The sequence below is a fragment of the Magnolia sinica genome, chromosome 3 (assembly GCF_029962835.1).
Source record: "Magnolia sinica isolate HGM2019 chromosome 3, MsV1, whole genome shotgun sequence".
Taxonomy (NCBI): domain Eukaryota; kingdom Viridiplantae; phylum Streptophyta; class Magnoliopsida; order Magnoliales; family Magnoliaceae; genus Magnolia; species Magnolia sinica.
In genome coordinates, this window is record NC_080575.1 from 16,505,151 (window position 1) to 16,623,459 (window position 118,309).

Consider the following 118,309-nt stretch of genomic DNA (forward strand, 5'->3'; position numbering starts at 1 on the left):
GGAACCCGAACCGCCAAGTTTTCAAGCTCTGCCACCGGCGCCTCCCATTCGCCCGAAGCCCAGAACCATTTATTCTTCTAGTCCTTATTAGAGGACAGAAGATTCATGACCAGTCCCGACCTTTTGCTGTCTCGGGTCGCGAAGTAATACCATGGCTTGTGGCTATTATGCTTGACCAAGTACAAGCTTATTAATTCCTCTGGTGTTAGCTCGGGGTTCCCAACTTAACGTCAGATGATGAAGGAACAGATAAGAACCCTTCAAGCGTTGGGGGCATATTGACCGGGAGCTAGTCCTAGGTAAGCAGTTAGGGCGCAGACGAAAGGGTGCATGGGGAGTCAGAGCCCACATTGCAAGACACAGGAAAATGGCGACTTCCCCTTCATTAGGTGCATCGACGGTAGCAAGGGGATCGGGCGCCCTTATCTGAATGAAGTTTAGGTTCTTAAACTCCGAACGGATCCACTCCATCTAGGACTCCTTCAGCACGGAACCTCCAGGGACAGCCTCCGAGGCTCGTCCGCTCGCGAGCATCTCGACAGCCTCTTCTTAGGGGACTCGGGCGGCCTTCTTCTTGCCTACCCAGTGAGTCTGAGCCCCTGCCTCCTTTTTTTTTGGGGCGGAGGGTATAGAGGCACCGCTTCCAAGGGGCCTTCAGATGCCCCTCTCCTGTCATCTGAGCTTCCCGGCTTGGAATCATCTAATAGTCTCGGACCATCTCCAAATCAGACGACATCTAGTGAAAAAAGAATAAGAAGAGCACTAGAGGAAGGAAAAAAGGCTCACCAGACGACCACCGGGAATCACCTCCATCAGGAATTCCTGATCGGTTGGAATCGCCTTGCCGGGAAATTTACGTCGGTTGGAATCGCCTTTGCTGAAAATCACCTCTTTAGGGAATCAACAGCCACAAGAATTCAGGATTTGGAAATGGGAAGCGTTTTCGAAATGCTGGAGATTATATAGCCCGGGAAGAATCTCTGCATTAATGGTGGGGCATAATGGCCGCAGTAGAATAGTCGCGAGCTGACTCCCAGGCACACATGGCTATATACCACAGGGTTAAGCTCTGCTAGGCCGTACAATTTTGGCATTTGGTGACGGGCTCCATCAAGTAGAAGTGACGCCCGAGCAGGGGAAGCGTCGCTAGGATGCCTCCCAGGACCTACGTGTCAACTATCAATAGGCCAGACAATTATTCAAAATCTTAACCATCGCCACGTGTCTGCTGGAGATTAACCTATGGGTGGGAAACCCCGAGGATGCCTCTCTTTAGTGCAGAAATCATAATGGCAATCGCACACATGGAAGATGGGGCAGTGGGAGTGATTGATCTTTCGCACATGTTTACTCTCTGAGTCCATAATCGAACTCGAAGAGTAGGGGGCTTCTGTTATGGGAAGATCCGAGCCCCTACAATTCCGAGGACCAACGTCCCCTTAATCTGATCGGGTACACAAAAGTCAATCTGAAGTGATAAATATTGTTGAAGGAAGATTCCCGGCTCGGTCACAGTTGAGCTCCTGCTCGGAGGCTGGTAGTCGGATCAGAACAATTTAAGACCAAAATAGTGAGCATGAAGCTCAAACCACCCTGTTATTGTCCAACGGGAATACTCGACTCAACATGACAGGACCGCTGTCCGCCTTAGAACTCGGAGGGGAGACCTCCGGAATACTCAATAGATAAGGAAAGCCAGGTCGTGAGCCCTGGTTGAGCTCGGCTCGGACTCGGGACGCGATCCCTTTTTAACGACTTAATGACTAAAGCTCATGTGCATGTTGGTCTAAATCCGAGGCTTGGGGTCGGGGCTTCTTTGGCCAAGGATCCCGAGCCAAAGCCAAGGCAAGGCGGGATGCAGACGCTTTATGCGCTAAAATAAGAAACTACCTTAAGCAGACATGACTGATTACCTCACCCACAGATACGCACGATATGCTACACGATCCCTGGATTACGGACAATATCTCCACGATATGAAAATCCTACCGATTGAGCAAATCGTGCTGAGATTAGTGGACCCAGTCCGTTCGATGGTAGACCCCATTGCTACCGGTACGCAATATCTCACACCCTCTCTCTACAATAAACTTAGATCCAGATTCCCTTGACCTGACTTAGGCATCAGAGGGTCCCCCGGCCTAACCAGGGTCTCCTTTGCTCACTCTTTGTGTAGGACTAGGGTTCGTCGTAGGTTCGCTGCACCGATTGGAGGGTGGTCCAGATTTTGTCATTAACAATGCATAAAAGAATAATCTTCCCACGAAGGTTTCAATGGTGAGCGTTGAATTCCCGTTGTTTCTTGTGGCAGTGCCCGTTGGAAATAATTTGTTAAAAATAATAGATACTATTCAAAAAATAGAAAATTAAATAATAAAATAAAGTAAGAAAAAGATGACTTATTTATTTGAGTCGAGGCGTGACTGGGTCACTCGGCTTGAAACCAAATCTGTTCTCCTTAGACTGCGTCCCAAGTGTAATAAGAATCTTGGACAGTTGGCCTCTAGGATATAATGATTATTAACTGGTCTTAATGGTACACTCGCTATACACGGGCTCGAATCAATGTGTAAAACTTAACTCTCGGCAACGAACTCAGTTGGCAAAACAACACTGGACCATAAATAATTTTTTGAAGAAACATATAAAGAAATCATTGGTTTGAATGAACTGATTTGGAAGAAGAGTAGGTCTATATATAGACTACGATTAGGTGCTTAAAGCACAATTTCAAATGGGTTAGGTCCATTACCACTCGAATAGACATGTCCTTAGTTTGAAATTCTCGCAAAATCGATAAGTGCGAGTATACTCGCGGAGTGTGGAATAAAAACCGTTAGCACGAGTGTACTCTTAGTCCATACATAGATCTATACTAGGACCCGAACCAGGACCAGGACCCTGTGTGCGAGCAAGTACGCCCATGTCACATGACACACGGCCATGGCTCAGCTCGGCACAACACGACTTAGCTCGGCGCATGTGCGCTTTGTAAAGAAATGGCCCAACCTAAATGGTTATTCCTCCTTGACGGCTCAAGCCTTATACAAACCACATCTCTTATATACATTAGATATCTTTGATTTTTTCTGATATGGGACAAGAGAGCTACACTAAAAACAAAAACACTTTCCAAAAAGAACCATGGAAGAAAAATTTTAAATTTGAAAATAAAATTATTAAAAAAAAATATTTTAAAAATAAAACAATCTCCCACATGTTCAAACTCAAAACACTTCGATATAAGATAAAAGATTTGTGTAACAATATCGATGTCTATCCAACTTTAATCAACATTTAGAGTAAGCAAGACAAATTTACAGAAATAAGGTGACTATCGGTCTTTAACTTGACCCTTTAAGCATAAACGGCTATACATGCCGCTCACATAGCTTTTTTGCTATGGCTGGTTCTGCGGTCTGGTGTGCTTTGGGTAATCGAAAATAGAGAGACTTGGCCAATACTTGGTTTTGAAATATTTTTCAAAAGAAGATAGGCCTTGGCCAAGGAAGTACTGAAGCCCGTCGAGGCCCTAATGAAGCTAACAATGGTCGATCCACGATTGTTGGTGGACAAGGAGGATTGACACATCTGAGAGTCAATACAGGAGGCTTTGGAGGTGGACCAAGTGGAGCTCCTAAGTTAAGAATTCTCTTTAGAGCTGGTGGAAATTATTGAATTGGTGAGGGTGCAGGAGCGGTAGAAATCCTCATCATGAGCTTCTGGCGTGTTAAAGCAACAATAGCCTCAGTCGATGGAACTTGAGAAGGGGATGTTATGGCCAATCTCGTCTTCGGCTTGTTTGTTTTTCAGCTCGGTGTGCTAGCCTATGGGTGCACTGCTCTTTTCTTTCCTTTCGGCTCAAGCTTTGAAGAAAGATAAGCTATAATCTCCTTTGAAGATTTCTTTAATAATCTCTTATAATGATTTTCCCACCAAGCAATGAAAGTATCCATTGCTTGTGGTCGATTTGGATAGTAGGGGACGTCAAGAGCCCAATTGGCTTCTCGGAAAGAAGAAAGTAGAGATCAGTAGAGTTTAGGATTGTTCGTAACTTGCCGACTGAAGGGTGGCTGATTACAGTCTTCTGAGTAAAGGGATAGGGGATAGTATTGTTCGATTCCGGCCTCAGCATTCTTGCAAGACTCAATCGAACCTCTGTAGGGAAGGTCTCGGCCGATGAGATAGCTCTCCCAAGCCAGAAGTGTTTGAGATGCTGCATCATCATCCTTTGGTGCATATCGGCTTGAAAGCCAACCAGGACCATACTTCCCTCGTGGAATGTCATGAATGACTGATTCCGCTTGCCCTTATCCAGAGTGAAGAACAATGTATCCATATACACTGAGAAGGATTGAGTTTCTTGGGGGGAGTGGATGACGCGCTCACTATAAGAAGTGTAGACAACTTCAGAATGGATGGAATGATGTACAAGAGAAGGGCGAAAGTACTCATAAATCCATATCTTGAGAAGCCGCATCGGCCCTCCTCCAGAATATAGATGTTTGTTGGTAACTTCTTAAATCCCCTGTACAAATGGCTGAGCACGAAAGGTGCTAAAGCAAGCCTTTGACCGTGGCCAAGGGCCTCAGCCAGTGAGACATATTCTGTGGTGATTTGCAGGGCATTCACGCAAAGTAGATGACGACATATCCAAAGTATTAGGAAAGCAATACACTCTTCATAATCAATTAGCCCTCTTTGATTACGATAGGCCGTAATGAAGTGAGAATACGCTTTGTTAGCCTTGTTCGTGAAGCGTTTGGCCTCTTTTTACACGAAGCTTGGATAAATGGCTTTACCAAAAGGGAGTAATTAGGTTAGAGTCGAGACATCAAATATGGTCGAACTGATGAGATTGCAGTAGAAGAAGAAGGTGTTGGTTGATGACTTCTAGAAGGTTGAAGCTGCAAGAAGAAGAGACTGATCAGATGGATAGTCGTAGACGGAGAGTTTGATGCACTCATATAATGTGGATTCTCTCAATGATGCCTCATGTTGAAAAGATATGGGAGCGAACCAAGCCTCTCATTCCGAGAGTGGTTTTGGCCATGACCGAAGATTCTTTAAAACGGTGTCAACATTGGGGACAAAATCAGATTGAATCAGCAGTGTCTGACTGGTACAAAGAGGAAACATGGGATCCATCATGTTGACTTCCTCCACTTCCGTTGAGGGAATAAACACCGGACCTAGGCAGTGATAATCATCGATGAGTGATTGAAATACCGTCTTATTAATGCACTTATCAGCAAGCGTATCCATCACTGTAATCAAGTCATTCTGATGGAATGAAGGAGTAGAAGATAAAGGAGCAGGCATTACTCGAAAAGTGAATAGGAGGTTGGAGTTTCTTAGAGGAAAAATAGGGAATGGAGGCGTGAGAATGAAAAAGAATATGAAACGATGCTTATATCGGTTGAGGGAAGGAAGCATTTATTAGGGCATCATTGTGGTTTTGTTAGAAACAATGTAAGAACACACGTCGGCAAGGGGTTCATCCCCTATTTCGATAAAGTGCAACCGTCGCTGACGTGTCGTGGTGAATTGACTGAACTTGGTTATTGTCTTGCTGCCACTTGTAGGCAATAAATGCTGCATTTAATGAGGGGTCGCAAGTCGCTTTCACCTTTTCCCAAAGGCGAAGCAACGTGGGGGGCAATGTTTATCCCATTATCGTGATTCCCCTTCGAGAACCAATCAGGGAGAGTTACATGTGATCTATTCGGATTCGCATGGTGTATTAAAAAATCTACAAATATGTACATAGAAGATTTCTTGATAATAGTACTTGAAGCGTACCAAATGGTGCCATGTCATTGTTTAAGCGATCGATGAAAAAGCAATTGTGTGAAAGCAGTTACAGGACATATGACAAAAGGAGAAACAAAGGAAACCAAGCAGTGGTGACAGTTATGGTAACTGTCAGGACGTGGGAGGGATCTAAATGGCTGGATTAAGGTTATAAATAGCAAAGGAACCAAATAAGAAGATTTCATCTCAAACCAACCTAATCAAATCAAAATTTATCTTTCAATTACCAATCAATTTACATTTCATAGTGTAATCGTTTACTTTCCCCATCAAGCAAGTTACATTTCTTAGTGTAGTCTTTTTATCTTCCGGCCTGCTGTTTACATTCTATAGTGTAATCCACAGCGTTAATCAATTAGTTGGTAACTTTTAGCTATAATTTGAGTCTACGCTCGTACATTAGATTCAGTTCATCACTCAGAAAGGTGTTCTGCAGCTATTCTTTGTGACTGACTGTAAGAATCCCTTCCTCATTTTCATTTATTTATAACGAAAAGTCTTTTCGTATGGAAGGCAAATGAGTAACCTATCATTAGAGGACGAACCCCACGATCTGAATATCACTTGATCCAATTTTACACATTGAGCGAGTGACTGAATAGGCAACCAATCTCATCAAATCTCGATTATACACTATGTGTCTGCCTATCTCGACTCTCGGGGTCATTGTTGTTCAATTTGAAATGAAGCCACAATTTCAATGGCATGCTTGCACACGTATTGCCGAAAATAACGGCAACATGCATGTCATGACTCGCCTCAACACGTGCACATTATAAAGAGATGACTAAACCCAAATGGTTATTCCTCATTGGCGGTTCAAGCCTTATACAAACAACATCTCTTATATACATGAGTTTTTTTGAGTTCTTTCCAACGTGGGATAAGAGAGCTACACTAACAACAAATTTTTTTTTTTTTAAAGAACCATGGAAAGGAAAACTTTGAATTTTGAAACAAAATTATTATTATTATTATTATTATTATTTATAAATATGATCTAACTAATTTTTGGAGTCCTGCCCTAACATGACATGGCGAAATGAATGGATGGAGTGGATGTCGCATGGTCATTCCAGTAGGCCCCATGACACTATAGGTGAGAGTTATGGGAAAGTTGCGTCCGTACCATACTGCTTCTCTAGAGATGAAACTTGTTAAGCCCATTTGCATCTGTGATACTACTCATGTATACGCCACACTTTTACCATCATCATATGTAGGTCTAAGATCCAATCGATTCATTAATAGGTCTAAGATCCAATCGATTCATTAAAAAGGCACCACTGTATTGATGCTTTGCCCCAAGAGTTAGATTGATTCGTTGGTCAGGTGGGTTACAATTCGCTAAAGAAAATGTACAACTTAAAAACACTTGGCTAAAGTTTTCTAACCCATCAACCTGTTCCTAATATTGGGCTCAGCTTCTAAGTGGACTAGATTAATCTTAAGGAAAACGTGATTAGACCAACCTGTGGATGGATTTGATCTTAGAGCTACGTGTCATGGTGGCACATGCGTGGAGATGTACGACTCTACACTCATGTGCAATTATCAATCCTCCAAACAAGAAAGAGATTTTTGATTTCACGAGTGCTTGTAGAAGCGGAAACGACTGTGGAAAATCAGGTGCCAAGTGTCATCGAAAAAGCACAAATTTGAAGAATTGTTTTTCTAAAATTGATTGATTAAGTGGCTAACCAAACACTTAAATCCTAAAAAGTGATTTTTAGAATCAAAATCCCGAAAATACACTTTTTTCTTTTGAAAGCACCCAATATGCCTTAAGATTGTTGACCAATAAGCTTCCTAAAATTACCACTTTCGATGCCTCAGGTAGATAATTAATGAGAATGGAGAGATCAAGAATAATGATGCCCATAAAATTCAAGCTGGGTGGAAAAATGGAGATGTGCATTTCAAGTTCTGTGTGATTACCTTGTGCCCTCAAACTAAGAGGAAAATTTCATAAGACAGTTTTATGTAAGACTAGCCATACTTTACGAGACTAAATGTTGGATAGTTAACGAATACCAGGTTCATAGGATGAGTGTAGTTGATATGAAGATGTTGAGATGGATGAGTGGCAAGACAAGGAATGATAAAATTAGAAGTGAATGCTTTCAAAGGAACTTAGGATCCACCGATAAATAATAAAATAAGGAAATAGACTTATATGGGTTGGTCATGTGCAGCAAAGGCCAAGAACCATGCCGATTAAGAGTCAGCTGGTACGAGTTGAAAATTTTAAGAGGAAAGAAAAAAGCCTAAATCTGTGCATGGATGAAGTAGGAAAAAACTTAATAACCTATGATATAATTGAAAGTCTAACCCTTGATAAATGGTACGGTGAAATAAGATTCATATAGACGACCCCAATTAGTTGGGACAATGCTTAGATGATGGCCATGATATAACCAATTCATCCAAGAGAAACTTTGATACTTTGGCTGAGCACTTGAAAATTTTCATACTAGGTATATAAGCAATTCAAGTTATGGACACTAGATACATCTAACCATGAATAAATAAGTTGGCATACTTGACTATCTGACTATTAATTGAATGATAAAAAATGAAAATATTCAATCATCCTATTCCAACAAACCAGTGTCCACTTTTATTCTTGGACTATAACTTTGTATAGTGGGTTCCACAATTTACAGGTTTAATTTAATTTAAATGTATGCCATGTGTACAATTTGTGAGTGCCTGTATATCAAGTGTGATATGTTGCCAAAGTATCAAATAACTCTCCTATCAAATGTAAATGTTTATGTGTAGACCACCTAACGAGTGGCTCATTTTGATTTCATATTCACGTGTACCCTACCTATAAGCAGTGATTTTTAGCTCGAACAAGTTCACTTTTAGCTAAGGGTGACAATGGGCCAGCTGATCCGCCTGGCCAGCTTTAGCCGACATGTGGTGGGCAAGGTTTGGGCTTAGGTCATTTTAGCTCCCACACAAACCCAAACCAGCCCGGCCCAGCTTGGCTTTAATATGATTTAAGTAATTTCAATAGGCACACACATGTCGTGCCTTGAATTCAGTGAACGAGCTCTCAAATTTTACGAACTTCGAATCCAGTGCTGATCGTAAGATTTTTTGTGAATGGTATCCACGCATGACATTGACAATAATCAAAGAATATGAAACCCATATGTATAAATGTTCACCATAGGGTACTTTTCCTTCTATCATAAATATTACATTCCCCGGTGTTTTAAAATAAAATATATTGCTGAAAATAGAAATCAAAAGAAGCTTTGCCCAGTTGTCTTCGCTTACTAGTTCTTCTTGTAAGTATCGTATGTATGCATGTATCATATCTTCACCGTCCATCCATTTATTCATACCATTTTAGGGAATAGGACAGAAAACGAAGTAGATCCAAGGCTCAAGTTGGCCGCACTATAAAAACAGTAGGTATTGTACGCTTATTGTTGAAAACTTCTCGAGGCCACGAAGGCTCTGATCAAGCTGATATTTGTGTTTTCCCTTCATCCAGGTGGATGTGACGTTATGAAGAGGTTAGATGGCAAATAAATCTTGCAATGGACCCTGGGAAGGTTTCAACAGTAGTTGTTTAATCCTCGCTTTCTGTGGTGTGGTCTACTCGAGCTATGGATGTACCTCACTTTTTTTGGCTCATGCTCTAGAATGATATGTAAAAATTGATGGATAGTGTGGATCTAAAACATGAATAACTGTGGGGCCCCAATAAGTTCCACACGCTAAAAGTTTTGGTGTGTAGCGGGCAATTCATCCGGGAGAGAGAAATCCGGTGTATCTTGTTAGCCAGAGTCATTGGCAATAACGTGGAACAACGAGAAGCCACAACACCATATTTTATTGTTCCTTCAACACAGATAATCCACACTCATTATAAATTTATTATACTTTCGTTGTGGTCCACTAGAAATTTGGATATGCCTAATTTTTGGGATATCGTCATTAGATGATATGAAAGAATGAATGGGTGGTGTGGATATGAAATAACGAAAATATTAGCATGTATCCACCCGACCAACCCGATCTAGCCCGCTTGGGTTGGGCTTGGGTTGGATTAGATTGGATTGGGTTAGGGTTGAGGTATAGGAACCTTGGGTTAGGCTAGGGTTGAGTACCAACGTGACCTAACCCACCCGACTTTCTGTTGTCAAAATAGATGTCTTAAATCTGTTTGTCCGCGCTGCTCGACCAGTCGAGGGATTGACTCTACTAGTCGAAGGTCCCTTCGACTGGTCGAAGCCTGTTCGACTCGAAGTCCAACAACGATGTATTTAGAGTTCTGAGGTGCTTGATCAGTCGAGGGACTGGCTCGACTAGTCGAAGGTCCCTTTGACTGGTCAAAGCCCTCATTCGACTAGTCGAGGGTTACACAGACGGTGCACGGTTTGTGCACGAACTGCGTAAATTTGAGGCAGTTTCTAGGGGTGTGCGTAAGTGGGAGTTCTCCATCTACAAATAGGAGCCCTCCTTCGACTAGTCAAGGGTTACGCAGATAGTGCGTGGTTTGTGTGCGGACTGCGTAAATTTGAGGCGGTTTCTAGGGGTGTGCATAAGTGGGAGTTCCCCATCTATAAATATGAGTCTCTAGGGTCATTCTAAGGTATTCTAAAGCTTCCTAAAAGTATTACAAGGGTTTCTAAAAGGGTTCTAGGGTTATCAAAGGGTGTAACAAGGGTGAGGTTCGAAGTTGTTCGAATCGGGTAAGTCCTCTCTCTTTGTAATTTCTATTTTCATAGTGGAGATCTATCGCTTTGTGCCGTGATTTTTTTCCGAAAGGATTTTTCACGTAAAATCTGTGTTCTCTTGTGTTTGCTTGGTGCTCTTGGATTGTTATCCTAGATCCATATCTGTGTGATTCTGCAGCACAAATCCCTAACAAGTGGTATCAGAGAAATCGTTGGGGCATAGATCTGAATCTACAGGAATAACAATAACGAAAAGTACTAGGTATGGTATTAGAAGTACTTAGGGAAAAATAACATTGAGTTATGGAAGATCAAGATGATCAGTTCCTTAACCAAGCAAGGCGATGATGGTGTTCTTGAGGCGAGAAAGTCTAGTATAACTGATGATGAATGGAATACTCTTGATAAGAAGACATTATCCTCAATCCGTTTATGTCTCATGATGAGGTTCTCTATAATGTTTTGAGAGAGAAAACAACGGCTAGTTTATAAGCGAAGTTAGAGGATATCTATGCGAAAAAATTCTCTGAAAATCGCCTACACTTTAAGCGGCAATGGTATAACTTCAGGATGACAGAGGGTGGAGATCTGAAGGCTCATATTAGCAACTTTAATAAATTAGTTTGCAAATTGTTGGATATGGAGGAAGTGATCAAAGATGAGGAACAAGCATGTATGTTGCTGAATTCTCTTCCGGCATCGTATGAGTCATTTAAGGACACAATGTGCACCATAAATAAAATCTTAAGTGTGGACGCTGTTATCTCAGCCCTTTAAGGGAAGGCCATGAGAAAGCTAAACGGCGATACAGGGACATCTTCCGATGCACTGATTATGAGAGGCAGAAATTCTGAGCGAGATACAGGATCCTCAAGACCTAAATCCAAATCCAAGGGCAAGGGCAAAGGAAAACTAAAGTGCTGGAATTGTGGGATGTCTGGACACATGAAGAAGGATTGTACCAATCCTAAAGCGAAGAAAGAAAATTCAGCGGCTTCTTCCAAGGAGGCCAATGTAGTCACATTTAATGAAGAGACAAGTGGTGGTGATGTATTATCTGTGTCAATGATCGGACACTTGCACGACAATCATGGAGATGAGTGGATCCTCGACACAGGAGCGTCATATGACATGACTCCTCATCGGAGTTAGTTATCCAGTTACAGAGAATGCGATGGTGGACAGATTTTTATGGCCAATAACAATGCCTATAATGTTGTGGCTGTTGGTACGGTGAGCATCAAAATATTTGATGGGATGGAGCGTACCTTGACTAATGTCAGGCATGTTCCTGATATGAAGAAAAGTCTAATTTCTCACGGTGCACTGGAGGCTATAAGGTGTAAGTTCACTGGTATTGACGATGTCCTTAAAGTTTCAAAAGGGACACTTGTGGTTATGAGAGCGCAAAGGTACGAAAATCTTTACAGGTTGATCGGGAACACTTCAGCAGGTGGAATGGCAACAACCATTGCAGATTCCACGTCTTTACGTATGTGGCATGCTCGTCTGGGCCACATGAGCGAGAGGGGCATAAAGGTACTATCTGATCATTGTTTGATTCCAGATTTTAAAAATTCTGATTTAGATATATACGAGCAATGTATATATGGTAAACAATCTAGATTATCTTTTAAATTTGGAAAACATGTATGTAAGAGAGTGATTGATTATGTGCACTCTGACGTATGCAGCATAGTCGGAGTTGAGCCCCCCTCTCTCACCTTCTATTTTCTTCTTCGATCCGTATAGAGAGCTGCAAAGATGGCCCACCTGGTGAGCGAAACTGATCTGAGATTAAGGGTTGCAACATGAACTAATGATTGATCTTCCAACAAAGAAGATGACTCGCCATTAATGGCAAATCATGAACGTCCACATTTTTCTTGAAAATGATGCCTAAGGATGATGCAAATAGGCCTATGGGAGCTTGGAGTATGATCAAAACTAAGCTCTAGGGAGGTTTTTCTGGTGGGTTTGAGCTTGGAAGGAAATGGCTAGTTTTTCAAGTTTCTTTGCAAGGGATGGGAAAGAGGCATTTTCTCTTCCTCCTCATAGAGAAACCTAATTCTCCTAGGCCGTCGGATGAGAACAAATGGCCCGGATGTATCCTGTTGATGGGAGGTATTTGCAAACAGCTGGCGCAACCATGACCGGCCGCTGTTTGCTTGGTAACCCTAAACCATGTAGCTATGAGTGAAGGGCTAAGATTTTCCCACAGTTGGATGACTAAGATCAGAGTAAAAGGAGGTACGCGGATTGCCAACATGGCAACAAAAACAATTTCTGTTTTCAAAAATTCTAACCGTGCGCAAGTCCTATTTGCACTAAGAATGGTGTGCATGCACACATGCTCCAAAGTACGAAGTTAGGTGGGTTTTAGTCGGGACTCATGTCCGCACCAGATGGACGGTTTGGATCCCCCGGTTGGGTGATCATGGTAGGCCATAGACGTTGCAAACGAACGTCTCCCGTTCAAACTGTTGCACTAGGAAACCGAAAAGGGAAGAAAGAAATTTCCTTCTTCGGAAATATCGGGTCAAACCCGCTTGACCAGGGTCATGAGGTCCAGTGCACAGCGAGTGCATGCCCTATTGTGCAAACTCACGGTCTAGAGGTGGGGTTCACCGGCTCTTTGCCAGATCTAATCAATCCATTCATTTCTAGAAGTCCACTTAGGGCCTCTAACCAGAGATCAGATATATCTAAAGTCTAGATGGGCCATACTTTGGGATTCGTGCATCTAGTTGACACTTTCATGCGATCTGGTGGTCCGATGGGTTTCAAATTTGATTCACACCGACCATTCGATCCATTGGTCCACGTAAGGCCATAAGTCCAAGAACGAGGCTATTCTAACATTCAGGTGGGCCCTACAACTTGATGATTTCATGTTCGATAAGTGGTTTGGGGGACCCATAGAGGCATTTCAGTAAATGTAATCTACCCATTTGTTTAGCAAGGTTAGTTAGGGCAGGGGATCAGATGTGTGGCCAATCAAAAGGTTCAAATGGTCCATACTTTTAGGCCTTGGTGTTTGATTGTGGATTCTCATCGATCATAAATCTATCGAAACCTGACTCAAATTTGAAAACTATTATACAAAACTCGGTGAAAGTTAGCTCGACTCAGAACAACCGGACATTAACTTTTTAAATGATTAATCATGTTGAAAAAACTCAGGAAAGATCGCATGAGTTTCCAAGAAACTTAACTCGATTGTGAGTCAAGTTTTCGCGTCTTAATTCTATGATATATTAGGTGGTTTGCAGTGTGACATAGTTTAAAAACTTGAGAACTTTAACTCGATGTCCGGTCAGGTTGGGTTGACCCGAAGACTCATATGGGGTTTTTTTTTTTTTTTTTTTAAAATTTTTCACTTGGTATTTAATCTTTGAATTAAAATATTTAGACTAATGATATTATGTCCTATTTGATTAGTGGACTAACCTAATTTTTGGACGAGCATAGATGAATGGCGTGGATTTCACACATGGATTTTGTAATGCCTCAGATTTTGTAACCCGAGTTTAGTATTCATTTTTCGAAAATAATTGAATTCAAATCTGACCATCAATGGTTATTAGGGCTTCCAGTCTAATCTAAATGGATTCTTAAGGGTTATTCTCGTAATCAGGTGGTCAAATTGCATGATCAGGAGATAATTTGATAAATAGGGTGTGATGGACACGATGAAAGGTGGATCTCGTGATATGAAGTTCTAAATCTAAGATGATCAATTAGATTCGTCTATCAATGAAATTGAAATTCTAATAATAGGTTTTTCTAACGATATGGTGGTCCATCTTGAAAAATACCAGATGAATGGTTTATTACGTGGATGAGAACTGCTTTCAATGGTCAGATTTAGACTGAAAGCATGTGAATGGTCGCTTAAGCTGGTTTGTATTCATTTAAAGTTAGGTTACACAGTGACACTTGAGTACTGGAAAGTACGGGGTGTTACAATAGTGATTCAGAGATTCGTTATCTTTTGGAAAGAATAGAAGCTTTTTACTGGGAGAGTTAGTTGACCATGTAAGGATTGCAGGCAATCCTCGACCATCTTGCAGATACGCTAATTCCGTCTCAAGCCCAAGGTGATGCTCAACCACATGTGGTTGTTATACGACACAACCCAGATTTCCATAGGGCACTACTAATGGTGAATCGTAGGGCTGCCCCAGATGAGTCAAGCTCTAACGACGAGGACATCGATGATAACTTTGCTTAATGACCAGTTCATGGAGGCGAACGAATAGATTCTGCTGAAAGAGACTATCGAAGTAAGGCCGAACTTTCCAGTTTTCATGGCTTATTACATATAGAAGATTTTCTCAACTGGTTAGTCGAATTAGAACGATATTTTGATTACATGGATGTAGCGGAACATAAAAAGTTGCAATTAGTAGAGTTTAAATTAAATTCCGGTGCTTCTGTATGGTGGGAGCAATTACAACCCTCATGTGCCCAACAGAACAAGGCGCCCTTCGATCATGGCCACCGATGAGATGCCTTCTTTGATCATAATTCTTCCCTAATGATTACGAGCATGTATTGTTCCAGCAATTCCAAAATTGTCGATAGAAAAATCGAACCATCATAGATTACACCGAAGAATTTTAGCAGTTGGCAACGCGGAATGACATGTCAGAAACTGAATCGTAGAAGGTAACATGATTTATAGGTGGATTATGATCAATGATTCAAGACCGAGTTTAGATGCACATGGTCGATACTGTGGATGAAGCAGTTTAGTTGGCAGGTATGGAATAAACACAGCTTGCGAGAGTCCTCACTCGACCTTATTCTTCAACTCAGCCCTTCATGATGGGTCACATGAAGGATTCAGTGTTAGTATAAGGAAAAGAACTAGTAGGAGGACGTCTTCAACCTCCTGCAACCACAAACTGTGACATGGGGAGGGGCCCATCTATGCCTCAACGTGTAGCACCTACAACGATAGGCTTGAGTAAGATTCCAAATCCTTATGATCGATCAAGACCGAACACTTGTTATTGATGCGGCCAACCAGGCCAGTTATCAAGCACCTGCCCTCAACGCTTCGTAGCCCACTTGACCATTAATGAAAGGGGCACTAAAGATGATGCAGTAGAAGAAGACCCTAGATTTGATGAAGATGAACAAGCCATTGAGGAAGGAGCTGGTGACAAAGAATGGTTGGCCGAGGATTATGGCGAATCCTTGGTCGTGAGGCGATTATTATACACCTCATAAAAGGAGTTACATCCACAACGACATAATATATTCCGTACATGTTGTACCGTCAACGGCAAGGTCTGTGATGTAATCATAGACAATGGCAATAACGATAATATCGTCTTAAAGGTGATAGTGGACAAGTTGCGACTACCTACGACAAAGCATCATTCCCCTCACTCGATTGGCTGGATAAAAAAGGTAAACGAGACAAAGGTAATCAAACAATGTACTGTCTCGTTTTCAATTGGTAAAAATTATAAGGATCAAATACCTTGTGACGTGGTCGACATGGAAGCATGTCATATATTACTCGATCGACCATAGCAATCGGACCGTGATGCGACCTACAGAGGACGAGACAATGTTTACATCTTCGTCCACAACGGTCGAAAAATGGTCCTTGCCCCTGTGACACCAGAGAACCACCCCGAAGCTTATAAAGTGGAGGGGAGTTTCCTCCTGACCATTCGGGATTTTATAGAGGAGTTCAAGGAGACCGGCGAGGTGTACGCTGTGGTGGTAAAGGGCGAGGAATCGGAGTCCTTAAACATTCCTCCAAGTTTAAAGTTGTTGCTAAATGAATTCAAAGAAATTTAGCCCGATGACCTTCCCGATGGATTGCCTCCCATGTGAGATATTCAATACTATATCAACCTTATCCCTGGGTCTAGTTTACCCAATCGTCCTCACTATCGGATGAGTTCGAAGGAGTGCAATATTTTGCAAGGGCAAGTGGAGGAATTGATCCGTAAGGGTCTAATCCATGAAAGCATAAACCCATGTATTGTACCGGCCCTATTAACTCCAAAGAAATATGAGAGTTAGCGCGTGTGTGTCGATAGTCGGGTGATCAACAAAATTATCATAAAATATAAATTTCTCATACCACGGCTAGACGATATGTTGGACATGCTTGAGAGTGCGAAATTATTTTCTAAATTGGATTTAGGGAGCGGCTAACATTAGATTCGAATGTGGCCAGGTGATGAGTAGAAAATAACTTTTAAGACCAATGTAGGGTTGTATGAATGGTTGGTCATGCCCTTCGGTCTTTCGAACGTGCCTAGTACGTTCACGAGTTTAATTAACCGAGTTCTAAAGCCATTCATTGGGCATTTCATAGTAGTCTACTTCGATAACATTTTGATATACAGTCAGGACGAAGCAAGCCACATGGAACACATCAAACAAGTCCTTCAAATGCTCACCGTAAACAAGTTGTATCTCAATTTTAAAAAATGTAGTTTTTTTTTTTTTACCAATAGCCTTTTTTTTGGGCTTTATTGTGACATCCACAGGCATCCGGGTGGACAACGAAAAGGTAAAAGCTATCAGGAAATGACTGGTTCCAACAAACATCCATGAAGTACAGCGTTTTCACGGATTAGTGACATTTTATCGTCGGTTCATGAAAAATGTTAGCACCATTGTGTCACCAATTATAGATTGTATGAAGAATGGACCATTTTAGTGGACTGACGAACTTGACAAGAGCTTTGCTGAAATCAAGCACAAATTGCCTACAACTCTAGTTCTTGTACTTCCCAGCTTCGACAAACTGTTTGAGGTCGAATGCGATACTTCATATGTAGGAATTGGAAGAGTTTTATCTCAAGAAGGCATGCCAGTAGCCTTTTACAGTGAAAAGCTTAGTAATGCACGCAAAAAGTGGTTGACCTACTAGCTTGAATTATACGCAGTGCTCTAGGCACTACAACATTGGCGATATTACTTAAATCAAAGGGAATTCATTCTTTACACAAACTATCAAGCGCTCAAATTCATTAATAGTCAGGCTAACGTGAATCGTGTGCATGCTAAATCGGTTGCATTTTTGTAGGAATTCATATTCGTTCTGAAGCACAAGTTAGGGCAACAGAACAAGGTGACTGATCCACTTAGCCATCATGATTCACTACTTGTTACAATGAGCAATGAGGCAGTCGGCTTCAACTGTCTTAAGGAGTTATATGCCGAGGACGAGGACTTCAAAGATGCATGAATGTGGTGCCAAGACAGTCATCCCAGTGACCTACATATGCAAAATGGTTTTCTCTTTAAAAGGAATCAACTGTGCAACCCCCAAAGTTTTCTGAGGGAGCAGATTATTCAAGAGTTATATAAAGGTGGCCTTGGTGGAGACCTTGGGTGAGATAAGCCGCAGACTCTTATGAAGGAGCAGTATTACTGGCCACAATTGGTACGTGACGTGGGAAAAATAATGCAGTGTTGTCATGTTTGTCAGACCACCAATTGACAGTCTCACAATACGGGCCTCTACACCCCATTACATGTGCCTGACGACCCTTGAGAGGATTTATCTATGGACTTCGTAATTAGTCACTCATGAACACAACGCGACATGGATTCAGTGTTTGTGGTGGTAGATTGTTTCTCAAAGATGACACAATTTATTCTATGTAAGAAGACCCTTGATGCAACACACGTAGCGAACCTATTCTTTAGAGAGGTTGTATGGATACACGGGGTTCCTAAGACCATTACTTTTTACCGTGACACGAAGTTCATTAGTCATTTCTGATGTACTTTATAGAATTAGTTCGGTTCACGACTTCGGTTCAGCAGTGCCTACCACCCACGGGCCGATGGGCAAACCGAAATTGTGAGTCGCACGTTGGGAAACCTCCTTCAATGTATTTCAGTTGAAAAATTGAAGCAGTGTGATTTGACCTTGTCTCAAGCGGAATTTGCATTCAATAACATGGTGAACCGCTCAATGGAGAAGTCCCTATTCCAAATTGTTTATGGTCGAGTGTCTTGCCACACACTTGATTTGGTCACTTTGTCTAAGCTCTCGGGCATGAGTATTGCATCATAACATATGGCAGACCGAATCATGGGCTTTCATGCGGATGTGCAAGCCAAGTTGCTTGCATCGAACGACAAGTATAAGGAGTAAGCTGACAAGCATCGACGACAAAATGTGTTCGAGGTGAGTGACCATGTTATGGTCCATCTATGCAATATGAGATTTCTTACTGGAACCTACAGTAAGTTGAAGAACAAGAAGATTGGATTGGTACTGATCCTCCGAAAGATTAATGACAACGCTTACATTGTTGATCTCCAGATGATAGAGAGATCTCATGTACTTTAATGTCGCAGACCTGACCGAGTATCATGAACCGAAGCAGGATGAGAACTCGAGGTTGAGTTCTTTTGAAGTGGAGGGGACTGATGTAGAGCGGGTCGCGGGCACTTTCATGTATAAGATGGACCAGAGGAGGCCTAATCGGAGGCGGAAGTGGTCAGGATCGTCATAACCCTAAAGCAAGCATATCTCACAAACTGGAATGAGTTATTTGACTTACCATATATGATTTTAGGGTAGGGGAAGCTACTTTAGCCACCCAACTTGCTACGTCGGGTTTCCCACGCCGAATTTGTGAGATTCCATTAGATCGACGGTCGAAAATCCATTTTAATTTCGTTTTTACTATTTATAGTAAGTTTTAACCTAATCACAACTCTTGATCCTTTGAGCTTTAGGGCCTGTTTGGCCGGACCGATCCCACGGTATTAGGAGGGATGGGATCGCGATATCCCGGGATATGCATGACGAGCCAAACAAACCCGGTGAACTTGTCCCGGGATATAAGCAGTCCCATGGATCTTAAAACAATCCACTGACATCACCATCATTACCTTAAAATTGATCCCATCCCTTGGTTAGCGGATTGGAAGCTAAAATCCCGGGATATGCTGGGCATGCCAAACAAACCCAGTGAACTTGTCCTGGGATATAGCAATCCCATGGATTTTAAACCAATCCAATGACACCACCATCATTACCTTAAAATCCATCCCATCCCTCTTAATCCCATGGGATTCGCCCGGCCAAACAGGCCCTTAGGAGTCGTGCCCAACATGAAAATGGCTTAGAAAAATTAGGAGAATAAAGTGGTTAGGCCAAATTAGACACTTACTATTTTTGGCCAAAAACCATGAAGTCTAGTGGAAATCATGACCGTCTATAAATAGTAAGTTTACTATTGATAGTAAGTCACGTTTTTTAGGGAGTTTGAGTTGGAGTTTGATTATGAAACTTCTTCTTAGCTTTGGTGTCACTATTTAAGCGATTTTAAATTCATTTTTATTTATTTATTTATTTATTTTTATCATCAATCAATCTAATTTTGAAATTATTAGAATTTATTTATTATTATTTTTTTCCTCGTGGATTCGAGGAATCTCTACGAGTCCCGAGAGGCTCCGTGGATTCAGAGTAATTATCTCCTTGAGGAAGAAGGTGACCGACCTCATCACGTCCATCCCCGTGTTAATGCTAGGAGAGACGATGGAAGAAGAGGAAGACAAGGGTATAATCTCACGACTAGCAAGGTTAAGCCAATAGCATCCTTTAGATGCTGAATAGCACGATCCACACAGTGGAAATTCTCATACATGTGATTTGAAGAAACTTGTAGATACATATTTTCTAGAATATGCACATCGATATGATTCAATGCAATGTAAATTCAATAAGAGAGATAACATATTCCCGTATCGGTGTTGGGTTTGTGAGGATAAAGATGATGGTCTTTCTTCATCTATTTTCTACATCATAAATACTGTAGAAGCCTTCATGCTTAAATCAATTTCTACTATTGGTAAGATTATAGCCTTCTCCGACAAGGTTTCACTACCTATATATTACATTGAAGTAGGGGTGCACATAGAACCGATAAACCAGATCGGAACCAACCAAACTGCACAATTTGGAAGTGCACCGGTTCCGGTTACGAAAATCAAAGAACTGATTAGTTCGGTTCGGTTCTCAGTTTGGGTTTTGTAGAACCGAACTTGGAACCGGACCATGAACCGTACTGTAGAATCGAACTTGGAACTAGACCCCGAACCGGACCATCCAATAATAAATATTTAAAAAAATTTAAATATAAAAAGTAAAAAACAAAAAACCCTAATCTCTCAAGCACCTCACTCCGCCCAGCCCCCATTCTCTCTCTCTCTCTCTCTCTCTCTCTCTCTCCGCCCAGCCCCCATTCTCTCTCTCTCTCTCTCTCTCTCTCTCTCTCTCTCTCTCTCTCGTCTATACCCACCAGCACCGACAGTTCAACATTGACATATCTCTCTCTCTCTCTCTCTCTCTCTCTCTCTCTCTCTCTGTTTTCCACACTGGCCAGGCACCGCAGGCCCTCTTACCACCACTGACTTATTTCTATCTCTCTCGTCTCATTATGAACTTCAACAATGAATTCATCATCATTATCTGTGATGGTAATTATCAATTTTGTTGATTTTTTTATAAATATTTTATTGAATGTTGGATGTTTTATTGATTTTTGGTAATTATTTTATTATTTTTTGTGTTTCTTATTAGATGACAAGTATCGGTGAGACAAATAATCCTAAGGAGTCCACTATTACTAATTCTCTATCTCATACAAAAGTATGCCCTCATGAAGTTTGGGATCATTTTACCAAAATTTCAAATGAATGGGATGGAAAAGCGAATGGTGCTAGATGTAACTATTGTAATTCAGCCTATGCATGGTTGAGTAAGAATGAGATTAGCTCTTTAAGAAAACACATTTCAAAGGATCACAAGATTTCTCACAATAGAGATGAGAAACAAAGACTTTTGTCAATGCAATTAATATCAGAAGATGGTGGCAGTACCCTTGGTGTTTGAAAATTTGACTAAGATCCATATAGAGAAGCACTTGCAAAAATGATAATTATAAATGAGTTGCCTTTTAAGTTTGTTGAGCATGAAGGGTTTCGTTAGTTTTGTAGCGTGATATAATATAATTTCAAAATAGTATCACATACTACAATGGCAAAGGATTGTATGGCATTGTATGAGCGATAAAAAAAAAGTTGAAGGATTTGTTAATGAACTCAAATCAAAGACTTTGTCTCACTATAGATTCATGGACCTCAGTGTAGAACATTTCTTACATGTGCCTTACAACTCATTTTATTGATAGAGAGTGAAAATTACAGAAAACAATTTTAAACTTTTGTGTGATTTCTAGTCACAAAAGTGAAAATTGGTTAAGCGGTGGAGACATTTTGATGGAATGGGGTATAGAGAAACTATGCACGCTTACCGTGGATAACACAAGTTCCAATGATATTGCTATTACATATTTGAAGAGAAAGATATCTAAGAAGAGTGACACTTTTATTTTAGGTGGTGAATTCTTTCAAATGAAGTGTTGTGCACATATTCTTAATTTAATTGTAAAAGATGGGTTAATTGAATTAAAAAATTTACTAACTTGAATTTGTGGGGCAGTAAGATATGTTAAGATTTCTCCACAAAGAGAACAACGCTTCAAGGCATATGTAGAGGAGGGGACAAAATATAAAAGTTCTTTGTGTCTTTATGTTCAAACTAGGTGGAACTCCACATAACTCATGCTAAATGTTGCAATAAAGTTTCAAAAAGAATTTGAGAGATTAGAAGAGAAAGATCCACATTTCATTATAAAACTTCATGATGGACCTCCTACTACTAATGATTGGGATGATGCATGGATTTTTACAATTTTTTTGCAGAAATTCAATGATACCACTGTTCGCATGTCTGGTTCTTTATATGTCACTTCTAATTCGTATTTTCATAAAATTTGTGGCATTAAAAGTTTCTTATCCGAATGGTTAACTGGTTTGAATTCTACTTCAAATACCGTGGCTAAGAAAATAAAGATTAAATTTGAAAAGTATTAGAAAAATATTGAAAAAGTGAATATGATGTTATTGATTGCTGTTGTGTTGGATCCCCATTATAAATTCAAATATGTAAAGTTTTGTTATAAAGTTTACGAACTTTCCATAATGATTGAGTTCACTAAAAAGATAAGAGAGGCATTCAATCGTATTTATGATGAGTATCAAAAGCTTCAATTAGTTAATTCTTCTTAAAGTCAAACCGTTATTGACATAAAGGTTGATCGATTAAGTATTAGTACAAGTAAGCAATTAATTTCTCTCAAATCGAAGTTTTAAAAATATTTGGAAGAAGAGAGTAATGGAGGCACGTCAGAAGTAGACAAATATTTGGAGGAATATTGTGAAAAGGATGATCCAAACTTTAAAATTTTGAGATGGTGGAAGGCAAATAGTTTAAAGTATAGAGTTCTTTCTTAAGTTGCAGGGGATATTTTAGTCATTCTTATATCTATCGTTGCTTTTGAATTCGCTTTTAGTATTGGAGTTTGTGTCCTAGATTAATTTTGTAGTTCTCTTACCCCTAAGCTTGTGGAATGCTTAATTTGTGCACAAGATTGGTTATGTGTTTCACCTCTTCCAATTGAAGTCAAAGAAAATATGGCTGAAATTGAAGCTCTTGAATCAGATAAATATTTATTTGATCAATTTAATTTTGTCATATAATTGAATTTTAAGTATCGTGTTCTTCTTGATTTTAATAAATTATTATATTTTTGCAGCCCTAATTTTGTTTGAGGACTTCCACATCAAGTTTACATTTTGCAACATACTGTTAGTCTGCTACTCCACTATGAGGTATATATATTATCATGCTTAGTTGGACTTGTCTTAAAGCTATTTTATAAGTTTACAATATATTTTGGTTGTCTATTTGACTCATGATTTATGGTTTACAATGCGCTCTTTGATTGTTTCTGTAAATATCTTTTTGCACACCTTATACAATATCTAGACCATTCATCAAATGGGTCACAACATGAATGGACATGGGCTGGATTATTAAAAAAACATGTAATTGGGGTGGAATATAAAAAGCCTAGAAACGTAGAACCGAACCAGTTTTTACGGTCCAGTTTCGATTTGGTTCTAAGGTGAAAATGGTTCGGTTCCAGTTCCGATTTTCCTAGAACCGCTAGGAATGGTTCAGTTCCGGTTTCACCCCAGAACTGGACCGGACCGAACTGTGTGCACCCCAACATTGAAGGGTTGCTGCTGCAGAGCTGCTTTTCTAGCCATCTGAGTTTTGGCTAGTGTAGTTTTAAAAGGCTTCTTCTAGCAAAACAAGAAGAGGTAGGGATCATATGATCCAGAGTGAATTTGTACCGTAGTTCAAAAACAACCTGAAAACTCTGACTCTATATTCATCTTAGTTGGGTTGAACCGAAGATTCGACCTGAACTCTGACTTGATATTTAATTATAAATTAAAAATATAACAAATACTAACATATACCTAAAATAGTAGAATTGGTACAAGTACTGGAAAAAATATAATAACACTTTTTGACTCACAAGTGACTTGATTCAAATGGGTCCTTACTCATGCCTCGGTAGTAGACTCACAAGAGTTTGAAAACAAGGTCATGGGTTCGAGTATCCATTGCGGTGAAATCCCACTGTAGTGGGTGACTGCGTGTGTATAAAAGATAAAAAAAAAGGAAAAAAAAAAAGAAAAGAAAAAGGAAACTTCATTCAAATCACTTGAGTCACGCTGGTCCACCGAGTGACTTAAAAAAATGGTTGGGATCAACCCGATCCAACCCGGCATGAAAATTGATGAAACCCCTATTTCCACTTGGTTGTTCCTAATTATCCGTTTGATCAAGTGGGCCACACATGCACAAAGGCACATACATTTTAAAGGGGGATGAAACCAACAGTCTACATTCGAGATTTATATAGATCAACATTTTTACATATAAACCAAATAGCCAAATAATAGTTCAATACACCATTTACATGTAGATAAACCGCCAAACATTTGGTTTTATGTCCATAAATCTCCATCCAATACTCAGATATCAGCCACAGATCCTTATACTCTCAAGGCTCTACGATGATCTTACCAGTAGCATGGCCCTCAATGCTCTTTGCCCATGCATCCTCCGCCTGACTCAAAGGATGCCTGGAATTTATCACTGTCTTCAGCTTCCCTTCCTTTACCAACCCTACCAAATACTCCAAATTCTCACCCTTGGGGATCAACAACAATGGCACCAAAGTCTTCTTCGAAAATGTCAGCTTCTTCAGTGCGAATGTCTTCAGTGCTCCAAGGCCCGGCGTGATGTCCACCACCTTCCCATTTTCATCCAGATTGGGCTCAAAAGTGGACCATGGAATGCCAGTGGTGCATTGGATCACTGAATCATATTTCCTCCCAGATGGGCTCTTCAAGGCTGAGCCCTCTGGGGTCCGGTAGTCGAGCACCTCATCCGCTCCTAAGCTCTTGACAAACTCAATGTTGCGGGCCCCACATGTGGCCGTTACGTGGGTGTTGCCGAGCTTCGCCAGCTGGACTGCATAGTGGCCAACCCCACCCGAGGCTGCAGTGATTAGAATGTTTGATTGCTTGCCACTAATGTCGAGCTTGATCCCCGAAGCATTGGTGAGTGCTTGAAGTGCAGTGAGGCCTGCTATTGGTAAGCCTGCAGCTTCAGCCGCCGATACCTCAGGGGGGCGCTTAACTGTCAACTTCGCTGGGGCCACAGTGTACTCAGCTAACCCACCTCCATTCTGTCATTCAATACGCATGATAAGAGTCCCAAGAACCAAAACCCATACAAATGACCAATAAAAATTTTCTTTTCTTTCCCTCTTTATTTCCTTTTATTTTTATTTTTTATTTTTTGGTGTGGGACAGTATCCTGAACAAGGTATAGAGGACCTATTGATCCAAACCATAGTTTAAAAACTAAAAAATTCAACTCGATTCCCAGCGAGGTTGGGTTGACTCGAAAACTCGATTCAACTTGATATTTAAGAATTAAACTAGGGTATTAATTCCATTAATAGAAGACATTTAAAATCGCATAAATATAAAAATCGCAGTTTAGAACATAGAACCAGTCTGTGGCCAGCTGGTAAATGCTGTTGCCATCTTAGTTGAGATTGTAAGTCCAAACCACACCATCTGCTCTTAAAAAAATAAAAATAAATCTCTTGACTCAATTTGAGTCATGCCAACTCGCATCAAGTAGATGGAGTAGGTGAGGCATCAAGCAGAGTTTGAACCAAGTTGACTTAGCTGAGTTTCAAGTCAAATCACTGAGTTTTAGAACTATGATCCAAACCATTCATCTGGTGGGTTCCACCATGGATGGGCAATGAATAAAAGATCACCTCTGTAAAACATTCCCAGAAATCTGAATGGTTAACTTCTCCCATTGCATATATGCTGCAGGACACATTTGATTGTTGACCATCCATCTCCAGCCAAACAATCAGGTGGCTGGGATCATCCAACAGGGGAGTTCTTTGCTGTATCACCCGTCTCATGGGGCTGTGTTCATTAAAGGTGGACCCCACCTTATGTAACACTGGATCCAACAAAGTGCTGGTGGTTCCTTGAATGGAACAGGCAGACAGCATTTATGCATGCAATATACTGCCTCCTCCAAGCAAGTTGAGGTGGATCATTAGTATTTTCCAAAGACCAAAAGCATTATTGCAAGCACTGTAGCAGCAATGGAAGCATGATAGCACTCACCAGAGTGTTGAGCATGGCCACTACTTTGTCGCCAACTTTGATATTGTTGACTCCCTGACCAACCTCAACTACCTCTCCTGCTACATCAGTAACTGTTTCATCAATGAGCGATTGTCGGTATAAATAGTGTAATGACCTGGTTTAAATTCTGAATTTTATTTTAACACACATTGCACACACACGCACAACCGTTCATCCATTAACTTGTCCAATTTCAACCATTAATTATGCATTGAACCTGTCCAACTTTGAGCAATGATCCATGTACCGAAATCAGCCTAATATTAGCCCCTAAATAGTGTAAGAAATCTGCCCAAGTATGTCCACCAATTTGCATAGTAAACCAGCCCATTTACAACCGTTCAACCTTGAGTTAAATCTACCCAACTTAGACCGTTAGATTTTGTATAAAATCCATTCAATCTTGACCGATGAACCATGTATTAAATCAGATCATTTATGACCATTTATTGTATGCTAAATCTGTCCGAATTGGACTGTTAATGTATGCCTCAAATCTGCCATCTATGGCTGTCAAACCATGCCTCGAATCTGCCCAAATGGAACCACTGATCTGTGCACCGAATCTGCCCAAAGATGACCATCGATCAGCACACAGCCTGTTTAAATTGTGGGCATTGAATCATGTAACAATTCATCCAAATCCGACCCTTGGACAGTGCACTGAAACCGTCCTAAGCTTGCTACCAACCCACATGTATAAATCCCCACAAAGACAGCCATTCATCCACCTCAATTCAATCATCAAAACTGTCCAGCAATTCAGCCATCTAAACTGTCCAGCAATTCCACCATCCATAGCCATCAATCCATTCGTCCACAAGTGCATTAGATGAGAGGTTGGGGAGCTGCGTGTGAAGAGCTTCTAGAAGGCAGCAATGTGAGTATCCAGGGAGCTTTAGAGAGAGACGGTCCATCTTGTGATTCGCTAACCAAGTAAGATGGGGATGCCTCTTGGACTGTGACATGTCTAGGCTGTTTAGGGCCAATGGGAGGAGGCAGTGACGTGCCAAGGGTGTTAAGGGCCAATGGGAGGAGGCAGCGACGTGTCAAGGGTGTTTGGGGCCAATGGGAGGAATCACACAAGTGAAGCCTTGGGTGATGAAGCCCTCTAGCATAAATAAGAAAAATGCGAGGGGTAGAGCATAGTGTGAGGCTATGTGGTGAGAGAGGGAAGGGGAGGAAAGAAGAAAGGAGGGAAGGCGTAGTTTTGAGGCGAGTTATCTCTCACATGTACCCTTTTTCTTTTGTGTAAATTGTTTCTTTCCCTGTTTCTTCAAATTATTTCTTTTTCCTCTAACATACAATCCCTTTTCTTTTGGGTAGATTAGTTCTTATATCTTAAAATTATTTTTCCCTTTCTCCTAACATGCATTGCAGGATTTCCCCAAGGTTTAACCCTTTTGATTCATTGCATCTTCTTTATTTTCCTGAAAAGTTAGATTTCCACCTTTCTTGATTTTTGCCATTTTCTTTCTTGAGAATTAAAGTTATATTTTTGTCTTTCTTAAAGTTTTGCCCCATACCTTTATTTTCTTGAAAACCAAGATCCTTGATGAGATCCTAGGAATTTATACCCAATTCTTCTCAAATTTGCATACTAATAACAATGCTCTTGAAGATTTTTGGGTTATGGAGTAATTTATCAGAATTACAGCATGATCCTGGACTACCCACGAAATTCCAGCACGTAAAGATTTATAGTTACAAGGTTTATTGGACAGTTTTCTGCACCTTTCTGCACTTTCTAGAAATTCTAGGGTTTCAGATGTAATTTTTCATAATTTCATATTTAACTATTAGCATTGCATATTCATGATCTTATTGTATATTTGATAATGAAAAGAGGGTTTATGAAACTTGAATGTAGAGAAATGTTATAAATCTCTCATGTGCTTATGATATTTTGGAAATATTGAATCATGTATCATGTGCATCATTATCATAAAATAGGTGGGCGATTTAGTCGATTTAGTCCTCTAAGTTGAAAATCCCATGTTGGAACACCAGAAAAATAAGTGGGGTGATTGAGTCCTCTAGGTTGAAAATCTCTAAAAGCATAAATAGATGGAGCGATTGAGACCCTTGGGATGAAAGTCCCTAAAGCTCAATTGGGGCCTTTTGGAGCATCTACTACGAGGCTAGGTGACTGAGCATATTTGAATTGCAAAAGACCACTGTAAGGCTAGGTAGGGTAGTAGTTTGACTAGCTAACGTGCAAATGGATCGCTCACTGCAAGGCTAGGTGGGTAAGCATGTCAAAATTGCAGAAGACCACTGCAAGGCCAGGTGTTGTACTTCAGAGAGTATTGGCCGACTGGTGTGAAATGGCCTTGGTGTTCAAAGGTTAAATCATATTGATTATTGTGAATTAGTTCATACTTTGGCATTGCATTCCTAAAGCGTGCTACATGTTTTTGCATTTCCAGTTTTGCATATGAACTTTACAGTATTTTGGTAAAATACGATTCATTCGGCTTAGATACTTTTCCTTTTCAAATACTAGTGCGATATATACTCACTAGGTTTTTTAGCTCATCCTTTATTGTGGATATTGAATTTCAAGAGCAAGGTTTAGTCAGGGTGTGTGTGGAGCAGAGTCCTAGCCATTTTTTCTATTTACTTAGTTTTTTTTATTATTTCTTTTTAGTTTCAGATTTATTATAAAAGGACTTATAATAGAAGATTGATTAAGACTTAGGTTATGGTGATGGTTTGGATATTTTACTTTTATTTTGATTACTCATTATTTGATTTATTTTAGGAAAGTATATGCTTTATAGAATGGTTTTATATGATGGTTTATGGTTTATGGCTTGTGACTGTTTAATATTTGAGTCATGCCTTTGGGTAAGGGATCAGAGTCGAGTATACCCGAGTGCCAGATTTCAGGGCTTGACAAGTAGTTTGTGATTCTCTCTTACATAGTTTGAGATATGAAACGTAGAAGCGTAAGGGTCGAACAGTGAGAGTAGGTTGTCAACAAGGCTGCGACTTGGGTTTGGGTCAACCTAAACCTGATTGACCTAGCCCGAGGTTGTTTTAGGTTGTCAAGGTCCTCGGGTCGGGTTCGGGTTGGGAAATGCCACCCTAGTTCAAAATTGGGTTAGGTTCGAGTTGAGCAAATTCTAGGCAGGTTAGGTTAGGTTGGGAATAATCACATGTATTTGGGTTGGGTTGGATCAGGTCAGGTTTGGCAACTCATATTGGAATTCGGGTAGGGTTGTGGGCTGGGTCTTCTTGAGGTTCAGTCGGACTTGGGTTGACCCTCAACCCAACTCAACCCAATTGCACCACTATAATGTCAATAGGTCACGCTGAGCTATCTTTAAATGAGGGGGCTTAGTTAGTGGTAAGTCTGGTAACCCAGCATGCGTTCTTGGTCTTGGACTTGGAGTGGACTCACATTTGGGGTTCACTGGATCCAATCTAGTTCCAAGTATCTAATAAATAATTACATTTAATCTTAGTCAACGTAGAACAGACCCATCTATACCCTAAATGACATACATTACTAGGATTGTGTATGTTTGTGTTTCAACCCCGAAAGAAAACATAAAAGATACGATACACCATAACATGTCATATTATACTAGTGGAAGTTGCACAAACCCCCATCAATGGCTTCGATGGACCGCAGCTAGTGTTCGAGGTATCAATATCACTACAAGCCTTGCTAACCGGAGATACAGAAACAATATGGATATCACCGATAATCGAAAGTGCGGGGAAACATGAGGAAAATGGTGGAATTTTTCAGTGAAACTACAGGAGATGTTAAAATACACATATTTGCATATTTAAGAACTAGAAAATTACAAAAAAAAAAAAAAAAAAAAAAAGAAGAAGAAGAAGAAGAAGAAGAAAAAGAATGCATACATAATAAGTTTCAATTTAATGGGGCCATAAAAGCATGTGTTGTCCCAAGAAACCAGTCCAACCATCCCATCGATCCCATCTATCCATCCAACCATACAAACATCCCTCGATATGTCAAAATATCAACAACACAAAACTTTGCCGAGAAATCGTTGACAACTGGAAAGGAAACAAAAGATTGTGGTCTCGACATCACCCATGTTGCAATAACGATAATATCGCAATGATATTATCGTCAACAATTTAAACACTATATACAACCATGCGCCCATGAAAATAGTTTGAAATGGAAATATTTTTAATAAACAGATTTTTGGCGATATTGATACATTGCAATATTATCGAAATATACAGTAACTATACAAGCGACACCTGGAATATACACAGTAGAAAATATTGGCAATACATTGGCAATGTCGATACATTGGGATACATAGCGATACATTGCCAATACTTGGAATTTCTGAGACTACCGGTGTTATCGGTATCACCGAGCTGGAGACACAGATAATATCAGGGATATTTCAATAATATCGAGGATACTTTCAAAAATGATTGCATCCAAAAGCAGGAAATGATACGCGTCTTTTTAAAAGCATAAGATTTCATGTCCATGTAATTGAACAAGATCCGTATCAGAAGTATCACGCAATGAGACAACACTTCTATCAGTGGATACACTACTGTCTTTTAGAATCTAAGAAAATGCTGATTAGAATGCTATCTGCTCCGATAACACGGATACCTTCTAAAGGGTGTTATACCCCAAGTTTAATAGGTTGAGTGAATATTAAGGCAGAATTCATTCAGGGTTTCCAGCTGCTCCTGTCTTTTGTAGATTATGCCATGGGCTCCATCATTGTGCAGGCTAGCTGATGCATACTGATGCTTGGCATCAATGGATGGTGTTTCTAGAATACAAGACACTCCTAAAAGCATAATAAAACTTTCAATTCCCATTGCAAAATAACAGCACAGTTTACTACTAGAAATTGGTTATGGTGTGGACACGTGTGCTGAACGCATGGCTTTTGCAACACGATTAGAAAGAGGTCCTTCAAGGTTGGTTTGGGTGTACAACTGAATTGAACTGAATTGTCAGTCTTATAAAGTGACAATGACTGAATTGTGATTACCTCCTCCCATATTCAGTTCCAACCTTTTTCTCGAAATGGTAGGGATAATAATAACCAAATTGCGAGTACATTAAGTTGGACTAGGGAAGAACAGAACTGTGATTTGAGGTTCACTTCCTCATTGAAATTACTCAAGTAATTTCGTCTTCATTGAAGAGAATGTCCACAATTCAATTCAATTGTGCATCAATGCAGGAATGCAATGACAGGAATCTGGGAAGACCATTTCCAAGTGTAGGAGCTTGCCAACTCACTAGGGTGCACGCAATGTCTCTCCCAGTGTAACATCCACACTAGCTTCTTGAATGAAATTGTACATATCCTTTGGAGGACGAATAACTTCTATTTAATCAACCCTCACCAATCTCCCAACATACTCTCTCTCCATCTTCAAAATATCGACCAAAGTGGCCAATGGGCTGAAGAAACTACAGAGGGCTTACCTTTGGGATGGGGTTAGGAAAGGAGATAAATATCACCTTAAGAACTGGAATGATGTGCAAAATCCTAGGGAAGTGGTATTGTCATTAGCTAGAGAAAGGAAAGAAATTAGATGTGTTTAGCAAAGTGGCAGCAATGGTATGGGAGAGAACAAGTTGCATTATTGAGAAAGTTATTGCAACCAAATCTGGAGAATCAGATAGGGGATGATAACCAGGAGGGGGCTGACAAGAGGTAATGGGTCTAGAAGGACATTGAGCTTTTGATATTTGAACAGAAGTTTCTCATTTTTAAGAATGAATTTAGATTTATTAGTATTATTATTTTTTGGAGGGTAGGAACGAAATAAGATTCAAGGTGGAAAATGGTAAAAGAAATAGAGTTTAAGAGGATGAATGGGGCAGAATACTCCCCTCAGGTGGAAAATTTCCCTATATTTATCCTCTAGTTGTGAACAGTGTTTGAAATATCAGTATCGCGCAATGTATCGCAACCTTGGGATACAGATATGTATCGGTTATCGCACGGGATATATTGTTTGTATCGCGTAATTTATCGCACTTTTTGGGAAACATGGGGAAACATCGGCAAAATAGTTGAATTTTTTTATGAAACTTCAGGGATTATTTAAAAAAAAAAACCTTAATACACACTTTTAAATGATAAAATCTCAAAAAAAAAAAAGAAAAAAGAAAAAAAAAAGTGCACATGATAATTTTCCTTTGTATAGGGTCCTAACGCATTATCTGATTGAACTAAGGTAACTATATTCAAATATGATGCATAAAAGTAAAAATTTTGTGGGCCACAAATATTTTTTTTTTCGATCAAGCTAATATTTGTTTTTTCTTTTCATCCAAGTCTGTGTGAACTTATCAACAGGTTGGATGGTCACAATGGACCTTAGAAAGTTTTCAATGGCGGGGGGATCAATGACCAATGTTTCTTATAGTGTGGTTCACTTGAAACTTGTATCAGTTTCTTTTTTGGGACCATGCCATAAAATAAGCAATCCAAACAGATGGACGATGTTGATATGCAGTACATACATCGATGTGAGCCCTAAAAGTTTACTCATGTACGCAGTTTGTTTGGTTAAATCCAAGCAACCAACAACTTGAATGCGACCTTGTCCATGGGGCTACCTCGACATAAGAGAGTGTATCAACACCATTAATTCATTTTAACATATCGGCCATGGCCAAAAAATAAGGCAGATCCAAATCTAAGGTGGACCACACCACACAAAATAGTGGTCATTGAATGACCACCATCAAACTTTTTTGGAGCTACAAATTTTTTGGAACAAGCTAATATTTATGTTTTCCCATCCAGGTTTATCAAACCTTATGAACGGATTGGATGGAAAATAAACACTACAGTGGGCCTTAAGAAGCTTCAATGATGGACATCATTGCCACCACGGTTTCTGTGGTGTGGTACACTTGAGCCTTACATGTGTCGCCTTTTTGGGCTCATGCCCTAAAATAACATATGAAAATGAATTGACGGTATGGATTGGCTGGTGTACCACGCACAAGTGACCTGGCTGGTGTACCACACACCAGTACGTGTTGTACGAAGATGAGCATTGATGCTCGTCGAGCTCCAGTTATACAAACAGTTCAAAGGAGAACAAAGTTACATAGGCTCCACAATAATGTATTTACTATATATCCACACCGTTCATCCATTTGGAGAGATCATTTTAGATCATGGGCTCAAAAATGAGTCATATCCAAAGCTCGAGTGGACCACACCACAAATATTAGTGGGATAATGATTCTCTCCCTAAAAACATTCGTAGGGCCCACCATAATGTTTATTTTCCATCCAATCTATTCATGAGGTCACACGGACTTGGATGAAGAGGAAACACAAATATCATATCGATCCAAAGCTTTTGTGACCCTTAAAAGGGTTTCAATGGTAGACGTTCAATCTCCCACTGCCTATTTCAGTGTGGTCCACTTGATCTTTGGATTTGTCTTAATTTTTGGCTCAAGCCTTACGACGAGCTCGTCAAGTGGATGAACAGTTTGGATATAACATATACCTCATGATGGGACCCACAGAACTTGGTGACGTCAACACACCATCCAGGTCGGTGGTGTGCGGTACACCAGCCCAGCCGCATCCTGTAATAAGGGCTCGGAGCCCTTTTTTTCGAAGGAGAAAGGGTTCCGGAATCTCTACCAAATCTATCATTTGGCCAAGGTTTTCTTCGGATTTTGCCGAGAATTTCTATGGATTTCACCGAAAATTTCTCTGGATTTCACGATTTCTCTGAATTTCGACGGATTTCAGCCAAATCTCTCCCAAGTTAGAGATTTTGTTGTTGCGATTCGAATGGCCCTTCAAATACAGCTTCCGATTAGGGAGATCTCCTCTACAGGTACCGAAATCTACTTGTTGAAAGTTTTTCTTTTTTTCTTTTCTTTTTTTTTGAATAATGATGCTCTACCAACGTCCCGGAGTTGTAGTATCGTTGATATCGCACGATATCGAATGATATTTGGTGATATTATGCGATATTTATCAATATATCGATCCATATAAAGTATTTTGCAAATTTTTTCAAATTTTTAGTATCTTTCGACGGGTTTCGTATCGCTGGACTGCGATACCGATAATATCAGCCGATAGTATCAATATTTCGAACACTGGTTGAGAAGAATTCTTTGGTTGGACATTCTTATGAACTAGTTGGAGACAAGGTAGTAGTAGTCTGTTCACTTCTGTAGAAATCTTCTAGGCACTGAAATAGGCATGGTTATGAAAATCCTCGATCTTTTACATGACATAATGGTAGACCCTATTTCATATTGAAGAAGATGAGATGGTTTGGTCCTCATCTTCCAATGGTCCATTTCATGGAAAATCTTACCTTAAAGCCTTGTGTCAGTGTGATATAACCTGATTTGGTCAAAAGTTTGGGGAAGGGAGAGCCACCAGTATGGAAGCTTTATGTAGACGGCGGTTGCTAATAAAATCCTCCCTTTCAACAATCTTCAAAGGTGAAATTGGCATGGGGTTAATATTTGCATGATGTCCAGAAGGTACAAAATGGTGGATCTCTTTAGGGTGTGATGTGGCTTTGGAAGATTTGCTTGAGCTTTACTGAGTTATTTGAAATCACTTTCATCATAAGTTTCCATGAGAGAGAGATTTCGATAATATCCAATATCGAATCCGATGTCTCCTCGATAATATCCAATATTAAGATATCCCCAGCTTCTAGCAGCACCTCTCTGGGTACTCTCCAAAGGATTCCTTACTCTCCTCCTAAGTTCTAGAGTTCATGCCCAAGTAATCTTCGAAAATTTCATTTTGATGGGGATAGACATGACAATAATTTGCTTGCTCAGCCTTTGGGGTGTGCATGTAATGGTTAGACTGGGATTAAATATTGGGATGGACCATGTTAGCATATATTTGGTGTCATTGATAACACAGTTATTTATCGTAGCTTTTCCCTAGTAACTTGGGGGACACAGAGTAACCGTAGAGACGTGCTCACATAAAAGTAACTGCAATGATTTTCATAAAGTTTAATTAAGTTACTATAATGCATGGTATTTAATAACAGTAATGGTGGCCATAATGGCCGGCCTTATGGTTGTTACAATAAGGAGCCCTGTAATGTTCAAAAAATCTTTTAAAGGAAGAAGCCGAATCGGTCTCATATTGGACCATTACGGACCCGTATCCACCCGCTACGTGCCTTTTCTTCATAACAGCCGTTACAACCTTGTATCGCGTAATGCGTCCCGCCATTACCATTACATAATGGCCATTACGTAACTGTTTTTTAATGCTATGATGTAATGAGGTTTGCTAGCCTTGCTTGCCCATATTAACCTCGCATTTTTGCTTGCCTTACATTTCTCATGATGTGGTGATCCAGACTATTCCTCCAATAGGTCCGCAAAATCCCATGGGACAGATCTTCCCAGTCTATAGAAATAATGGTTAGAAACAAGGGTCCACCTTGTTACACTTTATTCTAATAATAAGCATCTCCAACCAGCGGGACCCTTTTTCCATATGTTCCATCCACAGTGGGGCCTACTTGTTGAACAATCAGAATCACCTCGTGATGAGTCACAATGGACAAGCAACCGTAGGCAAGCAAGATATGGCACTCAATGCTGGCAAGATTCTTCCATTGTATAAAGAATAGAAAAGGCAACCAACATTAGAAATCACTTAATATAGTTAGGAACTTACACTTGCACCAGAATTACAATTTGACACTGACTGCAACAATGGGAGAGCCAAAACATCGTAATAAAGATTCAACCATGTCATCTGAGAACAGGGACAATTATCGAGTAAGACAAGGATTTTTTTTTTAAGGGTAGTACAAGAAGGAGCAGGTACTTGGATCCTCAAGATCCAAAACTCTAGAGATGCAGGTATGCAAGGAATGGTTACAAAAGAGATTTTCTCCTAGGAACTGTTCTCATGAGAACCCTTTCATAACTCATTTCATGTGATGTGTGCACAAAATCCGAACTGTCTACTAGATGAATCACCTCATGAAACCTATAGGGCCCAAAAGTCAGCCTGATCAAAAAATCAGGTGGACCATAGCTAAGTGGGAGGGAATTCCCACCCTTGATTTTCACCGGGGCTCACCTGAGTTGCAAAACAACGTGAGTTTTTGCTCAACCCTCCATCCAAGGTAGATGAAGGGGCTGTATGGCTTAGATTGCATATACACAGCACGTGAAATGAGTTCTCAAAAGGTTCTCATAAGAACCAGTTACTAAAAGAAAATTTCTAGGTTACAAAATATCACAAGTTGGGATTTTAACCTCTTGTGCATTTCAGATAATAGGTCTAGAGTTCAAGAGGAATTATAGTCCTGCTCAATAGCAACTACACAGTTTGCTGACATTTAGAACTCATATATGTGAGACCCATGTTGGGGTTATCCATACCATTCTTGTGGATCTAACATGGATCACAGATTCTCCACAAACATTCTAGATTTATGCATACTCGGATACTTCTAATTTATCCAAATATTGGATACTTTCAATTTATCTGAATAGAACCCCACACATACAATGATACTAGTTGATCTTACCATACTTTAATTTTTACCTGGAACAAATGGAAATTTCCGAGGCAGAAATGGGCGCAGCATGCCTTTCTGAATTTTCCAATCAACTGGATTTATACTAGCTGCTTCCAATTTTATTAGAACCTCTTCCTTCTTTGGAGAAGGAACTGGAAGCTCCACATGCTGGAACGGGAAGGAAAAAAGTTATAATGCTTGTTAAGGAACATACTCATTGGAAAATGGTTTAATGTTAAGTATCCATCACATAGCATGAAAAGAAATAAATATTTAGCATGAAAGGTACAATTTATTTCTGATGAAGAAAAGAAATGCATGCATCAGTAAATATAACAAGATGGTCTTAAGCAAGGTTCAAAATATTGGTTACACGCATGAATGGATTTATAGCAATGCAGGCTAGAGACATTAAAAGCATGTTTGGATACATGGAATCCAGGAAAAAGAAAGGAATAGATAAGGTTTTCCATTGATTCAACACTTTGGGAAGTTTGGATAACAAAGGAAACGGGGGATTCCGCATCACATTCATTGTACTTTTCTGTAGTGTCACAAGAAATTATGACCATTGTCTCACAAATATGAGATATTTACTTGCGATCCAAATAAGACATCCAACAACTTGTTGATTTTAATTAACCTATGTAATAGACTATTAGATAGCACAACAAACTATTGTTAGTTTGCAGTTCTATGCTACTACTTGGTTGGAACCAGAGCTTACGCTTATGACATTTCTTGCAAAGACCATCATTGATGGAGAGATCAAAACCATTTGCACTTAGGATATCCTCTATGTCTGCTGCCCGGGCTCTTGCCTCTGCAGAATCCCGTTTAGTGCTGGGATACTGGGCTAAGTACCAGCTCCGGACTGGTTCTTCATCACTACGAGTCACTCATCCAACAGATTTGTGGTTGAGTCAATAGCATGCTCTGGGTCGGGAATCTTTGCTCCTCTTTTGCATTTCCACTGCCTACGTTCTTCTTCATATCTGTCCATATCGCAAAGCTGGTTGACAGAACAACGCTTGATTGTAATCAACTATTACATTGACCTGTGGGAGTTTCATGCTCTCATTATGGGTTCCCAGCCTAGAAAGGAGGGGCAGAGGTTTGCATCAGGTTGTGTCTTTGTGTCTCATTATGGGTCCCCAGCCTAGAAAGGAGGGGCAGAGGTTTGCATCAGGTTGGCAGACACACATAACTTTCACCATGAATTTGAGGGTTAGACGATGATGATGATGACGACGATGATGATGTGGTGACGATGATCCAAACCAGACCTCCAATTTTGGAAAATAAAGGAAAATAGTGCTCATGGAAATAATGATTAATATTTTTACCTTTCCATTTTCAGTGCAATCCAAACATGCCCTAATTGTTTGCAAATTTTCCTTTTCAGATAATATGAAAAGTTAGGTTGTCATGCAATGTTGGGCATGAGTCTATTGCAGTATTGTTGTGTTGGTAAACATGAATCAGTAGATTCCCTACTTTTTTTAATATATATAGTGAGAATGGAAATTTTCTTGAAAAGAGAAGACAAAGCTACAACAAGGGGGACGCCTAGACTGCGACCTGAAGACTACCCAAGAAAATTAAGATTACAATCCCTCAATTTTGGAACACAGGATACCCACTCAATAATCAGTGACCTCAACCTATGAGACAACTTCCACCAATTTGCTGACATTTTCAAAACATTTAGCATTCATTTCTTCCCACACAATCCACAAAAGAGCAATCAATGCCATCCTCCATAACATGGTCTTCACTTTTCCGAGCCCCACCCATGACAAGCATACCAAAGAGAGTTAACCGAACCCGACGAAGACCACGAGACTTGGAATCAGCTCAAGAGGTCCGCCCATATTGAACCTGAGAAATAGGAGGAGAAATAGATGGAAGCATGAGAAGGAAGAAGGAAAAGGAAGGAGAAAAGGGTGAGTACATGAACCACCTGGGTTCTATGACTAGTTCGAGTCACCAATTTCGAGAGAAACCCCAACCAAGTTTGCATCAATTTTGACTCAATGGGGCATGAAAACCGGGTCGACTCAAGGAGTCCTCAGTTAACTCACCAAGTTGGCTATCTTTGGTAGAGGATACTAACGAAGATCAATCATGATGCATATGTAGCATCATGAGGACATGGTGATGTCTCGATCTTTCCTCGTTGTAGACTTGTTTGAATGGCATACATATGTGGAGCACACGTACCCATAGATTAACTCGAATGACACATCAAGGACAGCTTCATGGACAGTCAGGATTGAAAGAAATTGGACTCGAAAGTTTGATCTTGCGCAAAACATAGTTTTAAAACTTGAAAACAGGACATAACTCGATAGCCAGCTAGGTCAGGTTGACTTAAAGACTTGATTCACCGTGACTCGATATTCAATAATTTAACTACATATTTACTGCATTAATAATAAGCAATTAAAATATCATGAATATAAAAATATGCAATTTAAAATATTGCAGACTTCGAGTCTAGTGGTATGGTGAGCTCCCTTAACCCTTTTCTCCCTAGCTCTGGCATCAGTACCCCTTGAGGTTATTTTTGTTATAAGCCTGACTGCCTAAGCTGCTTTGGTGTCTTGTGTCAGGATTCTCCTGTTGTTTGTCTGGACGATTTCACTAATGTTCTAAACATCTCCCATCTTCAAATGGCAACCTTCAATAAAGTGATTGGGTCCCCGGAGGAGGCTCTATCTCTTAGCGCCATCGACTAGTGATGATAAAGACTTGGCGGCGGTGATAAGGGGCAAACAATGGATCCTATCAGCCATGTGGGAAGGCTGCTTCAAATGGTCTTTGGTGATCGAGAAGAGGATTATGTCGCTTTATTTTGGCTTGTAGAAGAAGGGGGGCCACCTGATGGATCAAGCTATTGTCCAGAGGAGGCCTCCTACATCTGTAAAGGGTTCTAGAGAGCTCTCTAACTTGGGTTTGAGTACAAGTATTGAAGTTGAGGCTAACCTCGAGAACGAGAGAAGGGGTCAAAGGGATAAAATGGTTCCTAGATGAAGTTCTCTTGGAACGTGAGGGTTGGGCTACCAACAGAAGCTTCTTCAAGTTCTAGACATATGTAGGAGATCCAAAGCTAACTTAATTGTTCTCTAGGAGACAAAGCTCCAGTCTATTGACCATAGAGTGGTGGAATCCATTTAGGGTCGCAAAAATGTAAAGTGGGAGGCACTTGATGCTTTGAAATCGGCCAGGGGTGCATTGTTCATGTGGAACCCACAAATCTGGGTTGTGGAAGACAGATCGATTGGGTGGTTCTTGGTTTCGATGATCCTGAAGGAAGTGGCATCTGACTATAGATGGAGCTTCTCTAGGGTTTACTGCTCGAACCTGCTTGCCCCAGGACCTCTGCTTTGGGAGGAGCCATCCTCTATCCTTGGTAGATGGATTTTGCCCTGGTGCATGTGGGGCAACTTCAATGTTGTGCAGTTTTCCCATGCAAAGCTTAATGGGGACCACATCTTGAGCAATATGTAGGGCTTCTCAAGATGCTTCTAGGAATGGATCTAAAGACATGAATTAGTAGACTAACCACTGGCAAGCATAAGATTCACATGGTCCAATGGTTAGGAGAGAGCATAATGCAGGACCAACGCATGAACTAAGTACCATGTGAGATCAGATAACTGAATTAAGATATTTAACAAAAAAAAACACAAACGTTGATATATCCATCACAAATATCATGAAAATCAAAAGAAAATCATGCGTAATCCTAGCCTAATCTACGAACATCGTAATATAAGATCATTAAATAAAATGAAACTATGATCTAATGGATGTGGAGACATCCAATTAGCATAGGGTATAGTTTATTTTAAAATAGGAAACCTAATACATTCTAGGGTGAAAATTAGGATTTCAGTAATTTGGGGAAAATTAGGGATTTTAAGTTTAGGGTTAGCGTTTCGGGGATGGGGGAATGGGGTTTTGAAATAATGACGGCGGAAAGCCAAAAGGGGCAGGTGGGATTTACATGTGTGGCCGTACGGTCACACGTGTGGCGCGGGAGGATGGGTTTAGGTCGGTTAGGGTTTGGTTTGTAGATGGGTATGAGAAAGTTGGGTTTTGTGGATGGGTATGAGAAAGATGAGAGAATTAAGACTTGAAGAGAATACCTGGATGAGAAAGAAAAGAGAAGATGGTGTGGGGATAGATGGAGACCTCGCACCTTCGTTGATGAATATTAGCCTCGCACCAATCTTCCTTCCAAATCGCATGGAAGTATCTTCAAATCGCATGAAGATGGGAGAAAAAAGCACGAGTTTTTCTCTCTCTCTTTTTTTTTTTTAATCACAAAATTCAATGAGGGAGAGGTCACACACCCTCATCTTTTTATAGATCCAAGACGTTTCAAAAATTACAAAAATCCTCGTCTTGTGAACTTTAACGAAAATAAACCTAGTATAAATAAAATCAACCAAAACACTCACAATGTGTCCAAATATAAAATAATCAAAAGTTAAATCCTAAAATATGATAAACTCTAAAACTGATATGGACGATCAACGATCAATGGCCTGATCATATGATCCATGTGATCCAATGGTCTGATCGTCGCGTCCCTCCGTGGATCACTTCAAAAAGTAGCCCATGTGCATCTTTCTAGTGTGGGGTCTTCCAGATGCTCGCACATGCACATGGGGTCTTCAGCACAATCACGAGTACTTGCCTAGCCACAAGGAAAGTGGTGCGGCCCGCTTCCTCTGATACGTACGTAAGGGTGTACGTGACGTGATGTCCACATCAGAGGAGCCATGTCGAGACTTGACTATTTCCTTGTTTTCCCCTCTTGGCTGGAGAGATTCCCTCTGGTTATCTAGTGGGGTCTCCCAAGGCCAACTTTTGACCACCGCCCATGTGCTTCTGGGGGTTAATGAGTAAAAAATAAGGGCCAAAACCCTTCGCTTCGAGCTACGGCTTGAGGTGGAAGGCTTCCACAATTTGGCGCCCGAGTGTGATCATCCTTCACTCTGATGGCCCAGCTAGTGTCAAACTCTTCCAAAAACTCAAGTTGTTGAAGGAAAAGTTGAAGGTCTAGAAACAAGAGGTGTATGGGCTAAGGAAGCAGAAGCTAGAGGATATATTGTAGGACATCCAAGCCTTGGATGTCAAGGAAGAGGAAGGCCTCCCGTCAGAAGCCAAAAGAGAAGGAAATGAGAAGCTCGTTTTTCTCTATAGAAGCCAAATAAAGAAGGAAATCAAGTGGCAGCAGCGTTCGCCAGCCACTGGTCTCAAGAAAGGGGATAAAAACACTAAGGACTTGTTCAGATTCAGGGGAAGAAAAGGAAAGGAAAGTTTATTTCCTCTGAAACTCACTTTTCGTTGTTTGTCAAGCCTTTTTTTATGGGAATTTGTGAAAAACACCACTTCTCATTTCTTCTTTTTTAAAATGTCCACTTCCTACTTTTTGTCTTTGTTGGAAAATAAATTAATTGATTTTCCCACCACCACCCATAAGAAAGACATTTTCCTACGATGGAAGGAAAATAGGTTTCTCAAGAGTTAAGCCCAAATGTGAACCATTGTCTATCATTAGTTATTCCCCACATGTTACACTATGCCACATGTGTCATCATTCATCTTCTCGTGCCCCATGCGTGTAAAGTGTCCCGCATGGTAATGTGCCACATGTACCACCATTTATTCTCTTGCACCACACATGTGCAAAGCACTCCACATGCAACAATGTGCCACATGTGCCATCGTCCAACTTCAATAACTCCAAATATGCCACATGTGCCAATGCTCACAAGTGTTGCCACCTAGCTTCAAGTGCCCATGTGTCAAATGTGTTAATGCATGTCTTGTGCCACTGTACAGCGTCACGCACTTCACATACATCCCGTGTGTCACAAATTGGCTTCATGCGCCCCACATATGTTGTGTATGTCACACGTGTCACTATCAATCTTCAAGCATCTCACTCGTGTTAATTTGGCACGCGTTAGTGACCACCTAGAATTTTTCCAAGAAAATTTCTTATTTTGCCAAACAATAAATTTTAAAACATATCATAAATTCCTAGGACAATCTTATTAAAAAAACTAATAAGGAAAACAATGTTTCTTTTCCCATAATTAAAAGGGAATAAGGTTTCCCTAGAAACACTATTTCATTTCATGTGCTTTCCATGAATCCAAACAGACCCTAAGTTTTTCCACGGGATTGCTAGTGCACGGGCCAGGTCTAACAAAATTTCCTCCCTTATGGTGAACAATTACAAAATTGAAGAGAGCTCAGATCACAGATGCCATCATCAGATTCTACTCCAGCCCCCTATCTGAGGAAAAGTGGCTAAGACCAAACCTGGACAACCTAGCCTTTGACTGCATATCAGAGGAAGTGGCAATGGAGCTTAAGAAGGTCGTTACTGAAGATGAAATCAGGGAAGCGGTGACGGCCCTTGAAAAAGATAAAGCCTCGGGGCCAGATGGGTATCCCCTAGCCTTTTTCCAAGTGTTTTGGGAGGTGGTTAGGGGCAGCCTAATTACCTTCATTTCTAACTTTGACTCTTGCTTGCTTCCCTAAAAAATGCGAGATTCCTTTCTTACTATCATTCCCAAGTTAGGAGTTGTGCGCCTAAAAGACTTCAAGCCTATTAGCATTATCAACAAAACCTACAAAATCGTGGCAAAGATTCTAGCCTAAAGGTTCTGCATCATTCTCCCGAAAGTCATATCCTCACCCCAAAGTGCCTTCGTCGCCAGGAGGTAGATTCTTGATTGCGCATTGGTGGCCCGTGAGCGTATCAATTCATGTCACCATGCTAGCAGGGAGGGCATTGTTTATAAGCTCGATTTGGAGAAATATTATGATCATGTGGACTACAAGTTTCTCGAGTATATTTTAGGTAGGATGGGGTGCAGGTCTCACCGAAAGAGATAGATTCAAGTGTGTGTCCACTCGGCAAGGTTCTCGGTCCTAGTGAATGGATCCCCTTTCGGATACTTTCATGCATCCAAATGGCTTCGGCAGGGGGATCCTCTCTTGAAAGCGCTTAGCAGACTGTTGTCCAAAGGTCAGGAAGTGGGTCTACTCAAAGGGTTCAAGGTAGAAAATGCGGTGCCCTAGGTCTCTCACCTTCAATTCATGAATGACACCCTTATCTTTAGCAAGGCAGTTTACTATATGGTCGAGAATCTTTGTAAGATCATTATGTGTTTCGAGGTTGTATTTGGCTTTAAAGTTAATAGCCCTAAGTGTGAAATCCTGGGGATTCATTCATCTGAGGTAGAGGTGTCTTGGTTGGCTATGGTCTTCGGCTGTCGAGCAAGTTCCTTACCAACTACATATTGGGGTCTCCCTTTGTGTATAGGCAAGCAGCCTAAGCACATGTGGGAAGAGGTTATTGGAAGGATGGAAAGAAAAATTATCTCCTTGGAAAAGTAGACATCTCTCCTTAGGAGGTAGATTAACACTCATCAAAGCAGCTCTCTCAAATCTTTCACTCCATTTCTTGTCTTTATTCAAGTGTCCAAAAAGGTGTGCTGCTAAGATTATATAATATGAGAAGAGACTTCCTTTGACAAGGTGCGGCGTCCAAAAGAAGGTTTCATTTGGCTTAATTGGAAGGAAGTTTGCAAGCCTTACAAGGAAGGCATTACGAGAATTAGGCGTTTGGAGGACATGAATGCTGACCTGGAGAGAATAAAACAGCTTTTGGAGATCCATCAATGAGGGCAAGTATGGGTTATGAGGGTTGTACATCAAGCCGATTCGAGTCGAGGTGAGCCAAGCTTGGCTTGACTCGTCTGTGCTCTCCTAAAGCTCGAGCTCGACCTCGAGCTTAAAATTAGAGCTTGGCTTGTTTGCTAAACCTTTCGAGTTGAGCTTGAGGCGAGCTAGTGGATCGAGTTGCTGTGAGCTTACCTTGAGTCAAGTCGAGCCTACTCCTAACCCGACCCAACCTAGCACCCAACCTACACTTAACTCAACCCAGCAACCCGACCCAACCCAACACCCAACCTGCACCTGCCTCAACCCAGCAACCCGACCCAACCCACACCCGATTCAACCCAGCCACCCGACCCAACCTAGCCACTCGACCCAACTGACCCAACCCGCACCCAGTATTTTCATTATCGACGAGAAATTAATAATATCGGCGATATTATCGGTGTCGCTAAACTAGCGATACCGAAACCCTAGATTTTCGTTTCTCTTCCTAATGTCGATGAAATATTGGCGATATTTTCGATTTTATTGAAAAAAATGGCAATCATTCTCCCCATTATTGGGAAAAAAATGAAATATAAAATATATATAGAAAAAATCTCTCTTATCTTTTTTTTCTCGAGATCTACCTGCGGAAGTGGCTTTCGGTTGGATTTAGTGGGCCAATCGCTGTTGATTGTTCCAAATTTTACGAGATACGAAAACCCTAAAAAAAAACCCCTTTTTTTTCTTCGAAGAGAATATTTAAAAGAGAACCCGATTTCACTGAAGTTTATAGGGATTTGTGTTTGGATTTGAAAAAGGAAAGGATAAATTTCTGGAGAGATTTTCAGATTTTTTAGGGAAAAAGATCGAAATCTCATCGTATTGCAGGTTTTCCAGAGAAGACGAGAGACTTTTGTAAAAACGAAAGCTCTCTCGGACGCGGATTAGATACTGACAGGTTGAGTAGCGAGTGGGCTACTGAAGTGACATCACCAAGTTATGTGGGCCCCTCTACGATGTATGTGTTATATCCACACCGTCTATCCACTTTGAAATATCATTTTAAGTCATGAGCCAAAGAACGAGGTAGATAAAAATCTATAGTGGAACCCACCGTAGAAAACAGTGGGGAGAGTGATTCCCACCGTTGAAACTATCCTATGGCCCACCGTAATGTTTATTTGAAATCCGACCTGTTCAAAAGTTAAAAAAGACGTGAAATAAGAGAAAACACAAATATCAGCTTGATCTAGAACTTTTGTGGCCTTTAGAAGTTTTTAATGGTGGGCGTCACTGTCCCCATTGTTTTATGTGCTGGGGTCCACTGGAGCTTTGGATTTAACTCATTCTATGGATATTGCCCTAAAATGATCTCTACAAATGGATGGAAGGTGTTGATACAAAACATACATCATGGTGGAGCCCACGAAACTTGGTGACGTCACTTGAGTAGCGAGTCTCGCTACTCAACCTGCTAATCCGCACCCAGCTCTCTCGCTATTAACTATTAAAATTTTAAGGGAGTGAATTCCGTGCGACTTTGGCTTTACCGAAGATGGTGCAACCCTCAATGTGGGGCCCACCTCGATGTATTCTTAATAAATCCATGCCATCCATAAGTTTTTATAGGTCATTCTAGGATACAATCCCAAGTAGATCTAACTCTCAGGTGGACCATATTCTAAGAAAATGTGTTTGTTAAACCTCCACCATTAAAAACTTCCTAGGGCCCATTATTGGGAAGGTCTAGATTCAGGGCTCATGCCACATGGACAGTGTCGAGTCTCACCTGTATTGTACTTCAACGCACACTAACCGCTGTGCACAAGGACTCAAAATGCAAAGCAACTAATCAGGCTTTGTGGATGTCAATAGTGTCCTGATGCGCCGGTTCGCAGACAGTGGGGCCTTTTGTTCGGCGATTCAAACCGTTGACCATATGGGCCCACTGTAAATAATACATATATCTTCTATATTAAAATATTCTAGTTGATGTAGAACATAACACAGTTACATTCCTAGCATGGTTAGACTAGGAACGAGAGTTTGAGTTGGAGTTTAATTCTGAAACTTCTGATTTAAAGAGTTCGAGTTAAGAGTTTGATTCTAAAAATTCGGATTTGAACTACTTGGTGATCGATGGAAAATTTTAACCCTATCCATCAAAAAGGCAGCCTATTGTAAACCTTTTGGGGTCACTAGGCCCATGTGATTGACGGTCTTGATGTCTGAATCATGGACCCCACTTTTACAAAATGTGGGATCAAGAACCTATTCATGGAATGAGCATGCTTAGAAAAAGGGCTCGCGGCAAACCAATATGGTGCGTTTGCACTTATTTTCTATGTTGTGCTTCCTACAAGTGGCCTGTATCTGAGCCATCCTAGACTGTCCAAATCGTGGCCACACTTTGGAATCATAAGATCACATTGATTGGATGATCTTAACCATTAGTTTCTACCCAGTTGAATTTGGATGGCTAACAGTTTTGTTTCTAACAATTTATTATGAATGGGATGGGATGGATGTTTGGATGGATAGATGGGATGGATGGATGGATGGATGGGTTGGTTGGATGGATAGATGGAATGGATGGATGTTTGGATGGATAGATGGGATGGGTGTATGGATGTTTGGATAGGATGGATGGATGGATGGATGGGTTGGTTGGATGGATAGATGGATAGATGGGATAGGTGTATGGATGTTTGGATAGGATGGATGGGATGGTTGGATGGATGGATGGATGATTAGATGAGATGATTAAATGGTTGGATGGATGTGTGATGATTTGATGCGATGGATGCATGGATGTTTGGGTGGTTGGATGGATAGATGGAATGGATGTATGGATGTTTGGATGATTTCATGGCATGGATGGATGGATGGATGGGATGGTTGGATTATTGGATGGATGGAAGATGGATAGTTTGATAGATAGGGATGGATGGATGGATGTTTGGATGATTGGATGAGATGGATGTTCGGATGATTTGATGGGATGGATGGATGGATGGGATGGGTTGGTTGGATTGATAGATGAATGTTTGGATTATTAGATGGGATGATTGGATGGATGTTTGGATGATTGGATGAGATGGCTGGATTGTTGGATGGATAGATGGGATGGATGAATGAATCATCATGCATATGTATTTTGTTTATAAATTATATGCTTATTTATGCATGGCTGTAAAATGTATGGATGCATTATGCTTGTTAATTGGTTTAATGAGATTTGAGTGATTGTTGTGCTACTATTGGACTGATTTCTTACAACAACACATGCTTTTAAGCCCTAATTAAATGAAAACTTATTATGTATGCATTCTTTTTATAATTTTTTTATTCCCCAGTATGCAAATATGTGTATTTAGGCATCTCTTGAAATTTCATTGAAAAATTCCACCGTTTTCCCACATTTTCACCGCATTTAGAGTTATCAGCGATATTATCAGCGATAACGATATTATATCTTTATCTCTAGCTAACGAAACTTGTAGCAATACCGACAACTCGAACACTGCCCACACCCGACCCTACTCCCAAATCAAATATTCAATTAATAATAATAATATATATATAATATTAGATAAAGCCATAGAGCTACCTTGTTGATGTGCTGAGAGAGAGAGAGAGAGAGAGAGAGAGAGAGAGGAACTCGGGCGCAGTGAGTTGGGTAAGGAATGGAAATAGAAAGAAAAGGACGGACGGGTAGGGTAGGGTTTAAGTTTTAACTTTAAAAAAAATATTATATATATATATATATATATTATATTCGAGTCGAGCCAAGCTCGAGCTTCAAGCCGAGTTCGAGTCGAGTCGAGATCCACTATTATCGAACTCGGCTCGTTTTCAAAACGAGCTGGGTCATATGAAGCTTAGCTCGCCTCGAGTCATCGTTCAAGCCGAGTCAAACTAAGCTAGATCGAGCTGAGTCGGGTGAGCTTTTCGAGCTAGCTTGGCTCGTGTACAGCCCTATGGGTTATCATCCTTCTATAGATATTTATCCATGTGGAAATTAGTTGCACGGATGGAGCGAATGATTTGGAAGGGCAGTGGATTCTCTCTGGAAAGCAGTAAAAGAATTCGGTTTTTGGATGATCTATGGATTGGGAAGCAATCTTTGATATCAAAATTCCCTAATCTGGTTGCTTTTTGCCCCACAAATAATATTTCGGTAGCTAGGTGCTTCTTCAGAGTAGAGATGCTACTAGAGCATGGGTCGCCCCTTGCAGACGTGCTTGAACGAAGTCAAGTCAGACGAACTAATTTAGCTCTTTCAGCATCTGTATGGAATCTCAACTTCCTCGAGTGTCAAGGACTCTTTACTTTGGCTGAAAGACAAATCAAGTACCTTCACAATGAAATCCTTGTATGGAGTCGTTTGCTGAAGGTCCCCAATCACTAATTGCAGCCACACAGGCCAAGTCTGGTTGTATGGAGCTCCGCTTAAGGTGGAAAGGAAGGGAGTGCTAACCATCAACAATTTATGTAAGCGGGCAATGATTCTCCTCAATATTTGTCTTCTTTGTATGAATGATGCGAAATCAGTGAATCATCTTTTAATCCTCTACCCTTTTGCTAGAGGGTGGTGGGACAGCATATTGGATTTCTTTAATATTTCTTAGGTGATACCGAATACAGTGCAGTGGCTATTCTTATCCTGACATGATGGAATGCCATTAAAAGATGGTAAAGCCAAGTGGAGAATAGCCTTGTTTGCACGTTTATGACCCATTTGGGGAGATTAGAATAACCGATGTTTCAGGAATACTGGTGGGTAAAGTTGTACACGCGCAGCAAAAGCTCGGTAACTCGCTCGACTCGGCTCGAAAAAGCTCGACTTGACTCGACTCGGAACTCGCTCGACTCAAGCCGAGTTCGAGCTGATTTTTGGAGCTCAAAAAGAGTTCGAGCCGAGTTCGAGCTTGCCCCTGCTCGACTCGAATACTACTTGAACTCGGCTCGACTCGGTAACTCGGTATAGGGTATATATACCCTTTAAAAATTAAAACCCTAGCCCATTCCCACCAAATCCCAGCACATGCGCTCGTCCCTTCAAAAAAAAAAAAAAAAACCCTCTCTCGCATCGTAGGCACTCATTCCCCATTCCCAAATCCTAGCCCAGGCCATTACCCTTCTTCCCTCTCTCTCTCAAGTCTCACTTCTTCCCTCACTCTCAGGCGCTTGATTGCCTTGTCCAGCGACCTTTTTGGTAGCCACAGCGACCGTCCGGCGGTCCCTGCCCTGCCTGGTCGACATTTCCCTTACCCTTCTTCTTCCCTCTCTCTCTCAGGTGCTCACATTGCCCTGTCCGGTGGCCACAACAACTGTCCAGTGCCCCTGTCCGCAGCTCGCCCCTGTAACTGGTAAGTAGCTGGTTATACTCAGTTAGGAGTTTTTTTTTAGAATGTGTTGAATCTGTTGATGCATCTGTTGAATCTGTTGATGCATTTGGGATGGTATGCTTGAATTCTGGTATATGCATGCACATTCTCATTTGATGGATTTGAAGTGTCAGCAAACCTAGCTATTCTAATTTCTATCCACGTGGTTCTTCAATATCCTTTCAACTCGGTATTATTTTAATTTAGATTATTAAATCCTCATGACTGATGCACCAAAACAGGTTATGAAGAACTATAAATCAAGATATTTTTGAAGGGCATGGGAAAGTCTACTGTAGTGACTGGGGACTTTGAACACATTAAAACCAAGTGGAAATTAGTGAAAATCTACTGCTATAATGATTACAATTAGTGAAAATCTACTGCTAGGACTCAAACTCGAACTCGACTCGAAAACTTTGCTCGAACTCGGCTCGAAATCTGCTCGAACTTGGCTGAGCCGAGCACGAGCTGCTGCTCCGAGCTCGAAGCCCGAGCCGAGCCGAGTACAAGCTGGGCTCGAGCAGACCGGCTCGGCTCGGCTCGGCTCGGCTCGACTTGTGTACACCTCTACTTGTGGGTCTCTTCTAGCGTTGGTTAAAAGGGTTGTTTTATACATCAGGGAATAGGCCCCTGGTTAGGCGGTTTCTTTTGGCTTTCTCTATTTTCTAGTTGTATTCTTGGTCAGCTGTTAAATCCTAATTGCCAACTAGTTGAGGTCATTGGGTCTGACAGTCCAAGCGATTGATCATAACTGTCCACTAAGTCCATAATGCATTTCACTGCCTACAATTTGGACGATTCTAATAGCGAGACTTCCCATATCAGCTGTCCCCATAGTGTAGCCCCCATGAGTTTTGAATCGACATGATTTTTGGTCCCTGGCCCAAACACAGTACGGCGAACCTGATGGACAGGGTGGATTTCATCCACATGAAGTCCTCCATCCAAATCAGCGAATAGTCGCTCCCCCGCATGACTACTCGAATATTTTGGGGATGGCCCGTTGGATGCTGGGAAACAACAGAACAGTGGTCTAGATTACCAAACCAGGAACCCCACTTGTCAGAATTGAAATCTAAGTCCTGACTAAATTCAGCATCGACATCGACATCGACATCGACGACGAGCGCTATGTGCAGCAAGGATCAGAGCACAAACATCTATCACTGTCCAAAGGCAGTGAACGGGAATCCAACACGTACTTCGAAATGGGAATACCGAAATTCGGATTCCCAAAACGTGTCGCGATTAGCGCCAGCAATCTCTTAGAGGCTGGAGATTTGCACACAAGAATCATTTCCACAAATAATAAAGAGAAAAAGATGAGAAATTGCAGAGAAGAGAGGAGCGAAGAAAATACTTTCAAGCCAGCGGCCCCACCGCCATATCCATCGTACTGAACGGCTTGCATAAGCTTTCCGGCCATGGAGAGTCGGATCCAAACAAGCGGGTTCTTCTCGACGGATGGTAGCAATGTAACGAAGGTTACGGAGCAGAAGCGACGGAGGTTGCTATGGTTTCAGAAAACCTTCCGTTTCTGCTGTGGAGTGGCATTTTTGTACGGCTATATCCACCACCACGAATCAGAAAATGACAAAAATGCCCTTGTTTGAAGATACGGTTTCTCGTTCTTTTCCCATACGACGCGCATGAAAATCTAAAAGCGTGAAATTCGGTAATGCCGGCCAGATGTGGGTCCACACATGATATGAATGAGATCCAACCCGTTCATCAAATGATTCAAATAATTTTAGCTCAATATCTTGAAAATCTGGGGTGTAGCTTGCGTGAATCCCCGGATCCACCGAGGAATGTGGATCACGGACTGTTGGGCCTACTTTGATGTATTTTCATTACATCCACGCCGTCCATCCGTTCTGACAGATCGTTTCAGTGCATTATTCTAAAAATTAAGAAGATCAAAATCTTATGTGAACCACACCATAGTAAACAGGGGTGATTGAATACCCACCATTAAAAACTTCTCAGGGGCCATCAAAATGTTTATCTGCTATCTAACCTATTCATAAGGTCACAAAGACCCTGATGGATGAAGTGACCACGATATTATCATCTTGATTAAAAACTCTCGCGGCCTACTATAAGTTTTCAACGTCAATCAGCTTGATTCTGTTTTGCTCACGCACGGTACAGCATGGTTGGAATAAGAATATATAATGGTGGCCCGGGATCCGCGCAACTCGGTGGATCCGGGATCGATCGAAGCCGCTCTAGAAAACCGAAATAAACTGTAGTAATTCATGTGGGCCCAGTGGTGAAGTTGGAATGAATTATAAACGTTGATTTTAGAGCAGGGTCCGTACTGTTTATACGAAATTACGTCGTTTAGCCCCTTCATCCCGCTGGATGAAATCGAGACCGAGTAATTAATGTGGGCCCAGTGGAAACAGGAAACGGATTGGCTACTCCCCCTGCCACTAGCCCGATGGCTGATGGTCAGTGCTCTGTGGGCCCCACCATGATGTATGTTTTCATCCATGCCGTTCATCAATTTTTACAGATTATTTTATGGCTTAATCGTAAAAGCGAGAGGGATATAAATCTCAGGTGGGCCACACCACTGGAAAACAATAGTGATTTGGTATCCACCATTAAAATCCTTGTAAAGCCCACTGTACTGTTTATTTAACATCCAATCTTTTGACTAGGTCATACAGACCTAGATTAATGGAAGAAACAAATATCAGCTTGATCCAAAACTTTTATGGCCCGTAAAAAGTTTTTAATGGCCGACATTCATTCAACACTGTTTACTGTAATGTGGTCCACTTGAGATTGGGATATAACTCACTTTTGGCCTCAAATCCTAAAATGATCTTAAAAAATAGATAGACGGCATAGATGAAACACATACATCATGGTGGATCCCACGGATCACCGACCACCAGCCATTGGATGGTGGCAGGGGAAGTAGCCAATCCGTTCCCTGGAAACAAGGGTGTCCGTCTTCTCTTCTCTTCTGTTCTGCAGCTCACCGGGCTTTCGATCGGGCAGATTCTTCGCACATGGGCAGTAAAGGACGAGGATTGCGTCCTACCCCCGCACGTCTCTAGCCGGGCAGTTTTGTGTGCGGGTTCACCGTAATGTATTTGTTTATCTACACCGTTCATCTTTTTTCTTAGATAATTTCAAGATATGCATATAAAAAGGAAACAGTTCCAACATTCGAGTGCAACACACCAAATAATAAGCTTAGATTGTATTAAATGCACAAAAGCATTAAATGCAAGATTATCTTCTTTTTTTTTTTTAATTTGCACATACCTCCAAATGACATCAGAGAAGAGATGAATGGCATGGATAAACAGATACATCACGGTGGGCCTACCCAAAAACCTTCTCGTTCGTCGCCGGAGACAAGCAGGGTAGTACGCAATCAGCGTCCGGTGATAAAGGGGCGCGGTTTAGCTATCGACGGCTTCAGTACCTATTTGTCTACTAAAGTTACGCCACCTAGGGTCATTATAATGTATGTGTTGTATCTAAACCGACCATCCATTTATCCAGATCATTTTAAGACATGAGCCTAAAAAATGAGTCATTATCAAAGCTCAATTGGACCTATTATGGGCAACGGTGGGATAACAACCGTTGAAACATTCCAAAGGCCCACCATGATGTTTATTTGAGACCCAACATGTTCATAAGTTAATATAGACATGGACAAAGGAAAAACACAAGTATCGGGTTGAATTGTCTGTGGTCCTAGAAAAGTTTTTAATGATAGCCGTTTAATCCCTACTGTTTTTTTTATAGTGGGTCCATGTCAGCTTTCGATCCGCCTCATTCTCTGGCTCATGCTTTGAAATAATTTTGCCAAATGATATAGCTCACAACACTTAGTACTGCCACTTTAGTGGCCAGGTAATGAAGCCGTGGGTAGCTAATCCTGCCTCATATCCCGCGCACATATGGGGGACGCGGAGCTCTGTTGGGCCCTCCCTTCAGAATGTAAGTGTTTTATCCACGCTATCAATAGATTTTCTCATATCATTTTAAGATATGAAACCAAAAATGAGGCAGTTATTAAGTGGACCACAAAGTGGGGATTGAACTTCCAACATTGATATTTATGTGGAGAAGTTTTGGATCAAGCTGATATTTGTGTTTTCACTTTGTCCACTTCTACATGATCTTATGAGTATGTTGGATGGTAAAAAAAACATCACAGTGGCCCTTAGGAAGGTTTCAGCGGTGGGTGTCATTATCACTGCAGCTTCCTTTGGTGTAGTCCACTGGAGCTTTGGACCTACTTCATTTTTAGGAAGATACCTTAAAATGATCTGCTAAAAGCGATGAACGGCGTGGATAAAATAATTATATCTAGGAGGGCCCCACGGAGCCCCAGGGGTAGGACATGATCCACCTCTGGGTAATAAAGGTAGAGTTGGGCATCGGACCGAGTCGGACCGGATTTGGTCCAACCCAATTCGATCTGAAATCTACATGGCTGGATCCGAACCCGATCCGATCCAGCACCGAGTTCGGGACATTTGACCCAAACCAATCCGTTACATGATTGGCCTGACCCGAGCCGAGTCCGACTCGGTCAGGGAAACCGAGTTGGATCGGATTGGATATGAATCGATTTTTTTAACGGTGAAAATCATTATCCTTACTGCTATTTTCGGTGTGGTCCATTTGAGCTTTAGATATGATTCTTTTTTTTTTTCTAAATGCTTTAAAATGATCACGAAAAATTGATAAACGGTATGGATATAATAAATACATCATTATGGGGCCCACGTAATGTGGGTCTCATTTGAGCCATTCGTACAACTTAGAGCTCGAGGAGTACAACTGTGTTGACGTGCACAGCACGCTAGCAATTGTTACGTGCTATGCACGAAAGTGCCGTGCATGATGTAACATTAGCAAGTTTTGTGGGTCTCATCATGGGGTATGTGTTATATCCAAACCATCCATCCATTTGACGAGCTTATTTTAAGGCTTGAGATGAAAAATAAGACATCTAACTATCAAGTGGAGCACACTTAAAAAAGATGTGGTGATCGAATGTCTACCATTGAAACCCTTTTTGGATTAATTTGAAATTTATTTTTCCTCTTAATACAGGCCTCTGTTACCTTATGAACAAATTAGATGGAAAATAAACGTTATGGTGGACCCTACGAATTGTTTAATGGTGAAAATCATTCTCAGCTGTTATTTACGATGTGGTTCAGATGATCTTTGGATATAATTCATTTTTTAGATAATGCTCTATTATAATCTCTAAAAATATATTGTAAGACCCATATCCTAGTCCATACCGTTCTGTAGGCTTCCGCGGTCCTTTCGGTCGAATTCCGGCAATCCTCGACCCATATCCGATGTTTGCGTGCGATCCTAAGCCGGGTCCCACATACCAACGTCAGCTCGATTCGAAACTTGTACCTTAGCGACCACGCCGTCGTCACTGTTCTAACCCCGAGACTTGCGCACCGAACCGATACCCAGGTCAAAAGATGTGGGCCTGCGTTCAATTCGAAAAAAACGCCACGCGTTGTGAATTTTAAGGGAATCTCTATAATGTGTCACATCAATCAATCAAGTACACTCCATACCTCAAGTATATGCAACCCATCTCTCTCTTTTCTATAAGTCAACACTCTTTCCCCTACCCATCCCTCTTTTACCAATTTTCAAACCAAACCATACCCATTCATCTCCTTTCCTTACAACCACTATATCATCCCATTCCATCTCTCTCTCATTTCTCAAAACCTCTCAAGCAACCAAAAACCACACGTCCATACATTCCAATAGAGAAAAATGACTTTGTGTGGCCCACCTTTTCCATTCCAAAAACCTTCATACTAGTCATTCAACTCTCATCACCCTCCATCAAAGTGAAGCACAAGGAGATCGGCTTTCCAATGGACTAAGAAGATCGAATGGTGGGTGCTTCTATAGGCTAGTTTTATATTTTTATGATGGGCTAAGTGAGGCCTACCGATCGATGGTATGGATCTCACTTTGGACCCTAAGATGTGGCCGGTGGCCCACCTTGATCCTCATAATCATTCCATGATGGGGCCATTCTCCATGGACCCCATCATGATGTTTATTTTCTATGTATGGATAGGGTCATCTAGACCTTACATTTGGTGGAGAAAGGATCTCCACCGTTGATTTTCGGTTTGATGGGCCAACGTGTAATGGGACCCACTTGATGTATGATTGCTTACAAGGGAGGGCTTATAGTGGCGGAGCCCTCCATCACACGTGTCCCACTCTCTCTCTCTCTCTCCCTCTCTTTTTCATTTCTTTTCATGTGATGATGTGGCCGTGTGGCCCACCTAGATGGGCCCCACCATAAGGCATATATTTTATCCAAGTGATCCATAGGTGGGGGCCCACTTTATATGTGTTGTATCCACACCATCCATGCATTTGGTGGCCCACCTGAGCAAGGCCCACCGTAAATGCATGTGTTAGGCCAAGTCGTCCAGCGTCCAGAGACGCTGGACGTGAAGTGAAACCAAATATAAGCTTGATTCAACAAGCTTTTGAGTGGACCACTCATGCAGGCCCCACCTTGATGCAAGGATCAAATCCATTCCGTCCATCCTATTTCCCAACTCATTTTAGGCGTTGAGCCGAAAAATGAAGATGATCCAACTTTCTGGTGGGCCATACTTTAGCAAACAATGATTTTCACCATTTAAATTCACCTGAATTTTTCTACACGCCAAAACATGCCCAATATTGGGCTTGATGGATGGGTTATGGACTGTAGAATCCATTGGCTGGGGTGGATTCACTTGAAGCGGGCCCCACGTATGGAAAACCGTGATAAAACACGATTTCAAAAAATATATATATATATATATATATATATATATATATATATATATATATATATATATATATATATACTTATTGTAGATTTGGACCATCCAGACGAGCAGGGACCCACGGTCCCAGTCGTGGGCCCCGCCATGATATTTGTTTATGATTCACACCGTCCATTTTGTGGGCCCCTTAGGGCCGAGGGTCATACCCAAAAATCAACCATATACACGGCTTAGGTGGCCCACATCATAGGAAACAGCGGTGAATGAATGTTTGCCATTGAAACACTTTTTGGGTTCACAGAAGCTTTGGATCAAGATGAAATTTATTTTTTCCTTTTCATTCAGGTCCATGTGACCTTACCAATGGGTTGGATTGCAAATAAGCATTATGGTGGGCCCCACGTGGGACCCATAATGATGTATGTGTTTTATTCACACCGTCCACTAACCGTGGACGGTGGAACCCACCATGATTTATGTGTTCTATCCGCACCGTCCACACTGGACGGTGGGACCCACCCCACGTGTGGGACTGCAGTGTGTGTGTGTGTATATATTATATTATATTATATTATATTATATTATATTATATTGGATATATTATATATATTTTATATAGATTATGTATTATATTATATATAATATATACATGATGGTGGGCCTTCATGTGGACCCCCACCATGATGCATGTGTGGCATCCAATCTGTCCAACCATTTTGAAAGCTTGTTTTAAGGCTTGAGGCTAAAAATAAGACAGATCTATAGTTCAAGTGGACCCCACCTTGGAATATACATATGGCCCATGTGATGTGGCCCACTTGTCATATTTATGGCCCGTTGTTGAGGCCCACCTTGACGTGCATGAGGCCGTTGTTGAGGCCCACCTCGAAGTGAATGTAAGGCCCATGTTATGAGGCCCATTGTGATGTATTTCAAAGGCCCATGGGATATGTCCTATTACAATGTACATAAGGCCCATTAATGCGGCCCACTTGATTTATATAAGGCCCATATGATGTGGCCCATTTGATGTATCCAAGGCCCATGGGTCGAGGCCCAACGGGATGTCCTTAGGGTCCATTGCAATGTGTGATTCCCCCATGGTTTATGTAATGATATTTATGGCGGGTCGTGCCTAGGGAACAATGATAGTTTGACGTCCACATTGTAAGTGCAATGTTGGTTAAATGTCCGTACTATAACTCTCCTTAAGGCCCATTGATAGGCCCATACTTGTTGATAATTCATCACTTTATAACATGCTTAGTATAGCTCTATGATTCATGCCCATATATATCATATGTATGCTTAATATGAGGAATGTTTGATCATAGCATAAGCCGTTGGGTTGAAACATTTACGGGACTCTTTATGAGACGAAGTTTCCCACATGATCGCGTGGTACGCACAAGATTGTTGCATGATTGTACAGTGTGACTCATGCATCTCGCATGTGTGGCTTGATCACTGCACGCCTTAGCGACATCATGGCTGTGGCCTCCACAGGCACATTGTGGATGGTCGTATCGGATACCGGAAATATTGGTTCTAACATTGTGGGCACTTAGGATGTCCTTGGGTGAAAATTTCAGAACCTTTTTGGTACCGGGAGTTCTCCAACGTCTAGACCAAGTGGATACACGAGCGCCCGAATGCCGAATACCAGTAGGCCGCGTCTCCCACTGTGTCGTAGTCAGTTGGAAGGGGGTGTGGCCTATCCGCCCAAGTGAGGGGGCTATAAGCTAGGCTGAATTTGACCAGCTCGCAAATGAGTCCGCTATCGATGAACTGGGTAGGTATTGGCAGACTACTGGTCAGGTGGATAGTGTGGTCTCTTCTACTTGCTTGATTGTGCAGCTAGGGAGGAGGCAGTTAGTGTAAGGTGTATTAGACCTTGGTAATATCCAGAGAGGAACGGTATTGATATGTGTACTTGATGAGTACTGGCTTGCTTGGATTGTATCTCGCATATGACATTCGGCTATGTAAGCCTCGCATTATATCGGTATGACCGATAGCATTCATCTCCTGCATCGCATGGCCTTGGTATGGCCGATAACATTCATGCCTTGCATCACATAGCCTTGGTATGACTGGTTGTACTCATGGACTTACCGTATATTTCCGCATTACTCTGATATTGTACACTTGACGCTTGCCTTGCTCACACACTTACACCACCCTCTAAGCTTTTGTAAGCTTATGCACGACCGTTGCGTGCAGGTGGCATTAGATCGTAACAGTGCTGAGGCAGGAGCGCACATCAATTCATTTTAGAGTTTTTGATTACCTTGTATTTTCTTTCCACATTTGTACTTAAAGTTTTTGATATAGTGAATATGTGGTAATGTTGTTTTGTGACTTGGTTATGCTTGTGGTTATGCTCCATTACAAAAAAAAAATTCATACTGAAAATCCTCATTATAGAATCCCAAGATTGGAATCTGGCATGTGAGTGCTGTAATCCGAGAATGGGGCATTATGGAGGCTGTCGGCGCCGGATTCGGTGATTGAAAATTTTGTGAGCTGGTTTTCCGAGTTTGAGGCGTGACATATATGAACGGTGTAGATATGATAAATACATTACCGTGGGGCCATATAACTTTGATCTCACCGTTCGTACAACTCGGAGCTCGAGGAGCGTCAGTGCTCGTCTTTGCACGACACATACCCACAGCTAGCTACTGCTAGCTTTGTGTGGTACACGGTCAAATCCTCTTACCATAGTGAGTAAACTCTGTTGGGGCCCACCTTGAATGCATGTGGTTTATCCACGCCGTCCATTTGTTTTTCCATATCATTTTAGTGGTTGAACCCAAAATTGATGAATATCCAAAGCTCAAGTTGACTATACCATAGGAAAAAGTAGAAACATTGATATGAACCACTCCGGATCGAGCTGGATCGAATCGGTCCGGTTCCATTCGGATCGGGTCGGTCCGGATTAACCACGACCCGATCTCGATCCTAAAACGGTCGGATTTAAAGGGCGGCTACTCGATCTGCATCGATCCAGGTCGTTAGTTCGGTTCGGAACGGATCGGATTAGGTCTGATCGGGTTGGATCCACCAGATCGGGTCAGATGTGCCTAGCTCTAAATAAAGGTGATACCTCTTTGGTCTCCGTGGGACGCGGTGCAGGGAATCTAGGTGGGGCCCACCATGATGTTTGTGAGAAATCCTCCCCTTCCATCCGTTTTGTGAGTTCATTTCAGTACATGATGCCAAAAATGAACCGTATCCAAAGCTCAAGTGGTCCGTACTAAAGGAAAATGTGGTTAGGGAAATTTCTACCATTGAAACTTGGGTTCGACAGTCATGTTTACATGCCATCCATACTGTTAATAACTTCATTTCGACTGAGATGAACTAAAATCACAAATATTAACATGATTCAAAACTTCTGTGGCCCTCGAATATTTCAATTGTGGATGTTCAATTATCAAGTTTTCAACCCACTTGAACTTTGAATACGGTTCATTTTTGGTATCATGTCCTAAAATGAGCTCACAAAACGGATTTAAGGATTTCTACCAAACATCACAGTGGGTCCCACCTGGTTCCCAGTGCAGGAACTTCCTGCGAAAGGCTCTCGCAGGGAATCTGCGTCCGTCTCCATGCATGTCTCAGCGTTTTAACATTGAAGTCCCGGGTTAAGTGCCTAAGGACGTGTGTAGAGGATTAATGGGATAGTTTGAACAGATGACATGCCCATTTGTTTTGAACCCTCATTTTAGGGCATAGTTCAGAAAATCTAAATCTCAGGTGGACCACATTACAAGAAACAGTGGTGCCATCTAACCTATTGATAAGGTCACATATACCTGGATGAAGGAACCACATATCAACTTAATCCAAAACTTGTGGCCCACAATACGTTTTTAATGGTCAATCACTACTGTCCCTTGTAGTGTAGTCCACCTGAGATTTTGGTCCGTTTTATTTCTTGGATCATGCACTAAAATGAGTTTTCAAAACAGATGGACGGCGTAGATCTAAGACATGTATATCACAGTGAGCTCTACAATTAGGGATCCACCAAAGCCACATAGGAGATTGTGATGGTTAAAACATATATTTGCTCAAATAAAACCGTCCAAATTGTGGGGCCTATGATACATAGGTCATCAGACTAAAATAATATCAATTGAGCCATCTGAAATTTGTGATTAGTGGATATTCATATTGATGAAGGAGGAGAATTTACTATTTTTATTTCAACCATTGATTAAGTGTCCACCAAATAGCGGATTAGAAAATTGAATCAGTACAAGTTTCGGTTTTTAATCCATCTAAATTAAATCTAAATTAAATCCCATGATTTGATTAGTTTAATTAGTTTGAATGTTATTACACGTGCAATTTTTTAGTGAGTGTGCAAGAACCATCAACTCTGCCATGTTGGCTTTTTTTTTTTTCTTATTTCTATTACTTAGCATGGCTAAAATTACGTCTGTCAATAGGCCGACCCTAACCTGGCCCATTGACACCGCTAGCTAAAATGTAGATTTTCACAGGTTAGTCACATATCTCAATTAAAAATATATTCCTTTCATCGTGCGGCATAAATGCCTTTTGGTTATACAAGTGTCCATTTTCATTGGATTAGCACCATTGGTTTGATTCATCCTAGTGTGATTGATCATTCCCAAAATATCTCCCCCATTGACAAATTTAAAGGTTAGGATTGTCATATGAGGAGATTTTCGGAGTAGCCCATCTGTAGGTGAATCCAATAGGCCAACGTTCTGGATTATCAGACAATGGGTTACACATGTACCAAGTAAAGTGACCCACTATACTGTGCAATGCATGCCCTTGTATGGAGTTCCCTTGAGGGATGGAGATTGTGTTTAGATTTCTCACAAACATCATAGTAACCCTATACAGAATTCTTGCAGGAACTTTATGTGAAAGGCTTTAGCAGGAAATCCTCATCCTATCAAACCAGCTGATAAGGTTACAAAGAACTTGATGGATGAAGTGACCGTGATATTATCAGCTTGATTAAAAACTTGTGGCCTACAATGAGTTTTCAATGTCAATCACCACTATTTCTATGTTGTGGCGCACCGGAGATTTGGTCTGCTTGATTCTGTTTTGGTCAAGCACGGCAGTGAGCTGTCAAAACCGATGGTTGAAAAGAAAATATATAATGGTGGCCTGGGAACCACGGGCCTTGGTGGATCCAGGATCGACAGAAGCGGCCCCCGAAAATCGAAATAAACCGTAGTGGGGTGAAAGTTGGAAGGAATTCTTAACCTTGATTTTAGAGCATGGTCCATACTATTTATACGAAATTACGTCGTTTAGCCCCTTCATCCGTCTTCTTTTCTGTTTTGCAGCTCACCTTTAGATCGGGCAGATTCTTGGCACATGGGGTGGTAAAGGAAGAGGAATGCGTCCTATCCCTGCACGTCTCTGGCCACAAATACTAACTGATACCTAAAATAGTAAGAATTGGTACGAGTATTGGAAAATAAGAACTATCACCAAAGTACCAGTTGACCTGCTGGCTAACAGTATCTTCTCTTCCTCCTCTGCAATTTTTATTAATATAATAACACTTTTTGATGGGTCCTTACTCATGCTGCCGTAGTAGACTCGCAAGAGTTTGGACACAAGGTCTTGGGTTCAAGTATCCATTGCAGTGAAATAAAAAACATCGTTGAGATCAACCCGACCCAACCCAGCATGAAAATTGATGAAACCCCTATTTCCACTTGGTTGTTCCTAATTATCCGTTTGAGCAAGTGGGGCCACACATGCACAAAGGCACATACATAAGGGGAATGAAACCAACCGTCCACATTCGAGATTTATATAGATCGACATTTTTACATATAGACCAAATAGCCAAATAATAGTTCAATACACCATTTACATATAGATAAACCACCAAACATTTGTTTTTATGTCCATAAATCTCCATCCGATACTCAGATATCAGCCACAGATCCTCATACTCTCAAGGCTCTACGATGATCTTACCAGTAGCATGGCCCTCAATGCTCTTGGCCCATGCATCCTCTGCCTGACTCAAAGGATGCCTGGAATTTATCACAGTCTTCAGCTTCCCTTCCTTTACCAACCCTACCAAATACTCCAAATTCTCAGCCTTCGGACTCACCAACAACGGCACCAAAGTCTTCTTTGAAAAAGTCAGCTTCTTTAGTGCAAACGTCATCAGTGCTCCAAGGCCCGGCGTGATGTCCACCACCTTCCCATTTTCGGTCAGATTGGGCTCAAAAGTGGACCATGGAATGCCAGTCGTGCATTGGATCACTGAATCATATTTCCTCCCAGATGGGCTCTTCAAGGCTGAGCCCTCTGGGGTCCGGTAGTCGAGCACCTCATCCGCTCCTAAGCTCTTGACGAACTCGATGTTGCGGGCCCCACATGTGGCCGTTACATGGGTGTTGCCGAGCTTTGCCAGCTGGACTGCATAGTGGCCCACCCCACCCGAGGCTGCAGTGATTAGAATGTTTGATTGCTTGCCACTACTGTTGAGCTTGATCCCCGAAGCATTGGTGAGTGCTTGGAGTGCAGTGAGGCCTGCTATTGGTAAGCCTGCACCTTCAGCCGCCGATACCTCAGGGGGGCGCTTAACTGTCAATTTCGCCGGGGCCACAGCATACTCAGCTAACCCACCTCCATTCTGTCATTCAATACGCATGCTAAGAGTCCCAAGAACCAAAACCATATGAATGACCAATAAAAAAAATTCTTTTCTTTCCCCCTATATTTCCTTTTTTTTTTTTTTGGGTGTGGGACAGTATCCTGAACAAGGTATAGAGGACCTATTGATCCAAACCATAGTTTAAAAACTCAAAAATTCAACTTGATTCCCAGACGGGTTGGGTTAACTCGAAGACCCGATTCAACTTGATATTTAACAATTAAACTAGGGTATTAATTCCATTAATAGAAGACACTTAAAATAGTATAAATATAAAAATCGCAGTTTAGAACATAGAACCAGTCTGTGGTCAGCTGGTAAATGCTGTTGCCATCTTAGTTGAGATGTAAGTCCAAATCACACCATCTGCACTAAAATAAAATTAAAAAAATCTCTCGACTCAATTTGAGTCATGCCGACTCGCATCAAGTAGATGGAGTAGGTGAGGCATCAAGCAGAGTTTGAACCAAGTTGACTTAGCTGAGTTTCAAGTCAAATCACTGAGTTTTAGAACTATGATCCAAACCATTCATCTGGTGGGTTCCACCATGGATGGGCAATGAATAAAAAGATCACCTCTGTAAAACATTCCCAGTAATCTGAATGGTTAACTTCTCCCATTGCATATATGCTGCAGGACACATTTGATTGTTGACCATCCATCTCCAGCCAAACAATCAGGTGGCTGGGATCATCCAACAGGGCAGTTCTTTGCTGCATCACCCATCTCATGGGGCTGTGTTCATTAAAGGTGGACCCCACCTTATGTAACACTGGATCCAACAAAGTGCTGGTGGTTCCTTGAATGGAACAGGCAGACAGCACTTATGCATGCAATATACTGCCTTCTCCAAGCTAGTTGAGGTGGATCATTAGTATTTTCCAAAGACCAAAAGCATTATTGCAAGCACTGTAGCAGCAATGGAAGCATAATAGCACTCACCAGAGTGTTGAGCATGGCCACTACTTTGTCGCCAACTTTGATATTGTCGACTCCCTGACCAACCTCAACTACCTCTCCTGCTACATCAGTAACTGTTTCATCAATGAGCGATTGTCAGTATAAATAGTGTAATGACCTGGTTTAAATTCTGAATTTTATTTTAACACACATTGCACACACACGCACAACCGTTCATCCATTAACTTGTCCAATTTCAACCATTAATTATGCATTGAACCTGTCCAACTTTGAGCAATGATCCATGTACCGAAATCAGCCTAATATTAGCCCCTAAATTGTGTAGGAAATTTGCCCAAGTATGTCCGCCAATTTGCATAATAAAACACCCCATGTACAACCGTTCAACCTTGAGTTAAATCTACCCAACTTAGACCGTTAGATTTTGTATCAAATCCATTCAATCTTGACTGATGAACCATGTATTAAATCAGATCATTTATGACCATTTATTGTATGCTAAATCTGTCCAAATTGGACTGTTAATGTATGCCTCAAATCTGCCATCTATGGCTGTCAAACCATGCCTCGAATCTGCCCAAATGGAACCACTCATCTGTGCGCCGAATCTGCCCAAAGATGACCATCGATCGGCACACTAAGCCTGTTTAAATTGTGGGCGTTGAATCATGTAACAATCTGTCCAAATCCGACCCTTGGACAGTGCACTGAAACCGTCCTAAGCTGGCCACCAAACCACGTGTATAAATCCCCACAAAGACAGCCATTCATCCACCTCAATTCAATCATCAAAACTGTCCAGCAATTCCACCATCAAGCAGTCCACCATCCATAGCCATCAATCCATTCATCCACAAGTGCATTAGATGAGAGGTTAGGGAGCTGCATGTGAAGAGCTTCTAGAAGGCAGCAATGTGAGTATCTAGGGAGCTTTAGATAGAGACGGTCCATCTTGTGATTCGCTAACCAAGTGAGATGGGGATGCCTCTTGGGCCGTGACACGTCTAGGCTGTTAAGGGCCAATGGGAGGAGGCAGTGACATGTCAAGGGTGTTAAGGGCTAATGGGAGGAGGCAGTGACGTGTCAAGGGTGTTTGGGGCCAATGGGAGGAATCACACAAGTGAAGCCTTTTGGGTGATGGAGCCCTCTAGCATATATAAGAAAAATGAGAGGGTTAGAGCATAGTGTGAGGTTATGTGGTGAGAGAGGGAAGGGGAGGAAGGAAGAAAGGAGGGAAGGCGTAGTTTTGAGGCGAGTTAGCTCTCACATGTACCCTTTTGCTTTTGAGTAAATTGTTTCTTTCCCTGTATCTTCAAATCATTTCTTTTTCCTCTAACATACAATCCCTTTTCTTTTGGGTAGATTAGTTCTTATATCTTAAAATTATTTTTCCTCTAACATGCATTGCAGGATTTCCCCCAAGGTTTAACCCTTTTGATTCATTGCATCTTTCTTGATTTTCCTGAAAAGTTAGATTTCTACCTTTCTTGATTTTTGCCATTTTCTTTCTTGAGAATTAAAGTTATATTTTTGTCTTTCTTAAAGTTTTGCCCCATACCTTTATTTTCTTGAAAATCAAGATCCTTGATGAGATCCTAGGAATTTATACCCAATTCTTCTCAAATTTCCATACTAATAACAATGCTCTTGAAGATTTTTGGGTTATGGAGTAATTTTTCAGAATTATAGCATGATCCTGGACTATGCAGGAAATTCCAGCACGTGAAGATTTATTATGTTACAAGGTTTATTGGACAGTTTTCTGGACCTTTCTGCACTTTCTAGAAATTCTAGGGTTTCAAATGTAATTTTTCATAATTTCATATTTAACTATTAGCATTGCATATTCATGATCTTATTGTATATTTGATGATGAAAAGAAGGTTTATGGAACTTGAAGTATGTAGAGAAATGTTATAAATCTCTCATGTGCTTATGATATTTTGGAATATTGAATCATGTATCATGTGCATCATTATCATAAAATAGGTGGGCAATTTAGTCCTCTAGGTTGAAAATCCCATGTTGGAACACCGGAAAAATAAGTGGGGTGATTGAGTCCTCTAGGATGAAAATCTCTAAAAGCATAAATAGATGGCATGATTGAGACCCTTGGGTTGAAAGTCCCTAAAGCTCAATTAGGGCCTTTTGGAACCTCTACTACGAGGCAAGGTGAGTGAGTATATTTGAATTGCAAAAGACCACTGTAAGGCTAGGTAGGGTAGTAGTCTGACTAGCTAATGTGCGAATGGATCACTCACTACAAGGCTAGGTCGGTAAGCATGTCAAAATTGCAAAAGACCACTGCGAGTCCAGGTGTTGTACTTCACTGCTGTGAAACGGCCTTGGTGTTCAAAGGTTAAATCATACTGATTATTGTGAGTTACTTCATACATTGGCATTGCATTCTTGAAGCGTGCTACATGTTTTTGCATTTCCAGTTTTGCATATGAACTTTACAATATTTTGGTAAAATATGATTTATTCGGCTTAGATACTTTTCCTTTTCAAAAACTTGTGCAATATATACTCACTAGGTTTTTTAGCTTATCCTTTAATGTGGATATTGAATTTCAAGAGCAAGGCATATTGAATTTCAAGAGCAAGGCCTAGTCAAGGAATGTTTGGAGCAGAGTCCTAGCCATTTTTTCTATTTACTTAGTTTTTTTTATTTCTTTTTAGTTTCAGATTTATTATAAGAGGACTTATAATAGAAGATTGATTAAGACTTAGGTTATGGTGATGGTTTGGATATTTTACTTTTATTTTGATTTATTTTAGGAAAGTATATGCTTTATAGAATGGTTTTATATGATGGTTTGTGGTTTATGGCGTGTGAATGTTTAATATTTGAGTCATGCCTTTGGGTAAGGGATCAGAGTCGAGTATACCTGAGTGCCAGATTTTCGGGCTTGACAAATAGTTTGTGATTCTCTCTTAGTTTGTGATTCTATCTTACATAGTTTGAGATGTGAAACATAGAAGCGTAAGGATCATATAGTGAGAGTAGGTTGCCAACTAGGATGCAACTTGGGTTTGGGTCAACCTAAACCTGATTGACCTAGCCCGAGGTTGTTTTAGGTTTTCCGCGTCCTTGGGTCAGATTTAGGTTGGAAAATGCCACCCTAGTTCAAAATCGGGTTAGGTTCGAGTTGAGCAAATTCTGGGCGGGTTAGGTTAGGTTGGGAATAATCACATGTATTTGGGTCGGGTTGGATCAGGTCAGGTTTGGCAACTCAGGTTGGAATTCGGGTTGGGTCTTCTTGAGGTTTGATCAGACTTGGGTTGACCCTCGACCCGACCCGACCTAATCGCACCACTATAATGTCGGTGTCGTCTTATTTAGTGGTAAGTCCGGTAACCCAGCGTGCATTCTTGGTCTTTGGACTTGGAGTGGACTCACATTTGGGGTTCACTAGATCCAATCTAGTTCCAAGTATCTAATAAATAATCATGTTTCATCTTAGTCAACCTAGAACCGACCCATCTATACCCTAAATGACATACATTACTAGGATTGTGTATGTTTGTGTTTCAACCCCGAAAGAAAACATAAAAGATAAGATACGCTATAACATGTCATATTATACTAGTGGAAATTGCACAAACCCCCATCAATGGCTTCGAAGGGCCGCGGCTAGTGTTCAAGGTATCAGTATCACTACAAACCTTGCTAGCCGGAGATACGGAAACAATATGGATATCGCCGATAACCGAAAGTGCGGGGAAACATGGGGAAAACGGTGGAATTTTTCAGTGAAACTACAGGAGATGTTAAAATACACATATTTGCATATTTAAGAATTAGAAAATTTCAAAAAGAATGCATACATAGTTAGTTTCAATTTAATGGGGGTCTAAAAGCATGTGTTGTCATAAGAAACCAGTCCAACCATCCCATCGATCCCATCTATCCATCCAAACATCCCTCGATATTTCAAAATATCAACAACACAAAATTTTGCTGAGAAATTGTTGACAATTGGAAAGGAAACAAAAGATTCCACAGTGGGGCCTACTTGTTGAACAATCGGCATCACCTCATGATGAGTCACAATGGACAAGCAACTATGGGTGAGCAAGATAAGGCACTCAATGCCGGCAAGATTCTTCCATTGTATAAAGAATAGAAGAAGCAACCAAAATTAGAAATCACTTAATATAGTTAGGAACTTACACTTGCACCAGAATTACAATTTGACACTGACTACAACAATGGGAGAGGCAAAACATCATAATAAAGTTTCAACCATGTCATCTGAGAATAGGCACAGTAATCGAGTAAGACAAGGAACTTTTTTTAATGGTAGTACGAGAAGGATCATGTACTTGGATCCTCAAGATCCAAAACTCTAGAGATGCAGGTACGCAAGGAATGGTTACAAAAGAGATTTTCTCCTAGGAACCGGTTATCATGAGAAGCCTTTCACAACTCATTTCATGTGATGTGTGCACAAAATCCGAACCGTCTACTAGATGAGTCACCTCATGAAACCCATAGGGCCCAAAAGTCAGCCTGATCAAAAAATTAGGTGGACCATACCTAAGTGGGAGGGAATTCCCACCCTTGATTTTCACTGGGGCCCACCTGAGCTGCAAAACAACATGAGTTTTTGCTCAATCCTCCATCCGAGGTAGATGAAGGGGCTGTATGGCTTAGATTGCATATACACAGCACGTGAAATGAGTTCTCAAAGGGTTCTCATGAGAACCAGTTACTAAAAGAAAATTTCTAGGTTACAAAATATCACAAGTTGGGATTTCAACCTATTGTGCATTTCAGATAATAGGTCTACAGTTCAAGAGGAATTATAGTCCCGCTCAATAGCAACTACACAGTTTCCTGACATGCAGAAGTAGAACTCATATAAGTGGGACCCATGTTTCGGTTATCCATACCATTCTCGTGGATCTAACATGGATCACAGATTCTCCACAAACATTCTAGATTTATGTGTACTTGGATACTTCTAATTTATCCGAATGGAACCCCACGGATACAATGATACTACTTGATCTTACCATACTTCTAATTTTTACCTGGAACAATTGGAAATTTCCGAGGCAGAAATGGGCGAGCAACGCCTTTCTGAATTTTCCAATCAACTGGATTTATACTAGCTGCTTCTAATTTTATTAGCACCTCTTCCTTCTTTGGAGAAGGAACTGGAAGCTCCACATGCTGGAACGGGAAGGAAAAAGTATTAATGCTTGTTAAGGAACATACTCATTGGAAAATGGTTTACTGTTAAGTATCTCAGATATCCATCATATAGCATGAAAAGAAATAAATATTTAGCATGAAAGGTACAATTTATTTCTGATGAAGAAAAGAAATATATGCATCAGTAAATATAACAATGATAGTCTTAAGCAAGGTTCAAAATAGTGGTTACACGCATGAATGGATTGATAGCAATGCAGGCTAGAGACATTAAAAGCATGTCTGGATACATGGAATCCAGGAAAAAGAAAGGAATAGATAAGGTTTGATTCAACACTTTGGGAAGTTTTGGATAACAAAGGAAACGGGGGATTCCGCATCACATTCATTGTACTTTTCTATAGTGGCACAAGAAATTATGACCATTGTCTCGCAAATATGAGATTTTTACTTGCGATCCAAACAAGACATCCAATAACTTCTTCATTTTAATTAACCTATGTAATAGACTATTAGATAGCTCGACAAACTATTGTTAATTCGTGGTTCTATGCTGCTACTTGGTTGGAACCAGAGCTTACACTTATGACATTTCTTGCAAAGATCATCATTGATGGAGAGATCAAAACCATTTGCACTTAGGATATCCTCTATGCCTACTGCCCAGCCTCTTGCCTCTGCATAATCCCGTTTAGTGCTGGGATACTGGGCTAAGTACCAGCTCCAGACTGGTTCTTCATCGTTACGAGTCACTCATCCAACAGATTTGTGGTTAAGTCAATACCATGCTCTGGGTCGGGAACCTTTGCTCTTTTCTTTTGCATTTCCACTGTCTGCATTCTCCTTCGTATCTGTCTGTATCGCAAAGCTGGTTGACAGAACAGCGCTTGATTGTAATCAACTATTACATTGACCTGTGGGAGTTTTGTGCTCTCATTATGGGTCCCCAGCCTAGAATGGAGGGACAGAGGTTTGCATCAGGTTGGCAGACACACCAAACTTATGTCATAAGTCATAACTTTCATCATGAATTTGATGGTGGAGCAAGATTCATGTAGTCATCCCCAATTAATCAGGATGAGGGTTAGATGATGATGATGATGATGTGGCGACGATGATCCAAACAAGACCTCCAATTTTGGAATATAAAGGATTTGGAATATAAAGGAAAATAGTGCTCATGGAAATAATGATTAATATTTTTTAAATTTCCATTTTCAGTGCAATCCAAACATGCCCTAATTGCTTGCAAATTTTCCTTTTCGGATAATATGGAAAGTTAGGTTGTCATGCAATGTTGGGCATGAGTCTATCGCAGTCTATTGCAGTAGAGTTGTGTTGGTAAACATGCATCAGTAGATTCCCTACTTTTTTTTATATTGAGAATGAAAATTTTATTGAAAAGAGGAGACAAAGCTACAACAAGGGGGATGCCTAGACTGCGACCTGAAGACTACCCAAGAAAATCAAGATTACAATCCCTCAATTTTGGAACACAGGAGGCCCACTCAATAATTAGTGACCTCACCCGATGAGACAACTTCCACCGATTTGCTGACATTTTCAAAACATTTAGCATTCATTTCTTCCCATACAATCCACCAAAGAGCAATCAATGCCATCCTCCATAACATGGTCTTCACTTTTCCAAGCCCTAACCATGACAAGCATACAAAAGAGAGTTAACCAAACCCAACGAAGACCATGAGACTTGGAATCAGCTCAAGAGGTCCACCCAAATTGAACTCGAGAAATAGGAGGAGAAAGAGAAGGAAGCATGAGAAGGAAGAAAGAAAAGGAAGGAGAAAAGGGTGAGTACATGAACCACCTGGGTTCTATGACTAGTTCGAGTCACCAATTTTGAGAGAAACCCCAACCAAGCTTGCATCAATTTTGACTCAATGGGGCATGAAAACCGGGCCGACTCAAGGAGTCCTAAGTTAACACACCAAAAGAGAGTTAACCAAACCCAACGAAGACCACGAGACTTGACATCAGCTCAAGAGGTCCACCTATATTGAACCCAAGAAATAGGAGGACAAAGAGAAGGAAGCATGAGAAGGAAGAAGGAAAAGGAAGGAGAAAAAGGTGAGTACATGAACCACCTGGGTTCTATGACTAGTTCGAGTCACCAATTTCGAGAGAAACGCCAACCAAGCTTGCATCAATTTTGACTCAATGGGGCATGAAAACCGGGCTGACTCAAGGAGTCCCGAGTTAAGTCACCAAGTTGGCTATCTTTGGTACAAGATTCTAACGAAGATCAATCATGATGCATATATTGTTCAACATCATGAGGACATGGTGATGTCTCGATCTTTCCTCGTTGCAGACTTGTTCGAATGGCATACATATGTGGAGCACATGTGCCCATAGATTAACTCGAGGACAAGTTCTTTTCAATTGGAGCCAACTGATGTAGGACGCATCAAGGACAGCTTCATGGCTAGTCAAGGATTGAAAGAAATAGGATTGGAGAGTTCGATCTTGGGCAAAACATAGTTTTAAAACTTGAAAACGTGACATAACTCGATAGCCAGCTAGGTCGGGTTGACTCAAAGACTCGATTCACCGTGACTCGATATTCAATAATTTAACTACATATTTACTGCATTAATAACAAGCAGTTAAAATATTATGAATATAAAAATATGCAATTTAAAATATCGTAGTCTTTGAGTCTAGTGGGTATGGTGAGCTCCCTTAACCCTTTTCTCCCTACCTCTGGCATCAGTTCCCCTTGAGGTTATCTTTGTTATAAGCCTGGGCTGCTCTGGTGTCTTGTGTCAGGATTCTCCTGTTGTTTGTCCGGACGATTTCTCTAATGTTCTAAACATTTCCCCTCTTCAAGTGGCAACCTTTGATAAAGTGATTGGGTCGCCCCCCGCCCCCCCTCCCCCCGAGGAGGCTCTATCTCTTAGCGGCATCGGCTAGCGATGATAAAGACTTGGCGGCGGCGATAAGGGGCAAACAATGGATCCTATCAGCCATGTGGGAAGGCTGCTTCAAATGATCTTTGGTGATCGAGAAGAGGCGGTCACTTTATTTTGGCTTGTAGAAGAAGGGGGGGCCACCTGATGGATCAAGCTATTGTCCAGAGGAGGCCTCCTACATCTGTAAAGGGATCTAGAGAGCTCTCTAACTTGGGGTTGAGTACAAGTATTGAAGTTGAGGCTAACCTCGAGAACGAGAGAAAGGCCAAAAGGGTAGAATGGTTCCTAGATGATGTTCTCTTGGAACGTGAGGGTTGGGCTACCAACAGAAGCTTCTTCAAGTTCTAGACGTATGTAGGAGATCCAAAGCTAACTTAATTGTTCTCTAGGAGACAGAGCTCCAGTCTATTGACCACAGAGTGGTGGAATCCATTTAGGGTCGCAAAAATGCAAAGTGGAAGGCACTTGATGCTTTGAAATTGGCCAGGGGTGCATCGATCATGTGGAACCCACAAATCTGGGTTGTGGAAGACAAATCAATTGGGTGGTTCTTGGTTTTGATGATCCTGAAGGAAGTGGCATTTGACTATAGATGGAGCTTCTCTAGGGTTTATTGCTCGAACCTACCTACCCCAGGACCTCTACTCTGGGAGGAGCCATCATCTATCCTTGGCAGAAGGATTTTGCCTTGGTGCATGTGGGGCAACTTCAATGTTGTGCAGTTTTCCCATGTAAAGCTTAATGGGGACCACATCTTGAGCAGTATGTAGGGCTTCTCGGGATGCTTCTCGGAATGGATCTAAAGACATGAATTAGTAGACTAACCTCTGGCAAGCATAAGATTCACATGGTCCAATGGTTAGGAGAGAGCAGCCATGTTAAGACTTGACTATTTCCCTGTTTTCCCCTCGTGGCTGGAGAGATTCCCTCTGGTTATCTAGTGGGGTCTACTAAGGCCAACTTTCGACCACCGCTCATGTGCTTCTGGGGGTTAATGAGTTAAAACTAAGGGCCAAAACCCTTCACTTCAAGCTATGACTTGATGTGTAAGGCTTCCACAATTTGGTGCCCGAGTGTGATCATCCTTCACTCTAATGGCCCGGCTAGTGTCATACTCTTCCAAAAACTCAAGTTGTTGAAGAAAAAGTTGAAGGTCTGGAAAAGAGAGGTGTATGGGCTAAGGAAGCAGAAGCCAGAGGATATATTGTAGGACATCCAAGCCTTGGATGTCAAGGACGAGGAAGGCCTCCTATCGGAAGCCAATAGAGAAGAAAATGAGAAGCTCATTTTTGTCTATAGAAGCCAAATAAAGAAGGATATCAAGTGGCGGTAGCGATCGCGAGACACTTGTCTCAAGAAAGGGGATAAAAACAATAAGGACTTGTTCAGATTCAGGGGAAGAAAAGGAAAGGAAAATTTATTTCCTATGAAACTCACTTTTTGTTGTTTGTCAAGCCTTCTTTATTTATTTATTTATTTATTTATTTTTATGGGAATTGGTGAAAAACACCACTTCCCACTTCTTTTTTAAAATTTCCACTTCTTACTTTTTATCTTTGTTGGAAAATAAATTAATTGATTTTCCCACCACCACCACCCTAAGAAAGGCATTTTCCCACGATGGAAGGAAAATAGGTTTCTCAAGAGTTAAGCCCAAATGTGCCAACATCCATCTTCAATCACCTCACATGTGCCACATGTGCAAATGTGCTAAGTGACCCATTGTCTATCATCAATTATTCCCCACATGTGACACTATGCCACATGTGTCATCATTCATCTTCTCTTGTGCCCCATTCGCGTAAAGTGTCCCGTGTGGTAATGTGCCACATGTACCACCATTTATTCTCTTGCACCACACATGTGCAAAGCACTCCACATGCAACAATGTACCACATGTGCCATCGTCCAACTTCAATCATTCCAAATATGCCACATGTGCCAATGTTTACAAGTGTTGACACCTAGTTTCAAGTGCCCATGTGTCAAACGTGTCAATGCATGTCTTCTGCCATTGTACAGCTTCACGCACTTCACATGTACCCCATGTGTCACAAATTGGCTTCAAGTGCCCCACATATGTTGCGTATGTCACACGTGTCACAATCCATCTTCAAGCATCCCACTTGTGTTAATTTGGCACGCGTTAGTGACTACCTAGAATTTTTTTTTTCCAAGAACATTTCTTATTTTGCCAAACAATAAATTTTAAAATAGATAATAAATTCCTAGGACAATCTTATTAAAAAAAAAAAAAAAAACTAACACGGAAAACAATGTTTCTTTTCCCATAATTAAATGGGAATAAGGTTTCCCTAGAAACACTATTTCCTTTCCTGTGCTTTCCATGAATCCAAACAGACCCCAAGTTTTTCCATGGGATTGCTAGTACACGGGCCAAGTCTGACAAAATTTCCTCCATTATGGTGGACAATTATAAAATTGAAGACAACTCAGATCACAGATGCGATAATTAGATTCTACTCCAACCCCCTATCTGAGGAAAAGTGGCTAAGAACAAACCTGGACAACCTAGCTTTTGACTGCATATTAGAGGTAACAATGGAACTTAAGAAGGTTGTTATTGAAGATGAAATTAGGGAAGCGGTGACGGCCCTTGAAAAAGATAAAGCCTTGGGGCCAGACAGATACCCCCTAGCCCTTTTCCAAGTGTTTTGGGACGTGGTTAGGGTGACCTAATTACCTTCATTTCTAACTTCTTTGACTCTTGCTTGCTTCCCTAAAAAATGTGACATTCCTTTCTTACTATCATTCCCAAATCAGGAGGAGTTGTGTGCCTAAAAGACCTCAGGCCTATTAGCTTTATCAGTAAAACCTACAAAATCGTGGCAAAGATTCTAGCCTAAAGGTTCTGCATCATTCTCCCGAAAGACATATCCTCACCCCAAAGTGCCTTCGTCACTAGGAGGCAGAATCTTGATTGCGCCTTGGTGGCCCACGAGTGTATCGATTCATGTCATCGTGCTAGCAGGGAGGGCATTGTTTGTAAGATCGATTTGGAGAAAGATTATAATCATGTGGACTAGAAGTTTCTCGAGTATATTTTAGGTAGGATGGGGTGCAAGTCTCATTGGAAGAGATAGATTCAAGTGTGTATCCACTTGGCAAGGTACTCGATCTTAGTGAAAGGATCCCCTTTCAAATAATTTCATGCATCCAAATGGCTTCGGCAGGGCTCTCGAAGGCGCTTAGCAGACTGTTGTCTAAAGGTTAGGAAGTGGGTCTACTCGAAGGGTTCAAGGTAGAAAATGTGGTCCCTCGGGTCTCTCACCTTCAATTCACGAATGACACCCTCATCTTTAGCAAGGCAGTTTACCATATGGTCGAGAATCTTTGTAAGATCATTATGTGTTTCGAGGTTGTTTCCGGCTTAAAGGTTAATAGCCCTAAGTGTGAAATCCTGGGGATTCATTTATCTGAGGTAGAGGTGTCTGGGTTTGCTATGGTCTTCGACTGCCAAGCAAGTTCCTTACCAACTACATATTGGGGTCTCCCTTTGTGTATAAGCAAGCAACCTAAGCACTTGTGGGAAAAGGTTATTGAAAGGATGGAAAGAAAAATTATCTCCTTGGGGAAGCAGAAATCCATCCTTAGGAGGTATATTAACACTCATCCAGTGTTTAATTTATCGGCGACAATATCGAATTGTCGCCGATAATATCGGTATCGCTAGGTCATTGAAACCGAAAACCCATTTTTTCGTTTCTCTGCCGGATATCACCGAAATATTGCCGATAATATCGGTTTTTCGATATTTTCTAAATATCGCCGATAATTTACTGTTCCCATCAACCACGGGTGGGAATTGTTGCCAACTTACATTTTATCAATAAAAGGGCCACGTTTTCAGCAATAACATCGTTAAAATCCAAGGGTAAAAAGAAGAAGAAGAAAATACCTGTTTTTTTTTTTTTTTTTTCGCTCAGATCGATTTAAAGATGGACGTTTCAAAGCTTGACTGCAACGACAACTATTCTTCAAGAGGTAAGAACGAAATCCCTAAAAAATTGCATTTTTTGTCAAACGATCCTCCAATGGCGACTTCTTCGGCTTGCCAGCCTCAAAACCCGCTGGCAGGGCTACGAAAATCCGGAGATTCGTTGGATTTTTTTTAAAATTTGGGATCAAGCGGGAGGGATTTTCGATTTCGGAGGAATTTGGAGAAGGGTTTTTTATTTTTAACCCTATTTTAAGAGGACACAGATTAGCTACTCGCAGATTCATACCGCGACTAATATCGTTGTGACGTTACCAAGTTCTGTGGGTCCCACCATGATATATGTGTTGTATCCACACGGTCCATCCATTTGGAGAGATCATTTTACGGCATGATCCAAGGAATGAGGTAGATCCAAAGCTTTAGTGGACCCCACCACAAAAAACAGTGAAGAGAGTGACCCCACCATTGAAACCTTCCTAAGGTCCACTGTGATGTTTATTTGAGATCCAACTTGATAATAAGTTAACACTGACATTAAAGAAGGGAAATCACAAATATTAGCTTGATCAAAAACTTTCGTAGCCCTAATAAGTATCTTATGGTAGGCAACACTCTATCCACCATTTTCTGTGGTGGGGTCCACTCGAGATTTGGATCTGACTCATTCTTTGGCTAATGCCCTGAAATGGTCTCTCCATATGGATGGACAGTGTGGATACAAAACATACATCATGGTACCATGACCCACATAACTTGGTGACATAACTTACTCGCTAGTCAACTTGTCAATAGCTAATCCGCATCCATAAGGACGTGGGTTGCGTACGCACACACTTAGCGTATTGAGTAGACTCTGTAGAGCCCACCATCATGTACGTGTCATATCCACCCTATCCAACCATTTTTACGAATCATTTTAGGACATGAAGCCCAAAAACCAAGTGGATCCAAAACTCGAGTGGGCCACAGGAGAGGAAATAGTGAAGATTCAATGACCATAGTTTAAACATTCATGTAACCACAAAAGTTTCGTATCAGGCTAAACTTTTTGTGTTTTCACTTCATCTCAATGGGAATGAACTTATAAACGGTTTGGATGGCATATAAACATCAAGGTGGAGCCTGGGAAGGTTTGAAGGGTAGCAAACTCTTTCTCTAGTTTTCATTCTTGTATGGCCCTCTTGAGTTTTGGATTCATCTGATGCTTGGTCTCAAGTACTAAAATGATCTGGAAAAAACGGATGGACGGGGTGGATTTTTCGGAAATATCATGGTGGAACCGACCTAGCATCCCAGCGCAGGAAATTCCTACCAAAGCCTTTGGCACAGGAAATCCATTTTCAGAAACGGATTAGCTAGTGTACCACATACCTGGCTGGCGTGTTTACGTCACCAAGTTTTGTGGGTCCCTTCATGAGGTATGTGTAATATCCAAACCATCCTTCTATTTGGCGAGTCCGTCCTAAGGCTTGAACCGAAAAATAAGACAGATCCAAATATCAAGTGGACCACACTGCAGAAAGCAGTAGGGGATTGAACATCTACCATTGAAACCTTTTTCGAGGTCACAAAAGTTTTGGATCAACATGATATTTGTTTTTCCTCTTCATCCAGGTCCGTGTGATCTAATGAACAGATTGAATAGAAAATAAACATTATGGGGGGCCCTTCGAATGTTTTAATGATACCGATCATTGTCCCACTGCTATTTGTGGTGTGTTTCACTTATACTTTGGATATGATTTATTTTCAAGATTATGCTCTAAAATGATCTCCCAAAATGGATGAACGGTGTGGATGTAATAAATACATCATTTTAGAGGCCAAAAAGGTAAAAGCCCGTTTGGATACCCAAACCCAAAGTAATTAGAATTCGTTCGAGTTTCAGATTCTCTTCGAGGGGTCACTTTCTTCTTAAAGAGAATTACATAGTATAAGTTACAGTGCTCCTAGTTGTATCTGTTCTCTTGGACAGTCCAATCGATCGATCTGAGCTGTCTATTAAGTCGGGAACACATGAAATGGGCTAACATGCAAAAATTGCACTGGTTGGATGGTCCAGTTTGACATTCATTTAGCCTATTTTCTTTAGCCATCCATGGATGGGATGGTTTTTAGCTTAACAAAAGTTAGTCTTTAGAATTGTAAGTAATCCATGATGGGGCCTAACAAATAGATGGATCAGATTATTGATTGGAGTTACTTTTGGGTAAATGATCCTGACTGTCCATTTTAAAAGGTCATTGATCAAATGGTGAGTACTTTTTTTTTTTTTTTTTTTTAATCAGAGGGATGTTTATATGTTACCCCATTAAAAGTACGATGGACCTATGAACACTATAGATCAATGGATTGGACTGTCCATGTAAACCGGTGCAACTAGGCGCATTGTAACTTGTAGTCTCAGAGTGCACTGGATCTATTTTCTCCATTTGTTTATTCCCAATGTTTTCTTTGGCGTGGTCTATTGGAACTTTGTTTATGATTTAATATTGGGTTCAACCCCTAAAATGAGCTGTAAAACGGATGGATGGTGTGGATAAAGCACATAAATTCATGGATATATAGGTGAGTGGTAGGCAATGTACGGAGTCGACATGCTCGCACTGCAGTTATTGGCAATCCGTGTTCTCGCACGGATTGTATCCTCTTCACCGTGTGAGAGGAATTGGAGCACGTGGTCACTCATACACACCAGCAAGAGGCACAGGCTGGCATATGAGAAGTTGTAGAGGCTCATTTACTATCACTATAATATGAAGTTAAGAGAGGCAATTGCGAGTAGACCGAAACACATAGGAAAATTTGGACCCGCTTGACCTGTTGTCTATAGGTACCATGGCACAGATAGGTGATAATGATGAGGACCCACTTTATGAGTGGGTCAAATCAACTGATTTTGATGATGCGAAGGAAGGCCCTGCTCCACAGGTAGCTGAGGGAGCAACGTCTCTTAGTATCGATGTCGATTAGGTATTAAGCGAAGGTGGATATAGAGTACTTTGATCCTTTGGTGAGGAGTTCGGCACATTCCAATGAGGGTAAGGAAGCATATTCACGGCCCCCTTCCCGTCATCAAGTCGTAGTGAGTGATGATGATGAGACAACCCCCACTCGACATTGGTCCTGGGGACGACGACGATGACGGTGATGAGGGAGGGGACGGAGGCACCAACACTAGTATAGGTGATACTAGTGAGGGTGGGGGTGGTAGCGGTGGGGGGTACACAACAGCTCAGAGCCAACGATCCGTTGACCAGTTCACTGAGAAGCAGAGCTTTGACCATGCCACACAAGATGAGGACCATGGATTTCGTCCACCATCCAGGGTGAGAGCATCAGAGCCTAGATATATGTTAGAATGTCGTTCGAAGAAGAAAGCCGAACGCGCCGCGACTAATGCTCTCACATGCAGCATGTATCTATAGACATAAGTTCAGATTAGGAGAGCTCCACCTCCGTCCCACCTTATACTCATTGGGGATATCACGGGTACGGCCATGACGGCTCTGACATTCAGTCACACTCATCTACCCATGGATACAAGGAGCCGGAAGATAATTCTTCGAGTCATAACCCTTTGACAGGAGGATATTCGGGGTACCCGTATGACTGGCAGCAATACTATCAAGGAGTTGAGGTTGGACTTGATCTGTTCCATCGGCACCCTGCTCAGCAAATGCCGTTGATGTATGTCACGCAATGTAACACCTCATACTTTCCAATACTTAAGTGTTACCATTTTATTTAATTTAATATAAATACAAGAAAATAATACAACCTAAATATATATATATATATATATATATATATATATATATACACAAACACACACACACTATGAAATGCTATTTAAATATTTTATAAATATTTAAAGTTTCACATTAAAATGATATGTAACTATAATCCATATTAAATGCATATACTTACAACATCGCTAATAGAAATTACAAGCTATGGAAATTGTAATACATAAAAATGAAATACACTAGGAAAATTTATAATGACTAACATATTTCAAACAATTTAATGACTTGTGTAAAATTTAAAACCTAACACATATATGACTATACAAATAATATATATACATATATTAATCTCTGCTTACTGATATTCATATAATTTATATATATTAACAATTTGGGATAATATAAGTTATATATGACAAAATACATAAAGGAAATAAGTAATGATAATAATAATAATAATAATAATAATAATAAATATTAAAATTATTCCAATAATAACATTTAATGTTCGAAATTCATTGAACAGGGGTCCCTATCATCTAAATAAGCCCTTAGGGCCCTTTTAACCGTTGACGTTCGATTTCGAGATGATCTGATCGTCAGATCGACGTGAGTCCACAAATAAGACCTAAACCAAGCTGTAGGGCCCACCTAAACTTTAGATCTGCCTGATTTTTAGTCAGAAGGTTTGATTAGAGCCTTCAAGGCAAATGGACGGTGTGGATTTCTCACGAGCATCATGGTGGACCCCACTTAATGGGGTGCGCGTGCACAGCTAGTGCACACTCGGTGTGCACCATACCAGCAGGAGTGGTCAAAGCACCCCTGACCGAAAATCTCTCTTTATCTTCTAAAAAGAGAGATTTTTCTCTTGCTCGGTTTCTAACAACGGACGGACAGGACACCCGTTTTCTTTGATCAGCGGCCCACCAAGAAGGGTCCCTTACACAATCTGAACCGCCAATCTTGTAGGTGGGTCAATGTAGAACAAAACCTGATTCGTCTCAAATAAAGGTATGTACTCATGAGGGCACAAATCCAGTCGCATACGGATTGTAGAAAACCATGTTTCCAAAAAAAGGAAACTGTTTTCTCACCGCCAGCTAGGCGATCCGCGTGAGGTGGGATTCTCCAATCCCAACCTTTCATTTAGGAGAGAGCACGGCCGTCCGATTTGCTTAGGGCTTTCCAACTGAAACCATTGCCGGTTTTGCAATACCGACCGATTTTAGGGTCAGTTTTAAACAGACCTAATCCTGATCGTTAAATCTCGATCCAATGGTCTGGGAGGTCTAGGGTTTCGAACGAGGAAAGCCTATATAGCAAAAGGATCGGCTCTCCATTTCCTTGCAGCCGCACATGAGAAAAATCGTCCGTTCTTTCTCTTTTCGAACCCACCACCTAAACTTCTTAGAAGCTTCGAAACTCCTCATCTACAAGCTCCACTACGCCCCTAGAAATTCTCTCATGCTGTCGGAATGGAGAAAGAATCATCAGAAAGAGATTTACCATTGGAGTTGTCTCCTTCTTCCTCGTTTGAGCCACACCAAACCAAGTCGATTCGGGTCGAATCTGGGGTCCCGTGACTCCATTGGACCTGCAGCAGGAAAAATAAGAAGAAGAAAAGAAAAGAAGAGAAGGTAGAAGAGACAGAAAGGAAAGAGAGGGAGAGAGAGAGAGAGGGAGTGTCCGCCACTATGGTAGCTACCCAAACTGAGCCGAGTCAGCTGGGTCGGGTGATGAATATCGGCCCTGGCTCAGTCCGATTTTTGCTGGGGTTTTCCAACTAAATCAGGAAGAGAAGCAGGGGGAGAGATAGGAAGAAAAGAGAAAGAAAAGAGGGAGAGGAAGAGAAATGGAGAGAGAGTTGGGGTGGTGCACCACGTTCCTGTTCAGCCGACCGAGTCGTTGACTCAGTTCGACCTTGGGACAAACCAGGTTGGGTCCCTTCATTTCCAGCAAGTTGCTGGATGTTGCTGGTTTGAAAGGAAGCAGAGAAATGGAAAGAAAGAGAAGAAGGGAAGAAGATCGACTCGATCGGCTCTAACCGAGTCGACTTGCCGAGTCAAATCGCTGAATCAAGCTACCGAGTCTGACGTCCCTAGCTGGACGTTCCAGCTTGAAGAAAAGAGGAAGAAGCAAGGAAGGGAGATTTAGAAGATGAGAAAGAAGAAGGGAGAGAGATGATCGAGTCCACTCAGTTTCAAACCGAATCAAACTCACTGAGTCGGGCTGACCCGAATCCCATATTATTCGGGGACCGTACTCAGTCAGCAAATCGACGATATTGGGGCTCCCAGTCCCGATCCTAGTACTATGCATCGTCATCGGGTAACCTCTCCAACCGAATCCAAATCGGCCGAGTTGACTCGATGAGTCAATGTTTCTTTCTAGATTAGATATGCCTCATTATATTAATATCATGATTACATTCTTATTATGTAGGTTGCTAACATTATATGTGATTAGCCTCTAACGGATAATTTGAGCTAGGACTAGTAATTTTAAATGAAATTACAATTAGTAAATAATTGTATTTCACTTACCGCTCCTAAATATTAACATTAATAGTAGACCATAAAATTTATTATCATCACAAGGGTTAAGGTTGTCATGTTAGCTAATAACAATTACATCACTAGTATTAATGCAATTTTACAATCATTAATACTATCAACATGATTACCATTCGTATCATCATTAGGAATTTAATGAATAGCTATTAGTGACTTATCTATGCCGATATTAGCTATTACATATAAAATAATATCATTACTAATTACTAGTGTATTGCTTTTGCCACTCTTAAATATTATCATAGATGGTAGATCACAATGTTAATTATCATCTGAATGATTATTATTAATATGTTAGCTAAAATGAAGTATAACACTGACGCTAATGATTATCTTATAACTATTGAGTTTAAACGTAACTAATACACCAACTAGGGTTCAAACCCTAATTATCTATTCTAGAACTAAACTCTAGAATAAAATCCTAAAATCCAAGTATAGGGCTAGAGTCTAGGATAAAACCCTAATTCCACATTAAAACGCTAAAAGATGACCTTAGGCTATGATCTTCAACCCTAGGTAGTGATGAGAACTGGGACCTAATTGTACAAGTTCATGATTTGTGGTAGGATACAACTCTAAGGCTGCAAGCACTTAGCAACACTAGAAAGCGATTCAAAGTATTAAGGTGATGATTCTTTCCCTTGAGCTTTTCATTCTCTCATTAGCTTAAGTTATAGTTTTATTTTAATTTATAAATGATATCTCTATTCTGTAACTACATGTGTTAATTGTTGGAATTAAATTGCTACATGTGTTAATTGAATTGCTTAATGATTATCCTGCATATTTATTCATGCTTGTGGATTATTTGTGGATTGTTTATGGAACTTAAACTGGTACATCAGTGAGAAACCCCCACCTATATATGTACACCCATACTTGGGATGTAACTTGACTAGTTGTGATCGTAATGGACCTTCGACTTGGTGGCTATTGAGTGGTGGTCTAGATGGATCATTGATGTGGGCCTACTATCCAGGGTTGTTGTGCCCAATGGTCTTTAAGGATGGTCTTTATCATATGGTTTTGATATCGGCCCCGCCCTATGTGACATATTTTGATACTCGCCCTATGTGGTTTTGTTTTAGTACTTGCCCTAGATAGGTCCGATGTTTTATACCGTGCAACCATGCGATGGTAAGCCCCATATGCTGTAATATGATTGGCCACTAGTTGACGAGTTTCCATTAAACATCCTACGGTGGTAGTCTCATGGGTCGGGGATGGTGGTCATGGGACACTATGCCCGAGCCGTCGGCCTACGCTGGGCCATGTGCTCCCCGTAGTGACCGTGAGCTTATTTAAATTGGCTGGTTGCAATTTGACTAATAACGGGTTGGCTAATCATGCATACATAGCACAAACCAGCATTTATTGCTGTCGTACGTGACATACGGATTCGCCTATCTAGATGTTTTGCCCGGGGCACAAACCATCATCTATTGTTATCGTGCGTATTTGCTTGTCTCGATGTTTTACACGAGGCACAGACCGTCTGGATGTTTTACCTGAGTCGATGATTGCATGGGTGACCCGACTGGATGATGTTTCCCAGGTTCGATGATTGCATACTTCACGCATTCATGCACATAATAAGACCTGCATCATTATTGTTTTGTATGCTTTGTTTTATAACTATGCTTACCTAATGTGGCGGTGTGTAATCTTGAGGGGAGTTCACACTGAGTTGGCCACTCATCCATTAAATAAATATAACCGTACAGGTAGCATAGGTGGCTTAAGTGATTTTCAGGTTCGGGCTGATGAGGAACCGGGTTCAAGTGCCAGAGTTGCATGACTGTATCTACCTTGAGAAGCTGAGGGGTCTTGCAGCTCAAATTTACATGCATTCTACTATTTCTCATGTATCGTATCATGTAATTCTTGTATTTGTTAATTTTGAAGACATTGATTTGTATAAGTCATTATGGGCAACCACTTGTATATTCTAAATGTAATTTGAAATTTCCCTTTATGCTTACTTGTCCATTTTACGTTCATCTGCTTACTCTGATGAAAGATAAAAGAAAAATATATTCTCGACTTTGACCATCCTTTAAGGTTAACACTCGGGTTTTTGGAAAATGAGTCGTGTACTCGGGTCCTAAAAAGTCGAGGCGTTACACGCAATACCCACGTCTAGGCGTAATCGTACAGTTTGGGGAGAATGACTATCAGAGGTACATAAGAGAGTTCCTCAATTGGTACGAGCAGAGGATGACCTGAGAACAGTACTGCCAACATGTTGGGCAACAGTACCACTCTCAATTGCCACGAGATCCGGATAATGGTTACAAGTCACCTCGTCACTTGATGTGGGGATGAAACACAGCTAGAAATGTGTATTTTTTTGAATTCATTTACTTTTGCATGTCTTAATTATTGTAAGCTTGCATTTGTATTATATAAACTCATTTTGGTTACTATTTGAGTGATTTCTTACAACAACGCATGCCTTTTGGCCCCCATTAAATGGAAACTTGTTATTTAATGCATTCTTTTTGCAATTTTTCATTTCTGAATATGTAAATATGTGCATTTAGGCATGTCCTAAAGTTTCACTGAAAAATTCCACCATTTTCTCCATGTTTCCCCCTTTTTCCCTGCATTTCCAGTTATCGGCGATAATGATATTATATCTTTATCTCCGGCCAGTGAAACTTGTAGCGATACCGACAACTCGAACACTACACTCATCAAAGCAGCTCTCTCAAATCTTTCACTCCATTTCTTGTCTTTGTTCAAGTGTCCAAAAGTTGTGCTGCTAAGATTATATAATATGAGAAGAGACTTCCTTTGACAAGGTGCGGCATCCAAAAGAAGGTTTCATTTGCTTAATTGGAAGGAAGTCTGCAAGCCTTACAAGGAAGGTGTTACGGGAATTAGGTGTTTGGAGGACATGAATGCTGACCTGGAGCGAATAAAACAACTTTTGGAGATCCATCAATGAGGGAAAGTATGGGTTATTAGGGTTGTACATCGAGCCAAGTCGAGTCAAGGTGGGCCAAGCTTGGCTTGACTCGTTCGTGCTCTCCTCGGGCTTGAGCTCGACCTCAAGTTTGACATTGAAGCTTGGAATGTTTGCCAAACCTTTCGAGTCGAGCTCGAGGCAAGCTAGTGGATAGAGTCGAGGCGAGCTTACTTCGAGTTGAGTCGAGCCTACTCCCAACCTGCACCCGACTCAACCCAGCAACCCGACCCAACCCACACCCGATTCAACCCAGCCATCCGACCTAACCTAGCCACTCGACCCAACTGACCCAACCCGCACCCGACCCAACTCTCAAATCAAATATTCAAATATATATATATATATATATATATATATATATATTCGAGCCGAGCCGAGATCTACTATGATCGACTCGACTCGTTTTCAAAAGAGTTGGGTCATATGAAGCTTAGCTCGCCTCGAGTCGTCGTTCAAGTCGAGTCAAGCCGAGCTAGATCAAGCCGAGCCGAGCTAGCTTGGCTCATGTACAGCCCTATGGGTTATCATCCTTTGGATGGTGGACTAAATCCTCATCCTTCTGTAGATATTCATCCTTGTGGAAATCAGTTGCGCGGATGGAGCGAATGATTTGGAAGGGCAATGGATTCTCTCTAGAAAGCGGTAAAAGAATTCGGTGTTTAGATGATCTATGGATTGGGGAGCAATCTTTGAGATCAAAATTCCCTAATCTTGTTGCTTTTTGCCCCACAAATAATATTTCGGTAGCTAGGTGCTTCTTCAGAGTAGAGATGCTACTAAAGCATGGGTCGCCCCTTGCAAATGTACTTGAACGAAGTCAAGTAAGATGAACAAATTCAGCTCTTTCAGCATTTGTATGGAATCTCGCCTTCCTCGGGTGTCAAGGACTCTTTACTTTGGCTGAAAGACAAATCAAGTACCTTCACAATGAAATCCTTGTATGGAGTCGTTTGCTGAAGGTCCCCAATCACTAATTGCAGCCACACAGACCAAGTCTGGTTGTATGGAGCTCCGCTTAAGGTAGCAGCAGCCTTTGCCTAGCTCGTGGGAAGGAAGGGAATGCTGACCATCGACAATTTATCTATGCAGGCAATGATTCTTCCCAATATTTGTCTTCTCTATATGAATGATGCGGAATCAGTGGATCATCTTTTAATTCTCTTAAGGGTTGTGGGATGGCATATTGGATTTCTTTAATATTTCTTGGGTGATACCGAATACAGTGCAGTGGCTGTTCTTATCCTGACATGATGGAATGCCATTAAAAGATGGTAAAGCCAGGTGGAGAATAGCCTTGTTTGCATGTTTATGGCCCATTTGGGGAGATCAGAATAACCAATGTTTCAGGAATACTTGTGGGTATCTTCTAGCGTTGGTTAAACGGGTTGTTTTATACATCAGGGAATAGGACCCTGATTAGGCGGTTTCTTTTGGTTTCCTCTATTTTCTAGTTGTATTCTTGGTCAGCTGTTAAATCCTAATTGCCAACCAGCTGAGGTCATGACCCCGACAGTCCAACTGATTGATCCTAACTGTCCACTAAGTCCATAATGCATTTCACTGCCTACAATTTGGATGATTCTAATGGTAAGACTTCCCATATCAACAGTGCCCATAGTGTAGTCCCCATGAGTTTTGAATCGACCTGATTTTTGGTCCCTGGCCCAAACACAGTACGGAGAACCTGATGGACGGGGTGGATTTCATCCACATGAAGTACTCCATCCAAATCAGAGAATAGTCGCTCCCCAACATGACTACTCGAATATTTTGGGGATGGCCCGTTGGATGCTGGGAAACAACAGAACAGTGGTCTAGATTACCAAACCAGAACCCCACTTGTCAGAATTGAAATCTAAGTCCTGACTAAATTCAGCATCCACATCAACATCGACGACGAGCGCTATGTGCAGCAAGGATCAGAGCACAAACATCTATCACTGTCCAAAGGCAGTGAGCGGGAATCCAACGCGTACTTTGAAATGGGAATCCGAATTATGGGAATACCGAGATTCGGATTCCCAAAACGTGTCGAGATTCTCGGCAGCAATCTCTTAGAGGCTGGAGATTTGCATACATGAATCATTTCCACAAATAATAAAGAGAAAAAGATGAGAAATTGCAGAGAAGAGAGGAGCGAAGAAAATACTTTCAAGCCAGCGGCCCCACCGCCATATCCATCGTACTGAACGGCTTGCATAAGCTTTCCGGCCATGGAGAGTCGGATCCAAACAGGCGGGTTCTTCTCAACGGATGGTAGCAATGTGAAGAAGTGTGCAGAGCAGAAGCGACGGAAGTTGCTATGGTTTCAGAACGAGAGAATTCCTGTCACCCTAATGGTTTGGCGTCCGAAGCTGTTTTTTATTTATTTTTATTTTTTTAGTGAGTGGTGACGTGAACCAATGAGAAATAGGGTATCAGGAATTCTCTGTTGACCTGATAACAGAGGATCCGGATTCTCTAACGAGACGCGAATTTCCTGCCAAAGCCTTTAGCGAGAAGTTCCTGCGCAGCGATTCAATGCGGGGCCACTGCGATGTCTGTGGAAAGTCACTCTGTTCATACGATTTTTCAAAATTATTTTAATACGTGCAACAAAAAATAAATTGCATCGAGAACTTAAATGGGCCACACAAGAGGAAATAGCAGTGATTTGGTGACCAACATTAAAACATTCGTATGATAACAAAAGTTTTGTATCAGTTCAAGTTTTTGATGTTTATACTTCACCTCCAGTAAAAATGACCTTACGAGCTTAAGAAAGTTTCAACAGTTGTTATCACTTTCCCCACCGTTTCATTTTGTATGGCCCACTTAAGTTTAGCATCCTTTTCATTTTTTATCTCATATGTTAAAATGTGATCGAAAAACTGATAGGCGGTTTAGATTTCTCACAAACATTATAGTGGCCCCATCCAAAATTTTTGGGCAGAAACTTGACGTGAAAGGCTTCAGCAGGAAATCCTCGTCCAATGTAACCAGCTGATTACAAAGTCTTTGATGGATGAAGTGACCGTGATATTAACAGCTTGATTGAAAACTTGTGGCCTACAATGAGTTTTCAATGTCAATCCCCACTGTTTCTGTGGTGTGGAGCACCGGAGATTTGGACTGCTTGTTTCTGTTTTGCTCACGCACGGCAGTGGGCTGTCAAAACGCATGGACAGCGTAGTTGAAATGAAAATATATAATGGTGGGCCGGAACCCACGCACCTTAGGTGGATCCGGAATCGACCGAAGTGGCTCCCGAAAATCGAAATAAACCCCAGTAGGGTGCAAGTTGGAAGAAATTCTCAACGTTGATTTTAGTGCAGGGTCATACTGTTTATACGAAATTACGTCGTTTAGCCCCTTCACCCGCTGTATGAAATCGAGACAAATAATTAATGTGGGCCCAGTGGAAACAAGGGTGTCCGTCCTCTTTTATGTTTTGCAGGTCACCTGGCTTTCGATCGGGCGGATTCTTTTCACATGGGGTAATTAAGGACGAGAATTGCGTCGTACCCCCGCACGTCTCCAGCCACGATCAGGTAGGTCTGTGGGCGGGCTCGTCGTGATGTATCTGTTTATCTAAGCCGTTCATCCTTTTTCTTAGATCATTTCAAGATATGTGCATGATAATGAGGCAGTTCTAACGCTCAAGTGGACCACACCAAATAATAAGCTTAGGTTGCGTTAAATGCACAAAAGCATAGAAGGAAAATTGCATTAAATGAAAGATTCATCTTTTGTGTGGTTTACTTGAGCATTGTTTCTGCCTACTCTTCTTCCTTTTTTTTCTTCTTCTTCTTCTTTTTTTTTTTGCACATACTTTAAAATAATAATGAACTGCATGGATAAGCAGATACATAACGATGGGCCTATCCACAAAACTTCTCCTTCATCACTAGCGACGGGCAGGGCAGGGATGCAGTTTAGCTATTGATGGCTTCAGTGCATATTTCTCTATTGAAGTGACGCCACTAAAGGCCCACCATAATGTATGTCTTGTATCTAAATTAACCATCCATTTAGTCATATCATTTTAAGACATGATCCTAAAAAATAGGTAGATCAAAGCTCAAATGGAATATTATGGGCAACATGAGATGCCGACTGTAACACCTCAGTTCCTAAAACCCAAGTACACTACTCGTGTTCCAAAAATCCAAGTGTTAATCTTTGAAAACATTCAAATTTTATGTATATTTTTTTTTCTTTTTATGAAAGTTAGTAAACTAGCGGAATATAATTAAATCAAGTATAAGGAGTTTAAATATACATAACTAAGATTTCAAGTGGTTACCTAAAAATTTATGCAAATAAATGTCTCAAGTTCTAATAATACATGACAGTACAACTTAAATAAAAATGAAATCGATAATATGGAGTTGTAAGATCATCTGGCTCTTATTCCACCTGAACACCAACATGCACACCTACTATATCTCCTGCACGTTGATTACGATTTAATAGCATCAATGGCTATCGCAGTGAGGTATAACCCCTAAAATTTATCATATCATCAAGATAATTAAGTATAGTTATTAGAGACAGTGTATAACAAATGTTACACAATGATTATCATGAAAATCATATACGCATTCATTAAATAAATTACATAAGAGAATCTTGTTTAAATGCATGGATGCATGCACATACCCATAGACCTGGGGATGCACATCCAGCTGGTAAAAAGTCGCCCAAGGAGAACTAGCTACCCGGAAAAGTACTCAAAGGTACGCCCAAGGAGAATTAGTCACTCAGAAAAGACTATGCAACAAGGACACCCAATGTAGACTAGTATCCGGGAAAAGTACTTAAAGGTACGCCCTAAGGAGGACTAGGCAACCGAAAAAGTCCATGCAATAAGGACACCCATAGCAGTACGAATGCACGAAATAATGATTTAGGATCATCCGGTAAAATACTCTATGGTACTGCCCATAGTGATCCAAGAAAACCCCCATGTCTTACATCGATCGCCCGGTAAAGTCCACATGCCATGAAAATGCATGATTAGCCCAATTATTATTATTCTAATTTCAAACAATCATTTTAAGAAAGCTCAAAGGTCACTATGGGAGGTTTGTCACATAACATAAGCCAACAGCTCAGGCATAGTGTCTCATTCCACCATCCCTGGCTTATGAGACTGACAAATATAATGTCTTAAGGATAGAACTCTCCAACTAGTGGTCAATTATTGTCCAACAAGTGAAACTTACCATTGCAAAATTATATAAAATAATCCATTAAAGCCACATGGGGCAATTATTCCATAAAAGCCGTAAGGGCAAAATATTTCACCCAATGGTGTGATAAAAAGAGATTATTCCTCAAAAGCCACATAAGCACAAATGATCCATAAGGTGGTAAGTCCACGACGTAAATTTATTTAATTCATTACATAGGGGGCCACTAGTTTGAGGATTTCCTAAAACATCATCAAGTAATTGTAACACATGCATAGCTAAAGTATTAATCTTAAGACAGGATAGAGGTAATTTAAATTCATCATGTACTCATATATTTGACTTTGAACTCAATTCATCAATTATTTATAAAACTCGAATTCAATATGAGCAACCAACCATATTAAGCAATCGATAAGATACATGAATGAAAACAAATAAACAAGCCAAGTATCTAGATGTAGAAAAGCTTGAAAGGTAATCCTTACATTTTAAGTTGAATTTTCGTCCAAAAGTGGTTTGTAGGATGCGAGTATTTGATCAAGATCGAATCCAACCTTGACTACCCAGCTAAAATGAATCATTGCACATTAGTTAATGAATCGAACACTCGTATGGAGATTAACATATATGGGATTCCTCACAACAAGATGGCCTAATCTCATTAGTTTCAGTCTTCTCGAAATAAGAATTCCCGGCGTTCTTAGTTTTATTTTACCCTACTTAGATTGACTCTATTGTAAATCATCCCACATTATTAGGACCCATTTGCTACATTGTTGAATCAAAAGCCATTATAAGCTAACCTATTATATTACCTTAATATCAAGGAATTGGTTAATTTGGTGACTCTCATACGTAAGGGAGTTACTCCAGTTAGCTAACTCAGCTCATAATCGAATTGGTTACAGCCGAGCATAAATGATTCAACAATCTAACAGTAAGTCCCTATGAAAATATCAATAGTCAAAGATGGGTCAACTAAGACTCAGTGCTTTTATTGAGTCAACTCGACACAAGTTACTATCCTAGACATCTCAGGATTGATCTAGTTTAAACTAGAGGAAAGAATACCTGATGAGTTGAACTGAAGTGCCACAACGGATAGATCAGAGCCCTGATCCCTGGCTGACTCAGCGAGTCGACTCAGATGGGTCACTCAATCTTCTTCCCTCTTCTTTCTTTCTCCCTTCTTCTTTCCTTCTATTTCTTCTCCTCCTTCCTCTCTAGCTTTCTCTTTCTTTCTCTTCCTTGCAGCCAAACATACCCTGAATTCAGTCTAGATTCGAGTCCAAACACACGACTCTAACTGAGTCACAGCCCAAACTGGACTGAACTCGGTCCAGACTCAGTGCATTAAAGTCTGAGTCTGTCTCTCTCTCTCTCTCATTGTTTTCCTCCTTCATGTTCATCGACCAGGTCCTTCACTACCTGGACTCGGCTCAGACGTATCAGACTTGGGCCGACACGGCTCGACTCGTCTGAACGCAACGAGTCGTTCGGGCAGCCGGTTTCCCTCTCGATTTCTCTTCTCTTTCTTTGCTTCCTCTTCTTCCTCCATCTCTTCTTCCTCAGCTTCTCTCTTTTCTCCTCTTCTGTCTTCTCTGGTGCTCCAACCAATTGGATCGTCCAGACTCGGCAGCGATCCGAACCATAACTCCCCTCTCTTTCTTCTTTTTCTTCCTTCTGCTTCACTCTCTCTCTCTCTCTCTCTCTCTCTCTCTCTCTCTCTCTCTCGATCTTCTTCTTCTTCTTTCTTTCCTTTGCTCTGTTAGGAAGGCTGGAAACGGTGTTGGACTTGGCCCGGGCTAACTCATGACTCGTTCCGAGTCGGCTAATATAGAAAGAGAGAAATGGCGCACCTTGCTTCTCTTTAAGGCTTTCCCTTTTTGGAAAGTGATGCCCTAAAAGCGGCCTTTTTAAAGGCTCTGTTAACCTCGTTTTAGAGGGTTTGAAATAACTAATTAAGGGATTAGTTACACCCGACAACGAACTCGATATTTCAATCATGTTTGTTAATCAGATATGGGAGATCTGATTGCATGGCAGTGATCGGACAAGATGGATAGGCTTCTGGTCTCCCGGCCCATTGGATGGGCGGACTTGATCATGAAGTGAGGGCCACCCAAAGGAGATGGGTTTTTCTCATTACTTAAGGAAGATGATCCACCGATCATGGCAAGTTTCGATCGAGTGGATCATCCTTTGTGCGGAGGCACCTGGATGGTCTAGATTTGTCCTAGGATCATTGTGAGACCCACCAATCATCCAAGCATTCCTCCAAACTTGGTGGATTCGGAGTCACTTGCGGCGGTTCTTTCATTGCAAAGGAAGCCCTAAAGTGCGGAGAGGAATGGATGGCTAGGATTGTCTTACAATGAGGGTTAGGATGCAAGGGGAGGATGCACGTGCTGCCAGCTAAGAAGAGAGATAGAGAGAGAGAGAGAGAGAGAGAGAGAGAGAGAGAGAGAGAGAGAGAGAGAGAGAGAGAGAGAGAGAGAGAGGAATGGAAGTCTTTCCGTTTTCGGAAAAGACGTAGCACGCCGTGCTATTGCGCCCGAGATCGTGCAATTTCACATGAGAGTAAATGTGTGAAGATTGCTTGGGTTTTGTCTAAATTATCATCCACACAGGATAGACGGTTTAGATCAGGCAAGACGATCACGAAAGTGGGCCATGGACCACGTCAGCAACGGAAAGTTTCCATTTTCAGAAACCATCGCATGCACTACTTGTTTTGTTCCAGACATTGTGCGTATTCACTCTTGTATAAACGTATAGAACCAATTGGGTTTTTATGGTATTCGTCCTCTGAATCAGATGGACAGTTCGGATCATCTTGGAAATGGATATGGGTGGGAAAATCTCCCTTTTCTTTTGTTTTTATCGGGTCAGTGCCCTTTAACCCAGGCTAGCAGTCCGGTACCCTGCAGATGCACGCATTAATCCTACACATGCAGCCCTTGTGTGGGGCTCACTTGAGATGTAAAATGAAATCCACTCAAACCATTTGTCTTGAATAGAGTTTTTGGACCATCCCACCAAAGATGAGGTGGATCCAACGTTCAGGTGGGCCATACTTCCAAATGTTTAGTTCTAATTGTAGATTTCTACAAGTCTGATGGTCGGATCATTTTGAAATCGAACATCAATGGTAAAAAGAGTTTGTAGTCCAATTTTGACGTTATTCCTATACTTAAATGATCCTATGCCTCAATGGAGCAAACGATCGTGAACTTGGGTGGCTGAATGGTTTCAAAATAGATTGTCAACGGTTCAGGAAATCCCTCAAGGTATATAGACGAGCATGATGGATGGTGGCTATGATGATGTGGTGATCCATCCTGAGTATTAACGGGTGGATGGCTCTATCCACGAGTGAAGACAAATTCCAACAGTCCGATTTCGTCTAGGATGAATGTGAACATAAAATGGAACATTGTAAACCTGATGAATGATGGGTCCGATATTAATAATGGACAGTTCATTCTACCTATTGAGGAGATCGAGATCCTCGAAATGAACCTTCCAGATGATGTCATGGTCCTATTTGGAACACAATGGATGGATGGTTCAATTTATGGATGATGATTGTACTTTATGGTTGGATTTAGGCTACCATGAAGTTGAATATTTAAGTAGGCTAGATCTATGTTTAAACCAAGTTGGGTCTTTATAGTAACACCTGAGTACTGAAAAGTATGGGGTGTTACACCGACAGTTGAAACATTCCAGAGGCCCACCATGATGTTTATGTGAGATCCAACATGGACAAAGGGAAAACACAAATGCCAACTTGATCAAAATTTCCCTTAGTCCTATAGAAGTTTTTAATGATAGGCATTCAATACCTACTATTTTTATTTTTATTTTTTATAGTGGGGTCCACATCAGCTTTCGATCTGCCTCATTCTCTGGCTCGTGCTCTAAAATAATTTTGCCAAATGATTTACAACTAGAGCTGGGCACAAACCGGACCGATCCGAAGGATCCAACCCAATCCGATTTAAAACGAAGGCCAGGATTGGGTCAGATTGAGTTGGCCCAATCATATCCGACCGTACATTAGATCGAGTTCAGAGTAGTGGTCAATCCGGATCGATTCGATTGATTCGGTTGGGTCTATATAAGTAGTTTTTTTCTTTTACTTTTTACCTTCTCGGCAACAGCTACCCTCATCTGAACCTTAAATCCATAATCTTTTCTCTCTTTCTTTACCCGAACGAGCGCCGCACCTATCTCGATTCGGCCACTCAGCAGCCTGACCCACTCATCATCACTATTCATCTTCTCCATTGATCAGTTCAGCCCATCCTCTCTCTCCTCTCTCACTCCTTGTATCTAATATCTTTCCCTCTAAAAATCTTATGGAACCTCTATGCTGGAGAGATCTTCAACCAGACCTCGTTCGTTGAATTGGATGGCATCGATCTTGATGTGGCTCGGTTTGGTCTGTAACTCCTGAGGAATGTTTCATTAGCAAGAGAAATGCACAGGTCTGCAGTTTGGAATCGATTCTTTCCACAAGGGTTCGAGGAGATTGCGTAAATCTGATTTTTTTTATTTAAAAAAAAATTCAAAAAAAAAACATCAGGACCGATCTAAATTGTACCCAATTTGATCCGACTCGGTTTCCCTGACCGAGTTAGACTCGGATCAGATCAGGCCAGCAATGCACCGGATCGGATCGAGTCAGATGACCCAAACTCGGTCCTGGATCAAATCGAGTTTGGGTCAGACCATGTAAATTTAGGACCGAGTAGAGTTGGACTCAATTCAGTCCGACTCGACTCGATGCCCATCTCTATATAAAACACATCATAATGAGGCTCACATAACTTAGTGGTAGACTCTGAGGAGTTTCAACATGAGGTCTTGGGTTCAAAACACATGTGGTGAAATCCCACTACGGCGTGCGCGCGCGCGCGCGCGTGTGTGTGTGTCGGGTGCGTAACATTAAAGTCCTGGGTTAAGTTCCTATCTAAGATGTGTGTAGAGGAATAATGGGATAGTTCGAACACCGTTCAGGTAAAAACACCTATCCCGTTTCTTAAACAAATGCTTGGACTTGCCCATCCAAAAGCTTGTCAACCCAAATTGCTAATAGTTTTTAAAAATTTTCAAATTTTAAACATTTTTTCCTCCCATCTCTTCTTAAAACCTCTCTCTCTCTCTCTCTCCATGTTATGGAAGATGTGACTTGCTGCTCTGATGCTTAGGGTGGACAATAGGTAAGCGTAGCAGAGTCACAACTTCGAGATCTGACAGTAGTGACACAATCAGCGTCGTCGATTACTTAGGGTCATTTCGCACCATGGATTTAGGGGGATTTGAGGGGATTTGAAATCCCTTGGTTGTATGGTGCGCGCACACACAAACACACATATATAGTTTAAGTAGTTTTCAGTACAATTGAAATTAGGACCATTGAGTAGGATTGAGTTCCATTACTTAAGATAATAAATTCATGTTCAAGGCGGACTTCACTAAAATATTACAAATTCATTATTTTCTTATGGAATCAAGGTTCATATCACATTAAAGAGACAACGTTCTTCCTCTTTTTTTTGTGGCCTTTCCTGCGTCACCATCCCTTCAAACCTCCAAAATAACTTAGAACTTCTGATTCTTCATTCCCTCTCAAAATTAATGAAATTGAAGCATAGTTTCCTCATAACCCACCGACCATAGGATTGAAATGAAAATATACAGATAAAATTTTAGGTCATTAGAAACCTTTATAGGATAATAGTTTGACTATAAGCACTGTGAGAGATTTATTAATCACTAATTTAGACATGAATTAAAACGAGAACTCTCTTTAACTAAGACCCGAAAGACAACCATATAAATATGAGCTTAAACCTCCCAATGAATTATAACATTCCTTAAATGCTCGGTAAGATCGAACTACGGAATTATGGAACCATATACCTGCGAGGCATTCATGACTTGACCCAATTCTCAATCTTGGATGACTACCAATGGACTCACTGCTTGACCGAGCAGAAGACCAGGATCCACCAGGACTAGGAAGGGATATAATGAGCTTTCTATACTGGTTAGCCAAAAGATCAACGTATTGGATTTGAGCTTACTACAATTATTTTTCATATTAGCCCGATAGTGAAGAGCAAAATATATCACTCTTAGGTAAACTTTGTCGTTAAACACTTAGTGCGATAATATTAATTTTGACATCTATTTTCAAACCTCAAAGGTGGAAACTTTTAAGAGGGGTAGGTCATAATAATCCAGGCTAGTGTAGTTATATACACCTTAACACGTATATGAATGTGAAATCAATAAAAACTTAGGTGTATGAAATTAGAATATCTTTACATATTGACATTATCTAATTTCGAGGACGAAATTATTTTTAAGGGGGGTAGATTGTAACGTCCCAGATTTTTGTCATTTTGGATTTTCAAAAACCCTTAAAAATTTTTCACTATGATTAGCTCACGTTGTCACTGACTGACCCTTAACGCTCAAGGTAAGCCTATATGTGGGTGGTACAAGTAAGGAACCATACAAATTCGATTAATCAATCACAGGAAGCTAATGAATCTGCCCTGATTACTTAAACATCGAGTTTAGCCTTGTGATTTGTTCACATGGGGCCCAAATCTAGCTAACCTATCACTGACTAATTTAGACAGCCATAACTAAATAAAGATCTACCAAAAGTCGAGACAACTAGGGGTTAGATCTTAATTAACAAACCAAAGTGACGTAATTATCCTTTTAGCCTAAGAACCAACGGCTTAGAGTGACTTTGACCGAATCAACATTTTCATTAATTGCGAATAGGACACACTACAAACTTAGATAATATAAACCCTAATCATTACGCACAAGAAATCTAGATACCCAATTCATTCTAGAAATGTCATGATTATCCAAACAAGCTCTAGACCACTCATTAGTAGGCCATTAAACTTGATACTATAAAAATGCATTCGTCTTAGTGAGCTTAACATCCATCGTGAGACATCAAGCCGATGTCGCAATTCAAATTTTTCGACTTAGACCCGCAAGCCAAGTGCATGAGATATGTGAATGCCTTAAGTGAAAACTTGAAATTTAAGTGAAACTAGCTCATTACTCTTTCGCAAAGTTGTAACTTTTAGACTGTTAGTTCATGGACAAATTTGAGGTACTGACTAAAGATATTTTTTCACACATCCGTATAGTCACGGCCCCGATTGATCATCGGTGACCGTCGATCTAAGTTAGGGCCTTCTTGATTAATCGGCACGCCCGATCATTAGATGGTTGTGTCCAAATATAGATCGCCTATTAAGACACATCCCATGTCTTAGATTGAACTTTACACCTCTAAGAGTGTCCCATTGGTTAGAAACAATCTCCTCTAGGGATAATATAATGAATAAATGGTCATTGGGGCCATTTCCGCAACATCTGGCACTATAAAACCCATTTTATTGCACACTCCCTCTCTCCATACGAATTTTCCTTTGCCAAAGGAGAGAAAAAGAAAGATAAAGAGAAAGAAGAAGTGAAGAAGAGTGAGAGTAGGAGTTGGGAGGTTTTGGTGCTTCCTTTCATCGGTTTCCTCCAATCAAGGCTCTAACCTTGATCGTTTTCCTTCGCCGAATCTACCTCACGTGCAATTGGGAGGTAAGAAACAAATCCTACTTCCCAACCTAGGTTTTTCTAAAATGAATTGCATGAATCTCACATAATTCTTGGTGTTTATATATGAATTTGTGATTTTCCTTAAATCTCTAACCCTAGGAGCTCAAAATCAGAGATTCCTTCTTAGAGGTGCGGATTATTATTCCTAAGTTTCCATTTATTGACTCTCAAGGGTCTCATTTAATGATCTATTATTTGTAGCTAACTTAGTATGTGTTAACATATTCATATCTTGATTTGATCACAACATGTGCTATTGTTTGGATATGGATGCTCATATGTTTGATGAAATGTCTGAATAGTAGAATGTGTTGCTTTGTCGATGCTCGCATACTTGATTTAATGCTTAATTAGTTGTATTTCTTTATGCATGCTCATATATTTGATTTAATGCTTTAGTGAATGTAGTACCATTGGATGCTCACATGTTTGATGAAATGCCTAGGTGGTTGTGTAGTAGAACATATGATATAATTTCGTGATGTAGTGTTTAGTCCATAACAATACTTATGATTGTTATGATGTTAAGTCAGTTTGCTAATCGCCTGAACTAAAGGGGTGGCCTGAGTTGGGGCTGCCACCCTAAACTCGTTGGATCGACCCTGGTTGAACACAGACAACCGACAGTAGCTAGACTACATAAGATGCTTGCACCAAATGCCGGTTGCGTCAAGATTCTCACAAGTCAATTAAATTAGTCCACTAATCGATTGATCATGTATGTTCATAATGTGTAACATGACCAAATAGAATATAAGATACCCCATTTTTAATGGATGAGTATATTCATAACCATTAGTGCGATATGATCCCACTAAGACTCATGAGCCGGTCATGGTGTTATGGAACACCGTGTCTTAGTTATCGACCTATGCTGGGGTGACGAGACTCTCCGTAGTGACCGGTGAGCACTGATAGAGGTGAAAGATTGTTGTTCGAATAGCCCTCGTCAAATTATCCCACCAATGGTTTCGTGCCAGAGTACCGTTCAAAAACCTCGCGCATAAATGGAATTGGGTGACGAGCCCTTTTTCCTTTGTGATGATTTGGTTTTACGTGACAAGCCCTCATCTCGAAATTGAGTGATCATGCTTGCCTTTGGGTGACTACCCATAACGAGATGATTCTCATACATTTGGGTATCATGCCGTACATTTGGAATCGCTGATTTGTGAGATAAATAGGTGATACCTAAATTTGGATCAAGGGACACTGGTGAGGAGCTGCTACGTGTAGCAATGAGCCACGTGATCTGGAGAAGGACTCTTAATAAAATGTCGGTATCCGAACTTCGCCAATATGCTGGATGAATGAAATTTAATAATTACTTGCCTAACATACACATTAGTCGCATTGCATTAGATAGGACGTTGCGATTTGGCGTTGGAGTCGCATGATGATGGAGTGTTGGCATTTGCAACATAGACGTTGAAGTCGCTTGTGAGGGAGTGTTAGATTGTGAGGTGTATGCATCATTTCATAATCTCATTCATACATTTAACAAGAGTATTTAGAAAATGATTAATGTCTTGTTTATTATTAACTGCACTGATTGAATCAATAACATGTATAACTTAGAAATAATGGAATCACTGAGTTAGCTACTCACTCTCACCTGGGATGGTATTTTAAAACACCAACCAAATAATATTATTGATGCAGGTACTAGCGAGCCCTTAGACGGGTAGACATGGATCGGTTTGTGCTACCATCGTTATGTTTTGGAGGATAGGGTGAAAACTGAAAACTTTACAATTTAATAGTCTTTGGTATGTATATTGTGGCTTATATAATATCCATTTTGGACAATTACCACTATTGAAATTATATTTTTTCTCTTAACCCTATATTTATTGACTATTGTTATCCTTACCTCACTTTGGATCCGCTAATTTGAATTGTGCAACTCTGATTATTCCTGTATGAACTTAATGTGAATTAGAATGATGACACGTGTGCATTTTATTAAGTTAACACTTGGGAACTCGGGACCAGAGTATATATACTCGAGTGTCGATTTTCGAGGCGTTACATACGGATTATATGTGGGTAAACTCAATCGTTGTTATAAGTATAATCGGCCTTATAACAATCACACATCATCCTATCTGAAGGAATATCATATACCCCATTCTCATCATAACCAGATTAGTTCTCAGTCGTAGTTCTAATTAATTTACAAGACATAGGGTGTTTCCTAACATATTGATTTAACAACCCTTCAACTAATATCCCATATCTTAAAAGTTAATTAGAATAATCTTGTGTCCAGTTAGGCATGAACATGACAAACTTCTACAGAAAATCAAAATCGTACAACAATATGGAAAGTAATTAAGAAGAGAGGGGAATAGTATTGTTGAAAGATTGGAACTTGAACTAGATAATTCTATAAGACAGAAATAAGTACACGATATTAGTGATATTAGAAAATTTGAAATGAAACAAACCCTAAAACAAAATTCTGAAATTAACGCCCTAAAAAAACGAAACCTTAGGTTAGAAAAATTCAGAAAAACAAAAACCAAATCTAAACCTAAGTATTCTAAGCGCAATTCCTCAGCAACGACGCTAAAAACTTGTTAGGCAATCCCAAGTGCAGGACTGTGTTGTCGTAATAAACTCAGGTATCGAAGGTTGATCCATAGGGAATTAGTGAGAACATAATGAAAGCTAAACAATTTTCTGAGTTTTTAAAACAGTGGAGAGTTAAATAAAAGGTTTAAATAAATAATAATAAAATACAAAGGATTTAAAAATCTACTTATAACAATCATAACATCTAATTCATTGATTCAACTCTTATAACTCAATTAAAATCGAAATTTTATCTTATCCAATCGAAAAATAGTTGTATTAAACCAATGATATAGACCAACAAATCACGAATTCAATTGAACGATTCTCTTATGAAGCACTCGGATCTCAATCGTAGGAAATTAAGAGTGTTAACTATAACCTTAATTCTCAATAGATTACTCAATTATACATATTGATTCCTTCTCTAATTAAGCTAAGCAATTGATAAATCAAAGCATTCATTGTAATCAAAGTTTAAAACGAATTCATAAATAAAAAACTCAAAGGCTTTAAAGTAAAATCCAAACCAATTCAATATAATATTATCATTCTAACCATCATTATTGAATTAAATAAGCTAAATATTGTAATTAACTATAGGCTTCTTTCCTTAGCTTTATCTAAGATATCGGCCTAGCATGGCTAATATCCTATAATAAAAACAAAAGAAAAATATGAAAAGCAAACTAGAAGTAAATGATTGAAGAAGAAGAGTGACTCTGTTGAAGCTTTGCTACAACTTGGTCTCTCCTATGACTTAATACATTTTTAGAATGGCTGAAAACACCTCCTTAAATATGAAAATTCCACATAGACTTTGAACCGACTTCAAATTCGTTCACTTTTGTTATACTTTGGTTGCATCAAGTAGCACCTTCGGTCAGACCAAATCTAGTCAGCATCCCCTTAGTTGCAGCCGAATTTCTCCAAAAAGTCTTTGAACTCTTTATCTCCTTTCGGTCGCATCGAATAGCCCTTCGGTCAAGAAAAATTTACTTGGAAATTCCATTATTTGTTACTGAAATATTTTTGGCACTTTTGGTCAAACTGAACCTACCTTAAGCGAGACTAAACAATCTGTTATTTGACCGTTTGATTTTTCAAACTTTTCTCTAGCTTCGACACTTGATTTTCTTAGATCTTTGGATCTTTATCTTCAAACTCCAAATCGTCATGCCTTTAGCTTGATCTCTTTTGGGTTTTAAATCATCTATTTAAGGTATTTAACTTTAGATCCAAAATCACATCACATGTACAAAACATATGTTAGTGGATCAATTTAGCACTTAAATGCAACCAAAACTAGTGCAATTGAGAGGATAAATATACAATCTTTGAGTCTCAATATGCCCAAATAAGCAAGTGTAGGTTACAAGTGTTTTCAACACATGTACGTATCAATTTAAATTTCTACACAGCACAGGAGGACTTTCAATACTTGAGTATTAAAAAGTTTGGAGTGTTACAAAAGAGTAAGATAGTTATACTACATTTAACACCATGCACCTTTGCTCTAAATCACACAATCTAACCCTTGATTTGTAAGGGTATCCATGCACTTACATCTAAACAGTCTTAAAAACCTATGTGGACCACTTGATCTGAGGTTTAAAAGGTCATCCATTTGTTAAATTTTAAATTTAAACACTATCACCATATGATAAAAAAAATTCAGTTGAAATCACCATTCAACGAAATCCAGTTACACTATAAGTGATCCATTGGACATCTGGACCCTTAACTTATAATCAATTGATGATATCAATTGCCAGTTGTCCACATGTGCAATTTACGACACGTGTGTATGCATGAAATCGAAATCCATATAAATAAAAGCTGTGAAAGCCACAATGTCGTGAGATTCTCCTTCCCAAAATTTCCTTCTCTTTTCAGAATCTCGACCCACCATGATATGGAGAGCCCTTTCCCGATAGATCTACACTAATCCCGTCCCCTAATTACGAGCTCACGTGGATTCAAATCCATCAAAAATAAATGTCACAATCTTTCCTTATCACTGCGTCATTTTAAAAGAAGTTTTTTTTAAAAAAACTACAACTCTAAGATCAATCCAAACTGTTTATTCATATGTCTTCATGCCCAAGGAAGTGAAAGGAGCCTTCGAAACAAGATTCACATTGGGATTTTCAGCTGCACTCGGTGTGGCAACCGCAACTTTCTCTATACGAACCCACCTCTAAACCTTTCCAAAGCTTCAAATCAATGCATCCAGAAGCTTCCTAGGGTCCATCCATGCCATTCATAATAAACAAAAAGAAGAAAGATGCACTGAATCAAAATCCATCATTAATGCAACCGTTATCTTCCAGAACAGGTAACCATCTTTGATCTTTTTATCATAATTGATTTGAAATCAAAATCGGCCATTGTATGGCCCATATAACAAGAGTTCAATCCCTAGAGTCAGTGATTCAACCAACCTCAACGCCAAAAACGATTGGTCCATGTGTAACCTTATTTTCGCATCGAGACAATGCTAAGTCATTATAAGATCATTCCAAAAGCTTGTAAATAGGACTAATAGCTCTATAAATTCTCCTCTCTATATGAAACAAATGATAGCAAGAAAGAGAGAGATTGAGAGAGAAAATCGAGAAAAGGGAAGAGATACGAGGTTGCCGAGTTGACTCAGCAAACTCCACTGAGTTCAGGGGCGAGTCAGATTTAAGTTGGGTTGAACCCTAGTCCAGTAACACTGGAATCCTTGGAATACTTGAGAGTTCAGCTTGTAGAAAGGGAACAAGTTAAAAACTGAGTTTGCGTCGAGTCAACTCGCTGAGTCAATCCAAGTTCGGGCTGAGTTAGGTCAAATTCAGGTTGTGTGTAGTCTAGCAATGTCTAAAAACCTCTAGTAGAGATCATGTAAGGCTCGTATCCTAGACTGTACTATTCCTTAGACTCCTGCGATCTTCCTCGACGAAGTTCGGGGACCCGCGACCTGTAGGCAGCATTTGCATGCAACCTTAAGTCGCATCCCTATATCTAAGTCGACTCGACCCCAGATTTGTACCCTAGCGACCGTGCTGTTGCCGTGGTTCCAATGCCGTGACTTGCGCACTGATGCGATACCCAGGCTAGGAGTTGTGGGCCCGCATTTATTTCGAAGAAACGCTGCATGTTACGAATCCCGAGAGAATCTCTACCATCCATCACATCAATCAATCAAGTACACATCCCATTAATAACCCATGCTTTCTTTCTCCCCAAGACAAGTAACCACCCCCCCAAAGTTAACATAACCCATCACCCATCACTCTACCCATCACCCATCACCTCTCTCCTTAAATCTCCTCTTTCTCTCATTTTCTCCACCATTTTTTCCAAGCAACATAAGAGTGGACATCCAAGCTTCCCAAGGAGACCCAAAGTGTGGTCCACTTCCTACCCCCTCATCTCTCATCCTAGCCCTTCAAACTTCATCATCCACCATCAAAGAGAAAGCCTATAAGCTAAGGAGTCCAAGGAGCTAAAGAAGTAGATCATCGGTGGGTGTTTTTGTAGGATTAGATTTGTATTTTGATGATGGGCCAGTGGGGCCTACCGATTGATGGTATGGATCTTATTTGGGACCCATCTTGTTGTACGTATTGTAATCCTAGGAGGGCTCGTAGTGGCGGAGCCCTCCATCACGCGATTCTCTATCTCTCTCTCTCTATCTCTCTTTCCTGTTGCAGCTCACCTTGATGAATGGATTAGATCCACACTGTCCATCAGTGGCAGCCACCTCGCTGTCCACCATGCTGCTCGATTGGGCGGGCCCTGTTTGAAGAGAAAACACAAATATCTGCTATATCCAGCCAGTGTGGTCGTTCAACATGTGGGCCCTACCTGATGTATGTACGGTGTCCACGTCGTCCAGGGCAAGCAGGCCCATCGTGATCCATCCCATCCACATTGTCTAGGGCCATCAGGCCCACCATGATATATTTTTCATATCCAGACCGTTCAGGGCGTCCAGCGGGCCTGGACGGTAGGAACTGCATAGCAGCTGGGTCTCCAAGCTGGTGGGCCACCTACATGGTTCCTCATGATGTATGTGCTTTATTCAAACCATGCAGCCATGGACTCCCACCCACGTGGGACAACCATGATATATGTATTTCATCCCACCGTCCGTCTGGATGGTGGGGACCACAGTGATATGTGTGTTTCATCTAAGCCATCCATCTGTAGGGGCCATCGTGATTTATGTATTTTATCCCACCATCTAGCAAGGGACGGTGGGCCCCACCAGAGACTCAGTTGCTCTATTAACGTCAGCAAGCTCTGAGGGTCTGATTATGAGGTGCATGTTATATCCAGGTTGTCCATCCATGGGGTCTACTGGATGTAAGTGTTTCATCCACGCTGTCCACCATCCAAGAATAGACGGTGGAGCCCACTGATACATGTGTTTTATCCTCACCATCCATCTGGACAGTGGGACACCACAGTGACGTATATGCTGGATCCACACCGTCCTCCCAGGGGCCACTGTGATATATATGGTTTGTCCAGCACCGTCCACACATGGATGGTGGCACCCACATGAGGTAAATGTTTTATCTACACCATTCGTCTGACAGGCCCACCTTGATGTATGTTATCCCGCACCGTCCAGGGGCCAGGACGGTGGGGCCCTGACTTGATGCACGTGTGACATCCACGCTGTCCAGTGGTCTGGACGGTGGAAACCACCACGAGTATGTGTTTTATAACTACGCCGTCTGTCTGTTTTTACTAGACGCAGGCCCACCTGTAGCATGCAGTTCCCACCTGATGTATATGAGGCCCATGAGTGAGGCCCAATGCAATGTATGTGAGGCCCAGGCATGAGGCCCATTATGATGTATTTGAGGCCCATTGTGATGTATTTGAGGCCCATGGATGTGGCCCATTGTGACGTATTTGAGGCCCATGGGATGTGTCCCTTTGAGATGTATTTGAGGCCCATGGATGTGGCCCGTTGTGATGTATTTGAAGCCCATAGATGCGGCCCATTGTGACGTATTTGAGGCCCATGGGATGTGGCCCCTTTGAGATGTATTTGAGGCTCATGGATGTGGCCCGTTGTGATGTATTTAAGGCCCATGGATGTGGCCCATTGCAATGTATTTGAGGTCCATGAGATATGGCCCAATGTGATGTACATGAGATGCCCATTGTGATGTGTATGAGGCCCTTGAGCGAGGCCCATTAAGATATGTGTGAGACCCAATGTGATGTATATGAGGCCCAATTGTGATGTGTGTGGCCCCCCATGATGTGCGTGTTATATGTACGCTCTGTCCATCTGTCTTCTTAAAATTTGGAAAGTCGAGGGCCCCATAGTGATTCTGTTTTCCAATCCTAAATGGACCGCACCATAGGACAATGGTGGTTAAATGTCCACTGTTGTAAACTTTCGTAGGGCCCATCGTTAAGCCCATTTCCACCGATACCCTAGTGGGCTAACCCAAATTGTTGGGCCCCCCACCGATGATAGTAATACCCATTTTCCCATGGGGCTGCCTTGTGAGACCTACCTAACTGTATGTATTGTATACACTCGCTCTCCATCCCTTTTTTCAGATTTGTATAAGGGCCGTGGGCCCTAACGTGAGTTAGATCCCAATCCCCTAATGGGCCACGTTGTAGGCATAATGGTGGTTGAAGGTCCACCATTGTAAATCTTCCTAGGGCCTATTGTTAAGCCTATTCCCATCTTCCCTCACCCAGCCATGTGTAAGGTCCCACACGTGTGGTAGGCAAATCTTACCTTTTTGGGCTATCCCAATCCATTAGGCCCCCATTGATGTTAGTACTACCCGTCTCTCTTATTGGGCTAACCCAAACCGTTAGGCCCCAATTGATGCTAGTACCTTCCCACCATACCCTGTAGGATTGTCCAAACCTTGGAGCCCACATTATGTTCATACCGGGCTTTCCATAGAAATGTGACCCACCTAGATTCATATTTTGCCTAAGTTTAGTAACCATACCCAAGGCCCACTTAGGTGTTGAGCGGGCTACCTAATCCGTTTGGAAGAATACATAGTCCTAGATTTAGGAACTCCACCAAGCCCACTTTGTGTATGTATCGAGCCCCATAAGGAAGTCCAGTTTATTCATGATAAGAGGTTGAGAAAGCCTAACTGTTCACCCTATTACCTCACCTTGTGAACTCGCCTTGTTATATACCCACTTGACTCATTACAAGAGGTGTATCCTACCTTTGTACCCCATTTGCTAAGACCTCGTGACATGTACATATCTTTCGCACCATCCATCTCTTTGTTGAGATAAGTGCGAGGTCCATTCTTGACATTAGTGTATCATCTAGGCCAGCCATTGCTTAGTACATCATCACCCCTTGATAAAAGAATATGTAATATCAAGTTTGTTATGTCCACTATGTAGAACCTATCTCGGCTTATGGACTAGACCCGTAAGACATACCGCATAGGCTCCTATAGTTGTACAAGGAGCACGCCGTCTAGTTTATACTCGTAAGACGTGATATGCTGGTGATAGCCGATTGTAGATTATTGTTGTCTGCCCTATCAGATAATCATTCCTATGTACTTTATTACATCATGATACATGCCCATAGGCATCATATGTATGCTTGTTATGATGAGTGATTGATCATAACATATGCCATTGGGTTGGTTTATTATGAGACTCCTTGTGAGACAGAGTTGCCTCATATGATCACATGGTACGCACAGGTTTGATGCATGACTGGATGGTATGACTCACGCATCTCGCATTTATGTGACATGATCACTTGATGCCTTAGTGATATCGGGGCTGTGGCCTCCACAAGCATTGTGGACGACCAGATGAGATACCAAAAATATTTGGTTCTAGCACTGTGGGTACTTTGGATGTCCTTGAGTGAAGTCCTAGAATCCTCTTGATACCGGAGGATACTCCAACGTCTAGACCGAGTGGATACATAAGCACCTATGTACCAAATACCAGTAAGTGGTGTCTCCCACTGTGTCGTAGTCGGTTGGAAGGGGGTGTGACCTTACCTGCCTGAGTGAGGGGGTAATGTCTAGGTTAAGTTTGACCAGCTTGAGGAATAGGTCCGCTATCGACGAGCTGGTCCCGATATTAGCAGGCGGATAGTAATGTCTTTTACACTTACCCAGTTGCGTGCTCAGATAGAGGTGGTAAGCTGGCGTAGTGTAAGACCCATATCATAGACTGTACCGTTCCTTAGACTCTCGTGATCCTCCCGGTCGAATTTTGGCGACTCGCGACGCGAAAATAGCATTTGCGCACAACCCTGAATCACGTCCTATCAATCTGAGTCGACTCAACCTGAGACTTGTACTCTTGAGACCTCGCCATCGCCGCGTCTCATGCTCCGATCTGATATCTAGGCCAGGAGTTGTGGGCCCACATATTTTCTGAAGAAATGCCACGCGTTGCGGATTCTGAGAGAATCTCTACTTAATGTCAAATCAATCAATCAATCAAGTCAAGTACCAACACCCATCCCTCTCTCACCTAAAGTTAACCCTCAAGTCAAGTACACATCCATCACCCATCACCCATCTCTCACCCATCACACCCATCCCTTTCTCTTACAACCACACTCTCTCTTCCCTACTATTTTTTAAAGTAACCATGAGGAGAGGAAACGTTCATGAGAGGAGCCAAGTGTGGCCCACTTGCTACCCCAAGATCTTCCATCTCCACCCTCAAACTTCATCATCCTCCATCAAAATCGAAGCTTTGGAGCCAAGGAGTCCATAGAACTAAAGAAGAAGATGATCGGTGGGTGATCTAGAATTTCTACCATGGATTTGTATGATTGAGGGCCCACTTGTGGTGGGACCCATTTTCTTTTTTATACACACACACACCCCCACACCCTCACGCTAGTGGAATTTCACAACCTATAGATACTCGAACCCTTGACTGGGTGTTAAAACTCCTGAGAGTCTACCACCCGAGCAAGGGTAAGGATCCCATTTGATTTATGCATTATATCATGTATAGGGAGGGCTCATAGTGGCGGAGTCCCTCCCCTCCATACGTTCTTTCTCTCTCTTTTTATCTCTCTTTTTCTTTGTTGATGGCCCACCTTGATTTGGAGTGGGGTGGCTCACCCTTTCGTGGACCCCACCGTAATGTATTTACCATCCATGCCGTCCGTACAATTATCAGAGGCCCATCGTGCTGCTGGACAGACCATCCAACGGCCTTCCTGCTAACAGCTTTGGATAGGACCATTTGAAGGGGAAAACCCTCCCCAAACAACAACTGCTGGACTGTGGTTTTGATCCACACCGTTCAATCCACACATGTGGTTTTGATCCACACCGTTCAGTCCAGCGTGGACGGTGGGCCCATCATAATGCATGCATTGTATATTCGTGCCGTCTATCCTGCTGGGGCCCACACATGATGCTTGTGTCTTATATCCACATGAACCATACACGTGGACACCAACATGTGGCCCACCTTCAGGACGTGCCATTCAGACCGTCCAATCAAAGGGCGTCTAACAGCAGTTTGAAGGGGAGGACGGTGGGTCCACACGTGTGGAACCACCTTACTGTATGTATTTCGTCCATACCATCCATCTATACAGTAGCTCGTGGGTCCCACCCACATGTGCTGCACGTGTGGGATGGGACCACCTTGATGTGTTTATTTTATATTCACACCATCCATTTGCCCAGGACAGTGGGACCACTGTAACGTATGTGTTTTATTCATACCGTCCAACCATTTTGGACATGGGACCCACCCACACGTGTGACATGTGTGGGCAGTGGGTCCCACCTATGATATATGTTGTACCCACCCTGTTCGTTCGGACCATGGGTCCCACATGAGTTAATTCAGCCGTTCATCACGTGGGTTGCACCGTGATGTATTGTGTATCCAAGCCGTTCGTCCATCTGGACGGTACTGTGGGACGCACCATGATGATTGCAGCCTTACCATCCATTCTAGCTGCATGTGGACCCCCACCTTGATGTCTTGTTTCATCTATGTCGTCCACTTATGCGGCCCACCTTGATGAATGTGCCTTGCAGCCACGTCATCCATCTATTTTCTATTGTGCAGGACCGATCGTGATGTTTGGGTCTCATCCATGCCATCCACCTATTTTGCATTAATACTGTCCATCTGTTTTATATTCACACCATCCATCTGACAGTGTGACCCACCTTTGATGTATGTACAGCCTCGCCGCCTATCTATTTTGGTTGGGTCGTGGGGCCCAGATGATGTGTATCCACTGTCCATATGTTGGATGGGTAGGGACCACTTTGTAGTGTGTTGTACATTCGCACCGCCTATCCACGTGGCCCCCACATGATGTACATGTTTTATCCAAGTTGTCCATTTAATGGGCCCATTTAGAATGAACAGGGCCCACCTCATTGAGATGTATTTGAGGCCCAGGTAAGAGGTCCACCGTTGTATAGGAGGCCCACTATGTATGTGTGGCCCACTAATGTGTGTGAGGCCCACCTGTCGTATATGAGGCCCGTGTTTGAGGTCCGATGAGATTTACACGCGGCCTAAGTGATGAGGCTCATGGTGGTGTATTTGAGACCCAGATATCAGGACCGATGTGATGTTTATATGGCCCATGTGGTGAGGCCCAATGTGATGCATATGTGGCCCTTGAGTGAGGCCCTTTGTGATGTATATTAGGCCCTTGTGTGAGGCCATGGACCCACTATACATTTGACTCTATGTGGGCCACTCCTTGGGAGCAATGTTAGTTAAATGTCCACATTGATGGGCGATGATGGTTAAATGTCCACATTGTGACCTTCCCTTAGGCCCTTTGTTAGGCCGATTATCGATTCCGATCGTCAAGGCCGATTCTGATTATCAAGGCCAATTCTGATTGTCGAGGCCGATTCCGATTGTCGAGGTCGATTGTTGAGGCTGATTTCGATTGTCAAGGCTGATTATCGAGGCTGATTCTGATTATCGAGGCCGATTCCGATTATCGAGGCCAATTCCAATTTTTGAGGCCGATTCCGATTGTCAAGGCTGATTCCGATTGTCGAGGCCGATTGTCAAGGTCGATTATCGAGGCCGATTATCGATGCCGATTATCGGTGCCAGTTGTCGAACCAATTATGAGTGTGTGACAACATAACATCATGAAACATGCCCATACGCATCACTTGTATGTTTGTTATGAGATGTGATTGACCATTGCATATGCCATAGGGTAGGTTGTTTATGGGACTCCCTGAGAGACGGAGTTGCCCCACATCAGCGCACGGTATACGCAGGATCAATGCATGATTAGACTGTGTGATTCATGTATCTTGTATTTTGTGATATGACCACCATATGCCCTAGCGACATCAGAGCCATGACTTCCACAGACATGTCGTGGATGGCCAGATGGGACACTGAAAATATTTAATTTTAGTATACGAGAGCTATAGATGTTCCTAGATGAAAATCTCTAAAACCTCCGTGGCCAGGAGACGCCCCAATGTTTAGACCGAGTGGATATATATATGAGCGCATGAGGGCTATATACCAATAGATCGCGTCTTCCACTGTGTCGTGGTCAGTTAAGGAGGGGTTGTGACCTTACTCGCCTGAGTGAGGGTGCAATATCTAGGTTGAGTTTGACCAGCTTGAGGAATAGGTTCGCTATCGAGGAGCCGGGCCTGATATTGGCAAGCAGATAGTGAGGTCTCTTCCACTTATCCAGTTGTGCGCTCAGATAGGGGCGGCAAGCTATCGTAGAGTATAATAGACCTCGATGATTATCCCAGAGAGTACAATACTGATACACGGACTTGTAGAGCAGGAGTTGCATACTCATTCATTCATTCATTCACTATCCACTCAGGCTGGTGGTGCACAACTATTTGTTATGTGTACCTTCACAATGGCCAAGATTTCAGTTGAGGTGTGCGACTAACCTGAGATCAGGAGTCTACCACATTGAGTCTAACTATCTAAATTTAGGTATGGGACTAGTTTGGATAGAAGTCCCTTGTGATGGACCCCGTAGCTTGTGATACTACGTACTATCATCCCGACTTCACACTCCAGCTTGGTCATTTCATTCGTATCGCATATTGCATTGCATCCTCAGCAAATAACATTTGGTTTATTGTGCTTCTGTATTGCATAACCTAATTAAGGTTGATGGTATTCATGAACTTGGTATTTGATATTTAGCTTATATGTCTCCGCATTGCATAGCTGATCTACAGTACTTCCTCAGTATATGATATTGGCTTATTATGTTTTTGCATCGTATAGCCTGGAGAAGGCTGATGGTATTTATGAACTTGCCAGCATGTTTTCGCATTACTCTGATATTGTACGATTTATGGATTGCCAGTATTTCCACTTACTCTGATATCTATATGCTTGACACGTGCATAGCATACACTTACACCACCCTCTAAGCTTTCTATAAGCTTATGTATGATAGATGCATGCAGGTGGCGTTAGGTCGCAGCAGCATTGAGCTTGGAGCATGCAGCCATCTTCTGGAGCTTTAATTTTTAATATATGTATTTTCCTTTCAGCAATGTATTCAACTGTTTATATTAGTGGATATGTGATGATGATGTTGCCTTTGTGATTTGGGTAAACTTGTAGTTATGCTTGTTATGAAACAAATGTACATTAAAAATCCTCCTTATAGGATCCCAGGATCGGAACTTGGCATATAGGCGTTGGGAACCGAGAATGGGGTACTATGAAGGCTGTCGGCATCGGATTCAGTGATCGAGAGTTCTGTGAGCCCGATTTCTGAGTTTAGGGTGTGACACGTAGAGTGTACTAGACCCCGGTGATATCTTAGAGATGAGTTATACTGATATGTGGACTTACTGAGTAAGAATTGCATACTCAGCATTTGACTTATTCATTCACTATCCACTTGAGCTGGTAGTGCACAACTAGATCATTACATGCACCTCTACAATGACCATGATTTTGGTTGGATATGCTGTGAGGCCCGTATCCTAGCACGTACTGTTTCATAAGCTTCTGCGATCCTCTCGGGCGAATTCCGGCAACCCACGATCTGTTATCGACGTTTGTGCGCAACCTTGAGTCATGTCTCATATTATAGAGTTAGCTCGACCTAAGACTTGTACCCTTGTGACCGTGTCGTCGCTGTGGTTCCGACGCCGCGTCTTGCACGCCGATGCGATATCCAGGACAGGAGATGTGGGCCCACGTTCGGTTTGAGAAAAAACGTCGCATGTTGCAAAATCAAAGAGAATCCATTACATCAATCACCTCACTTGTCAAAAGTACACACATCACTCAACCCATTACTCTTCCTATTCCTAAGTATAAAAGCAACCCTAAAAAGTCAACTTTCCTATCACCTCACCATCCCTCTCTCCCATCACTTCTCTTACATCACACACTCTCTCATCTCTCTCTCATTCTCCAAACAATCCGAAGAACTCCCAACGTCCAAGTTTTTCCTCCATTTTCCACCACCATGAAGCTTCGTACCCCATCATCCAACCTCTAAAATCCAATCTCAACCATTGATTCTTTCTCCTTGGAGCTAGATCACCCTAGTACAGAAGGAAGAGGAGGAGTTTTGAAGGTGGGTGATTTATGGTTTGGATTTAATGATTTGAGGGCCCACATGTGGTGGGACCCATCTTGATGTATGCATTATTTAGGGAGGGCCCATAGTGGCGGGGTCCCTCCCCTTCATCTCACCGATCTCTCTCTCTCTCTCTCTCTCTCTCTCTCTTTCCTCTTTTGTAGCCCACCTGATGTGTTGAATATCCACACTATCCAGACCATCTGGACGATGTTGGAATTGTTTGGACGGTGTGTGGACCACACTGATATGTATGTTTGATCCATGCCGTCTATCTAACGGCTATGTGGGGCACACCGTGATGCATTGTGATCCACACCGTCCATGTGGATGTGTGGACCCCACTGCAATATATGGGTCTTATCCTAACCGTCTAGCTGACTGGACGGCGTGACCCACTTTGTATCTAGACTGTCTGTCCAGAACACTGGACGTTGTTTCATTTAAAAAAAATAATAAATAATAATATAAAATATTATATATACTATGCTATATATGGAGGACCAGACCCCCCACGTGGGACCTACCCACACGAATGACACGTGTGGCAGGTGGGACCCACCTTGATATATTTATTCTATCCCCACCGTCCATCTGTCCTGGATGGTGGGCTGATCATGGGGTATATGTTATATTAAAACCGTCCGTCCATTTATTGGTAGCCGTGGGACCCACTCCACACGTGCTGCATGTGTGGAGGTGGGGCCCACATTGATGTATGCATTCTACCCTGTCTGTTGGAGGGACGGTGGTCCCAGCTGTACCATGTCAGCAAGTGCTGTGGGGACCCACCACAATTTATGTATCTATTCAACGCTATCCATCTATTTTGGTAGCTATGGGCCCACCCCACACGTGCTATACATGTGAGGGGGGGTGGGGCCCACCTTGTTTGCTTATGTGATTGCATCCAATCGTCCACCATTTGTGGGCGTAGGGCTCACTGCAATGAATTACTCACACCATTCATTGTTGCCTGGCCCAGCTACGCGCTGGTGCTGCTTAGACGTCAGCAAGATCTGTGGGTCCCACCTTAATTATATGGGTCTTATCCACACTGTCCAGATGGCTAGACAGTGGGACCCATCATGAATGTATTTATTCTATATCCACGCTGTCTATTAGGTGGACCATGCTGCAACGGTAAGGATGGACGTCCACCATTGAATTCCTTGCAACTCAGAAGTTCTGGATCTATATATATATATATATATATATATATATATATATATATATATATGCTATAATATATATAATATATTATGGTGGCCCCACGTGGGACCCACCTTTGAAGGAAGATGATTGGACGGTGTACCTACAACAACTATATAGCTACTGTATTGCGGTCGACTAACCATGTGGACCCCCGCATGATGTGTATTTGTACATCCACACCGTCCAGCATTCTGGATGGTGGAAATCTCCCACGTATGGGGACCACCTTGATGATGTCTTCTATCCTCACCGTCCATCTGGATGGTGGGAACCCGCTGTGATATATGTGTTTTATTGTTACCGTCCATTGGGACGTGAGTCCCCTTGACGTATGTATTATCAACATTGCTCATCCATTTGCTAGTGAGGCCTACCTTATATATCCACGCCCTCCATCTACCATGAACGGCCCCACCGTGATGTATTTATTTCATCCACACCGTCCAGATTGTGCTGGACGGTGTTGGACAATGATTGGCCAGCGCTGATTTACATGTCCAATGTTTGGACCGTCTTGATTTACATAGACAATGCTTGGACAGTGCTGATCTGCATGGACAAAGTTTGGGCGGTGCCGTAGGCTCCACTGCGATGTATGTTGTACCCACACTACCCGTTTAGTGGGGCCCATTTACTGCGTATGTGGGGCCCACCTGTTATGTATTTAAGGCCCACGTGCAGGGTCCACCTATTATGTATTTATGGCCTATTGGTGCGGCCCATTGATATGCCCACTTGATGTGTATGAGGCCCATTAGTGTGGCCCATGTGATGCGGCCCATTGTGATGTATGTGACCCACCGTGATGCTGCTCATTGTGACGTGTATGAGGACCGATGTGCTGTATAAGGCCCATGTGTAGGGCCCACATGTTATATATTTGAGGCCCATGAGCAGGGCCCACCTATTGTGTATATGAGGCCATGGGCCCACTATATGTTTGGCTCTATAAGGACCACTCCTTGAGAGCAATGTTGGGTAAATGTCCACATTGATGGGCGATGGTGGTTAAATGTCTACATTGTGACCTTCCCTTGGGCCCTTTGTTAGGCCGATTCTGATTATCAAGGTTGATTCCGATTGTTAAGGTCGATTCCGATTGTCAAGGCCAATTGTCATGGCCAATTGCCGATTCCGATTATCAAGGCCAATTCTGATTTGTCGAGGTTGATTGTATAGGCCGAGTATCGAGGTCGATTCCGATTGTCGAGGCCGCGTATCAAGGCCGATTCTGATTGTCAAGGCCGCGTATCGAGGCCGATTCCTATTTGTCGAGGCCGATTGTATAGGTCGATTCCGATTGTTAGGGCCGAGTATCGAGGCTGATTCCGATTTGTCGAGGCCGAGTATCGAGGCCGATTTCGATTATCGACGCCGAGTATCGAGGTCGCGTCTCGAGGCCGATTTCGATTTGTCGAGGTTGATTGTATAGGCCGATTCCGGTTGTCGAGGCCGAGTATCGAGGCTGATTTCGATTGTCGAGGCCGATTCCGATTGTTGAGGCCGATTTTGATTATCGAGGTCGATTGTCAAGATCTATATGATGAATATGCGACCCATAGTTGAGGCCCATTGTGATGTGTATTCGGCCTGTGTGATGTATATGCAGCCCATGTTTAAGGCCTAATGTGATGAATAGGAGATCTATGTGATGGGGCCCATTGTGATGTATTTGAGGCCCATGGGTAAGGCCCATTGTGATGTATTCATGGCCCATGGGCAATGCCAATTGTGATGTATTTGAGGCCCATGAGCAAGGCCTATTATGATGTATTCATGGCCCATGGGTAAGGTCCATTGTGATGTATTCGTGGCCTATGGGCAAGACCCATTGTGATAGGTATTAGGCCCATGATGCACGACCCACTTGATGTATTCAAGACCCATGTGTAGGGCCCACATGTCATGTATTTGAGGCCCATGAACAGGTCCCACCTGTTGTGTATATGTGGCCATTGAGTAAGGCACATTGTGTGAGGCTACCGATTATGAGTATGTGATAGCATAGCATCATGATACATGCCCATACGTATCATTTGCATGTTTGTTATGAGATGTGGTTGGCTATTGCATATGACATTGGGCAGGTAGTTATGAGACTCCCTGATAGGCGGAGGTTATCTTATATGAGCAGGCCGCGTCTCCCACTGTATCGTGGTCGGTTGGGAGGGGGTGTGACTTTACCCGCCTGAGTGAGGGGGCAATGTCTAGGTTGAGTTTGACCAACTTAAGGAATGGGTCCGCTATCAATGAGACAGGCCCGATATTGGCAGGTGGATAGTGAGGTCTCTTCCACTTACCCAGTTGTGCGCTTGGATAGGGGCGACAAGCTGGCATAGAGTATAATAGACCCCGGTGATAATCCCAGAGAGAAACCGTACCGATATGTGGACTTATCGAGTAGGAGTTGCATATTCATTCATTCATTCACTATCCACTCGGGTTGGTTGTGCGCAACTAATTGTTGTGTACCTTCGTGATAGCAAGGATTTCAGTTGGGCGCACGACTAACCTGAGATTAGGAGTCTACTACATTGAGTTTGGCTATCCAAATTTAGGTATGGGACTAATTTGGATAGAAGTCCCTTGTGATGGACCCTATAGCCTACGATACTACGTACTATCATCCCGACTTCACTCTAGCTTGGTCATTTCATTTGCACCGCATATTGCATTGCATCATCAACATCTGATATTGGGCTTACTATCCCCGCATTGCATAGCTGATTTACATTGCTTCATCAGTATATGATATTATTTTTATTATATTTTTTTGCATCGCATAGCTTGGATAAAGTTGATGGTATTTATGGGCTTATTAGCATATTTTCGTATTACTCTGATATCGTATGATTTATGATCTTGCCAGTATTTTTGATATTGTATGATTAAGGGCTTATCAGTATTTCCGCTTACTCTGATTACTCTGATATTACTTACTTGACACTTACCTTGTGCACACACTTTCACCACCCATTAAGCTTTCTATAAGCTTATGCATGATAGATGCGTGCAGGTGGCATTAGGTTGCAGCAGCGTTGAGCTTGGAGCATGCAGCGGATCTCTGGAGCTTTGATTTTGTCATATGTATTTCCCTTTCAGCACTGTATTCAAATGTTTATATTAGTAGATATATGATGATGATGTTGCCTTTGTGGTTTGGGTAAACTTGTAGTTATGCTTATTACGAGTTAAATGTAAGTTGAAAAATCCTCCTTGTAGGATCCCAGGATCGGAATCTGGCGTATAGACGCTGAGAACTGAGAATGGGGTACTATAGAGGCTGTCGACACCGGATTCGGTGACGAAAATTTTGTGAGCCTAATTTCTGAGTTTGGGGTGTGACATACGCGACCAACCTGAGATCAGGAGTTTACCACGTTGAGTCTAGCTATCCAAATTTAGGTATGGGACTGGTTTGGATAGAATTTCCTTGTGATAAACCCCATAGCTTACGATACCACGTGCTATCATCCCGACTACACACTCCAGCTTTGTCATCTCAT

General features: G+C 41.4%; 2 protein-coding genes across 2 annotated transcripts; both read right to left on the minus strand.

The window, feature by feature from the left end:
- Window positions 1-24,324: 24,324 nt before the first annotated feature.
- LOC131239615 (chloroplast envelope quinone oxidoreductase homolog) lies at window positions 24,325-51,375 on the minus strand. Its single transcript, XM_058237404.1, has 4 exons — window positions 51,177-51,375; window positions 36,752-36,893; window positions 26,163-26,254; window positions 24,325-25,189 (listed from the first exon to the last, which is right to left on the minus strand). The coding sequence occupies exons 1-4, from the start codon at window positions 51,240-51,242 to the stop codon at window positions 24,500-24,502; spliced, it is 990 nt and encodes a 329-aa protein (XP_058093387.1). The 5' UTR covers window positions 51,243-51,375; the 3' UTR covers window positions 24,325-24,499.
- An 11,046-nt stretch (window positions 51,376-62,421) lies between these two features.
- On the minus strand, window positions 62,422-87,903 carry LOC131239616 (chloroplast envelope quinone oxidoreductase homolog). Its single transcript, XM_058237405.1, has 4 exons — window positions 87,745-87,903; window positions 69,279-69,420; window positions 64,260-64,351; window positions 62,422-63,295 (listed from the first exon to the last, which is right to left on the minus strand). The coding sequence occupies exons 1-4, from the start codon at window positions 87,808-87,810 to the stop codon at window positions 62,606-62,608; spliced, it is 990 nt and encodes a 329-aa protein (XP_058093388.1). The 5' UTR covers window positions 87,811-87,903; the 3' UTR covers window positions 62,422-62,605.
- Window positions 87,904-118,309: the final 30,406 nt, after the last annotated feature.

Bases quoted from the DNA above. Each gene is read 5' to 3' on its own strand.
- LOC131239615 (XM_058237404.1), bottom strand. From the start codon at position 51,242: ATGGCCGGAAAGCTTATGCAAGCCGTTCAGTACGATGGATATGGCGGT. The intron at 26,255-36,751 runs GTAAAAATTAAA...TTGATGAAACAG, and splicing joins GAAATTTCCATTTGTTCCAG to TTACTGATGTAGCAGGAGAG. The intron at 25,190-26,162 runs GTGAGTGCTATC...ATTGAATGACAG, and splicing joins TGGCCATGCTCAACACTCTG to AATGGAGGTGGGTTAGCTGA.
- LOC131239616 (XM_058237405.1), bottom strand. From the start codon at position 87,810: ATGGCCGGAAAGCTTATGCAAGCCGTTCAGTACGATGGATATGGCGGT. The intron at 69,421-87,744 runs GTATTTTCTTCG...TTCCCGTTCCAG, and splicing joins GTGGGGCCGCTGGCTTGAAA to CATGTGGAGCTTCCAGTTCC. The intron at 64,352-69,278 runs GTAAAAATTAGA...TTGATGAAACAG, and splicing joins GAAATTTCCAATTGTTCCAG to TTACTGATGTAGCAGGAGAG.